General features: G+C 43.7%; 2 protein-coding genes and 2 long non-coding RNA genes across 8 annotated transcripts in view; 3 read left to right on the top strand and 1 right to left on the bottom strand.

Moving 5' to 3' along the window:
* LOC146174109 (uncharacterized) overlaps positions 1-5,468 on the bottom strand; it is a 12,311-nt gene extending 6,843 nt beyond the window's left edge. Inside the window, exon 1 of the long non-coding RNA XR_014702366.1 lies at positions 5,239-5,468. This is a non-coding gene — a long non-coding RNA (uncharacterized LOC146174109). The remainder of the gene's footprint in view (positions 1-5,238) is intronic.
* A 10,822-nt stretch (positions 5,469-16,290) lies between these two features.
* LOC146174108 (uncharacterized) lies at positions 16,291-20,084 on the top strand. The gene is made up of 4 exons (XR_014701861.1): positions 16,291-16,500; positions 17,451-17,645; positions 17,728-17,854; positions 18,899-20,084. It is a non-coding gene; the product is annotated as an uncharacterized LOC146174108 (long non-coding RNA).
* A 64,557-nt stretch (positions 20,085-84,641) lies between these two features.
* On the top strand, positions 84,642-141,382 carry LOC146174106 (uncharacterized). 5 transcript variants are annotated; one of them, XM_084583244.1, is made up of 5 exons: positions 84,642-84,796; positions 106,351-106,437; positions 117,570-117,638; positions 123,275-123,430; positions 141,193-141,382. In XM_084583244.1, the coding sequence occupies exons 1-5, from the start codon at positions 84,743-84,745 to the stop codon at positions 141,343-141,345; spliced, it is 519 nt and encodes a 172-aa protein (XP_084439370.1). In that variant the 5' UTR covers positions 84,642-84,742; the 3' UTR covers positions 141,346-141,382. The 5 variants fall into 5 exon arrangements, 3 of the variants coding, with proteins under 3 accessions (XP_084439370.1, XP_084439368.1, XP_084439369.1); XM_084583242.1 differs by lacking the exon at positions 141,193-141,382 and adding an exon at positions 128,259-129,174; XM_084583243.1 differs by lacking the exon at positions 141,193-141,382 and adding an exon at positions 127,718-128,159.
* LOC146174107 (uncharacterized) lies at positions 117,651-119,238 on the top strand. Its single transcript, XM_084584255.1, has 2 exons — positions 117,651-117,668; positions 118,355-119,238. The coding sequence occupies exons 1-2, from the start codon at positions 117,651-117,653 to the stop codon at positions 119,153-119,155; spliced, it is 819 nt and encodes a 272-aa protein (XP_084440381.1). The 3' UTR covers positions 119,156-119,238.
* Positions 141,383-144,179: the final 2,797 nt, after the last annotated feature.

The following is a 144,179-nucleotide window of genomic DNA, read 5'->3' as shown; positions in this document are numbered from 1 at the left end:
TTCACCTTCTTTTTTAAGCAGCGAGACATATTTGTCTCTGCCCCCGCTGTATAGTACAGCAGCTGCTCGCTGGTTGCCTTCTGATTACACCCAAGGCAAGAGAGCCGTGCAGACTACGTTCGTATTCTATTAAGTAAAATTAAAGGGTCTCCTAGGAGGTGAATAACGAAAGCCTACCCTTCCTCTTCTAGCTTATGCCTGTCATTATTTGCCTGTGTCGCCGTTCGTTGCAGTGCTACATATAATTATAATTGGTGTACAGGAGAGGTACAGTATCTGTCACACTTTCTCTAACAAGGGTGCGTTTGTACGGTATACCATCGCTCCAGTCGCGTGCGTTTCCTTGGCGTGCGTTCAAATGTGGGATTGCAGACGGCAGGATTGCTAGGCAAGATAAGACACCTGGTTCGCGCTTCGAATTTGGCGGCTGGTGACTGCACTTCTCTTTCGACGAATCAGGTGCGCCGCTCCAGCGGACAACTTTTGTTGACGACAGAATGAGCATTTAAAGGCTCTCGCCTTATTACATGCTATCGCGACCCCAACCTGATCTTTCCTTTCCCGGCCAATGTGTAATTCTATTTTCCTCATTTCGCAGCGCCGGCATCTGCGAAGACATTCTCGCTCGATAGGTACACCTATACAGTCTGCTGCGCCAGGCGGCGTGTATAGAATGCGTCCATACTATGAATATTTCATTTCTTCTTAGCATGGCCACGAACCACTTTCTGAAATTCTTTTAACCTATGAGGTCAAAACGTTCGCTACCGGATCACAGTGAGAGGCATTCAGCACTGCTTGCTTTTTTCAATAAGTGTGTCGCCATCTTTGCCTGGTTTGCGAAATGCTGGTATGGAAATAGCAAACCTTCTCTAGAGACAACTAAAACCGCTTACATGCGGAAAAACGGAAGTTGTATTTCATCCGTGATATATTATCTGTATTTTTTATTATCTACAAGTTGGCTGTGAGCCAGATTGCAACATAAATAAGCTATATGTTCTGTTGACCGTTGTTATAAATAGTATGGGATCACACTATGCGTCTACGAGGCGCAGTTGCCTCATAAATGGGATACGGAGGATCTGGAATGCTTGCAATTTAGTCTACCTTATCGCCTGAATAATTCTCTGGCGAGAGAGAGCATTTAACGTGATAAGGAGATGCTTGCTATATTTTCACGTGGTCATGGCAATACTGTTCGCAAAAAAAAAATGGCAAGCGTACTAACACCGAAATCAAGCGTTTATTAGGCTGCCTTGCTTCAACAAAACAACTAAGCATCTCATCGGTGGCTATACCAATACAATAAGCATTCCTACTGGTCGTCGGTTGCCGTTGCATTCAGCAGTGCTCATTTTAAGAATGCACAGTAACAATTAGATTAACAAATGACTGATATTTTTAAATTTAGGACAATACGGAAACGGTTGTGCTTCTCTGCCATCATTGGAGGCTAATCTCGATGGGGGCATATCACTCTACAGAAAAAATGATAAAGCACCGTATCGGGATATAGGGCACGAACAATCAAATAGCGTGAGATAGTTACGTGCGCAGCATTCACAATACTGGCGGCTATTCAAAACAACAAATAAATGTGAAAAGCTAGTTGAAATATCCAATCAGACATAGCAGCGCACGAACCGGGATTCTAACATTTAACGTTCATTTTAGAATAGCTCCTGCCACACGATAGTAATTCACTTATACTAGATATACTCACAATATTATGGTGAGGCTAAAAAAATATATAAAATGATATGCATCTGCTCGAGTTATACTAGAGGATCAATCAATGTGGAATTGACAAGAAAAGTTGAGAAGAGGACTTGGCCGCTGGTGGCAGAGCACGTGCTGCCCGTCATTTCACTCGCGGCATCGATGGCTAGACTACGGGCGTAGCGGCACAGTCTTTACTGTCTCCATCAAATTTTTAAAAAGAAGAAAACAGACGATTTTTGCGTATTATAGTGTGGTTATTACCAAAAAGCAATAGATGAGACAACAAAGTGCTACGTTTTTATACCAGGACACCAACAGGGCACAATTACAGATATAATGTTCGAAATATCGCAAAATGTCTAAATATATAAAGTCTTTTGTCTCCATTGCTCACTTTATACATCTTTGTAACAAGACCTCAGAACATCTGGCATATTTCACTTTTCCTATACCAATAAATATTTACGTTGATATTCAATTTCCCGCACTTTTTTGTATTTTGAAACAGAGCTGCAACATAACTATAACATTCTCTGAATCGCACTGTCCTGTATTTTTATGAATTTCTAAAATACTACAAAAATACCAGGAATATGTATTTTGCACACATTATTGTATACCATCTGCCACCAAAATTAGTCATGAGTAATAAAATTACTAAAATTTCGAACGTACACTGTCACTTTATACGTGGCGTATATTTAAGCTCTTCGTAATAAATGGAAGCCGACTAAGTATGTTTTTATATGGTAGTTGGAGCAACCCGACAAGTAATGTATATTTACTATATTTGCAAACATGGGCAGTATTTGCTCCAACTATATCTACCATGCATACATACTGAATTCAAATTAAGGACAAAATACCACAACCGCTACTTAAAAATTACACATTATGTTTCAAATATATTCTTAGCACAAAAGGGTTTGCTAAGCGTGGGCTGATTTGATATGGGTTTGGCAGGGTTGAGACAGGAACAGAACTCGGAGCCCGTATATTCTATTCCAAGCACCTCATTCCTAGCTCACCAAATGAAGTTGATACGGCTATGTTGTACCTAAGCTTGATACCTTCTTGTGGTGGTTAGTCACTTAATGGTAAGCTTAAACCTGTAAACTTTGAGAAATTTGGGCAAAATCTCAAAATATTTAATTAAAGTAGCCGCAATTTGCTCGTCCGAGATAGCAATACCGGAAAGGGAGCCGGCAATTGGCGTATAAATGTTTTGATATCACTTCCTTATACGCGTTACGTTTTACTTGCTCTCTTTTCATGGCCTTCTTTTAAAGCGTTTCTTTGCACATAGCAAAATCTCCTTGAAATAAATGTATTCGGCGGAGCGTGCGGAGAGAATAATACCATTATTCACATGTTCTGGTAACCAGCGTGAAATTACAGTAGTGGTTTACACCGTTTCTTCCTAGAAATGTGTTGGCGTCATGGCAAGACAAATGCTGGTCTTCACGCAAAAGCAATCAGAGACAAGTAGGTATAACAAACAAAGGGAATTGCATGTTTTCCCTACGTTAATGTTATAACGAACCACCTTTTAAAATAATGGGCTCTCGGTATGGCTCATGTGCTGCATGCTTCCAAATACCACATGCAGCAATATATATTGCGAATGTCTATAGGGGCCGTGTAATCGTGCTACAAGAAGATGAGAATGTGCTGAATCTCTAATGTATTATACGTATTACTTTGAAAGCAGCAAAATTCTAAATTCAAATCTAAAATTTATGCTGTGTATTTGTGAAGCTAGCGCAACACCTCGAACTATGTTTTCTTTAAATGTGCGCACCAGTTTCGTGCGCACCAGCTCTTGCCCAATACGCGAGCGCATTCCGAATAAATGGCACAACGATCTCGCTACACAATTTTGAATATTATCTGAACTTGCGGCGTTGGTAAATATACTAGCACTTTTCGACGATTGTGCCCAGAAATAAGGTACACGTTGCAGGCGCGAAATATGGGGATTTAACTTTTCATTCCAAGTTCAAATTAATGAATTCATGAGAAGAATTAGGATGGCAGTTGATAAACGTGTGGCCTGAGATAAGTGTGAGGTAAAGCATCTACAGCTCGTCAGCGGGAATAAATTGGAGAAAACGAAACCAACAAGCATAATGAATGTAAAGATAGCGCTTACTGCAAGCTGTATGTGGGTTCGCACTGCTAATAACGCGCACATATTGTTGAACTGCAGACATTTAGATCCTAACTTAATAGGAAGGACTACGGCTCGGCTTCAATACCTAGCTCGCTTATCAAATGGTTCTAAAGCACTCACAAGCCGGAACCTGCTGCTATAGTTAGCTGCGTGCAGTTTAGTAATGCAAAACTATTTTGTGAGGAATCTCTGTAATAACTATGTAGATTTTTCTCCAGTTCGCAAAGAGCTGCATCGCGATTTACGCTTAGTAAAAGTTCTCTTCGCCCAAACATTTCAGCAAAACAATTTTCGGAAATATTGTTTTTCGCTATACCATTTCAGCAGCTTTATTTTATATAAAGTACTTATCTTTTTCTCCTTCAGCTGAAAAAATGTCTTTGCGAACCTTGATTTCTTTACACTTCAAGCGGGCATATGCGTTGCTGGTGCCGACATTGCCAGGGAAAAATTGCTGGCATGCCTCTAAAAGTTGGTAGTTACAATTTGTCCCGTCCGGGTACAAATTCACAACGGGCACTGCATCATAGGATGACATATCATCCAGTTGGCTGAAACTGACTCCTTTATTAGCTTTTTTAGGTGGGAGAGGAAGATGAGGGTCCTACACTTAGATCGGGTTTCAGGCTCGCCCTCGCTAGACAAAGCATGTACGGTCTACGGCAATATTGTGCAACCCTAATTTAATGGTAAATATTATTACGGTAGCTGTCACCTTAAAGGGAAGGAAGCGTGCAGAGTGGGTCAAATAACTCGAATTAATGACATTCTAGTTGAAATCACAAAAATAAATGGGAAAAAACAGGTAAACTAATAGCAAGACATGGCAACCAGTGCCCGATAAGGGTAAAATTTGGATTTCAAGTGTTAGGTAGGCATATGAGTTTACGAAGTTTGCCGGAATCTTGTGGATGCAGATAGCACAAGACTGATTTAGTTGGATGAATATGGGAGAGGCCTTCGCCCTGTGTAGAGCATTGCCCAGCTGATGATAATGATCACTATATAATTGAAAACCGAGGCAGCGTCTGTCTACAGATTAAGCGTGTAGCAAACTAAACATTCGCTGAGAGATGGTGCGTAATAAAATCCATCAGCGGTCACCGTTAAAAATGTCTCCTCATACAACTAAAACACAAATCGTTGTGCCGCGATGAGAAGACCGATATGTCAGACCAAACCTTTTTCTTTAATTATGAATAACAACTCTTATCTATTATTATTTTTTGTATGCAAACCACTTTTTTTTAGAATGAAAAAACATGCCAATGAAACTAAACATGCGCTAGCAAATAATAGCACAATAAGCTCAACTGTTTAGAGGAATGTAATAGACTTACGTCTGCAACTCGCTGATGTTTGTAATATTGGGGATCATCTTCATAGGGAGGACCAGCTAAAACAATTTCTATAGAAGCTAATACATGCATCACGACTGTGATACACTGCATACTGATGGCTGCTACCAAAAGTGGTACGACCACCTCTATTTCTCAAACATAACGCACACCTTTTTATGCACGAAAAATGTCCTTATATCCAAACCAAAACTAGGATATACAAAGAAATATACTTTGAGTAATGTGCCACGTGTTAGAAAGGAGCTCATTTTGGTGTCAGCCTTACCATTTTACGTAAACCGGCCAGTAATTTCTCACAAATGTGGCTCATTAAATACTTGTCAATTGTGCAATATATAGAATTTCCATTTCAGCGATAATTCGCGCATTTGACTTCCTAATTTCAAGAGTAAAACTAGACGTCATGGCTCTTGTCTAACAAGAAATTATTGAAGTATTTGTAGAAGAAGTACGTCGATGGTGTCTTAATTTTTTGCCGAAACTGTTGAATATTTTAAACCTAAATTGTGCGCTATCCGCAATGTACTACTAGTACTGGCGAGGCGCTGCTTCTGCCGCAAGCTGCAAAATCGTAGAGCACAAAAAAGATTTATCTACTGTGATGGCACAAATTGCCAGCCTATGATTTTTTTTGCTATCAAGAATATAGAATGCTAGGCATAAAAGTCCGAAGTTCACATCTTCACAGAAGTAATAGTGCACTCCAATGACAAGCAAATAATAAAAATATGTCACTTCAATTATATTTTTACAGCACTTGTTTGCGATCCCATATATTTGCTTATCTATTCTGTTCTGAAATCATTGTTTTGTATCAGCTTGCAGACATTGCTCTTTTGTTACTGGTCAATTAACCGAAATTCTAGAGTGTACAAAATTAGGGCGGGCGCTTGAAGGAAGTAGAGAACACGGTATTAAGAATCTGTGCGCTTCAGATGAACAGGGATAAAAGCCGTAATAAGAATATTTCCACTATAATGACGAAGTAGCGCAACTTTCTAGCAATCCATTCCAAATCCTTTAGTCAGAAGTAAACATGAATGGCAAATGCGTTGCTTCAAGCGAGGGGATGTATTTAAAATGTAATCAAAGCCGCATAGTTTGCCGCCATCACCGCAGGCGAAGGTCGCACCTGTGTAACTTCCCCTCTCTCATGTTGTGCATCACATACAGTAGAGTCCAATAAAGCGTTCATTACAACCTACATTTACATGCGTACTTGATAGATCCAGAACGCATGCTTTTGGATAAAAGATCTGGACATTTTGTAGTGTGCTACTGCTAATGTCGAATACCTATTTTGCCAATTATGCGTTATATTTGTCCAAAAGGCCACATACTTCAAACCGGTTATACACCCTTTTTCTTCGTTTGTGCGAATATAAATAATCAATGCCCATTACTTGTTGGTGCCCGGCTGTCACATGTAAGAGGCCAACTATAGAGGCTTTTTGCGAAAGCAAAGAAGACGACGACGGCGAAAAGGATTACGTGGACTAACGAAGGATTAAGAAGATGAAGAAGGAGTAGTCGGCGACACGGCAACCCAAGCGGCAAGCCTATGGTCGGGCCGCGCTCAGCCCTTGCCAATATGGCCGACTAAAACTCATCGGGCCGATCTAGGCAACCTACCTCAGCCCGAGGTCGAGGATGTACATTGGTCTAAGAACGGCCGATCATCGGCAATAGTCCTCGGGCCGACGAGTATGGCCGACTTGGCCAGCCTACTGCCGCGCTAGGGTCATGCATGGGCCATGGCTTACCCACACATGGCCCAACCACTTCAGCGGTACACGCTGCCCCGTGGTTTATCCATGTATAATTAGTGTTTTACTCATCCACGGCCTATAGTTTACTCATTAAAACGTCTGCAGTTCGATTGTGCATGAAAGTTAGTGCTGAGGCAGTATTTTGACATGCGCATCTTCTCCTCCAAGCGGGCTCTAACTTTGTGGCATCAGCAATGGTGTTCTCCGGGCAGGTGAAAAGCAACCCATACGTATGCAGCTTACAAAAGCCTGCGCATGGACAAATGTAGGTTTAAACAGCACTTTTTATTGTTTTACTGAAATGTTCGAAACAGGCTCAAAGCCCTCCTAATAAAAAAGTGGCACTTACAACTTACTCAGTTTGTCAGGCTTCACAGCAATTTATTCTGGCTTTCAGCTTCTAGGCTTAGTTGAAGATGTCACGTTTCCCTGCTCGTTGTGTCCCCCGTCCCTTTACTTCACTGTTACGAGCCATCGCTTGATTGCTGCCGCGGTCTTCTTGGAGAGGACGTCACTAAGGTAGACGCTGCCTCTCCTCAGGCATCCTAGAAAATATACGAAAGAAAATATCAGCCTTCATTCCGTATTCATATGAATTTTCTAGCCTGTTAAAGTGATAAAAGGCTGTCGCTCAAGCAATTATAAGGACCTTCAGTGGGATGAGTGGTGATGTAGTCATCGGATGATATCTGAAGTCAATTTAAATATGAGGTGCACCATTTTTACACATATACTGCTTGTCCAAGCAAATTTGATCGAAGGGATAAAAAAGCCATTTCCGAGGCAGGCGAATGAAACCAGATATATATTGCTGGAAGCTACCTTGAGCGCCACAGAAAGGTTTTGTTTGGGATCCTTAATTGACATTATTTACCTAAATTACTAAATAATGACTAGCACAATAAATTGTGTTGCTACTTTGAAGAGTACCGGCACAAACCACGTTTCATTATTTGCAATAAAGAACCGTCACGTCTGCATTTTGTTCCCCAGATATAATAGGAAACCGCGAAAATCAAAAATAATTCCCGGACAATACAATTGCGGACGTGGCATGGCTCGACAGCGTTGTGTAGCGTTAGACCTATAAGTTCCCTATGCTTCCTTCGTCCGCACCAGCACAACCGCTCAACAAGACTGTATTTGTTATTTTACAGCTGAAAAATACTGTTCCACTCATTTATATCCTTACCGCTTTGTAGTCGTTATCCGCATTGCAAAGTTCGGCGCGCTCACTGTAACTCGCGCCTTCATGTGCGCCAAAGGGCCGACGCGAAGCAACCATCGCCAGCATATCACCCTTACTCATGCATGGGCCCAGGCATCATAGCGGCAGGTTGTTTCTACCGCTCAAAATTATGCTGAGAGCAGCACAATTGAGGTGCGCGAATGGGCTGGTAACGGTTTCGGTATCTACATAACCCGAATGTCTTTGAGATGAAAAAAAGGTACACATGAGGTTTCTAACCGCAAATATTGAACCAGAGGTTTCCGAACGTGCTCACCGACTCTGTAAGTTCTATTTATTGTCTGAAGTGAATATTTAGTACTTGGAGCGAATAATCTCACTTCCCTAGTACAAAACAAAAATTCGCTGCTAGGTCCTAAGTGGCTGGAGCAGTGCACCACCGGTTCCCATCGCCTGTTTCTAATGGTTTCTTTCTAACGCTTTCTAGCTATCGGGCACAAAAGGTGTAATGCAGCTTGAATAAAACCTCCATGAGATATATTTATGGGTAGATTTGTAAGCTTTACAGATTTCACTTACAAATACTACGAGAATCGCGTCACTGCGGCCTTTCTTTAAAATTGACACGTAACAGCGCAATATTCGTGGCTAACATAAAGTACTGAACGTATTAATTTAGCTTAGCAAGTGCAGCTGTATCAGAAAGTGAGGGCTGGCGAAACCGAAGGTGTGCATAGCTTTCAAATTTTCTTAGATGGCGCAACCGTTCGAAATCTGGAATTTTAAAAATAAACCCTTGATATTGGCTTTCTCACAGCGTATATATATGGGTGCCTTAGACAAGAAACATAATCGAGGTCCCATGAGCATATTTCGTTTCCAATGAAATATTTATATGTGGTGGGCAAATATCTGGACGGAAAGGAATTAACCTTAGTTTTGCAAGATACGGCTTAGTTTCCTCGAAAAAAAAAATGTACGGTATATCTTTAGAGGTAGAAAACGCTGTTTTTGCCATTTCAAAATGTTGCAAGTTTTGATACCATGATTTGGTCACCTTCAATTTTTTACTGACTAAATACATGCCGCTTTTACATTTACAAACATTATTAAAAACCCGTTTTGTTTTCGCAGTTGAGTTATTAAAAAATCGTAAACGTTATCGTAAGAACAAAATCGTAGGACTTAATATAGCTTTAAATAGTATTATTTCGCTATTTCTGTCAATTTCACGACAGAACGCAAGTGAAGGCTGAACTTTTTCTCTCATTTGCATTCTTTTTTATTGCTAGTTGCAGTAATATTCAGTCTAATTTATTACTATATTATTCCATTTCTCAGCTTTGATCATACTAACAATACTATATTTTTGAAGATGATTTTTCAATGTGTAATTTTTTATAATTACTATCATAAGCAAATCGCTTTCCAGAATAACAAATTTTGTGGCGTTACAGAAAACACACATAGCAGCTTAGAGCTCCAGCTTCTGCCTTAAATAACCAATATAACCTGCGTAATAAACACAGAATGTTTTCGTGCAAACAACGTAACGCATCACGCCAGTATAAGGGTACAAACGGTTACAAACGGTAAGGTTACAAATACTTTATGCAGTGCTACAAACGTATTGCTTGATATTCGGGGCCTTACTATACGTTATAACATTTTCCCTTTAACATCTCTCTAAGCAGCCTGGCAGACAGGTTACCGTTTTTTAGTAAAGCAACAGGACGTGTTTTTCCACTTTTGGGCAAACAAGAAATATGCAAAATAAATTGAAAGGCACATTGAAGCCAAAGACTTAGCCTTCGGTGTCATAGTCAACATTTGCCTTTGAACCTTTCTCTCTAAAGCACGGTTCACAATGCGGAACCACTACAGGGACATGAACAAAACACGTTAGCCCGTTTAGCCGGAAACTTGTTTCCGAACAAGTTGTCATCCTGTACACACAGCTTAGAAACAAAAGGCTGGTTACCGATGTATTACCTCGGTATGACAAACTTCGGTTACGTAATTTAAACGAAAACAGCAACTGTCCGCAGTGTTTGGCTTGCATGAAGGCCGAGCGAAAATCCCGGGTGACAACGCATTCCAGCAGCATGCACTTAACGCTGACCGATCATATTATTAAAGGTTCCCCTGCTTCCAACAACGCTTAGAAAGCTCATTTTCATTGCTTTCTTGTATGCCGGGGCTCTGCTTCTTACAAACAGACGGGTCAGATGCCGTAATTGAAATCGCGTGTGGAGAGGCTGCCGTGGTTGCTCTCCTGTTTCGTGCGCAGGAAACATTCACGGAAGAGAGCACGAGTACATGCGGGTCCATACGAACGACCACGCTAGAGGGGCAGTGGAGGAGATTTGTCCAAGATTTATTTTTCAATGTTACAAGGAGTTCGCCAAGTTTTCCCGCAGAAGTTCCCGTCCCATCAAGCCTATCGACAAAGATGTATTTCTGGAATTTTCTGTGGAAGCGGTATGACAGGGTCGCCACCACTACGCGGAAAACCTGTTGCCGCACAAAATCGGCAGTGTGAACCGAGCTTAATGAAACAGAGTATCTAGGCTGGCATCAGGAAAGGCAAAGGTAGATTTCTCAACGAAATTAAGAACAGAAAACTCTAAGTGACCTTAGAAAGAAGCCGAGAGCATAATGAAAGCTATGAAATATTCCTAGCATATGTAAAATAGTATGTAAATTAACAAGTGTGGTTAAAAAAAAGATTGTGACACAAAATTTTTCGAGCAGTAAAGAGAACAAACTACTTTTCGCAGTAATGTTTAGTTTGTAAAATAGTATATAAATTAATAAATATAGATGGAACGAATATGCTGATAAAAATTTTTGAAGCAGTAATTTGAATAACATACGTAGTGCAGGTAATATTTAGTTGGGACTTTATTACATGGCTGGATAATCAACATATTTTTGTTTTGCTTCAGCTTTAGAGAACTTATATTGGCATTAACCTATGCTCAAGCAAACATCATCCTGTAGTGGTTTCCTAGGAAGATTCAAAATGATGGAAATATAAGTGATATTGTCTAAGAGTAATTTAAGTAGATTTTCCGTAGCTAAACCTAAGCTTATCTGCTTATTTAGTTTATTGGAAATTGAAACTACAGGAATATGTAGTGAAAATTTTATACTGTCAATTTTACTACTTAATTTATATGCTTATGAGCTTTTGAATGCGTTACAACCGGGTCCTAAATCAATATATTTACGACTGCAGATCAGCAGTACAAATGAAGTTCTTTTTGTGAAGAAGCAAACAGCAGGGAATGTTCTCTACCCCGATACTCGTTGCCAACAATGCAAATGCTTCAAACAATAGAGCAAAACCAATACCAATACCACGTTACCTATTCTCTTATCCGCAGGCCTCATGAGCTGTGATACTTGTTGCCGTAGCGTTCCTATTCTAAATTTTGTAGCAATAAGACTTTCACACATATTGACTATGAAACCGATTTTTTCTCTCTAAACACGCCTGAAAACAAGGACTCCTTTCCCAACAACCCTGACAACGTCACCAGCTGCGCTCCACAGCCAGGATAATGTTTTGTCCTATCAGACTGTAAAAGGTGAGTGCGCTCCTTACAACGGTAACATCTAGTGATACTGTAAACAAGCATCTCCCAAGAGTTTAGGACATTCAATTAGCACGTGAACTCTATCATTCATTTAAATAGCAACCTTAGCGCAACAGTACATAAAGGAGTGATGCGATTCATTGTTTTTTTTAACATCTTCATTTCGCCAGAAAATTAAGTATTGTTTTCAGCTGGCTTTCTAATCTAATATTTATGGAAAGGCATGTCTACATGCTACTGTGCTAAGATGAACAAACTTTTTTTATGTTTACACCGTGCAGGCGATCCGTTCCTCCCTTTCAAAGTCATGATTGCTGATCCTCATAACGGGTGCTGCATTGTGGTTACAAAAAGGCAACATCCACAAAGAGGTGAGCAGCGAGGAAAGTGATTACAAAACACATTTTATTGTTCTTTGCTCTGATATGTGAAACAGCTGCTCTCCACGTTTTTCATAAGTTGTAAACTATACACAGCTCCCTAATATCATACCCGCTAATGATCAAAACATTCCAGAGCTATCTGCCCATACGGATGTTCGTCCATCTGCACTGAGAGCCGATGAGTGATGTACGACTGACCGACGACCGTATTGCTTTACTGCGGCGAACCGGCTCACTTTACTCGTGTTGTTCCACCGTGATGCCTTTCCAATTCGAAGGTGGTGCTGCTCCTACTCGGAGGTTTTTCCCGCCAATTGTCCTCGACGCCGCTGCGGTGAACTTCGGGCTGTAAAAGATCTACTCGACGAAAAGCGCTGGATTCCAATTTCCCTACGGCAAACTCGATTAACTTGGTAACCTCGATTATGTCGTCGCTTTCTACCGCGAGCTCCTCACGGGCAGCAATGCAAGTCAGATTGCCCTGGTCGTGGTGGTAAAAGTAACATCAGAGATCAAGAGAACAAGACTTGCTTAAGTCGCAGGTCTGGAATTTCACCATCCCCGCAGATACGGAACGCTCAAGCATCGACAGTAGAATGTCTTCGGTTACCGACCATAACGTAAACGGGAGGCCACTAAACACACCAGTAATTATGTGCTAATTACCTGTGCACCGGACTGCAGACAATGACGCAGAGGCCAAAACCACTCAGAAGCCTTTAATTCTCGATTGGCTTTCATATAATATCCCAGTAACAGTTCGCTACAGTTTCCTGGCCATTTCCTACTGCTATGACTGGCATGAAGGTTCTAGGGCAGGTGATCATTTTATTACTCATATATGCCCGTGAAAGGGTAGACTTAAAATTTAAGTGTCAACTCTACTGGTCAGCTACCTTGCTTTGAGAAACCATTAGCGGCATATTATTCAAGACGTAGATAATCTAGGCGAATACAAGGTGATTACTAAGCTGCGAAGCAGCAAGGTATGGCGTGCTTTTCTTCTGAGGGAGCGGCAGTTCTCAGGAGCACGAAGCGAAAACATCGTTTTCGCTTTCCCAGAGCCAATGTCGTCAAAGGCAGCGCGTTCAATAATGTCGTGTGGAATGCACTTGACGAGAGTAAAGCAATCGAGTAACGTGACATATCACTTCGTTACGCCTTACATAATTACTGCGCATGACCCGCACTCTCAATTACCTCGAAAGTGGCCAGTGGGATGTACGTGTTATCAATGTTTCGCACCAGTATTGCTATCGCTTCACCTGCAGTTGTGGAGCTCTTACTAAACGCATATCCGACGTTCCGAAGCGTAAGAGAAGAAGACACCAAACAGTGTCAACCGCGCAAGAGACAAGCTGCCTTGCGTATACCTACACGGTATCCTCCAACGAGGCTATACAAACTGCTGGATTGGAAGGAGCGCCCGTCGAGTGAAGCCTCCGCAACGCCATTTTGAGGGGGGAAAAAGCCAGCCAGTTGCCACAGTGTCCGCCACTGTGCTGCCGGAGAAGTGGAAGTTGTTAAAGTGGGCGGCTAATAACACAATGAGAAAAAACATTGTTAATTCATGCATAGCTAAGAGTTGTATCATCAGTGTGAAAATGACCCCAGCAGTCAAATTTCTCAAGTTGATCTCTTTAAATATCATTCCGAACTGAACGTGAACCTTATTGCGACAGGTATGTGCTGGCATGAAGCTGCTGTTTGTTTTCTACTATTTTTTGAGGAACCTTGAGGCGTGAAGACATTACGAAAGAGCTGTTCTATGCGGAGTCTGGAAAGCAAAAGATGGAGACCACCAGGAGACCACCAATTTTATTCGGCAGAATTATTGAAGAATATATGGCTTGAAACTTGTATTGGCGGTGATGGGGGCATACAAGGCTTATTTCGAGGACACAGTGCTGCAGACCGTAGCCTAATGTCGGCGAGCGAGCGCGCCAGAACGTTTTCGCACAGGCACACTTTGTCGTAGTCTCCAGGTGCCAAGCGGTACCGCAAGGGGTATAACACTTATTCTTTCTCGCCGTTTGTTTTCAACCAGTATCAAAGTCAGGTATTTTAAGCCGTCCTCTGCACAATCTGGATGGAGTCGGTATGAATGAACGATACTACTAACAGAATCGGCAGCTTCAACGCTGTCACTTCAGACAAAACCATGGAGCAGGAGTCACAGCTGTTTGTCACTTCAGATGGAGCCCTTTTCAGCGGAATTGGCGGCCAGATCTGGAAAACACAAGGACGTGTTCAGCTGAAATCTGCCTGTGTTGTTGTTGTCAGTAGTCAGATGCCTTGGCTTGTGGTACACCTATCACCTTTGAAGTCGTCCACCGTCGACCAGAGATGCCTCATAACTCCGCTTGCCAATCTGTCTGGTAAAAATGGTCGCGAGCCACTTTGCCGAACTGCAGAGATGGTGAACAGACACAGGCTGTCCTGTAATGTAGACGAGAGTGGATAGGCTGTCGCATTACTCAACCGGCGCACTTGTTTGATGAATTCTGTCCAGCGCTACCCTAAGCGGACATCCAAACATGTGCTTTGCTTTCATCCAATGAGCTGTCTCACGAAAAGTCGGGTGTTGTGTGAACAGGAACCTTGAAAATTGCCGTGCAGTACTTCAGTTTTGATATTTGCGAAGAGCTGCATTAGTTGTTGAACTATGCTCTCGTCTTGTCTGTTGGTAGCAGCGTGGAATGACGCGCTTGTGGGATATCGGATGCCGTTCCTCAGCCCAAATCGATTAGCTTCGGCACTGTATACGACGAACCCTTTGAATGACGACCGTCTATGCAATTACACAAGTGACCAAACTAATCCGCAGCTCCTGGATCACCGGAGTTGAGGTTAAATTTTTCGTGTGGCGAACTTCTAGTCACTTCGTGACAACGTCCATCACGACCAGATAACAGTTCCCATTGACTGTACCGTCAAATCCAGGTGAAGAACTGAAACGGGAGTCTCAGCTCTCGTTCATGCCAGCATAGAGGCCGCGGAAGTAGCTCTGGCATAGGACTGTGATAATGACATCCAGCCAGACTGTTCAATATTACCGTCAACCCACGGACACTACTAATGACTGCATGGAGGTTAATTCATAGCTCTCATTCCTCGACGAGCGATGTGTACAATTCAAAGACCAGAAGGAATGACCACACGAGATGCCAAGTAAACACATCCCTCCTAGTAAAGCTCCTATCCCTCCTCAAGCTCCTAGTAAAAAGCACTATCGCGGAATCATTGAAGACAGAAAAGCTCGAATTAGACGATGCAGCACCATTATTCTGAGGAACGGCTTGTAATCCGTGTAAACGACAACCTCTCGTCTAGCGCCGCACTGGTGGAAGTAGTTGTCAATGTAAACTATTCTAGCCTTCCTCATCAGGTTGTGCATAGGCCATTGGAACCTCTTTCCCGCCAGACAGTCATGGGAAAGAGGTTCACCCATACCGACTCCTTCGAGATTGTGCGGAGGACGGCTTAAAAGACCTGACTTGGATACTGGTTGAAAAAAAAACGGCGAGAAAGAAGAAGCGCTATACCCCTAGGGGTACCACTTGGCACCTGGCGACTACGATAAAGTGTGCCTGTGTGAAAACGTTCTTGCGCGCTCGCTCGCCGACATTAGGCTACGGTCTGCAGCCCAGTGTTCTCGAAATAAGCCTTGTACTGCTCCCATCACCGCCAATACAAATTTCAAGCCGTGTATTCTTCAATAATTCTGCCGAACATAATTGCGCATAATAGACTGTACGTCATAAAATTTACCGCAATTATTTAATTGTCATTACCATTGAAATGGAAGCTATACATTCAAATTATATATGATAGTGTAGCCTATATAATGGTTGTACTAACTTGACGTCATTGCACTACACAAAAGTTCAAACGTCATCATGATCAATAAGTATGATTAAAATGGAAAAATATGCTGCATCATAATGATATGTACGTTAACTGTTCTCTACTAATTGAATCCTAAATGAATGATTAACAACTCAAGAGCCATGTAAAACATATCTAATGCTCGTTTAACTTCTTTCATCAGAATTAAATAACCAATTTCTTCGCTTTTTTGCTGCACTAATATGCAGTTTACTCGAGCGAGATCGGGCTTATATCTTGACGATCAGCAGGTGAATAACTCAGCCAAGGCCTACGCAGCTGTATTTCCAAGCTTCTTATAAAGCATAAAATAAGTCTGGCCCCTGCCTAAAGTCGAAAAGTATATCACAGCAATTTATGCTTGTTCATATGTTTACGGCGTCTGTTGAGATGTTGAAACCAACTGTAATGTAAGTGGTCAAAATAGAAATAATTCAAAGGACGAGAATAATGAATGCTAAAAAACTTCGTTGCTAAATTTAGTGCTTTAACAAATCCAAGTAAAAGGAGAATCATAGCTTCCGTTGCTTGCCAAAAAAGACACATATTGCTGTAAATTATAAACCTCACCATCACACTGAAACAGGCCACTTTATTAAGGCTTGAAGCAGCAGGTCATATCAAGTTCGTTAGGGTCTGTGGGCACATAAAGAAACAAACAGCAAAAAATCAAGGAGGAACATTGATTCGTGGGTTACACAGTTGCCCAACATTGCCAGCTGCATGAATACGAAGATCATACCCTGTTTTTTCTGCAAACATAAAATTTCTGTCTTAGAGCTATGAAGATTTCACGAGCGGCAGCAGCTTTGTCTGCGAGCCCGGGTTCGCCCGGTGACGTCACGACTGCGTCACTAGTGAGCGTGCATAATTGTGCACGTACTCAGCTAAGCTTCGTTTTGGCGCGTCGAAAGTGGTTTGAATCGAAAGTTTTTTAGAGCTTAAATTAGCTACCCGTGCCGTTTAAATTCCTGTTTAGAATTCTCTCATCGGTATCTAATATCCGTCATTTTATATTATGCCCTGCATAAAATACTTGAAAACAGAGTGAAGTAATCTGATGTAATTGTTAGTTTAATTGATAGCCTTGAGAACGCATTACTTGTCTCTTCTCATAATACAAGAGCTTCGAGAAAATCGCCAGGAAATTTTACTACACCCCTTTTTTTTTAATTCTAAATTCCAAGGTGAAACACATTGAAAGCCTTAAACAGAGAAGACACTATGCTGAGCCTTTGTAACAATTACTACCCCATGTAGCCTCTCCGGGAATAAGTGTCGCCAGAGCATATGCGCAACCACGCCTTTTTCCAGACCAGTCAAAGAATTATGAAGTAAAATGAACACTTTTGCTTTCCAGACTCCGCATAGAACAGCTCGTTCGTAATGTGTTCACGCCTCAAGATTCCTCAAATAAATAGTAGAAAACAAACAGCAGCTCCATGCCCGCACATACACGTCTCAATAAGGAGCACGTCCAGTTCGGAATGATATTTAAACAGATCAACTTGAGAAATGTCACTGCTGGTGATATTTACACACTGTTGAAACAACTGTAAGTTACGCATGAATTAACAATGTTTTTTCCTCATTGTGTTACTAGCCGCCCACTTTAACAACTTCCACTTCTCCGGCAGCATAGTGGCGGACTCTGTGGCAACAGGCTGGCTTCCCCCCCCCCCTCAAAATGGCGTCGCGGAGGCTTCACTCGACGGACGCTTCTTCCATTCAAGCAGTTTTTATAGCCTCCTTGGAGGATACCGTGTAGGTATACGCAAGGCAGCTTGTCTCTTGTGCGGTTGACAGCGTTTGGTGTCTTCTCCTCTTACGCTTCGGAACGCCGGATATGCGTTTAGTAAGAGCTACACAACTGCAGGTGAAGCGATAGCATTGCTGGCGCGAAACATTGGTAACACGTACATCTCACTGGCCACTTACGAGGTGGTTGTGTGGGACATGCGCAGTAATTATGTAAGGCGTAACGAAGTGATATGTCACGTTACACGATTGCTTTACTCTCGTCAAGTGCATTCCACACGATATAATTGAACGCGCTGCCTTTGACAACATTGGCTCTGGGAAAGCGAAAACGATGTTTTCGCTTCGTGCTCCTGAGAACTGCCGCTCTATCGGAAGAAAGGCACACCATACCTTGCTGCTTCGGAGCTTAGTAATCACCTTGTAATCGCCGAGATTATCTACGTCTTGAATAATATGCCGCTAACAGCTTCTCAAAGCAAGGTAACTGAGCACTAGAGTTGATACTTAAATTTTGTCTCTACCCTTTCACGGGCATAGATAAGTAATAAAATGATCACCTGCCCTAGAACCTTCATGCCAGTCATAGCAGTAGAAAATGGCGAGGAGACTATAGCGAACTGTTACTGGGATATTATATGAAAGCCAATCGATACTTAAAGGAGTCTCAGTGGTTTTGGCCTCTGCGTCATTGTCTGCAGTCCGGTCCACAAGTGATTAATCGTCATTACTGGTGCGTTTAGTGGCCTCCCGTTTAAGTTATAGCCGGTAACCGAAGACATTCTACTGTCGATGCTTGAGCGTTCCGTATCCGCGGTGATAGTCGAATTCCAGACCTGCGACTTCAAGCAAGTCTTGTTCTCTTGAACACTGGTATCACATTTACCACCATGATCAGGGCAATCTGACTTGCATTGCTGCCCGTGAGGAGCTCGAGGTAGAAAGCGACGACTTAATCGAGGTTACCAAGTTAATCGAGTTGGCCGTAGGGAAATTGGAATCCAGCGCTTTTCGTTGAGTAGATCTTCCACACCCCGAAGTTCACCGCAGCGGCGTCGAGGACAATCGACGGGAGTACCTCCGAGTAGGAGCAGCACCACCTTCGAATTTGAAAGGCATCACGGTGGAACAGCAGGAGTAAAGTGACCCGGTTCGCCGCATTAAAGCAATACGGTCGTCGTCAGTCGTACATCCCTCATCGGCTCTCAGTGCAGATGGACGAACATCCGCATGGGCGGATAGCTCTAGAAAGCTTTGATCATTAGCGGGTACGATATTAGGAAGCTGTGTATAGTTTACAACTGATGAAAAACGTGGAGAGTAGCTGTTTCACATATTAGAGCAAAAAACAACAAAACGTGTTTTGTAATCACTTTCCTCGCTGCTCACCTCTTTGTGGATGTTGTCTTTTTGTAACCACAATGCAGCACCCGTTATGAGGATCAGCAAACATGACTTTGAAAGGGAGGAACGGGCCGCCTGCACAGTGTAAACATAAAAAGTGGTTGATCTTAGCACAGTAGCATGTAGACATGAATTTCCATAAATATTAGATTAGAAAGCCATCTTAAAACGATACTTAGTTTTCTGGCGAAATGAAGATGTTAAAACATAACAATGAATCGCATCACTCCTTTATGTACTGTTGCTCTAAAGTAGCTATGTAAATGAATGATTCAGTTCACTTGCTAATTGAATGTCCTAAACTCTTAGGAGATGCTTGTTTACAGTATCACTAGATGTTACCGTTGTAAAGAGCGCACTCACCTTTTACAGTCTGATAGGACAAAATATTAGCCTGGCGATGGAGCGCCGCTAGTGACGTTGTCAGGGTTGTTGGGAAAGAAGTGCTTGTTTACAGGCGTGTTTAGAGAGAAAAAATCGGTTTCATAGTCAATGTGTGTGAATGTGTTATTGCTACAACATTTAGAATAGGAACGCTAAGGCAACAAGCGCTCACAGCTCATAAGGTCTGGGGTAGGAGCGTAGGTAACGTGGTATTAGTATTGGTCTTGCTGTATTTTTTGAAGCATTTTCATTGCTTGGCAACGGGTGTCGGGGTATAGAACATTCCCTGCTGTTTGTCTGTTCACAAAAAGAACTTTATTTGTACCGGTGATCTGCAGTCGTGAATATATTGATTCAGGACCAAGTTTTAATGTATTGAAAAGCTGATCATTACTATAAATGATACCATGATTGTGTTGATAAAACCACGAATAAACATTTTTCGCAGAATGCCAAAGAGCAGCGTTGCTGAATATAAATTAAGTAGTAAAAAATGACAGCATAAAATTTTCAGTACAAATTCCTGTAGTCTCAATTAACAAGTAAACTAAAAACGCAGAGAAGCTTAGGTTTTAACTGCGGACCCCCCAAACCACTAAAAATACTATTAGACACTATCACTTATATTTCCATCATTTTGAATCTTCCTAGGAAACCACTACAGGAATATGATGTTTGCTTTAGCATAGGGTAACGCCAATAAGCTCTCTAAAGCTGAAGCAAAACAAGAATACGTTGATTATCCAGCCATGTATTAAAGTCCCAACTAAATATTACCTTCACTACGGCTTCAGAAATTTTTATCAGCATATTCGTTCAATGTATATTTATTAATTTATATACTATTTTACAAACTGAATATTACTGCGCAAGTTAATTTGTTCTCTGTACTGCTTCAAAAATTTTGCGTCAGCATCTTTTTTTTTAACCACACTTGTTAATTTACATACTATTTCACATATGTTAGGAATATATCATAGCTTTCATTATGATCTCGGCTTCTTCCTAAGGTCGCTTAGAGTTTTCTATTATTTTCGCTGGGAAATCTACTTTGCCTTTTTTTATGCCAGCCCTAGCTACTCTGTTTCATTAAGCTCTGTTCACACTGTGAAAGCAGTTGGTCGATTTTGTTCGGCAACAGTGTTTCTGCGTAGTGGTGGCGACCCTGTCATACCGCTTCCAAAGAAAATGTCCAGAAATACATCTTTGTCGATAGTTTACATTGGACGGAAACTTCTGCGGGAAAACTTGGCGAACTCCTTGTAACACTGAAACAATCAATCTTCGACAACTCTCCTCCACTGCCCCTCTAGCGTGGTCGTTCGTATAGCCCCACGTGCTCTCGTGCTCTCTTTCGTGAATGTTTCCTGCGCACGAAAGAGGAGAGCAACCACGGCAGCCTCACCATACGCAATTTCAATTACGGCATCTAACCCGACTGCCTGCAAGAAGCAGAGCCCCGGAATACAAGAAAGCAATGAAAAGGAGGTTTCTAAGCGTTGTTGGAAGCAGGGAAACCTTTAATAATATGATCGATCAGCGTTAAGTGCATGCTGCTGTTATGCGTTGTCACCCGGGATTTTCGCTCGGCCTTCATGTAACCCAAACACTGCGGACAGATGCTGTTTGCGTTTAATTTACGTAACCGTCGTTTGTCACACCAAGGTAACACATTGGTAACCAGCCTTGCTTCTAAGCTGTTTGTTCAGGATGACAACTTGTTCGGAAACAAATTTCTGGCTTAACGGGCGAACGTGTTTTCTTCATGTCGTTGTAGTGGTCCCGCAATGTGAACCGTGCTTCAGAGAGAAAGATTCAAAGGCAAATGTTGACTATGACACCGAAGGCTAAGTCTTGGGCTTGAATATGCCTTTCAATTTATTTTTCATATTTTTTGTTCGCCCAAAAGTGGAAAAACGCGTCCTGTCGCAATCTGTAACCTGTCAGCAAGGCTGCTGGAGAGGTGTTAAAGAGAAAATGTTATTACGCATAGTACGACCACCGAATATAAAGCAATACGTTTATAACACTGCACAAAATATTTCAGACGCCATTGGCAATACAAATATAACCCACAAAGCTAGGGTAAGATTGAGCAGCACAGAAATATTCTTCGCCATGAAATTCCTACCTATGTTTTAACAGTCAACCAAGCAGTACATGTAGCATTCCTGACGTGTTATAAATTACTTGACTTCATCTGTATTCTCTGCATAATAAACACACTCTGGTCATCTTTGTCATATATTGGAGCAAACCATTTGAAAGGTGTTTGTATGCATGCTTGTGTGTGAATTTACAAAGGACTATATATTTTCCTCGGGGCCCAAACAAAATTGCTCTTCTACGAATTTTTCTTTGCCTGAAGAGTGTGTTGTCGCTCCGGCTCATGGCTCTCTTCTGTTCTGTTACACCGACAAGCAGCGATACGAAAAAAAAAGCATTAGATGTTTCTCAGCAGCATAGAGAATATCTCAAAAGAGAAATAAGAGCCAGTAGCAGCGCTGCGCACTTTGCTCTTCTTCCTCTACTAAGACATTTTCTTCGGCTCATGACTTCCTCGTGGCTCCTGGCTCCTCACTTTCTTGCGCTCAATTACACTGATAAAAGCAGCAGTGCTAATCAGCCGTCGAACGGGAGAATAAGAGGTGCGGTCTAAATTTCCAAAAGTGTAAGTATGCGTAGCTGCATAATTCAGCCACGAAGTTTAATAATTCTCCCTGCACTGCCCTAGTCAATATTAACCTCACTCGGCTGGATGGCGTATGTGCATGTTATTATTTTTACTTCGCTAACTTGCCATAAGGCATACTATAGAAAGTCATGTAACTTGTTTTCTGCCAGAAACTGGAGAAGGCTCTTGCTTTTAGTGTTGTGTGTTTTCCACTTGAAGAAATCCTCGGTTCTCGTCACCGACAATCCCTCTTCATGGTTCAACATTTCGGGGCAGGTGGTTGGTCCTATGTATTGGGGGTCCCATCGACTCTTGAGCGACAGGGTAAGAGCAGCCCCAGCCCTTATTCTTCCAAGAGACACCTCCTCCAGTCTAGTTAAGTCATTAGGAAGGGGGAAAGTACGCGGCGGGATGAAGGCACGCGAACTTTTCCGTAAAGAGGATGCTAGGATGGGGACAACGGAGCGGGCATCAAAACGTAGCTTAGGGGAGGGTACATTAGTGTTTGGAACATGGTGTGTGAGGTTGTCAACTTTTCTCTGTTCAGCGTTCTCAGCATTATCCTTGTGTCCCGTGTATCGTGAAGTGTATCGTTTTTCCGTATTAAGTGAATGGGTCTCCTGGGTTACACGTAGTGTCTTTGTCGCTCTTCTGCGTTGTTATCACACGTCAAACCTAGACGTGATCTCAAGCTGCATCGGCTTTTGCACATTTCATGATGAAAATGGGCGGGCCGCATTTCTCCCCTGCGGAAAAGTGACCAGCGGTACTAAGGGGCTCGGGCACGTGCATGATGTGTCCGACATAGGTTACGCTATACGCACGGTAATTCCTCTGATCAAGGCGGGCGTGAAGATAGACGACGATCCTCATTACATTAATGTTACAGGAGAGCTGCCCTTCGTGTCTGTGCTGGAAGGGCACCATTCTGCATTTGATGCCCTAATAGCGGACACATTGAAAGGGATTATCGGCGTGCGAGATATGCAGTGTACCTTCTTATCGAGCATGATTAAATACAACGTGTGCATAGAACGATGACTGGTCAGAGCTGCCTATGTTTAGATCGATGCAGAGGGAGCAGCAATTCCTGACGGAAGACTTGACGGCCGTGATTCTGACGGCTGACACGAATTTCACCATTACCGTCACACGGAGTGCTGAATCCACTGTAAGAGGCGCCAAATATCGATGGTAATCATGATGAAACGGCCAAACCTTCGAGTTGGCATCATCAAAGTAGTTAACGGCGGCGCAGTGGCACAGTGACAGGTTGTGGACAACAACGAGCCGCAGCCGATGCATGTCTCTAAAGTAACCGCGGTCGCTACTTCTAAGCATTTGCGGTACGAAGACGTTGATGTTCAGACCGTTAAAGTGATGGAGAGCATCGTGTGATCGGCACTAAAAGCTGCTGCAATTCTTGACCTACTAGGAGCTCGCGGTCTACTTTGCCTCCACACCAAAATCAGGTGGCAATGCCACCGATACTTCTTCTGTAAGGCTGTATACAATAATGATCAGCAAAAACATGCCGCGAGAGGGACAAAAACCAATTTTACTGACATAGAAAGATTACCACAATCAAGCGCGAAATTTTCAATAATGTAAGAACACTGAAACAGTCCGCCTAAGCTGAGTGTGAGAACACTAGTGTATATGTGATGAACAAGTGTCCTAGCGATCTAGTAAAATAGTCTTAAACCAACCAGATTGTTTTAGAAGTAGCGAAAATCCTTCTAAATTGGAAGGCAAGAACATCTTACTAGGTTACGATTTGGTGTCGGTGAGTTATTAGTATTATATTTTTGAGATGCAGTGCCCTACGTAATGAATAAATAAAGTTATGGCATGAAAAAAAAAAACAAGGCGCTCAATAGAAACAGTAGGGGCATTGCTATATCTAGTCAACAAGGCAATCAAGAGGTAATTTGAAAACAGCTGAAATGAGGTGGGCGCGTTAACTCACGACAAAAACATTCCATTACAAGCGTAACTGTGTAAAGAGACGAGAGAGCTTACAGATGTTTTCGCGAAAATATATGTCATTGGTTGTAACAAAGCCGTTTGACTCGAACAGGGATTAACTCCCGATCATGGTGTCTAGACTATTAGCGAGAAGAGCGCCGCTTAGACTTATCATTACGATGACTGTGGCAAGTTCGGAGGCATATATGATTATGCGAGTACTAAATTTCAGGAACCACGGTGCGCAGCAGGATTTGCAAATGTACCAAACCGCTTTTGTTACGTGGCCTTAAAAAGGAGCTCATGTGCCTTGAGAATCTATCGGTAGATTTATACGAGGAAACATTTTTATTAACATTTACGATTGGGTCAATGAAAGAGCAAAAAAGGGGGGCTTATTAGGTGAACGGATGAGATAAAAAATGTTTCTGCCGTAAAGTGAAAACAGAAGGTATAGGGCCGGGTTGATTGGGGGATTATGAGAGAAGCTTACAACCGGCATTGCATATATTATGGCTGATGGTGATGTTAAGGATGTGTTCTGGTCGCATGGCTACCGGGATTGCTGGTAATATATCCATGTTTCTGGTCCAAAATTTCTCTAAAGGACATTATTTAATTTTCTGTGGAAAGTGTCACACTCTAATTGTCGAGAAAATGAATTTATTGGTGAGTGAAATAATGGTCGCATAGGATCAAAACATGTGTGTGTGTGCAAAATTTTATTAATGTTAAGTAACTCATTACTTAGAGTCAGAAAGACAATTTAAGCAATACCCAAATTATTGCGCTAGCACGTTTGGCCTAGAGGAAGATATTGGTAAACAGTGGAAACTTCCTTAGAGCCCTGTGGCCCAACTGACTGTGGGGCAGAAAGCGGATGGGGGGTCAGGTTCACGTCTAGGTTTAGGCGCGCGGTTTGAAGCTTTCTTTCAAACCATTCCTTTCCTTCTGGCTACAACTGCAGGCTGTAGGCGTGAACAAGATCTCATTCTTTTCTGCTCTGTACCCTGCCTCTCCTTTTGGCTCATTTACGGCTAAGGTCGTCCATTGATTTGCGATTTATGTTCAGCATTTGAAACTGAAAATTACGTTATCAGTACTGCTGAACAGCCAACAGCGCCGCAGCATCACTGTCTTTACCAAACAGCAGTATTCCAGAAAAGACGCCAGCAGTACTGTGAAACAATTTTTTTCAAAAAAACCACAAACCAGACAGAATGTAGTTATGATTTGCTGCACTATAAGAAAACTGCAAGAGACTGAAGAAACCTACGTATGACACCTCACACTATGTGTGTGCACAAAATGACAAAAGTTAGGAAAACGTTGGTAGAGATAAAAATTACCAGCACGTTAGATTTACTATGTCAATCCAATGATACATAAAAACACGCATTAAACATTGCGATTATAATTACACTCGTAGTTTCTTGAGGAAGAGGACAATACATTTTATTTTAAACATAAAATTTTAACAAATGAATTTCAAGTCTCCCAGGTTAATATTTCACAGAGTGCTGCAACTTGGGCTGTAAATGGAGGTGTGAATTTATGCTTTCAGCTTGAATGTACACCTCTCCCAGCACCCTCAAGCGCTTTTAGCTACGAACATGCCAGTAAACTTAGATCAAAACTTCCTGTCGTTCACTCTCAGTATTGATTTGTTCTGAAAGTTTAAAAACCTTCTTAATACAAATGTGCAGTAAGAATAAAAACTGCAAAACATCCAGATTCTTCTTCACATCTGTCTAGAATCTGTCTAGCATCTGTCTCACTACAAAAATGTAACACTAGTAAAATTATTCGTTGGAACAATGCACAAGTGTTTCGATAAAAATGCATAGCTACCTTATTGCGCGTGTCCTTAAAGCTTCGGTCGCTTTGGGACGGTGACACCAATGAACCAACCCGAATTAGTATGCTATGATCATGTCTACGTGCACTCAAAGCACTAAAATCCAAATCACATGCTGTTATGGAAATGAATCAACTATAACTGGCACCGTCTGGATTTGGCTTACGAACAGAGTGGCGTGTGGGCGTGTGGACAACAGGCAAAGTCTTGCCAGAGCCCATGTGCATAAAAGGGCCAACATTATTATTGTCACGCCTGGTTCAGGCATGGTTCGGTACGTCTGAGCAAGAGCTGAAAGGCGATGACAGCGGATGTCGGTAGCAGTCCAAAAGCGGAGCACCCACTTGCCAGAGGCTTCAGCTTTATTCAGGCGAGCCCGCATGCTAGCCACGCTGTCATGTTTCCAGAACGACTACGACGAATGGAATGTGACACATTACTCCCCGGCAAAATGGAGCATTGTTCCGATGCTGGGAGGGAATAAGTTGTCAGCAGGACGGAATAGAATTACGGAGAAATTCTACCGCTCGTGATAAGGCTTCATGCGGATCATTCGAACATTTCACAGCACGGACACAATCGGGATCGCTGAAATCCATCGGAAATAACCTCGTAGTTGAGGTCGCGCAATGACCTGATTACTCGGTATGGTCCGAAGTAGCGATGAAGGAGTTTTTCGCTTAGTCCTTGCCAAATGGCGATCAACACCCACACACGGTCGCAGGCGCATAATTGACGTCAGGATGGCGGCCATTGTACCGGTCGGCATCACGAAGTTGTTAGATCCAGAATTGATACCTTGGCCAGTTGGCGAGCCGCTTCGGCGAGTTCCAGGAATGTGTTGGTGTTACTGTGGAGGCTATAGTCGTCCAGATGCAGTAACATTACGTCCAGCATTGTGCTCGCTGCACGGCCGTAAAAGAGGTGGAACGGATACATATGCATTATTTCTTGCATGGCCGTTTTATAGATGCTAATAACATATGAGAGCACTGCCCTTCGTCCCACATTTCGTTTTCAGTATTGCCGTATGTGCATGAAGATCATGTAGGAAAGCATTCTGTTCAGTATTTCAATCAACCCGTTTGTCTTAGAGTGGTACGAAGTTGTTCGGCGGTGGTCGGTATGACGGAAACCAAGCTCTCCTGCAACAACTCAGTCATGAATGCAGGACCACTGCCAGTTATCAGCAATTCAGGTTCCCCATTTCGAAGCAAGATTTTGTGCTCCAAGACCTTTGCGACTTCTAAAGCAAAGCAGCACCGCCAGGCAGAGCTGACGTTTCCGCAAAGCGGGTCAGGTATTCCGTCGCGACAGTTATTGTTTTGTTGGCAGAGTTAGAACGCGGGAACGGACCCATCATGTCCATTCCTATTTGTTGGAAGGGCCTTTTAGATGGTTTAATGGGGATCAAGAGCGAAGCTTGTTCCCTTGAAGGCTTCTTGTAACGCTGACAGTCTCAGCACGTTCTGCCGTAGTGAGTGACATCATTACAGAGACGAGAACAATAGTAGGTTTCTTGTATTTGGGCGAGCGTGCCAGCTATACCCAAATGTTCAGAAGTGGTTTCTTCATGGGAGACCTGAAGGATTTCAATGCGCAGGCTAGCCAGTACGGCCTTTAGGTATGGCGTATTTTTCAGCTACAAGTTTCTTGACCATAAGGTCATCGCGGTTACGTAGAGACGATCGACAGCCCGCACTTCAATGCGCGTGGAGTGGTCAGATTGGTACCGTTGAGAAATTCTATTACATCGCGATGATCGGGGTCGGCGCATTGTTGGTCAGCGAGGCAGGTGGTACTGACAGCTATCAATAAGATGTCATAACTAGAGGCGTCGGTAAAAGGATCTACTGGAGCGCGGTTCAGACAGTCGGCCCAAGAGTGCTTGCGCCCGGACTTGTATACGACAGTCATGTCGTATTCCTGGAGCCGTAGACTCCGTCAGACGAGCCGGGCGGACGGGCATTTGAGGCTCGTGAGTCAGCATAAAGCATAGTGATCGATTACTACCTTAAAATGTTTAGTAAAGGTATGGTTGGAATTTCGAGTGGCCCATACAATGGCAAGACATTCTTTATCGGCGGTAGAATAGTTTCATACGCCTGGCGACAAACACCGACTTGCGTATGCGATGACCAGTTCTTGACATGCCTCTATATGAACCAGGAGAGCAACTAAGCCGATGTTGCTGGTATTAGTATGGAGCTCCTCGCCGGCGTTTGGGTACATGTTAGAAAAACGGGAGGCGCCTACAGGCTTTGAAGGTTTCGGAATGCATTTGCTTGCGGTGGCTCCCATCTGAAAGGTATATCTGTTCTGACTAGGCACGTCAACGGGCCGGCAATGCGAGCGAATTCTTTCAAAAAGCGGCAGTAATAAGCGCACATTTCAGGAAAACGGCAGGTGTGGAAAATTGGCAATAGCTCTTATTTTCTCAGGATGAGTGTAAACTCCGGCTTGATTCGCAACGGGTCCTCAGAACTTGAGGTCAGTGTATGCGAAGTGACATTTTCTATTATTGAGCGTGAGTCCAGGTCTTATGGTTTGTAGGACCGATTCTAGGCGGTGAAGACGCTCCTGGAATGTTGGGCAAATACAACATTGTCAAGACAGGCGAGACAAGTCTGAAATTTTCGGAAAGGACGGTATCCATGGGGGTTGGAAAGTTGCCGGTGCTGAACAAAGTCGAAAACGCATGGCCGCAAATTTGTAAAGCCATCCGGAGTAATAAAGGCTGTGTTTTCACGATCCTTCTCATCAACCTCAGTTTGCCAATGTCCTGACTTGAGGTTCATAAAAGAAACGTACTTCGCGCTGCAGAGGCATTCTAGAGCGTGGTCCATCAGGGAACAGGATTGATATCTTTCTCGAAGATTTTGTTTAGGCAGCAGTATTCTACACATAATCGCAATGTTCCGTCTATTTTCTTCACAAGGACGACTGGCGACGCCCAGGGGCTAAGGGAAGGACGAGTTACGTCATCGCGGAGCATTTCCTTTACCCGGAGGTCAATAGCGTCAGTTCCAGCGGAAGACACTCGGTAGGGGGACTGTCGGAGATGCTGCACGTTCTCGTCAGTAATAATGGAATGCTTCGCTAAGTGGGTTCGTCCAACACTATGATACCAAAAAGATATTTCCGTAGCGCAGAAGAAGATGGTAACTGCTGCATCGAAGATAGTGCTGGATTGACGTAGAACGTGAACCCAGTGGTGACTCCGCTCTCTAGTTCCGACAAAGACACCATGGAAAGACTGGGTGTACTGCTGACATGGGCGATGACAATAAAGTGAGCTACAGCGTTCTCATGTTCAGATGTTGGTGTGCACCCCCATAATTGTTAAGGACCACTTCTGTTGCTCCGTCAACGGGATGAACGACTTCTCTGATGACAGCAAGGCTCCTGGCAAAAAGCAAGATCTGGTTGCCTTCCGCGACGCCGATCAAAACCATTAGTCTCGAACGAGATGAAATGGCGACGTAGTCTTCCAGGATACAAAGTGCGGTCATGTAGTCTGAATCTCGGTGTATTAAATTCTTTGTGGAGAAACGCACGGCATTTGGCTGGAGGTCGGTGACCACGCCATTCTCAGTCATGAAGTCCATTCTGAGAATGACATCATGTGAACAATGTTCTAGTATGAAGAACATTGCAAGGTAGAAGGCACCTTCAACTGTTACCCTTCATGTGCAAGTCCAATTTGGAGTAACCAAGTGTTCCCGGGTGTACGAATTAATGGGCCCACAAAAGGAGTAGTCACCTTTTTCAGAGTTGTTCGAAAAATCCACTGAAGATAAAGTAATCAGCTCCTGCGTTGACGAGTGCAGTGACGTTGGTTCTGTTGAGGTAGATGTTATGTTATGTTAGGTAGATGTTAGAGGTTATGTTGAGGTAGGTTTGATCTCGTAGACGTTATGTGAGAGGTACGACACGGTGTTCGGTCACGACCGCAGTGCGGCGCGGGTTCGCTTCGATTAGTCAGGTTGCAGTGGCGGTGTCTCGGTGTATCATGGTTTTGGACGGCGGTCGGTAGTATCATCAGCTGGCCACCAAGTTGCAGCGAAGAAGGGTCTTGTACATTGCTCCGATGAGCCACCTCCGCCTCAAATGTTGCTACTTTTAGTTTTTCTGGCGTTGGCTTGGCGACCTTCCCCGGGGGAGGTCAGCGTACGACCGACGTAGAGAAGAGAAACGAAAGGGGACGGCACCCTGCGTGTCGGCCAGAAGATTCGGCCAGATAACTGTTGATTTTCCTAGGTTGCTGCCCAGGCGGCGGACGTGGTGCATCGGCAGGGAACCCCTGCAGGCCCATCTGATGATATCTGCAATTGCAGTGCAGGTGTCCCAGCCCAACGCACTTATAGCAGAGTGGTCAGTTGTTAGGAGTGCGCCAGATGTAACTCTTACGTTGGTACGCTGGAGCCAGACGCGCAGGGGGCGGCGGCCACAAAGAAACCGGGATTTCTTGAAGGCGCCTCGTGACGATCATGCGTGACGAACAAGAGCGGAGGATGTCATTAGCGTTAAGGATGCGGAGGGCTGAAGGGAACTCGGGTCGTACGTTTCTGTTGCATTCTTCCCGAATTACCGCGGATAGAGTAGTAACCATTCGCGCAGGCGGCATAGCCGGGAACAGATTCTGGAGCTCCTCGCGGGCGACAGCTCGTACGGTTTCACGAAGCACGTCAGTGGAATTGATGTCGGTGGCGTCGCCAGTCATGGCCAAAGGCGGACGCTTGTGTTGTCACAACCGCATATTCAGTGTCATTTCCATGGTGTTAGCCTCCAACACAAGCTCTGCGACCAAGTTCGATGAACTGTGAACCGGTCAGGCAAAAATGTGCTTTTTTTATACCTCTCATAAGATACCGGAGTTTCTTCTGCTCGGGAATATCCGGGTAAACATGACGAAGTAACTTCGCCATTTCTATCAAATACACCAGCCCGAATACACTTGGGAGCTGAGTTTGGGACTGAAGCAGCATATTGTCCCGTTCTCTTCGGAGCACAGTGGTGAAATCCTTCACGAGCAGATCTTTAAAAACACTCTGCGTCGTTATGGACGACTTCCGGTTCTTGGACCATGTACGATCTGCGCCCTCCAGCGAAAAGAACACGTGCTGAAGCTTGAATTCATCCGCCCGTCGGTTGTACCTTGCCACGCGTTCAATTTTTCCAGCCAGCCTTCCGGGTCTTCCTCTGAAGAACCTTGAAGGATTTGGCTCTCGCGGTTGCTGCTGCCAAATTGAAGTTGCGATAATCGTCATCTGTGCTCCTATTTCTGGTTGGACGGTCGCCAACAATGGTGCTGACGGAATGCTTGGGTCGAGCGAAACTTCAAAAGCGCGAACTCGGATTGAAGCCTTTGGAGACGGTGGCTGCCGTGGTGTTCAGGTGTCACCTCTGCCTCCTCTAAGTAGGAGAGCTGCAAGACGATGACAGCGGGGGTCGTTGCAGCTAAAAAGCGCGGCTTGTGCTTGCCAGACAATTCAGCTTTTTTCGCGCAAGCCCGGATGCATGCCGCACTCTCGTGTTTCCAGGAAAAAGACGACGACGGATGAACGGTGCAATATGCTATGTTGCTGGAATGCTAATAAATTCACAAAATATTGGCAATGTATTCACCTCTTACAACAGCACCATTTATTTAATGGCTACTAACGCAACGTTCACGTCGATTAACCGTTGCATCACCATGACATACAACACCTGTAAATTAAAGAAGGACAAATATGAAGTTGAAAGTTATTAGATGAACAAACCTACCGGCTCGGTGGATGCAGATACCATTCCGGCCCTCTTCACGATATGACGCTACTCTCGAATTGTTGCACACAGCAACAGTGTACGGTAACTGGCATACGGTAAAAAAATCACTTGACACGTACGTGTATTTCTTATTATAATTAAACCTGTGCGAACACTGTGTAAACAGTCAAAACGCTGAAAAGTGTAAAGATATGAAATTACAAAGCCAATATGCTTTCCCGAACCTCGAGTGGTGAACATTTTTGCCGCATATACAATTTACATGCCATACCGCACAGTCAAGACCATTAATAACAAATTTCAAATGTTGCTCCATACACCGAGATCATTCTTTGGATTCTAGAAGCTACATCGACCGTCGTGGATTACGCGTTTCATTCAACAAAGTATTTTACTTATTTGCGGCAACAACACATAAATGATCATGCAGACATCCATAGCATAGTTTAGGACAGTGAACAAATGCGTGGAATCAATGTACGTTCTCAGAAGCGGAGAAGATGAAATAATAGGCGCACTGCTTCTTTGTTCTCGCCCCGCCAGGGTGGCGTAGTAGTTACGGCGCTCGCAAGGATGGGGGAGCGCATCCCGGCCTCGACCGCCGCTTCTCAGTTGGAGGCGAACAGCAAAACGGCCGTGTGCTGTGCGCTGTCAGTGCAATTTAAAGAACCCCAGGGGCGGAATTACAGATCCCGCACGCCATTTTGCGAGCGCAAAATCAAAATAAAGGGCACGCGATGCAGCCTTGAGATGTCAATCGTGACAGTACGAAATCGTCCAAATTATCAGTGACTTGTACCACGGCTCCGCGCCGGTAATTCCGAATCCACGGCAGACGTTGTTGACACAACCATGGCGCACACCGACAAGAGACCGTCTCTTACCTTTTGTAACACAATGTAATGAATACGCAATAAATAAAACAAACAAGGTTTTATTTTGGCAAGGTACTATTTTTATTATTGAATAACATTAAGCGCAAGTAGAAGCGTTCTTAGTTTTCTAATTATACTTGATCTTGGTATCTTTGCTTGCTGCGAGGAGTGCGCAGGCGGCCTGCAAGCAAGCAACTGATTTCCGACAAGGTGCTGATTTTTTTTGCGTCATCTGAAATAGAGAAACTGTGCGGGTGCGGTGAGCCAGCCGAAAATGTAATAGAAAGAAGTCGAAATTCAGGGCCTGCCACGATAGACTTTCGTGAGGCGCCTGACACGGAAATGGATGAAGACAACTTGCGGAAGTGTTTTCCAAGGGGTTTTCGGTCGGCTAATACTAGTATCGATCTGAAAAATTTTCGAAGTGCATGTGCAGTCATGTGATCTGTGTTTCTATTTGTTTCTCTTGAGAAAATACAAGACGACCGTGAAGCATGTAGTGTAGGCCGAAATGAAGTTGTGGGGCAGCATGATCATCTGTTTGTATGTAGCTGGGTAGTTAGGAAAGAACATGACCATGAGAATGCTTCCACCCATGCTTCCACCCAAGCTGGGACTGAACCAGAAGCCTTCATTCACTGCAGTGCCACCATGACAGGACTGTCGATGTAGCGTCTATCGTAATGTGCGCTCTATTATTTTTTCAGCGTTCTCCACGACGGGGTTCCTTTGTTTTTGAGTGATCCCTTTTGTCCACACGCCAATTGCTTAATGCATCTGTTATGTTTCTGCACCAGGTCGTATACCTGCGAGATTTTATGCATATGTTACAATCACTATGAGCGCTAAAACTTGCAATACATATTATTCATTCAATTTGCCAGCGTTATCCTTGATATGCTACACTCTTTAGCATTAAGGAAAGGTACAATCCACGCATTCTGGGAGGCTCACTAAGGGAGACTTCCCTAAGCAAAATTGTACATAGCCCTTCTTGTAACATGTTTCTGCACTGTTAAGTGTCATACTTTCTTTCCTGCTTCGGAAATGTTCCAGACAACTGACCACTACTGTGCAAGCCTGTAATCATAAGCAACTATTCTTTTGTCTCTTTCCTCTGTGTCGCACAGTTTTATGCACAATACTTTCGTTTCTTGCTTCTGAAGTGTAGCAGACCTGCGATGCCTACTTGCAGTCTGTAAACAATTATTCATACGTGTGCCCCCTTTGTAGCACAACTGTGTAGCACGTAATAATAACTGCCAATGCTATTGCAGGCAGGTGCTTTTGTTGCTGTATATTCAAGCATGTGAAATGCTGCTGGAAAATAAAGGTACGCACTAGATACAAGTGCTTCTAAACAAACTGTTACACTTTCCCATTCCGATTCGCATCCCAATTACTGTCTTCTTGTGAAACACTTTATGCACTCAAACACATGCACATATACAAACATCAACTTCGACGTTTGCAAACAAGAGTGAAGGAGGGTTTACGAAACCACGTTACCTTGACAGATGAGGCGTTTCAATGCATGACTCGAGGAGATGCATCTTTACCCCAATGGGTTTCTTTGCACAGACATGAAACGAGAAGAAGCTGGCACTCGGCTGCAGGTGATGATTTGATCTGCTACATCTGGTATATAGCAGCCGGCTGCTGTACTTAGATTTACGCCGCAGCTGTTGCCGCACCATGTGCAGCTGTGCCAGCCTCTGATGGCAGGTTCCCTGGAACAAGCTCAGAACATGGTTCTGTATGGCGTGTCCCTAGAGAAATGCATGGCACCAGTGATCCCACTTCCAAATAGCCGGTACACAGATGTGACCCTTTCTTGTTCATGCGAGCAGCACCCTCCTTGTCTGCACGATGGGAGACATCCAAAGAAGGTATGCAGTTATGCAACACGGCACAAACTACACGCTCTGGCTGGTAGAGGGGCGTGTGGTATTTTTGCAAGCACCGGAAGCGGCTCTCCAACTCGCCGATGCAGTTATTCGCCACTAACATTCTGGAGGTGTACACCTTGTTATATAACGTTCTGGAGAGGCGAGACTGAAATTCCATGGCACTGGCAGCCACGTCTCGAACAGGTGCCCCTCTCATCAGCATAACCGAAAATTGCAAGCTTTTAAGCACATTCTTCGTCGTTGTTAACCTCAACAGCCTCAAACTTTAACAGCCTTAGAGACGCAATGGAAGAGTCACATCAAGTAGCTCATTTCCAGGTTTTGCTGACAATGACATTTGTGGGCGTACAGACAATGAATGAAATGACGTTTCAGCAACACTGCTGTAAAGACAGCCTTGTACTTTATATCGGTATAAATGATGCCCCCCACCTACTCAATACAGGCATCAACCACATGCATTCTCATCTTCGTTTTTACGTAGACATTTCCACAATGTACTACGTGTCTTGTCTTTCAGCTGTTATATAATTCTCAGAAGAACAATACACGTGAGGCATGTGGAGCCTGCTATAACTTATCTTCCAAAGAGCAGCGCGTCTGCATTGTTGCGAATTCGATCTCTTGCAGCACACCTGTCTCACCCTGTGTGCAGCCAAGAATTCTACCAGAAGAAAACACCATGCCAAGATCCCTAGCAGGGAGGTTCATGGCCGAAATCATGTAGGTATGTCATATATGGGAACAACATGCCGACAGTATAACAGAGTTCTAAAAAGCATCTGTGATCCTTCACCGATTTCGACGCTGTAAAGTTGATTACAGCCTCAATGTTCTGAGGATCCGCATGAACACCCCCATTATCAACCAGGTTAGCAAGAACACTTGTCTGGAGTTCGCCAAACTGGCGTTTCATAGAGTTGAGGACGACGCCTGCTCTTTCAGTGCAGTCACGAACGATGGCGAGGCGGCTATTGTGCTCCTAAAAGGTCTTGCCGAAGATGACAGCGTCGTCCAAATAGCAGAAACAAATTTTCCACCTCATTTTCCACAGAATGTTATCCATGAATCGTTCAAACATGGCAGGCACATTTTACTATCTAAACGACATTACGTTGAGCTCATTAAGACAGTGGGATGTATTAAATATAATCTTTGCTTTGTCGCTCGGGTTCGTCGGCGTCTGCACGTATCCCAATCTCATGTCCACATTCAAGTATGACATTGAGTGAAGACAGTTGATTGCATCGTCAATACATTGATCGGATAAACATCTTTTTATTTAAGGCATTAGGCTGGCGATAGCCCACACAGAAGCGCCATTTGTTTTCTTTCTTTTAACGAAGATAACTGGAGCCGCCCAAGCGAACTTATTCATCAATATATAAATGTTGTTCGTCAAAAAGCTGACGTTCACTCGGTGACACGCGGTAGCGTTTCTGTCTGACCGGTCGAGAGCTTCTTGTGTAGGTCGAATGTTGAATCTGAGAAGATGAAATCGGTAGCGGACGATGCTAGGCAATGTCGAAAACGAAAACTTGCTTGGAAAGCAGATCAGTCACAATTCGGCGTTCTTTGTTCATATTGATGTATCTATCATTGCCTTGATTCTAGACTCTGCAGAACGGTGCTTTCTCTCCAAGGGCACAGTCACTTAGTGCCGCCACATAATTCAACACATCTTCCTCGAAGTGAGCGAGTTTCATACCATGGGGTAAGACGGCTGGCTCGTACGAATAGTTCACTGTCCACAGCAAGGTGTGGCCTCTGGTCACTTAAACTATGCAACGAGACATAAAGACACTCTTCTTTGTACAGGTAAGTGTTGGAGGTTCCACTACGGTGTCGAAATCCTCACACAATCTTTTAGACGAAATAACCTGGATAAATTCTCCGGACATCACAGGTACAACTGTATCTTCAGACACAGAAAACGCTCCCAAACAAGGGGACGAGCCTTCTACAACGGCTGACATCAACGTAGTATTGAGTGAGATCTGTCCACTCCGGCAGTCTACTCGATGTGTGGAACGCGACGCGCAACATTGTTAATTCGATTCGAAGTGGCTGGCCGCCAATCGCAACGTTCGTGAAGCACACACCCGAGCACACACAACGAATTGTTCACCTTCAAGAGCATGAAATATCACAGCTTGATTCACGCTCAACATAACATCCCAAAGGATTCTTGAACCCTAAACTCATAACGGAGTGTCTTGCTGAACTTTAACAGGGCTCCTGGCAAGAATAGTGGAATCTATAAGTAAGCTAGAGAAGACTAAGGACCTTATATGTCATCTACGAGATTTAAGACGCTATAGATGCGCAATGAGCTAAGTTATGAGGCATCGAAGCAAACCCCTTGGGTCATATATTTTAGATAAATACTGTATGAGTGCTTGTGTGTGTGCGCTTGTTAGGGTGTGTGTCCCTGCGTACTTTTGCGTACGTGTGCGTGTATGCATGCGTGTGTGTGTCTGCAATCTTTCTCTAAAATATACGGCCCAAGGGGTGTACTTCTAAGCCCTGTAACAGGTCTCTGGCAGGAATACCGGAATATATAAGTAAACCAGAGAAGACTAAGGACTTGATATGTCAGCTAAGAGATTTTGAATGCTGGAGACGCGCATTGAGCTCAATCACGGGGCATCTAAGCACACGACTTGCGCATTATATTTTTAAACTGTGTGTGTGTGTGTGTGTGTGTGTGTGTGTGTGTGTGTGTGTGTGTGTGTGTGTGTGTGTGTGTGTGTGTGTGTGTGTGTGTGTGTGTGTGTGTGTGTGTGTGTGTGTGTGTGTGTGTGTGTGTGTGTGTGTGTGTGTGTGTGTGTGTGTGTGTGTGTGTGTGTGTGTGTGTGTGTGTGTGTGTGTGTGTGTGTGTGTGTGTGTGTGTGTGTGTGTGTGTGTGTGTGTGTGTGTGTGTGTGTGTGTGTGTGTGTGTGTGTGTGTGTGTGTGTGTGTGTGTGTGTGTGTGCGTGCGTGCGTGCGTGCGTGCGTGCGTGCGTGCGTGCGTTTGTGTCTGTGTGTGTAATTCTGTCAGTCCGTGTTGTAGCGCTGTGTCAACAATGAAGCCGCAGACTAAATGGGAGGCGATCACGTACTATTTCAACCAACTGTGAACTGCGGAACGTCGAGACGCCTAACTCCACACACTCAAAAAAGCAGGAAACTTTCTAGCGCTAGCTAATAACGGAAGAACTATGCTCTTGATGAAATCATGTTATGTACGCCGAAACCTCAAAACATGATTGATCCTCACAGTAGGCTAAAAAAGAAAGACGCGCAACACGTATATCCCAGAAGAAAGAAAGACGACAACTGCGCAGTTGTCGTCACCTCGCTTCATTTTGTGATAGAGAAAAAAAATCTGCTGCGCATCTGCTTTTTTTCAACCATCAACTAGTCCCCCCCCCCCCCCCCCCGAGTTTATTACTAAACCACCCTAGTATGTAGTCTATACTAAGCACACCCCAAGCATAGCCATAAACATTTGTTTATAGTGTGAACTGAAACTGCAAGAAAGAAATGAATCAATTCATACAGTCGCATGAGCTCTTCTTAACGGAATGTCTCACCCTGCTGATAGAAATAAATATCTCAATGCTGTATATGGACAATTGGTCATACTTCAGAGATATTAGCCAGACATACATACGAACTAGGAGCAAAACTCTAATCGCGGAAAAGGGACAGATCCTCTCAACCAACAGAAACCTTTTTTGCCGCACGATGAAAGTCGCATGAATGGTATTGGACGCTAAATTTCTGTGTGAGCCAACACAGTCAAGATGTTAACCTGCGCCCCATCATACGAGTATGCTTGCCCCTAACTTTTAACCCAATCCCAAACCCCTCCAACACCACTAAGAGGCTGTTCTTCAAATCGATGTCCTCGATTGCCATCCAGGGCAGGAAACACGATTCAACGCGGTGGCCGCGAAACAGAGAGCGGAGATTAACAGTTTCAAACAAATTAGTTCTAAATTCATCGTCAGTGATGAGTTATCAGTTAATTTTTCTAGATCAGGATAAAGTGTTCTAACACGTTCCGACAGCGCACTTCAGTACACTTTCAGAACCTCCACAATTTTGTTCATAAATATTACCTCAGGTGTTTTGGTTATTTATGAGTTTAAGAGGAAAGAATAAATATACTTTAAAAATTATTCTGCATTTAAAACTTTTAGAGCCATACCTGAACAACACAGAGCATATTTTAAATATACTCCTGGTTGTTGAAACATATTTTACGAAGACTACCAATTTTACAAATCGCCATATCGGATGAGGCGAAATGTAATGCTTGCCCAATTAGGTTGAAAAGGTAGAAAATAAATAAAAAAAACACTGCAGGCAGCATGTAAAATACACTTTATTGGCATGGGAGCAATGCATTAAACGCTGTATGTTTTTGCACTATTTCATACGGCCTGCATTCTCGATACTTTATTCTTGACTTTACGCAATCCCCATTTATGCAATACCTCTGAAAAAAGTAATAAATAAAAACCTTTCTTCACGCAATATATAGAGCCAAACAGTTATTCAACCAGAATATCTGATTAGAGTAGGTGAAAAATCCTGACTTAGCCTAGCCGACCATGCCTAGCCGCTAACCATTACTATGCTTGTTAGAGGCTCCACTGAATAGTGGTATGAAGTTAGACCTGAAAGCAACAAATCATTTTGAAGGTAGCTGATAAAGATGCAGGCACATCTGAGATTTTAAAGACCTTTCATATGCTAGATTATCTAGTTGCACAGAAATAAATATGTGAAAATGCATGAGCGTCTCTTACGTCTCCTATTGCATTTTCTTGTCTTTTACCGACATATTTAAACCAGCCATTTTCCTTCTGATGTACCAAGTTACGGAGGAACGCAAACTTTGGCTGCTCTTATGCAGTTTCTTCGTGTGGTGTTTTCTACAATTTCAGAATTATGAAAAACCAAAGAAGGTATGCAGTTATGCAACACGGCACAAACTACACGCTCTGGCTGGTAGAGGGGCGTGTGGTATTTTTGCAAGCACCGGAAGCGGCTCTCCAACTCGCCGATGCAGTCATTCGCCACTAACATTCTGGAGGTGTACACCTTGCTATATAACGTTCTGGAGAGGCGAGACTGAAATTCCATGGCACTGGCAGCCACGTCTCGAACAGGTGCCCCTCTCATCAGCATAACCGAAAATGACAAGCTGTTAAGCACATTCTTCGTCGTTGTTAACCTCAACAGCCTCAAACTTTAACAGCCTTAGAGACGCAATGGAAGAGTCACATCAAGTAGCTCATTTCCAGGTTTTGCTGACAATGACATTTGTGGGCGTACAGACAATGAATGAAATGACGTTTCATCAACACTGCTGTAAAGACAGCCTTGTACTTTATATCGGTATAAATGATGCCCCCCACCTACTCAATACAGGCATCAACCACATACATTCTCATCTTCGTTTTTACGTAGACATTTCCACAATGTACTACGTGTCTTGTCTTTCAGCTGTTATATAATTCTCAGAAGAACAATACACGTGAGGCATGTGGAGCCTGCTATAACTTATCTTCCAAAGAGCAGCGCGTCTGCATTGTTGCGAATTCGATCTCTTGCAGCACACCTGTCTCACCCTGTGTGCAGCCAAGAATTCTACCAGAAGAAAACACCATGCCAAGATCCCTAGCCGGGAGGTTCATGGCCGAAATCATGTAGATATGTCATATATGGGAACAACATGCCGACAGTATAACAGAGTTCTAAAAAGCATCTGTGATCCTTCACCGATTTCGACGCTGTAAAGTTGATTACAGCCTCAATGTTCTGAGGATCCGCATGAACACCCCCATTATCAACCAGGTTAGCAAGAACACTTGTCTGGAGTTCGCCAAACTGGCATTTCATAGAGTTGAGGACGAGGCCTGCTCTTGCAGTGCAGTCACGAACGATGGCGAGGCGGCTATTGTGCTCCTAAAAGGTCTTGCCGAAGATGACAGCGTCGTCCAAATAGCACAAACAAATTTTCCACCTCATTTTCCACAGAATGTTATCCATGAATCGTTCAAACATGGCAGGCGCATTTTGCTATCTAAAGGACATTCCGTTGAGCTCATTAAGACAGTGGGATGTATTAAATATAATCTTTGCTTTGTCGCTCGGGTTCGTCGGCGTCTGCACGTATCCCAATCTCATGTCCACATTCAAGTATGACATTGAGTGAAGACAGTTGATTGCATCGTCAATACATTGACCGGATAAACATCTTTTTAGTTAAGGCATTAGGCTGGCGATAGCCCACACAGAAGCGCCATGTGTTCTCTTTCTTTTAACGAGGATAACTGGAGCCGCCCAAGCGAACTTATTCATCAATATATAAATGTTGTTCGTCAACAAGCTGACGTTCGCTCGGTGACACGCGGTAGCGTTTCTGTCTGACCGGTCGAGAGCTTCTTGTGTAGGTCGAATGTTGAATCTGAGAAGATGAAATCGGGAGCGGACGATGCTAGGCAATGTCGAAAACGAAAACATGCTTGGAAAGCAGATCAGTCACAATTCGGCGTTCTTTGTTCATATTGATGTATCTATCATTGCCTTGATTCTAGACTCTGCAGAACGGTGCTTTCTCTCCAAGGGCACAGTCACTTAGTGCCGCCACATAATTCAACACATCTTCCTCGAAGTGAGCGAGTTTCATACCACGGGGTAAGACGGCTGGCTCGTACGAATAGTTCACTGTCCACAGCAAGGTGTGGCCTCTGGTCCCTTAAACTATGCAACGAGACATAAAGACACTCTTCTTTGTACAGGTAAGTGTTGTAGGTTCCACTACGGTGTCGAAATCCTCACACAATTTTGTAGACGAAATAACCTGGATAAATTCTCCGGACATCACAGGTACAACTGTATCTTCAGACACAGAAAACGCTCCCAAACAAGGGGACGAGCCTTCTACAACGGCTGACATCAACGTAGTATTCAGTGAGATCTGTCCACTCCGGCAGTCTACTCGATGTGTGGAACGCGCAACATTGTTAATTCGGTTCGAAGTGGCTGGCCGCCAATCGCAACGTTCGTGAAGCACACACCCGAGCACACACAACGAATGGTTCACCTTCAAGAGCATGAAATATCACAGCTTGATTCACGCTCAACATAACATCCCAAAGGATTCTTGAACCCTAAACTCATAACGGAGTGTCTTGCTGAACTTTAACAGGGCTCCTGGCAAGAATAGTGGAATCTATAAGTAAGCTAGAGAAGACTAAGGACCTTATATGTCATCTACGAGATTTAAGACGCTATAGATGCGCAATGAGCTAAGTTATGAGGCATCGAAGCAAACCCCTTGGGTCATATATTTTAGATAAATACTGTATGAGTGCTTGTGCGTGTGCGCTTGTTAGGGTGTGTGTCCTTGCGTTCTTTTGCGTACGTGTGCGTGTATGCATGCGTGTGTGTGTCTGCAATCTTTCTCTAAAATATACGGCCCAAGGGGTGTACTTCTAAGGCCTGTAACAGGTCTCTGGCAGGAATACCGGAATATATAAGTAAGCCAGAGAATACTAAGGACTTGATATGTCAGCTAAGAGATTTTGAATGCTGGAGACGCGCATTGAGCTCAATCACGGGGCATCTAAGCACACGACTTGCGCATTATATTTTTAAACTGTGTGTGTGTGTGTGTGCGCGTGTGTGTGTGTGTGTGTGTGTGTGTGTGTGTGTGTGTGTGTGTGTGTGTGTGTGTGTGTGTGTGTGTGTGTGTGTGTGTGTGTGTGTGTGTGTGTGTGTGTGTGTGTGTGTGTGTGTGTGTGTGTGTGTGTGTGTGTGTGTGTGTGTGTGTGTGTGTGTGTGTGTGTGTGTGTGTGTGTGTGTGTGTGTGTGTGTGTGTGTGTGTGTGTGTGTGTGCGTACGTGCGTGCGTGCGTGCGTGCGTGCGTGCGTGCGTTTGTGTCTGTGTGTGTAATTCTGTCAGTCCGTGTTGTAGCGCTGTGTCAACAATGAAGCCGCAGACTAAATGGGAGGCGATCACATACTATTTCAACCAACTGATGAACTGCGGAACGTCGAGACGCCTAACTCCACACACTCGAAAAAGCAGGAATCTTTCTAGCGCTAGCTAATAACGGAAGAACTATGCTCTTGACGAAATCATGTTATGTACGCCGAAACCTCAAAACATGATTGATCCTCACAGTAGACTAAAAAAAAAAAAGACGCGCAACACGTATATCCCAGAAGAAAGAAAGACGACAACTGCGCAGTTGTCATCTCGCTTCATTTTGTGATATCAGAGAAAAAAAATCTGCTGCGCATCTGCTTTTTTTCAACCATCAACTAGTCCCCCCCCCCCCCCCCGAGTTTATTACTAAACCACCCTAGTATGTAGTCTATACTAAGCACACCCCAAGCATAGCCATAAACATTTGTTTATAGTGTGAACTGAAACTGCAAGAAAGAAATGAATCAATTCATACAGTCGCGTGAGCTCTTCTTAACGGAATGTCTCACCCTGCTGATAGAAATAAATATCTCAATGCTGTATATGGACAATTGGTCATACTTCAGAGATATTAGCCAGACATACATACGAACTAGGAGCAAAACTCTAATCGCGGAAAAGGGACAGATCCTCTCAAGCCAACAGAAACCTTTTTTGCCGCACGATGAAAGTCGCATGAATGGTATTGGACGCTAAATTTCTGTGTGAGCCAACACAGTCAAGATGTTAACCTGCGCCCCATTATACGAGTATGCTTGCCCCTAACTTTTATCCCAATCCCAAACCCCTCCAACACCACTAAGAGGCTGTTCTTCAAATCGATGTCCTCGATTGCCATCCAGGGCAGGAAACAAGATTCAACGCGGCGGCCGCCAAACAGAGAGCGGAGATTAACAGTTTCAAACAAATTAGTTCTAAATTCATCGTCAGTGATGAGTTATCAGTTAATTTTTGTAGATCAGGATAGAGTGTTCTAACACGTTCCGACAGCGCACTTCAGTACACTTTCAGAACCTCCACAATTTTGTTCATAAATATTACCTCAGGTGTTTTGGTTGTTTATGAGTTTAAGAGGAACGAATAAATATACTTTAAAAATTATTCTGCATTTAAAACTTTTAGAGCCATACCTGAACAACACAGAGCATATTTTAAATATACTTCAGGTTGTTGAAACATATTTTACGAAGACTACCAATTTTACAAATCGCCATATCGGATGAGGCGAAATGTAATGCTTGCCCAATCAGGTTGAAAAGGTAGAAAATAAATAAAAAAACATTGCAGGCAGCATGTAAAATACACTTTATTGGCATGGGAGCAATGCATTAAACGCTGTATGTTTTTGCACTCATTCATACGGCCTGTATTCTCGATACTTTATTCTTGACTTTACGCAATCCCCATTTATGCAATACCTCTGAAAAAAAGTAATAAATAAAAACCTTTCTTCACGCAATATATAGAGCCAAACAGTTATTCAACGAGAATATCTGATTAGAGTAGGTGAAAAATCCTGACTTAGCCTAGCCGACCATGCCTAGCCGCTAACCATTACTATGCTTGTTAGAGGCTCCACTGAATAGTGGTATGAAGCTAGACCTGAAAGCAACAAATCATTTTGAAGGTAGCTTATAAAGATGCAGGCACATCTGAGAGTTTACAGCCTTTCATATGCTAGATTATCTAGTAGCACAGAAATAGATATGTGAAAATGCATGAGCGTCTCTTACGTCTCCTATTGCATTTTCTTGTCTTTTACCAACATATTTAAGCCAGCCATTTTCCTTCTTATGTACCAAGTTAAGGAGGAACGCAAACTTTGGCGGCTCTTATGCAGTTTCTTCGTGTGGTGTTTTCTACAATTTCAGAATTATGAAAACGCATATATACTTTTTTCATGCTTAAAGCGCTTTCTTAATCGCTAAAATTTTAAGATGGAGAAAAATAAAAAATACCCATCTGATCAGGTAAACAAAAAGCCGACCACTTGATATTTTGATTACAAGAAAATGGTAGGTTTGAGGATTACAGCTATATTATGTTTCCGCTTTTGCCTCATTTACTCCGGTTTGGTCTCCCTTCATTATTATATGCGCGTTGTATTCGAATTATTTCTTATTACCAGTCAGGTTTTCCTTTGTGAAGGTGTTTTTTTCTTTGAATATTCATCGTTCAATATTCATTCTTTGAGTATTTGTGTGTATTTTTTGCATCATTTTGTTTTATTTTTCGTTGTTGCTATACTATGCATAAAGGCCGGTTAGCTACGTCAGTCGCATTATTTGTTGTACAAGGCCGGACTCCAGCAATCATGCGGTTGTTCAAAGCTTAGCTACAAACTACCTACTGAGACGCAGCACACGCCTGGACTGCAGAGGGCAGTGAGATCGACCACCGCTGCCACCTGGTCGCCTGCCGTTTTTATGAAATGGGTACAAGCCGGTGGCCGGCTCTTTGCTGGACTATCTTGGGTTCGGGGCTTTAGAGAAGTGCTAACAGCGAAAATGGCGATATTGTGGGCTTTATTGTAATAACATATTCCCAACTTGTCAGACCGAAATGCCTATCTGGATTTTAGTGTCTTCGTCTAGAGTGGAGTGAGATGTTTAATAGTCCATCGGGTCACCCCAGACAAGCCAAGCATGAGAAAGCTAATAATATTTAAAACACCGCCGCGTCGAACCTGCAGTTGTCTACAGGATTGTTCATTTAGAAATAGAGGTAATCGACGCATCGACAATTATGGCAGAAGGTAACCACGTTAGTCAAGTACGAAGTACTGAACTTGCCCTTCCTTCGGCTTAGGTTCATCAATATTGTGGCCCCGGCAACTCAAAAAGATTGGCTAGCGATTAAACACTGATCAGTATAACCTGCAAAGAACCCCTGCCAGAACCAAATTTGGCTCTGCACGACACGAAAACGTCTCAAAATTTCCGCTCTTTGCACTGTCCTAATAGTCAGGCACGTTTTCTTCCGTTCAGCGCTAACTTTCCTTTGTTAAATTAGGGTATTATGGGACCAACGCTTTGCAGACGCTATAACATGTCCTCTACAACTCTTATCATCACATTCTAATATCTTTTCTCTGGCTTATTTCTCTTTTCTGTGTTTTGTTCGTTCGCTGTAGAAGTTTAGGTTCGAAGCCTTTCAATTAACATTCATGGTGCTGTAACAAAACACAAATATTGCAAGAAACAAAAATTACGCTGCACCATTAAGCGTATTTTGAGCTGCTGAATACGACCTGGAAACATTTTCTAAACTCACCTTTTTGATTAAAGTTTCTAAATGCAGTTATGCTGGTAGAATGTTTAATGACAATTTCCTATCCAGCCTGCCGTTCTTCTACTCTCTCTCTTATGACGTCGTGGCTTATATGCTCAAACCTGTGTGCTGTGTGGATTAAAGAGCGCAAACGACGCGCCGGAACTAGAGGCCGCACATTATTTTATGTTTAACTTTTATCCGCTCTGACCTTGCAACGCGCGTAGTTGTTTAACTCTTTGCCCGGCATTTAAAAGCGCACTGTCGAAGCAGGCAACCTTCAAGCGGGCCTTTGTCACCCTTTATTAGAGCTCCGGGACCCCTCATTCACTGACATTAGTTATTTGCTGAAGAACAGACACACTGGAGGCACCTATTTTTAGCGCCAGCATACAGTAATTTTATAGAACACTTCGAGGCTGTCAGTAGTCAGAACGTCCAACAAGATATTTTTCCACACACCCTCACTGCCTATACTGCGTGCAAATTCTTAATTAATCCTAGCTTTGCTACAAGAAAGCAGACATTAGTACACATGAACATACCCCGTTCCCTTCATTGCATCGGGTGTTGTCTGGCAAAATAATTTTCAATGGTGTACTGCCCATGTTATAACAATGGCCTTGACATCTGGCTACGCCACTTGAATCCTTAAAAAGAAAACCGTACGGCAAATCAGCCATCAATTCATGGTAATGTGTTACCGGAAACCTTTATTTAATTTTGGCAGTGTTTATTTAATCCATTACTTATATAAACTGTTTATTCTTTCACACCCCGTTATGCCCGCGAAAATTTTATTCCTAGTGTAACATATGTTTCAGAGGTGTATCGCTCTGTTTTTGAAGAATTGGTTGGGTTGAAAACCTTTTAACTGCGCCAGGCCTACCTGTACTAGCATTTTCTAGCAGTGTATGTATTGTTTGCGTTGTTGTTTGAGAACGCAATATAGAAAAAAGCGCAGAGCAAACAAAAAAAAAGAAACAACAGAGCTTGCCGCTATTTTTTAATATGAAACCACAGGATTTAAGAAGCTTCCTTATTTGGCAACATTTTACATTTCCGTAGGCCATAAATGATTACGAAAAGAGTACAATCTATAGGTATTGAATCTATAACTGTGTATTATAATAGCAGCTGTTACCTCAACTGCAAATAGAACATGCCGTTATGGGCAAAATATTTGCTTGGTATTTCAGTACATATGTGCAGCACATTTTTTATACCGTAATTTACTCGAATATAACATAAGTGGTGGGGTGTATACTTTGACTAATGCGGAATAGAAATTCATTGCCTTCCTCCTTATTTAGTGATAGCTAATATTTTTAAAGTTACTCGTGTATCGCTCCCAACGCTATGACGTGTGTACTTTGAGTAAGAGATTTCTTTGGTGGAGCTGAAGAATAAGCTTCTTATTACACTCACATTATAAAAAGCATAGTAAATATTTCCTTATCGAATTTACTTTGCAGCGCAGTGTGAATAGCAGTTTCGCTGATTTCTACAGAAACATTTCGATACCCAATTGTTCAAATTATTGTTACATATTGACATGGTCCCAGTAGCATGTAATTCTAATATATTATTGTTTAGACGCTGGCGTAGGCTAGGAAGGAGTGACCGAGTGCCGTGAATTCCAAACCAAGACTGATCTAAATTTTTCCTATTGGCCACTAGACGCGTACGTGTTGTGGCCCTCTGTTTTCTAGCAGTCCCTCTCTCTCACTGAGGAAGGCAAATTATCGGATTTCACCGCCTTTTCAGCTGTGGTCAGGAGGGGCGCGACGTGCGCGCATGTAGTTCGCTACAATATCATGTATTTTGGTCGCACAATTTGCTTTTTTTCCTAAACATCATCGTTCTCCTCTATCGTGCCGTTCAAGCTACTTGATGCTGCCATTATTAAAGCTAGGGGGACATAGACCGATGCACGGCTGTCCCTTCAAAATCGAAGAGAGCACACTTTACTCAATCGGAACTTTGAAAATGTTATGTCAAGAGAAACGCACTCACACGTAAAAAGTGCGTGTTAGAGACGTTTGGAAAAGCGAGTCGGCATACTATGTTCCTCTTGTAGATGTCTCCAGGCAGTTCTTTTGTAAAGTACTGCTTTAAAATTTGTCTTCTTGCGTTTCTCTGCCGTAGGCAAGCGCCACTTGGTGATCTGCAGAAAGTGCTGATTACTATACAAAATGCATTACGTGAAACATCTGAAACGCTTACCAAATACCAGGACAAGTGATACCGGTGCTAGCTATATCCTACAGTGATCAATACAATAATGAATTCATTAGTGCTAGTAACACGAATGTGCTTGGGGTACAATCCTGGTTCAGTGACTGATTTCCGGGAACCGACATGGGCGCAAGTAAAAGAGGCTATTGCAGCAGTTCATGTTTGATACCAGCATTCTCAAGTCGTTCGTCTTCTTTGCGAGGTATTTACAGTCGTAACCTTCCATGTTTAAGCCATTAAAGCTTTCTGCTGCAGTTAGCCGAGTATGTTAGTTCTCTGTAATATTTTGGTGACCTTTCGGCAGCCGTTCAGGCTGAATGTGTCTCAAATGTAAAGAATGAGTTCTTTGTTGCTTGAAAAACAAAAATGCCTGAAGTGTTCTAGAAATGCTGCACTGCACAGCTGAGGAAATCAATTTCATATATACATACAACGAAACTAATACAGAACCTACATACAGAAGCGCCCCTATAAAACAATTAGAAGGGGTCAACGCTGCTGAACCGAATATGGAGCAAAAGCATTGACTGCGGATGACAGAGCGTTCTGTTTTCTCTTCTCCTTCCTCGTCGTCTTCTTCATATTCTTCTGCTTCCTCTTCTTCTTCTGCTCCTTCTCCTGCTGCTTCTGTTTGTTTGTTTTTCTTATTCTGTTAAGGGAGCGCCAGCTCGGGGATGACTGACACGGACACTGCACACAGCGACGAGTGGTTAGACCTGGTGTAGTATTGCTTTCGCAGGAAAACCTCCATCAAAACATTAATTTTCCTTGCCGTTGCAGAGCAATGCAGTATCTCAAGACAGATGTTTGAGTCTGGCATCGACCAAAGTACTGAGTTTGAAGATCAGTCTTAACAGCATCGCTGCCCTTCCCGAAACCAGACCAGTGTGTTACGACAGAGGGCTTACTCTGCCGCCACCTTGACTAGTTACCTTTGCAAGTGGGTGAGCCCAGCTTCTAATCGCAAAGGACGAACTAAATGTCAGATTAGTATTCTGTAAGGTGGCTATAGGTGACACCTCTGTGTTTACTTTACCGGCTGTTACCGGCTGTTACCGGCTGTTACCGGCTTGGCCTATTTACATGAAGTATTCCCTCGTGCTTGTCCTTATAACGTTCTCCTGATACTTTATTTACTACTATGTACCTTCCATATAGCTTCCCTAGCACAAAAAATGAAGGTGACAGGACATGACGAGCTCAAGAATATAAATAAGCGTGATAGTGCTTATTATTCGGGAACGAGGAGTAACTTAAATTGCCGCGAATTAGCTAAAGAGGGCAGGAAATGCACTTTCAATCCTTGAGGAATAGTTTAACATATCAACGCAAAAACTCGCTTGCAAATGAAACAAAAAGAGACGATTGATTTGGAAGACCTATTCGCGTCTACTTAGTTTGCGCGGTTTCTTTGCAAGTGAAGTTTTATAAATAATTGGCTGTGGATTACCTCAGCAAAGCCAAAATACGAAGTCAAAGCAGTAGTAGTCTTGCGTGAGATCGAATCGTTTCTTCTTCTTCATCTGCTTCTGTGCCGCCTTTGTGGCCTCGCTTGGCATGTCTATCTTCTCGCTTTTTTGGAGTTTACATTGGTCGTTTAGCTCTGTGTTTCACGTTTTCTCCGTGCCGCTTCATGGCTACCGCTATAAGCAGGTTGAGTAGATTCGGCTTGGAGGCGAACGTACCGAGTGCTCGCTGTAAGCGTTGTTGCCTCATCCATGGAATAGCACTACTGACTCGCTTCATTTCTCGACGTATATAATGTCACCGCCAAACTGCCAGATCAGCATACTGGGTTTTCCCGGAAGGTAGGTTTATTCAGCAAACCGGAACGCGGGCAAGGCAGCCGGGAACTCGAGAGAGGAAGACGAAGAACCCCCGGGGTCACTAGCATAGCTGACGCCAGCTAAATAATCCGGTAATGCAGTTCGGTCACATGGCGGCGCCACGAGATTGATTAGAAATGCGGCATTGCTCCCCCTCTATCAATAGCCGGCCTCGACGCTAACCGTTGGGGAATTGAGCAACAAGGAAAATGTTAGCGTCAGATATTTGGGGTAAGAGATACGAACTAGCGGCTAACGGGCATGACAAGACTTCTTTCGTGCGACATGTACCATTTCGGATGTCGTCCGTGGAGAGGAACGAACAGTCCCCTGAGAAGGAACTGCAGTTCACTTCGCTGATTTGGCGGACCACCTTATACGCGCCAAAGTATCGACGAAGCAGCTTTTCAGAACCGCCTCTCGTGCAGATTGGGTTCAAACAGAAGCTTGGGCACGTTGGTAATTGTGTTTTTTTTTTTTGTACTGTTCTACACAATGGATTGCCAACGTGCCTAAGCTTCTGTTTTAACGTCGTTCATGTCTTGTTGTCTTCCTTCGTCCCTGTCATTTTTTCGTGCTCTTCTGCACAACAGATTGGGTTCCACGCCCAATCTCGTTCTCCGGGCTCATAACTCTCATTTCTGTGGCATAGATTATACCAGTCGCTCATCATAATGCGGTTGAGGTGAGTCGGGAGAAAAAAAAACCCTGAGACCCATTGGCGGTAGGGGCAGTTGTGCATTGGTAGCATAATGACCTGTTATGCGCATGCGTTCCAGAAGACGCACTGGAAACTAATTACCGAACCTGTAGATATCAATGTCGGCGAGACAACATCCTTTCCTCTTACGCAATAAGCGGGCCCTCTGAAAGATACCCTCGGCATGCTCATCAGTGATGCGGAGGTTAGGGCAGAAATCCTGAGCATAAAGACGCGATCAGTCTCAGGACCCAGTTGGAAAACAAAGATAATGGTAAGAAACCTAGACCACGCCTCCATAACGGCATTCACCAAACAGATGCTGCAAGTAAGAAATAGCGGTCGTCTCCCTCAGTAGTGCAAAACGGCAAGCGTCGTGCTAACACCAAAACCTGGCAAACCGCCGTAATTAAAAACCTAACACCCGCTTTCCTAACCTCTTGCATTGCAAAGCTCATGGAAAGTTGGAAAGTGTGATCCAAACAAGGCTATCGAGCGTCTAGGGCAGTACGACCTGTGGCCGCACGAGATGGACCGGATGAACTCAAAACCTAGAGGCACAAAGGTGATTGTAGCACTAGACCTAACTAAAGCATTTCCCAATATAAAGCACAAGACAATTCTCGCGGGACGACAGGAAATAGGAGTCGACGAGGGGACATAATTACACCGAGGATTTCCAAACAAACAGGATATTGAAAGAAATATTTCAGGACCTAGAATCCCCCATTGTCCATCTAGGAACTGACAGTGCGACGCAAGGCTCGGCGCTCTCCCCCTTCTTCATTAATGTAGCGATGAGAGGCCTTTCCGCAGCTCTAAGGGTGATAAGAGATCTAAAATTCAGCATGTACGCAGATAACGTTAATCGCTGGATGAACAATGGCAGCGACGGCAGCATAGATGAACGCCTATATGCGGCAGCAGACACAGTATTGTCCTGCGCGGCCGAAAGAGTGCCGAGGGCTAACCACAAAAATCTGAACTTTTCATCTATAACCCAAAAAATATATCTGGCGCAACGGTGACTTTAACTTCAAAATTAGGGTTGACTGAAAAACGGTACTAATAGTCCAGCAAATTAGAATCCACGGACGTTTTAAGCTACAGCACGGATATAACAAGGTAACTATCAAAAGTGACAAAATACGCCGCTCATTTAACTGGGACATCCAGGAGGATTGCACTCAAAGGGAGAAACCTCAAAAAGAATCCTTTTGATAATCATGCAGGCATACATAATAAACTGAATATGCTACGCCACAATTTACTAAACATCACGGCTAAGAAAAAAGGTAAGTGACGCGCTCATCAAGCGATGTGTCAAGAGGGCGCTGGGGCTGCCCATTTCCTACAGGAATAGATGGAATTCCGATCAAGCTAATTAATGAACTTGGTCCAAGAAGTAAGGAAAACTTGTTAACAGCTTTGGAAGCAGTCATACCAAATAAAAAAATTCCGGACAGCTGGCGGCAAAGTAAAATGAACTTGATTTATAAAGTGAAAGGAGAAAGGATGCACATGAAATCCTACACGCCGATTACCATAACATCTGTTATATACAGGTTGCCCATGCAGGTGGTAAAATTAAAGATGCAAGCATGGGTTGAAAGTAACCAGATACTCGGAGAACTTTAGAACGGCTTTAGAAATCGTAGACGCTTAGATTATAGCCTGTTCGGGCTTACCCAATGCACCAAAACATCTCGAGTAGAAAATAGACCTTTTTGTCTTCCTGGACATAAACGGGGCGTACGACAACGTAAACAGAGACCTCCTGTGGAACATAATAAAAGAAGAAGGTATCGGTCATGAGATAATAGAGTTCTTGCAAGAAATATACCGGGATAACAAAGTATAAATTACATGAGAAGGGATAAAAAGTTGGGAAGCTGTAAAGGTATGCAAAGAATTAGGACAAGGTGGTCCTCTATTACCGCTGCTGTTCATGCTTTATATGATGAATATGAAACGGAGGATACAAGAAAGTAACCTAGGTTTTAACCTGTCAAATAGATTAGGTGGAAAGGCGGTAGAGCAGCGCCTTTCCACCTACGATATTGTGCTGCTAGCTGAGAGTCTGGAAGAATTGCAAACTCTAGTTAAGTATTGCGGAGACGAAGGGGACACTCTAGGCTTCAGTTTTAACACAGTTAAGTCGGGTCTGATGATTTGCAACGGCTCAACTGATCAGGGTCTTAAAATACAAGGCCATGAAATACCAAGAGTAGCAGAATACAAATATCTGGGGGTATGGGTAAACGGAGGATTGGCATACATTGGAAAGCATGAGCAATCACTTAAGGCCAAAGGGCGAAGGACTGCCGGGATAATGAAGCATAGGGCATTGTGGGGATACAACAGGAATAAGGTTTTGAGGGGTTTTTGGAAAGGAATTATGGTGCCCGGACTTACTTTCGGAAATGCGGTTTTGTGCCTACAATCAGAGTTACAGTTGACATTATAAATAAAACAGAGAGCCGTCGGACGATTAGCACTAGGTGCCCACGGCAAAACCGCAAATGAGGCGGTACAGGGAGATATGGGCTGGGCATCTTTCGAAGCACAGGCGAAAGCCTGAGGAAATTGGTCAGTAACAGATGGGCAGGTAAAGTATTTAAATACCTATAACTAAAAAGCTTTGACCCACAATGGAGGAAAAGAACTAGGAAACTAACCAGTAAGTATGCTGGTCACAAGGTCGAAGAAATAAAGATCGTTAAGCAACAGGCGAAAAGCACAGAAAATAAAAATTGGATAAATTCGAAGCAAAAGAAAGAGTGTGCAACTATACCGAAAGTGGAAAAGGCAGATCAGGAAGGAAGCTTGATTTGATAACTCAAGAGGCAGTGCCCTAATTTTTGAAGCTAGATCAGGGTGCCTTAGAACGCGCAGCTACAAAAAATATTTAACAATGAAGATGACGCATGTGCTGTATGTGGTAAATCCACCGAAAAATTAACCATACTATACTCGAATGTAGTGGTATCCATCCGGAAGTCGATGCAGGCGCAGTCACTCTTCCTGAAGCTCTGCGGTTTAGAGATACCAGTGACCAGGTGAATGAGCCTGCGGTGGAAGCTAGCAATAAACGATTGGAAGATTGCTGGCTTAAAAGCAGAAAAGTGATATAGTTTAGTAATGTAAGAAGAAAACTCAATAAATAGAATGATTGTATAGGCAACCATTTTAAAATAATAATTACGATATAGATGCAAAAATGAGCAAATGCCCCCTATGAGCATATGCTCATAGGGGGACACTCCTATATTCCATCCATCTCTCCATCCTTCTCTACGGCTCGATTGCAAGAAAGGGGGGTGCATAACAGCAGGGTGGAACTTGTTGTCGCGATGAAATTCGCCCAGTACTAAATACTAGGACTAACCCAGGACGAACCATCTTAGAATTTGTGGGCATAAAAACTGCTAAGAGCACAGGCGACAAGTTCGCCCTACTACTCCAATATTGCTAGAATACCTTAGCCCGTCCCCTCGCACGCAACATGTATCCCGAATGCCACAAATAGAGAAAAAAAAAAACAAAGCAGAAGCGCTGTTTTAAACAGCAAAATATTTCAGAGAGCGCAAGCTGCATACTTAGGTGCTACAAGAGGCCGATCGGGGGCAGCAGTCTTCGTGGCAGTCGATGGTCGCGGTGCACCAGTTGACGTTGCTACCATCCGGAGCGGAAACGTAGATGCAGCTCAAGAGGTCGCAGTAGCGCTCGGTTGCGTCGGAATCAAGATAGCTTGATTTTTAGCGATACTAAAACTGCTATCTGAGATGTTGGAAAGTCACGGTCTCGCAACAAGCCACCAGCACTCTATAAACTGCTAAAACCGACATCAAGTTCGTCTTAATTTCGCTCCTAGCACGCATATCCGTCCCCAGAAACGCCGCAGCCCACGTTGTATTCCGTGATCTCAACTGCGGTGCTTATGCGGAGCAGCCCGACTTCCTGGAGATGCATGAACGTTTGCGACCTTATAAAGAAATCGCCCGAAATTATTGATTATGGAGACGTCTGATGCTGCCACCGGATCATAGTTTATAGAATAAAGAGTCCCCAGCATGGCACGGTTACAAAAGGGAAAATTCTGAAATCCTGCCTAGTTGTTGCACATTCAGTTAGATGAGAGAAAAGATGATAAAGATGATAAACTTGCGAAGTGAGGGGCACCCTCGAACACATAATTTTGGAATACCCTAGATCCTCAGCTACTAGGGAGAACATTAGAAGAAAGAAGCCTGGGTACCCTGCTGCGAGGTCCCCGCTGACAAGTAACAAGCCGTCCGCCTGGCGGCAGAGGAAGCGAAGAACCAAGGTATATTTGCCAATCCTTCGTCACTTAAGTTCTGACTCCCGTTCCTTTACATTGCGTACTAGAAGCAGGAGCAGGTTGCCTCCTAAATGAGCAAAAAATGAAGCTTTATACAATCAATCGATTCGCAGAGGTCAGGAATACGTGCCGGTAAGAACGATGTTTTTGCCAGATCTGCCAGCTCCGTGTACCACACATGCGAAGTAGTGGGCGGCGAGCATAGCGTGGACCTCTAGGCACTGGCTGAAGGTCGGCTGAAAATCAAACTACACCGCAGCTAGCCCAGTGATGCTTTCCCTACAATACATACTTTAGCAAAAGTGACCGATGTTGATGTAACTGGTTGTTATAACAGTATTTAAGGCAGTATGCAACATAAAGATTGCCTCGTGCTTTCATTCGCTCGCTGACACGTGCTACATATCCAACAAGCTCCGCACTACTTTTTATATTATGCGAGGTGAAATTATGTCTGCAAATCTTTTGAAGTACAAAAGAAAATGCCAACCTAACCAGCCGGGTGATCATTTCGTTGCAGCAGTTCGAGAATTTCATGCTTCTGCTGTCCGCATTTAGATACGTCATGATGAAACTGTCGTTCCATGGGCACTTTCTCGAGTCGAAGTACGTGCTTCTGTAACCGTCGTGCGGGCATCCAAGGCTGTGCCGGATGAAGAAAATATAGCCAGTTGTAAATACACAAAGCCCAACTGGCTGAAGGTCGGCTGAAAATCAAACTACACCGCAGCTAGCCCAGTGATGCTTTCCCTACAATACATACTTTAGCAAAAGTGACCGATGTTGATGTAACTGGTTGTTATAACAGTATTTAAGGCAGTATGCAACATAAAGATTGCCTCGTGCTTTCATTCGCTCGCTGACACGTGCTACATATCCAACAAGCTCCGCACTACTTTTTATATTATGCGAGGTGAAATTATGTCTGCAAATCTTTTGAAGTACAAAAGAAAATGCCAACCTAACCAGCCGGGTGATCATTTCGTTGCAGCAGTTCGAGAATTTCATGCTTCTGCTGTCCGCATTTAGATACGTCATGATGAAACTGTCGTTCCATGGGCACTTTCTCGAGTCGAAGTACGTGCTTCTGTAACCGTCGTGCGGGCATCCAAGGCTGTGCCGGATGAAGAAAATATAGCCAGTTGTAAATACACAAAGCCCAACATTAGCCCTAGCACACACATTTACACAATAACACAAAGGAAGATACAACGCATGCATTGTCATTGCCATTCCTTCTCCTACATCTGCTGGACCTCTCTGGCCGGTTGAGCTGGGCTGAGGTTGTGCGAAGTGTTTACTAGAAGAAAATAGTTTTCCTAGTAGCTGCCCTACATTTTTAGGGGCGTTAGCATTGCTCTTTAGGAACGAAGATATGTTCTATATTATTGCGTTATAGTGTCCCTCTTATTTTGGCTACGTAGGGCACTTTTAATATGACCAGCAAGTGATGGCAAGCAGCTTTTTCCTCGAATCTTTCTATTTTCGTAATGCGCTGCACATGAAAAGAACATGAAACATTTACCCAGACAGTTTTGGAGGTTTTGGGAACTGAGGTGTGTACTTTCTTAGATATCTACAGCCCAAGTGCAAAAGAAAGAAATGTAGAGGCAATTACGCCAATAAACATGTTTTTTTTTGCTTTGTCCTAACTAGACATCATGCAGTATCTCGAAATTGTACACTCTTTCGACACAGTCGGCTCTATAGTTATGGGAACTGAGTGCGAGACGGCACACACCTTTATCCCCTCCATAGAAGGTTCTCTGCTCTTCCTAATGATCGTTTCCTACACACAACACTATTGTACTTTTTAGAAATTAAGTTTTATTCGGTTCCTCAAAATCTTTGAGAGGATTAGTCCGGCCAATGTCGTCCTCAATTTCTCGAGGCCTTACAGAAACAATGTTTTAGGCCCCTGCTAATCCTACATTGCCTGGTAAATTGGAGAGCTCCAAATAGATTTTACAGAGTCCGCTGAGGGAGCCGTGGGCGCCTGTATGTAAATCTATTAGCGGATGACTGTCATATTTAGGGAAATAATTTCCGAAACGATCATGAATGTTTGCAACATCATTTACTGCTTTCACCACTGGCGGGAACATTGGGTCATGAAAATTAATATACTGAAAACAGATTTGTTGAGTCAAACGGAAAACGAACCTAGCGTATTTTCATATGTACTTAATGACACTGCAATTTCTGGTGTTGGAAAATAAAGGTATTTGGTTCTCACATTCAATAGCAAAATGATACTGCAAAACCATGTTTCCATTACAAGTTCAGCAGCACTGCTCAAGTTGTGGTTGCTGAAGAAAAACTTTAAAGCGCACCTGTAAAAACCAAAGATTTAGCAGATAATGCATTTATCTCATCGAAATTGTATTACGAAGCAATTGTATGGGATCCTCATACTAAAAATGATATAATTAAGTTAGAGCATGTGCAAACTGAGGCCATCACAACTATCTTTGTAAAATATGAAAGGGAAGATTTCTTGTCTTTACCAATGCTTTGGAAATAAATCGGTCCAATAATACGGAGCTGTAAGTTATTCATCTTCAGTTTCTACATAGCATTACAATGGAAACGTGGTACTTCACTCACCATGGTACGCAAAGCCCCTAAGTGCGAACAAGACCCGACCAAGATAGAACCTATCCTTCCGCCAATGTTTTGTAAAATAATATTCCCCATGAACTCTTCTTTTTTAGGGGGGTACTATAAATAAATGGAATTCCATCTTTATAGAGATATCAATGTCAGACAACTGCGCAGAAGACTTGGACACATTTTTCTCGGATAAACCATCCCAAATATAGCAGAAAGCAGTGCTTCTAATCCTCTTTATTTTACGTATTATTATTAATTTATACTCGGAAGTTTTTTTCACTTCGTTTGTTGGCAATGTAATTTTTCGACGTGTTTGTGGATGCTATATGCACTTCTTCCTATTTTGTTTTATTAGTCATTGTGCTAGTTCGAGAAATCATGGTTTAAGTAACATTGGCACATCCTCCTTCCTTTTTGAGGACATTGTAACTGATTCTGCGTTTTACGATCTGTATTGTATTCGGCCTTTAGAAACAATGTCATTATATGAAATCTGTATATACTTATCGTTTGCGGAAAGGAAGTCTCGGAATACTCTGAAAAAAATTAAACAGCTGGCCGGACGGATATATTCCCATTTAATATCAATTTCACTTACAGGAGGAAGTAAAAGGATTATATTAAGGATAAATATCAGTCTACATCAAGCCATGAAATGAAAAGGCATGCTTCATTTTTTTTATTTCAAGAAATCTTTAATAGTGTCACGCTGTAGATGAGCAATAATGGTATCTGAGATTAAAAACATAAGTATTACGTCACATGTTCAATACCAAACTACCTATAAGTGCCTATTATCTGCCGTCTTGTGGAAAAACTCCTTGCCCTTTTTCTTGACTACGTACCAAATGTTTTTGTCAGTGCTGAAAATACGCAGCTTCATTTTTTCACCTCAAAGGTACACGCATTTCTTAAAGTGTAAAGGGGTTATAAAAACACCCGATCTGGGTACTTACAAAAGTGTGTTTTTTGCATTGTCTTCTCTTCAGCTTCCAGCAAAATCCCAAACAAAAAGCCACTGATTTACATGGTTAAGCGAGATGCGAAAGTGCTGCGCGAGCACAGTCGCTTTGCTTACCTATGTGCAGCTTTGCTAATATCGGTGACTACGCTGCCGGTGTTAAATGGGGGATTAGATTTTGGGAGGTTAATTACACTGACATTTGTACTAGGTGCGTACTAATGTTTAGTCCCAATTAACGATAATATTAGCAGAGATTTCGTCTGCTATGCTCATAAAGGTCACAATGCACACACCGATTTCTATTTTAGAACGAGGTTTGCAGCATCACAATAGGTTAGGATGATACCACGTATTGTTACGCGGTACACGCTTTGCACTACATCTCCATTTCACTGAATTCATAATTTGAAAATATTTTTCTTAGGTTCTTGTTAAAGTTAGGCGGTTGCCTGAAGTTATTCCTGAAGTTATGAAGTTATTGCCTGATGTTGCCTGCGTCGCAGACTTCAGGCGGTTGCCTGAAGTCTGCGACTCATTATAGTGTTTTTGTTTATTCCAAGAAACCAAAAAGAAAACATAAACAAACTATCTTACATATGTCCAAGTTTGTGCGCCATGACTCTCACACCATCGAATGTCCAGGCCGAGTCTTCTCCTATGCCAACTTTTTCGTCCTGACAGGCTCCACCAATAAATGCAATACCTAAAGAAACGCAAAATGCAGAAGCGAATCCTTCTAAATACATTTCGCTGCAATAACTATGACTCACTGCCGATTATTGTGCCTATATAATAAATTAGGTGCATAAAAGTATTCTTTATATTGTACTGTCTGAATCTCCCCCAGAATATCCCATGAAAACGTTTAGCAGTGTTATTTGTGTTCATCAATTTCTGGTTAAAGAAACATCCGATACATTAACGTGCGTGCCATGCCGTGCAAGAGGAATGTCTCCATATGGCGTTCCCACGGTAACATTGCGGCCATGGAGCTAGGTCAGCTCAGCGTCCTTCAGCACCTGCCGTTAGAGCCAATGTCATAACACTGCCTGCCAAGGTAACCGCCGAGTGTGCTTGGTGCAAAATGGGCTGATCGATCAGTCACTGGAAGGAGCAAAGTACGCATTCATGTCCCTTTAACTAATCACCTGCGCTGTTTCAGGTATAATGCAGCATTTTGGTGATTCCAACAATAGGTTTATTGAATAAATATATTATACACAGCTGTAATTCATCGCGAAATGAAGGCCATGCTGCGAATTAGGGGTGGGATGTGAACTAATCTAAGGAAGATACGTGGCATCAAAGGCCGTTTTCTCCTCAATGAAAGCGTTATTGTTGCATTCACATGCTATTATCAATGCTTTGTTATGAAAATATATGTAATTTTCGTGCCATCAGCTATACTGAACATGCCATAATTCTGTAGGCGGAGAGCTATCTGAATATATTTGAGCTGCGTGATACAGGTGCCGGGTAGGAAGCAATTTCAGATAGCGTTCTCGGAGAGTCGTTGAAAAGTAAAACTTTGCCAGCGCTTCTGGTGGCCATTTTCTCATGACAGTGTCATGTACAATGTGGGTCTGTAAAAACTTTGTGTTGAAAAATACAGAAATTTTCTGGTACTTCCACAGCTCCAAACAACGCAATGGCTTTTTGTCTGCCCACACTCCCGGCTGTCAGTAGAACCTCGCTGCACCCCATCGAAGCGTAGTACCAGGGGCTATACCTACCCTCCAAGGTCACCTCATCCCCTCATAGTCTTCGGCGGCCTCCGACTCACTCCCGCAAGACCAAGTAGTGTTCAACCGGCATTCTGTACTTTAGCGCCCTCCCGGATTATGCAAAGGTCAGCACAAGCAATACATTTTCCTCTCATAGCCGTCTCTCATTTTCGCGCTGTTTTCTTGGTATCGGTATGGCTTGCGCCCTATGGCCTCGAGAAGTGTCGCACTTTTTCGCGATATTCCAAGGAATACCACGAGGTTCTGAATTCCTCGGCAATGACCGGACAAGATGTCATGATGGCGACACCTCCAGTGTCGACGTCATTTGATATTACAAGGCGATTGACACATGCGAAGCTGATCCCGCCAGGCCTCCAATCTAGGCGTCCGTGCTGCGCCTTTTATTTGACGCTTCCATGAACCCCGCACTGCTCAGCATACACTAGCAGACGCAGTAAAGCAAGAGTCAGCAGCGTTTTAAACAAAGCCTTCGCCTCACCGCACTTTAGTGAACCGAAATGTCCTTAGAATTTTTCCAACTTCGTCTTCTCCATCCCCTTCCAACCCACCTCTTTTCCTTTTCACTGGACACAAAGTAATGCGCTTCGCTAGGCTATAACCTTCACTCTTGTATCCCCTCCACCGTCAAATATCCCCAAACTATCACAACAAAATCAAGGTTAAACAACTGCTCTGCTTTGACCTTGCTAACATCACACGAAGCACAAACTTCAAAAGGCTTGGTAAAGCTTCTTGTTACTCATTATCATCAACACTATCGCTACTATCAAAATTATCCACTCAATGCTCCATAATTATCATTCTTATTACCATCCTTATCCCTAACTGAATCGTCATTTTCTAAGGTACTGACATCTACAGGCTAGACAGGGTAATTTACTATCGTCTTTCACGATCCTGCGTGCGCTCGGCTGGGAATCGGGGGTATAGTTTCAATTCACAGTAAATACTGATTTTTTAAGGTAAAATATCGTCTTTGGCGAACTGATGTGGTCGGCGGCGGTGCGCAATCATTTATACGAGCCGTACATTATATTATGCATCACACCACCAAAAAGAGTGCAACGCCATATGTGTTGGTGTGAAGGCAGCCGCTGTCATTTGACGCACTGAGAGCCAGACGTGAGAGACCGCTCACCTTGGTCTGATATGGTGTAGTGGAGCTTTCGCTTCAATTGTATTAGAGGGCTAACTATCCAAAGCGCATAAGGCAACCGCCGTGGTGGTGGGCACTTCATACACAGAAGTCTCCAGCATGTCTATCCAGCACTCTACTATCACAGAAGCGGAAGTGGCGGCGATCGTACTGGTCATTACCTACGGAGACGCGACCAATCGAGAGCTGCACGTAATCACCGACTCACAAGCGGCGTGTCGGCTCCTCCTTGCAGGCAGAATACCTAAAAAATTATCTCGCTTCACAACTAACCCATTGGCTACAACCTCACATCAGATCACTTGGGTTCCGGGGCACTCTGGATTGGAAGGTAATGAGGTCGCGGATAGGCTAGCTCGAGGTCGCACAAACCGAGCGGCCACTAATCCCGATCTCACAACCAGCATTCCTGTCCCAGCGACTTACGGCGCGCGACTTAAGTACTTACGGGAACAACGTAGGATTTATCCCCCTCCACACAAGGGTCTAAATGCACAAGAAATGCGGGAATGGAGACAGCTTCAAACCAACACTTACCCCAACCTACATCAATACAACATAATGTTCCCAGAGCACTACACAGACATATGCCCTTGGTGCAATGACCAGCCCACCGCCTATCATGTCACATGGGGGTGCACAGGCCCCAAACCTCCACACATAAACATGCACCATTCGGAGGCGCAGTGGGAGGCCACTCTGCAATGCTCTGATCTAGAGACCCAGCGTAGGCTGGTAACTCAGGCAAGAGCGGCAGCCCAGGCCACTGGGGTCTTGAAATGAAGACTCCACTCACTGCCCCCCCCCCCCCTTTTTTTTCTTTTTGAAATAAAGTTTTCTCTCTCTCTCTCTGGACTGCTAAGAAATAATTTGCATTGTTTTAGTATTTTTACATGCACTAACATGCACCTTTCTGCATTCGCCTACCTTAGAAACGCGGCTCAGTTTAGGCATTGATATTCCAGCTCGAGCGCTGAGGTGGTTCAGCCAAGGAACACACAAATCTTTGTCTGAAAAAGCACTCATACGCTCACCACCAACGACCAATAATTTTTCCGATCATTGCTGTTTCCTTGTGGTCTCACTCCGATTGACTAAGTTGTATAGTATGCTACAGCTACATGTTAATGTTTTGGCAATTTCATCTAATTACGGTTTAGAGGCTCGCAATCACAAATCTCCAAGAATGGCCTTCCCGACTCGCTGATCATCAGGCTGATAGAGCTTAAGATTGACCAATACTCCTGGACTGCCTGGACTTGTATTGTGAGAGCAAATCCTATTGGAGTGTTTTCAATCTTATCAGATTCGAACCCGGATATTTGGGTTCAGTTCCAAGCGTTTCAACCACAGCGCCACCGCTACTGGTGCTTTCACTCGTTATGATCGTTAGATTTGAATAAGGTTGAATACCTGTAATTTCACGTGGAGGCTTCCAGATGGCGCCAAAAAACTGGAACACCCAGAGGGTACTACCCTCCAACAAGCAATGGAGTTCGCTACCCAATACAGCGCCGCGCCGGCCAAAGCAATGACAACATCCAGAGCGCAGACGTCAGTTGCGGACGATGACCCTGTAACACAGCTCAAGAGATGCTGGAGATGACAATTCAGGCCACAGGGACGCTGTCGTATAGAGCACTCAATGACCTATGCGGACAGTGTTACCTTTATCCGCCTTCCCCAGAATTTGTTCCTCTTAGTTCTTCCCTCGATGCCTCTCATTTATTCTACCTCCAGATCCTTTCTTCCGAATAACGGCTAGAGTACATATTAGCGCCCACACGATGCAAAGGGGAACGCCACAGCGTCATCATCATCGTCGTCATCTGCGATCAAGCACGCCGTTTCACCTGAGCTGATCGCGAAAACCACGGTTAACGAAGCTCTCAGGCACAGCGGCTCAAGGATGATCCACATGAGCAGCTAAACAGCAGCTCCCTTTGCATTGACAGTATAATCGGTTCAGCAGAGATATCCATTGCCAATTACTTTCTGCTGACATACACAGAATAACATTGGTTCCTTTCTCATTACTGCGGTAGAAAACTGCACGACAACTAAGGCAAGGAGATGTAAGATTTCACTGTGGATTACCTGAAATATGGTGAACACGATGGCCCTTTTAAGCGAAACCTGCATTAGGCTATGTAAGGCCTGTTCGCGTGAGGAGCCGGAGACGCCACTGGGCATGCTCAATAACCATGACAACAAACAGCGCCGTTGGCAGCAGCAGCGGCATCCCAGCAGCGGAGGGCAGCGGCATCTTAGGAGATGCGCGCGCCTGCGCCAGAGAAGGGTAGTTTAAGCACTGCGCATGAGCGCCTCGGTGGAGAGACCTGACCGAGCTCAGCAGAAAAACGTCTTCCGGCAGCGCATTCGTAGGGCATAAAATTTTATTCTGCCTAGAACGCCGGTGAACCACCGTGCCTTCAGCGGAATGCTGGTCGTGTTCTATGCAACGCTCGGTAACACCACCCAAAGCGTTCGCTTAGTATTCGGTTCAGAAGCGCTGAAAACCTATAATATTTTCGTTTCTATATCATATGTTTTGTGCGAAAGCAATTAAACAGACATTCAGGGCGCCTAATCGTCTTGCATTTCTATATTCGCTTTGTATAGGTGTCCACCGAGTGGCAGATACTACGCGTATCCAGGGACCAGCGCTAACACTAAGACCTTAGCCGAGGGTAATCGGAAATTCCTTATACCTGAGCTTCTATAATTTAAAGCACAGTCGTAGCAATGAGCGTCTGTACCCTCCATGAGAATGTGCAAAGATACAGTCTTGCACAGTCTTGATACAGTCTGATACATGCAGTCTTGAAGGCATATACAGAGCGAACAGGCACGACGGACGAAGAAGTACACAACTCAAACTGTCAGCTCTGTTCGTGCTGTATATTTTCTCAAAATGAACATAGAAATACTGGCCTAATTTGCCATCCTACTGCTACCGATATCTAGCTTAGCTGCTTCGTTGTCATCCATTAATAATTACAATATAATTAACGATGCGCCACTAATGGTGTGCACACTCCCAGACACCCTTATGGCGCATTAGGATGAGGGGACGAGAGCAGAGGCGCAGAACAGTACAGAACGATACAGGAGCACGCCGAGCGAGGGTGTAAGTGCCCTCCCACGGGAACGCTATCTGCGTGTAAAGAGTAGCTCGACACGACCATGTCACCGCACTTCTCTCCCCAGCATTCTCCGCCTGCCCGCAGTGGCGGCAGCTGCAACCCGAGGAGGGACCAACGCTCCGTGTAGAACCGCTTGTTTTGTATGCCTTTGTTCTCACAGCATGGCGATCTGCCTCCTTTGGCCCTTTCAACACCAGCAGCGACTCTCAAACATGCATACAGCATCTGAGCAATGTTTTGCGCTCGCCGAGAACCGACGCTTTGCAGCCGCCATTTTGAACGTCATCGACTCAAGAGAAAACAAAAAGATGGCTAGGATATGACGCTCTATGCCGTGTGACTTCTTTTACTTCGCATTAGACAAGGGAGCAGCCGGGAGTGCACTCGGGTGCTCTCAGCAGAAGAAAAGCCCTCCTCCTCTACCGTTCGAAACTAGTGATTCTACTCCTGCTCTCACACTGGAGGGCGCCCGCTTGTCTGAGAGTCATTCCGAAGTGCACTCGAATGCGCCTGCTCTCCCTCTCGAATTCGCTATTAGAGTGAGGTGGAGTAGGTGTCCTGGTCACAAAAATGCCTTCGACTTGCGCGGCAAGCGCTGCCGGAAGTCAACTAACTTGTACTGACAGAAGGGGGTGGCCGTTTGGTGCCAAGTTTTCGCCGGTTTAAGCCAGAGTGAGGGTCAGAGTGAGAAGTAACCAAAAAAACAAACTTTATACACAAGAGACGATAAAAGGAAATTCACACTAAAACTTAAAATACACGGTGACAGGCTCACAGAAAGACAATGCTAAGCATGCAACTAAAGAGTCATTCAGTAACACAGAGGCTGTACAACACTCAACAATGCACGAGAGAGTCAAACAAATAAACAAACACCAAATTTTTCACCGGGCACTGTCGCAAACCCACGTCTGGAGAGTCACGATGGTGCCGCCATGTAAGTCGAGCGCCGCTCCCTCGCAGATTGTGGGGCAGATTGCCGACCCCCGGGAGCCGAGCAGTAGTGCTTGAGAACACACAGCAAGACTAGCTCAAATACTGCCTGACTGGCAAAGCAACGCGACCTCTATAAATAGTGCGAGTCGCGTCTGTCTGTTACAACGCGCCAAGGCCGACGCGCAGGTACACGTAACTTTGCTCTTTTGAGCGTTCTCTTTTCCTCCCGTCGACCCAAGAGTCGTCATTGGTTAGGCACTACCGAAACTTCTTGAGAAGACCCGCATTTTCCGGCCGGTTTTGTCACCATCGCCGTTGAGTGAGGAGGAGGCGGCGATCCCAGCGATGAGTCCAAGGCTACGGGCTCTCCTCGCGCGGAGAAGACGTTTCTCAAGTGTTGGTTGTACAACTTTTAATTTCATCGGAAATGGGCGTCCTCTTCCCCGCACCCGGCACGCGTGCCGGGGAAGACGGGGAGTCGTGCGTTCGCGGATTAGAGGCTGGCAGGTATCCCTTGGCTTGTTGCGGTCTCTTCCGCCAGATGGACGGTGCGGTGCTGGATCGCAGGGTCCGCGCCTCGCAGCAGGGTATCCCAGGCTACTCTACATGTAATATTTTGTCCTATCCCTGGAGATTGCGGGCACTCCCAAATTATGTGGTCGAGGGTCCCTCTCGCCCCACAGTGTTGGCCCAGATCGTTGTCCCTAAGGTCTGGTAGCGCGTGAAACGCACAGACTGGGTTCGTGAATGTATTAGTTTGTAGCCGCCTCCACGCGACAGCTTCTCTATTATTTAGTCTGGTGGAATGCTCGACGCAGACGCAGCGCGGGCTTCCTTCAATGTGCGCGATTTCATGACAAGCGTATGCGCTCGCAAACAAAAGCTGCTTAGCTCACCACTGCGAACAGCTTCACCATGCCCTGTGAAGACACGTCCACTATGCATACGGGTGGTAAAATATTACGAACTTGGGGCGCTAAAACGGGGCGGGTGCTGGCATCATCAGCGCTTGGCTTTTGGAGGGCGGCTATATGACGTCACGGGGTCTTCTGACTTTTCTCACATACATGTGGTACACGAGCGGCCATTTTTGGACCATGTCGTCATTGTCTGCTACGTTATGTGGCGAGGCTTGCACGATTCACAGTGGGAAAATAGGTTCTATGCAAATTTAAGGCGTACTTTCAGGCAGGAGATATCTTGTGCTATTAAGTTATCACCATCTTTGGTGAAAACAGGCGCGAAATCATTGACAGCATCTCAATATATTGTTTGTGAATGTTCAACGTTGATTAGTCACTTCTTTACAGAACCCGCTAACAAATAAGCCTTGCCCAACGTACAAATTTCTCTTATCCTCGAGCATCAGGAGGGTATGCCATTGCTTATGAACTGAAGCATTTGTAGAAAATACCCAAAATTTCTTTTTACCTTTATTTCAGACTATTTCTCTGCAAAGCATTATACTTGACCATGGATTTAGCACTTTTTTGGTGTGTTTTTGCCGAGATGCTCAAAGAAGCTTACCACGTTGTTGGCTGTCCCATCCATTATACATTTGTGACACCATATCCCAGCTGCAAAACGATTTGAAACATTTGTCAGCACAAAAAAGGTTAGATAAAAACAGCCATTCATACGCACCCCGTAGCCAAATATATTAAATCATATCCCTTGTATTTTGCAAAGTTGGATCTAACGTAATTTCGTAGCCTGAGGAGTGTGTTATATCCATCAATTGCATCGTCTTTTACATGCTCAAAAATTTTCTCCTCTTCAGTGGACTGAAAAAAGAATTAAGCAATGATTGTACAAACCGAAAAACATGATACACGAGTATTTCCCAATAAATCAACAATATTCTTACCACTGGAACTTCCACGGCGCGCAGCACAATTCTTACACGCGGCTGTGACACAGTCATATACTTTAGGTTTACCTGGCATAAAAATAAAGATATTTAAGCAGACAGCATTTTGAGCATCTAAGCAGCAGCTCATGCCAGTTATTGAGTAAGCATGTCAGTTCTGTTTTATTTGCCAGAACGTTTGCGTTCACTGCACGTTCTCCTAAACAACCGCAATTTTTTATACTCTTCGTGCTTTGACCTCACACGTGACAAGCCTAAAATTGCCTCGCAGCCCTACATAGAACATGGGCACAGAATGGAGACTGAAAGACTGCCTGAATACCATAGAACATAATATAGATGAAGAAATTCGAAATTACATGAAAATAATAGACAAGCATCAAACATTAAGCCAGTAACGTCTCAAGCACCGCCGACGTTTACGGCGGTAACCTATTTAGTAATGCGTTTGATAGCGGGCGTTCGTTTTATGCATTTCGTGGAGCCTGTCACGCTTTTTCCTGCATCGTCGATAAAAGCAAAATCGTCGATAAAAATGCCTAACTGAAACACATTGTGCATTAAACAGTCAAGGCAATTTTATGTGGTTTACTAACTTTGCTGCTGAAGATGCCCGTCGACATGATTCTTGCCGATGCGTCAAGAATCATGGCGACACGGCGCGATGCGTGTCATGTCATTATTCAAGAAAATCCCAAGAGAATTGCATGCAGCAACCAGATTTGCGGCATTACTTTATATATGTAATCTTGTGGCTTTATTATATGTATATAATTTATCTTCTCTACTGGGCCACACTGTGCAAATTACATATTAGATTTGGTATTTCGTTTATATATAGCGGCTGAAGCAGCACGAGACAAGGGGAGCACCGAACCCCAAAAAATACTGCACAAGTTTGTGGCCTTGCCTTGTAGCGAAAAAGAAGCCCTACGCCAAATAAAACATGCAGATATGTAAAAAGACGTCCATATAGAAGGAAAATGAATACAAATACAATAGAAATAAAAACATTATACAATATACAAAACCGGAAACATGTGCATGCCAGGAATCCAACCACTCTCTTTCGGCACCTCAGCCATACATGCTAACCACTATTACAGGCGGCCTTTTTAACTACCTGTTCGCAATGTATAATACGGGGGGGGGGGGGGGGGGGGGCTACCGGTTGGGTTGTTGCGAATAATCACGGAGCACCCCCCCCCCCCCCCTCCTCGTGCGCTTCCACTGTGCTCAGACGACTTGGCTCCTTTCCAGATGTTAAACAGGGCATCAGCAGTGCGCCAAGGTAATATCACATTCCACCAAATTCAGGAGGCGACTCCAGAGGCTTCTATTTCCAGTACATTGAATTGGAAGGCTGTTACGACATGAAAAATTCAAGAGAATAGTACGCAGACGTGAATGGATGAGGTTAGTGTAGTCGGCCTCGTCGACGGAGACTCTTTCCTTTGATATTAAAAAAATCTCGAGAGGCTTAAGTAGCAAGAGCACCTGATGTGAATCTTGCGTTTACAACAGCCCACATCCGAAACCCACCTTGACATAGCGCCTCATACGAGGTCTACAGCTCTGATCGAATCATACGACACAACACTTTCATGCACAGTTTGCTGCCGTGTGAAACTTCAAAGTCGTTATTGGCACCGCCCCTTTTGCACAAATTGAGGAAGGAAAACACAGGAGTGGGCCTGTTCTCCAAAAGCCATTATAAAAAATGTTCCCTAAAGTGACGCGAGTTTTACTACCGCGTCATGGCATTTCGTGGCAAAACAAATTGTCTTCATAACACTTCGGCCACATGAGCCTTATTGAATCATTAGTCGACCGACCGCAGTTGAAAAATTGCTGTTATGAGCAACCGTTATTATTTTCAAGGGCCTTCAAAGAAACGGGGGCTACCGTGATGGTTTGTATTGAATGTAGCGCGTTTAGTTCTGTTAGCATGTATTGTTTATTCTGGGAGCCAGTCAATGCTTCCGCCCATAGATTAGGCTTAGCGCAGGACGTCACAATCATATTCAGAAATGTTGCAGGCGTTCAGTTGTTTATATCAGCGATACAAGCCATGTGTGACTCATCTACTCCTTGCCCAAGGGACGGCACCTTGCATACTGCTCAGGCATGACCTCAGCTTACATACATAAGACTCGCGATGTGCGTAAACATATTTGCGCCGACATATGACAGGTCTGTACCAAGCTTACGTGACTTGCACCCACACAAAGAGAATAGCAACTCAATATTCCTGATCCAAGTAAGGCCTTCGCGCCTCACAGCTTGAAGCCGCTGGGTGGCAAGAAAATTCGTCTGCACGTTACCAGGGCTTCGCGACGCACATGCCCTGCGCCGATATCACCAAGCAAAATCATCCGCTCTCTCTTGGCTCTCAAGGCGCATGCTCAAACGCGCTTGTACGTCGCCGATGTGACGAATTTCAATATGGTGGAGGCTTCACCTTCCACTTCAAAATTATGATATCACTTCATACATCGTGTTTTCCTTCCTCTTGTCCGTACTCTTCAGCCCCTCAGCTTGCTTCGCAGCCATCAGCATCACCTTTGCGACTTTTGCGGACCTCCCCTGGGCGGTTGCAGTGCATGCTCCCTTACCCCAATACACCATTCCATGTCACCTCTGTTGCTTGTGAGCCAGTTATGCCGCTCTATGATATGGACACTGCCAATGATCATGTGAGTTAGATGACTGCTCAGTGTAGACACCAATACTTTCAGGCTTCCTCATTATGAGCCAGCGCTCATCTCGAAGAACCCGTGAAAGCACTCACATGATGGTTAAAACTCGCTGTTACGTTCGAAAAGCCAGTGGTTATTTAAGTGGTCGATGATGTCGGCAATATATGTTACAACTCGCAGGCCGTAGTCGGCAGATGTACTTATTGGCATACCTTGAAGAACGAACGGCCAAATCGGGTAACTACATTAACAGCGAATGTCACGAAGGCAGATAATGAGGGATTGCTGAATCCCAACTGATGATCGCTAGCATAGGCTGCGCAATCACCAATATGCTGCTTGTATAAGCTGTGCTTATTTTTGTGATTTATCACAAACGCTCTGGTAGAATAAGAAAGCACTATAATCGAGAGGAATTCAAGCGATTATTTGATAGGCGAGCGACGAATTTCCTGCACAGAAACGAGGGTGGACACCAGCAGACTCAGGTGGGTGTCATTATCGCTCTAGTATCACACGTTTAAAAATAGGGCTTATGTGATTCTAATGTTCTATTATTTCTTCTCCGTGGAAATTCGAAACTGTTTTCAAAATGTCCCTTCCTGGAGTGCAAAAAGAAATACGTACCTTCACATCTTCATTAAGCGCGAACTAAATTCCCGTCATGAAATTCACGACGAGGGGTCTGCTGGTCATCTTCCTTGAGACGTTTGTAGATTTTAACCTAGTAAGGCAACTGCTCTTTATTTGTAGAATAGACCGTAAGGCGAAGAAAACAGAACCACTACGCAAATCAAGATGACAAAAACTGTACTCAGTCACTTACCGCATTAATGGTGATGATGAAGTAATCCAGCAGATTTTGAACCCCAGGAAATTTACTTGCTAAATAAGTGTCGACGAGTAATAATAATTCCACATATACAATATCTGGCAATGTTACATCTTCAAGCAGGAAAAAAGAGAAAGACTATCAGTGATCTGTAATGGTCCATCTGGTACAACGTGACTTACTTCCAGGGTTGTTCTGCCTCTCCGAAAGGGGTGGTCTCGCCTTTATTATATTCACACCTGAAACCATTATGATAGGCGATTTAAATATTCGTTCGTTAATATTATGTATACTGAACTTTTAGTTAACTTCTGATGCAAAGGCGAGAGGGGTGGCTGAAACTGGGGCTCTCCATTGCGAAGGGCGCGGACTAAGGCAGGTAGGGTTTCCTGTGCGCACAAGGCCACGCATCTAATTGCAATATCCTATTCTTGATTTGCAATTTTCTTCGAAGTTGCCTATTTTGCTCCCCCTTCAGTGCTTTATTTTATTCGAATAAGTTGCAGATGCAAAAACAAGAACTGCAAGGCCCTACATTTCGCCTGTGTACTTTAGATAAAAGGAGAATAATCTTAACCAGAATAGAATATTTTTGTACAGATGGTTAACATGCTTTGTATTTATGGATGTTCAGCTGCGGATCTAATATAATGTATGTTTTCTAGAAAGTTTCGTTTTTCAGATCTCTGACAGAGTTAATTATTCTTTCGCCACTTACAACCGTGCTGATTATTTAGAGTAATCTTTCAACTTCACGGTTTATGGAGCGACGAGTGGTTTGGCCTGGCGTAGTATTGTTTTCGCAATAACAGCGGGGCGCAACGCCGCCTAACAGCGTCGCCCGTAGAGATTCACCTATCTTTGTAGAAAGTAAATTTCAAAAGCGGTAGCCACCAGCCGCGGACCCAGTCGCGCTGCTGCCGCTTGAATCTTTGATTGCTTCCATGTTGGCAACGATTATCGGCAATGGTCCGGTCTGGTCTGGTATAGTTTCAGCAGCCTGCCTGGCCCGGCTGCAGCCTCTGTCTAGCGAGATGGCGTATTTGTATGGTGTATCTACATAGGTTAAATAAAATAGCGACGCAGATGGAACGTAATGGACTGCCAAGATGTTCACTGTGCATTGCGATAATGCCTTGCAGCTGGAACTTGACGAAGACAACAGTATTTGCTGCAAAGAATGAAACTGCTTTGCAGTTTTAAACGAGGCGTGATCAGCTGTGGCGATGATACTATAGTGATCTCGTGCCTGGGCACGACGATGACGACTAGGATGTGTGGGGAACAGCGCGAGATGAAACACCATGGTGCGCACGAGTACGTGGGACCAACCGTGGCACACATGAGGTACAGCCTTTGTCAAAAGTTTGAAGCTCAGAGTGTATCTTTTAAGCCGTATATTATGACGTCTTTAACAATCGTGGAAGTCCTAGTCATTAGAGAGGGCAGGACGAAAACTCTTGCCTTCAGCAAGTTCGAAAACCTGGGAATGCATTACGAGCCACATCATAGGGCTCAGAACTAGACTCCCCTGGGCTCTAAACTTTTGACAAAGGGTCTACTAAGTACGGGAATCACGCGGATTAATGCGGAACTCGCAAACGAACCCAGTATAGCTAACGCTTTATAAGACCTATTGATGTCATTTGGCAATGAGCGGCTACAAAAGCTTCGTCATGTAGCACTAATCAGTAGCAGCGGTCTTGAACAGCAGTGTTTAAACTTATTTGAGAAACATAGGGTCGACGCAGAGGTTTTAAATTTGTCTGCAATGTTCCCAAGGACAACGGCTAAAGCATGGGTGAAAGAATAATGCCATATATGTTATCTCAAGGTCCCTTTAGCAGAATAGGCTTAAGCACCGCTTTTATTAGAGTTGTCACTTGTTAGACAACTTTGTTTACTTTAGCTTAGATATCGCGAACAGAGTACGGTAAAGACGGCTGTAGAGAAAGAGGGGAAGTGCTGATATCCAACTGTTGTGGTGAAATAACATTGAGTAGTACAAAACGGGGCGCTTCAGTGACAAGGGGGAAGAAATTGGTGAGGCAAAGAGATTAGCGCAAATGGATCACGGAGTAAGAGAGCAACAAGGGCTCTCCTAATCAGTTATCTAAGAGCTACAGCCCTTCCTTGGCAATGTAGGCGCCCTTTTCCTGGCCATACTATCTGCCTAACAGTCATATTTGTGACGAGACGCAGTTACGCTATTACTTTCACAGGCATGCATTATTTGGTACGGTGATGCGGACACTCTCCTCGGCAGGTATTGGAGTGCAAGCTATTCTGGGACTGCTTACCGCCTACATTCTTGTTGTGTGTTTTAAATGTAGCTGTTATGCTTCTGCCGCTATACGCAATGTTAACGCGTTCACAATAAGCGGTATGTGATATACCACACTCTCATCTTAAATGACAAAATTTGTAAGGATGGCTTGAACCTACAGGTAGCCCACGAAAAGCACACGCACGAAGGTACACGAGACAACACGAACGTCCTTGTGCTTTTCTTGCGCTGGAACAATGTCTCACAATTGTACTAGAAACCAGCTATCCCAGCTTTCTACGCATAGTATCGCTATCATATAAATTACGAATACGGGTGTCCTATTCATGATTATTGTTTTTTAATTTGTCTCTCTTCTGCTTCAAGCATGTGGTGTTTATTTGTGTTTGGTCACTTTTTAGCCTCGTTTGGTCACTTTCCACCGAAATTGAGATGTGTGCAGTACTATTGGGCACGTTTCGCAGCCAACAACAGCAGCAGAGAACCCATCTGCGAAACTAGATATGAATTTCACCGCTCGATTGGGGTGGATCGGTTAACCATATTGCAAAGTAGTTGCAACCAAAGATATGTAGCAATCTGACAGGTCTGCAAATGAAGGTTGATTTTTGAATAATGATGATGGTACACCACGATCTGGTTTTGGTGTATATTAATAAAGAAAACGTCACAAACCACCACTGGATTTGAAGCACAGTCTCGTCTGGCTGTGCCACAACAGGCAGTTTTCAACGACATAGATTTAAAGTTAGCGATGAATGATCACTCTAAAAAACAGGCCGTGCAAACACTGTACTCCGCATGCCAGACCAGATGTATCATCTCTAATGAATAGCATTTCAACTGCCTTCTGCTCCAGATACAGTCTAGCAGGTTATCAATACTACAGGAGCTGCCTTTTAGTGGAAGTCTTGTCTTATTTATATAGTTATGTTGTCGCCTCATTCACTAGTTTCTATATCACATCCGCAAAATCTATGACATCGAGCTGAGCCGCTTGTCTTTTGGTTATGAAATTAGGTTCCGAAGTAAAGGATTTCCTAGTGCAGTTGGGGCATTTAGAACCTTTTGCTAACAAAGAAGGAACGGCCCTTGAAAGCCTAAGTCATGTGCACTCTTGCTGTATTTTTGCCATTAATACGTCGCCCTTTTTTAGGGCACGTCATTTCATGAAAGCTTGGTGATTAGAATGCTTAAACGTTACAGATACTCCTTAACATGTTCCTGAATGTATACTGCGGATACATTCTGCTCAGTTCTTTTTGTTATTGTTTACACTTCCCTGTATCGAAATTGGCATGCTCCTGCAAAAAAGCCCTTTTGGTAGCACAGTGTGAGAGAAAATATGTGCTGAAGCAATGTGTCAAGTAAAGCTGGCATACCTTTGAATCCATGAAGTGCAGTGTCTTCATTGATTTCATAAAGCATGTGTGGTACATCGCCCCCTTTTGTCCTTTCCTGCCTATCCAAAGACTTTATCCTCAGCTTTGAGCTCAAAAAGCCCTCCTGTTTAAAACAAGTGAACAAATTGTTCTTGTTCAGAGCTCTTTGGGCCCACAAAAGACTTGTATGCATGAGTAAGCCTCTCAAAAATATTAAATTTTAAGCGCTCCTAACTGGACTATGCCATTTTGTACCCAGTATGTCATTCCGTCTTCAAACCATGAACGTCGTACACATTAAGTTAGAAGTCAATACTTATTTCGAACATAAATCTGGGATCTAGGAACTATAAACTTAAACAAGGCTTCAAAGCAAAAGTGAAGGTTCATACTATGCCAAGAAACATTGAACGGCTACGTCAACAAAGAGCAAAACGTCATTTTGCAACAAAAATGATTGCATAGGCAGGTAATTGGATTAAAGCAAGGACCCGTGCGATCAACCATGGCGGATCCAAAAAGCTGCCATAAATTGCGTACTTATGGCATTTCCGCAGGAACGCTCTTTCGCGGCCTGTGTGTTGTGCTAATGTAGCCATGCGAGAAAAGCAGCGTGGTAAGCGTAACAAAGAATGGGAGCCTTGTAGTTACAGTGCGGCGAATGTGATAGCGCAGTTAGAACGAGCTGACGGTAGCGCAGTGCCTAACTGCGCTACCTTTCTTCGTCCTTTTATTGCTCCTTCACAGAAACGCGCGCTTCCGTGCAAAACACCTCGTTTTGTGCTTGCGCAGTAGGTCATCTTTGATGGCTAGGATGACGCTCCCTGCGAGTGGGAAAGTGCAGGTAGCGGACACTCGCTGCTGCTACTAAAAAGCCCCTCCGTTGCAGTTGCATGTTTCCAGTCCAACGACGTTTCTCTGTCGTGCCAAGTACAGCTTTTAAACAAAACGTGTTAGATAAACAATAATATCCCATAGGAGCGCACCTCGAACACAACGTGTTTTTTTTTTTACCATTTTAACCATTGTATACCTCAAACATAACGCGCATATTCTAACACCAAACAGATACAAGCGGCTTCTCTAAACGCCTCCTTTGCCAAGGAGCTGCTGAGAACGGTTCGAAACCTAGAGGCCTTCTTTAAACGCCTCATTGAATTTAGGAATCTTTGATTGTTCTTCGTGGGGGCAATCAAAGAGCCTCCCCTAAGGAACTTTCCGAAATTTGGGCCCGTAGTTAAGGTGTAGGTCACCTCATGACAGTGATTCAAAGGGACGCTATACATATCTTCATATGTATGCAATCCCTACTCTCAACAGGATGCTACAAAATGATGTATACTGACGACACATGGTCTATAGGTGCGTCTATGTACATTATTCTATAGGCAGTTAAAACAGTTTATATGGCTCCCAGTCTGTAGCTGCAAAGCCGTTTCGTCTCTATGAGCAGCTAATGGTAACTGTATGACGATTATTTTATAGCTTCAGGAACAGACAGTTTTCGCTAGGTAGCTAGAGATTTTCTTTCGTTCAGCTAATATAGCCAAAGCAGGATGAAATTTCGTATAGCTTCTTGTAGATAATCCAATGGCACTTTGTAGCTGACTATAAAACATAATATATGTATTTCAAAAAAAGTGTATGGTCAGCTGATCATAAATTTTCTGTTTAAGCACACAGATGATATTTGTATAGTTGGCCTTAAACATAATATGATAGCCGTCAGTCGTATCCTGATAAGCATCTATTCGATAAATGAGGCAGAATTATTTCAATTAGGGATTATGCGACCAGCAATGTATGTGATTGCGAACAAGGGTACAAAGCGGGGAACAATGAATGCTGTCGCATCGTATCCAAAGGTAGAGCTGAACTGATCCCAATGTTTTTCGCATTTAATGCTGCGATTTACTCCCACCCTCGCTTTCAACGCACCCCGCCAACGGGTTGAAATTTTCTACTTCATGGAAAGTGACACCTTCCCATTGCACGGCCTGCGTGGGTATTGGGCAGAGGCTAAAGAGCATAGTCAAAACTCCGACCAGTTGCCATAAAGCATCACAAACATACCATGACCAGGGTCTCGCACACACCAGCTAATCCTTCATGGCGATGGCACAAGTCCAAACACGCCGTTGATCACTAGTGCCGAATCTATGAGCGGCTGCACCAGGTCTCTTCCTGCTTGCAAACCACAAGAAGCATCTGACCGATTTCTAAAGGGGCACCTGTCATCCTTCACTTTTGGTTTGAACAACCGCATGGTAATCAGCAAGAGATTGTGCTCATTGATCAGCAATGCACGACAATTTTGTTTTACTCTGATGTTATGTCAAACATAGTAAGGTGGTCATGGTGAAATTGCGCAACAAACACGACACAAAAGTAAGAGGGACACGTAGCACGGGACGAGCGCAATTGCTACGTGTCCCTCTTACTTTTGTGTCGTGTTTGTTGCGCAATTTCACCATGACTACAGTAGACATTCACCAACTAGCCCGCCAACAGCTCCTGTTAAAGCATAGTAAGGTGACTGCGAATGCTGCTCCCTGGCGCTTGAAGATGGCTTAAAATTTCTAAGAACTTTTGTGATGGCACGAAAAGCAGTGAAGACCCTTTGCTCAGGTGTTGTCTGGAGTGAATACGGGGGTAAGCGTGAAAATAGCTTTGTTCTGCAGTATCCGGCAATAACGATTACGATTTCTAAGGTACGTGTACGTTGAAACCAGAAGTGGCCTTGCACGATTCCGCAGAGAGCGTCAGGTTTTCAGTGCGAGGTTGGGCCGAGAAGCTGTAAAAACTTGAGGGCTACTCTACTGAGTTTCGGTTTTGTGTTTCTGGCCACTGTTACGTTCTCGAAAAATGTAGCCTGTGATATCTCTTAGAGCTTCGTTGCAAATACGTTAAAGAAATTATGTAATTCAGCCCATTTTATGCAGGACGCTTGGTAGTGTAGGGCATCAGGACGTTATTTTCCTCTTTTTAGGCGCTCCAGCAACCTCCGCTGCTGATCAGCCTGTTCGCCGTGGGGAACTGTCTCGATCTTCCCCGCTCGCAACTGGGGTCTGGTGTGTCCTCAGCCATAGTGATTGTGGAATAACGCTCTGAGCCGGCGCTGGGACGTATACAATGCCAATGAGCGCGCGGTGCAGTCCAACCGCACTCATTCGCATTGTATACGTCCCCGCGTTGGCCCAGAGGCTTATTCCACATATTGGACTGCACAGCCTGTGGAAAACACGGATGTCGGACGATAGCGCCTGAGCCTCTCAGTTTCCCTAAGACTCATTTCAGCCAGATGGTGCACCAGCTGAGTGACACGTATTAAGATAGGGACTATCAATTTGACTGGCTCCTATTATTAATGTGTTGTTTTTCTTTGCCACTGTTTTAGTGCAGTTGAGTTAAGACGTGTTTAGTTATGTGGTGTTGTATATTGATGTTGGTGTTTTGTTTAATGCTTTTTCCTTAGCGACTGTTTTGGTGTTGTGCTAACACATGTTTTAAATATGTGGTGTGGAATATTCTAATTGCAATTGTTCGGCTACAGGCTGATTACTTCGTAAATAAGGTATATAACTCTCTTCTGTAATTAAACGCGTGTAATAACTACAATGCTGAAAAAAAATTGTGAATGAGCTCGCTGTTAGCGTGTTGCCGCCGTTAGCATGTCCCTGCAGGGTTGACACACTTGTGCGCCATCACTAACATCTTTAAGGTGAAAGGCTTTAATGCCTCATCGTTGTAGACAGATGGGTATCAGCAGATCTTCACACTTTTGAGAGCGAGAGTTAAAAATAAATTAATAAACCTTGTCTCCACCGGGAATCCCCAGCCCAGCGCTTTACCAACTGCGCCACGCACCGGATTTTGTTTGTCAGACATGGTATTTATTACATGCGGTTATGTGCAGAAAGATCTTTGTACACAGGCCATTTACAAAGCATTCAGCCGTTGCCACGCCACGGATGATGAAACGCTCTTCATATTACCCTTGGCTACAGTGAGGATGATAGCGGGATTCCGCGAGTGACAGATACTGCACCTTTGCTTTCCTGTAAACGAATTACAGAAGGCCGGTGAACTTTGATGCGTTCAATGAAATGCTGGTTGTGCTCGACAAGGGGCGCCGATGTACCGTCACGACAGGTCACGATGTCGTCAGACGATTCAGTGGAAAAATAAAGGTCTTAACAACAAGATGCATATACGAAGCTGACCCCGTTGTTGTTGTTGCGACTGTAGCAAGAAGGAAACGAAAATGCACGGGCCTGCTACTGGCTCTGTAGCTGAGCCACCTCCGCTGCCTCGTGCAGACAGAAGAGAAAATAAAGAAAAAAGAAAAAGAAGAGGGAAAGAAAGACGCGCGCCGCAAAAACAGCCGTCATCCACCACCTAAGCGGGGGCGGGTCCAATGACGGCCTACAACATATAAAAATTCGGTGGCTGGCTAGCCCCCGCCGCAAGCAGCGTTGGCCTACCGTCCCAGCCCCGTAGGGCCTGGATCAGCCACCCTCCTCACAATTCTCCGCGGACACACGTACCGCGCAGTAAAGGAAGTGAGAAAGGTGGGAGTGAAATAAGGGTGTAGATAGAGGTGCCTTAGTGGAGGGCTACTCCTTTAAAAGCCCTCCACTACGGCACCTCTATCTACCCCCTTATTGATGTGGGTTATCTGTCACCGTCGTTTAGCAACGCGCATACGGTCGTGGTTCCCAAGACTGATGAGCCAGCCATGCTTCTAAAAGTTACAACCTATAGACCGATCACGTTAACAAATGTTGATTATAAAATTCTGATGAAGGTTTTAGCTAAGAGATTGCAATACATTATAAAAGATATTGTTGGACCTCATCAAACATGTGGAATAAAGACCAGAAGCATATTTAATAATATTCATGTAGCGCGTAGTGTGTTCGAACGCTGCGATGCTGTAAACAGGAGAGTGGCCATGGTTCAAGTTGATTTTGAAAAAGCATTTGATCGTGTGTCTCATGAAATATTGTACTGCTTGTAATATATTGGTGTTGGTGCCGTTGTATTGAAAGGAGTTAAAATGGCTTATGCATGTTGTTTTACACGCCTTATGATTAACAAAGTGTTGTCTGAAAGAATTGATGTAAGAGCATCTGCGCGGCAGGGATGTCCACTGTCTCCTCTCCTCTTTGTTATATATTTGGAACCATTGTGTAGAATGGTAACTGCTAACGAAGACATTCGTGGTTTTAAGCTGGGAGTATGTGAAGTGATAATATTGGCATACGCTGATGATGTGTCGCTTTTTTGTGAAGACCGCGAAAGCGTTTCGGAAGCTTTGAAAGTAACACAAAGGTATTGCAGGCAGAATGGTAGTGCTGTTAATTTTTTTAAAAAAAGCCTGGGAGTCTGGAACGGGGAATGGGAAGAGGAACCGGAAATTTTCGGTGGAGTACGATGGGCTACAAAGCCTGGAGTTTATTTGGGAGTCCCATTGGACAAATACGGGGAAAATACGAATTACTGGAGTGAAAAAGCGGAAGAAATACGGGAAAGGACGAAAGGATGGATGGGACGTAACCTCTCTATTTTGCCCGTGCGACTGTATGCAATACCTTTTTGGTGGCAAGAATAATGTATTTACTTCAAGTATTGTATTGTGCTCGAATCAATATACAAAGATTCCATCGTGTATTTGCGGTCTTCATTTGGTCGTCCAACTGGGAACGAATTAGCAGAGATAATCTCTTTCGGAGAGTTAAAGACGGAGGGTTGTCTCTAATGCATCTATATGTTCGGCAGATGTTTTAAAGGTTTTCTTTTCTACGTGACCAAAAAGATGCATTCCTGAGAACCTTTATGCAAATCATGCTATCCAGTGCACTTCCAGAGTTTATAGTCTCTTCATGTTCTGCTCGGGGATACACTGTGTCACGCTTCCTGCGAGAAGTGGTGCGGTCGTTCAGATTTTTGCGCGTGCGGTACTCTGTAGAGTATTTAGCGACGGTACCACCTAAGCGGCTGTACAAGGATCTTATTTCAAAATTGTTCCCAGCTCCATTGTGCAGAACCTTATACTGTGAAGGCCCAGGGAAAGACGTGCTCAAGCGAGTTAAAAACATGACTGCTGCACCGGGCGTAAAAACATTCTTTTTTAAATTGCATACAGGAACTCTCCCAGTCAAAACATGGATGGAAGAAAAGGGCCTTTTTGTACCATGGGGCTCAAACTGTCTACTATGTAGGAAACCTGAAACAGTTGAGCACGTGTTCCTGGATTGTTGGGATGCGGTGTTTTACTGGGATGTGTTACAAAGGACACTTAAAAAAGACCTGCCATTGACGCCACGTGGAATTCGGTACTTGACAACAGTTAATGATGATTTTCAGTATGACCTCATCATGCTATTGGGCCTTCACAGTATTTGGAGGAGTAGGATGTCTTATAGACACTGTAATGTCGATGCACGATCTGTATGTGATTATTTTGTTTAACAAGTGTATAAACTAAAAGAAATTTTAAAGCAGCAAGACGCTGCGGAGGAGGTCTTGAGTCTGATGGGTGAACTTGTGGTAATGAAAGTCCATTAGACACGGTTGAAAGCCAAGGGGCATGGCAACCACGATCGTTTACTGATGTAGTTGTACCAATTCATGCAATAAAGAAAGAAAAAAAGCCGTAGTGGAGGGCCACAATTCACTGCCCTATGTTGGCTTTCGCCTCATGGCATTTTACTGGTCCAAAGTGCCCTCTAGAATTTTTTTCTCCTTCTCCTCGGAGCCGCCATTTCTATTTCTGTCAATGCCTGCCGGCGTCCTTACGCAACTCAAGGTTAATCGAGTTCCTAGTATGGCGCTGTAGAGTAGTAGTTAGAAAGCTCAACTGGGGCATGGAAAGATGGTGGTTCGACTACTGGCGTGAACAAGGTTTGCCTTTTTATTCACTTTATCATGTTACGGGGACACTTTTTGTGGAAACATTTTGTGGCCAACCTCCTATATCACATTTCGCGTCATGTGACCCATGCAAGGTTTTTGTCTTCAGATTACTTACAAGTATTCTATACAAACTGATAAAAGACCGAAACAAGTTTCGACATAAGTGTTAACTATGTATATGAAGTGAAGACTGAATTGATATTGTACATGTAAGAGTCTTAGTTGCGCACTAATATCATACCACTCTGAGTCCGTTGTCTTGATACACCATGACTGAAGATAAAGCCTGGAAGTCTTGATAGAGGTTTTCTTCAAGCACTTGGGCGTCTAGCTGTAAAAGAAAATAAATCTGCCTTGTCTATTATGCAGACTTTGTTTACATCCTCGATATGATTTGAAAGACATTTCTATTTGAAGCTGCGGTAATTCTTTCTTATTCGAGATGCCTGCTACATTAGGGGTCGTCCGAACTGAACAATTTTGTTTGTCCCAGGTCTTGTTATAAAATGAAGCATCATACATGGGCGCAAAGAACGAATAGCTCCATGCATATTTATCCCAGTCTCGCTGCCTACCGTTGATGGGTTCTATGTCTTGTGTAGTACATACTTTTTTTTTAGATTATTGTATTCTTTAGTAAGTGGGCTTCGACTGCATAATTTTCTCGGGTGTTACCTTTTGAGACGAATAGTATTATTCGACGATCATTTGGAGCACGTCAGCTTTGATTACATAGCCCTGTCAGAAAAGCAGGCGCCTGCGGCATCTGCGCAGCCCTTCACAACCAACGAGGCCTTGTTCAGTGGGATATTTTCTTTCATCGCTGTTTGTAGTTCAGCTATTAACTATTGGTACTTTATTCGACATTTCAATAAAATAACTCGGTGTGCACGTGTATATAATTTTGCCGTTCCAACATCGCCAATACCGCAAAATTTCACGTCATTCTTGATTTCAGTAATGCACTGCGGCAGTCAAACACAACATTATATCCGTATTGCATATAGTTTGCGACTGATATCCTACGCAATTTACGAATATTCATTCTTGAATACCCTAACCCCGCTGCTATAATCACCCACTGAGATCTGACAAATCGCTATGACAACCTGTCATGCGAAAGATAGGATGCCTTAGTGTCCCATCATAACCACTTCCTCCCGACATAAATAGAAGAACTGAGGAGCCGCGATAAATGCTGAGTTCCCCTCTCGTATGAAGAACTGCTGCTTATGTGTAGCGTTATCCAATTTACACCAATGCCACACATCGCAAATTATCAAGAGCGGCTACAGTTCTTGTGCACTGTGGAGTTTAGATAACCCCTCGGGAAGCACAAGATGAGATCCTAAATAATAATATGCATGATCACCATTCACCAAATGTGGAGTTGTTAATTTAACAAAAGTGTAAAAAAAAGCAGGAGCAATAAGCATGTAGCTGTAAATTGGATGCTCCATCAAATGATCGTAGCTTACCTAACGCTAGCGTTACACGGCTTTAATTTTAAATTCATTGCGTCGCCCAGAATTCGATTTTATTTATCTACACATGGCCTTCGTCCTTTTATTAAATTACATATATTTTTGGGAAATGAAAACCAGCATCCTTGACCGAAGTGCGTTAGATGAATTATTTATGTAAAGCAGATCCCGAATAAAAAATACAGGATTCTGCGCATTAGGACAGGAGTTATTAGGCAACGAATTTTCAAAATAAAAGCTAACTAAGAACTGCCCTACACTCAATTTCGCCAGCCTTTCGCTTTCCCATTTAACTAGCGCAATGTCGACATGCGGCGGGACCAATTGAAACAGCCTACACTGCCACCTCACTAAACATTTGCTGAAGATGGCTTGTCATAGTTTTCCGGTTTCTGTGAGATGTTTTTGCTAAATTCGACGACCTTTTTTCGATATTCAAGACCGCGTTGGCGCCCCGTAGAAACAGTATGAAGAAAAAAGACACCCGGAGCAGGCAGATGGAGGAGACATTCCTTTTCTCGCGAACCCGCTTCTTGGCCGCCTCTTTTCCTCCGTCGGCAGGCACCCTGCAATATCTGGGAGCTAGCTGCGAGGTCTTTCGGTTCCTTTTTTGTCTAGCTTTGGCAGCATGACCAGAGGCAGGTCCACGTCGTATAGGTCGTAAATGTCTGATGCAAAGTAGTGACCAGAGCCTGCCCAGTCGAAAAAAACTACAGAACTGTGTAAAAAAATACGGCAAGATATCCTGTAGTTCTGTCGTAACCATCAAATTTTTCTGTAGTTCTGTAGTACTTTTCTGTAGTTGAGTAGTTTTGTGTAGTATATTTCTGTTGTCTGTCCTTCTGTAGCACTTTTCTGTCGTAACTACAGAAATTGCTGATGTTACTTTAGAATGTACTGTTGTCACAACAGGTTTCCCGTCAAAAACCGCACTGAAATTCTGTCGTAACATCAGAAAATGTTCTGTAGATTTTTCCGACTGGATGTGGTAGTTCTTTTTTGCAGTGCCGTTGTATAAAGCAAACATGTTGTATTCATTGACTTAATAAAAACTGCAACAATGCTATATAACAGATTTTATATAGTAGACAGAAATTGCAGTGGGTTTGTTATTTATGCAATCGCCAAACACTCGCCAGTTGAAAACATATACACTGCAAAGCATGACCGGTGTGTGGTGGCCCCTTCAGTAGCGTGTTTTGGTTTCCCAAAAAAATAACAATATTAGATGCCGAAATACACATCTCACGACCGATGGTAACAGAATCGCCATAACAATTATGAGCAAAACAATATATTCAAATTATTTTGCAGAAACGCTTTCAGCAGACAGATGGTATTTCATGATAACCTACATTAATAACGTGCAGTGCCAACAAAAAACAGATAATTAGCAGGTGGTGAGATAAGCAAAGCTTTTCATTTCCCAATTATTGGCTCGGTAAACTGTACATGGACGTCATCTTTGTCCTTAAACTGAGCGAAGCCGTCAGGCAATAAATTAGCTGCTTGCTCCTAATGCTGCCTTATGGAAATTATTCAAAGCTCTGCAAGCCAGTTCATTTCAAGGCGCCAAAGGTGTTCTCTGAAATTCCACGCACAAATCATAAAACACGAACGTATTGTGTTGGTGAAGTGGGAGAGAAATAATGCTGTTAAAATGTGTTCTCCCTTACGTAAGTGTGCTGCATGACATCTCCTTGGTAAGTGCGAAGCAAAAGCTGTTTGTCTAAAACGGAACTTTTTTCCAACTTCAGCGTAAGATTCCTGCTTATTTTGATAATAGTCTCTCCGTTATCGTTGCGACTTTGAAGTATCTTTGGAAAAACAACTGTTCCACTGCCGGGCACTGAAAAATATTCTTTGATTAGATTGTGGTATCCAAGGACATCAGATAACACATATGTGGGGTAATAGATTTCAACTCGTTTCACTTATTCAACCTTAATAGCGCGAAAACAATATGTAAGGCGGGGGCAAGACCATTGTAGAACAGCATACCAATACCTGTTCAGGAAAAAAAATATGTATACGAACGAAAAGAAAAGCAGGGACAACATATATAGGAGCTGACTAGCAGATGTATGGTTTATAAAGCTGCCATGTAAACAGATAGAATTAAATTTTATATTTAAAGCGCCCAGTGTTAACATGGGACGCAAAATACAGTTATAGATCTTTGCACTTGAAAAAAATGAAATACCGAGAAGGTTGGCTCAGACAGGATTTGGAATTAAAATTATTTAGGAGACACAGTAAATAAATTATGCAATGCTCCTAAAATAGAGTACGGAAGGAAGAAAAACATATATACTCGTCGCTTTTCTAAGCAGGTTCGACTAACCCGAAACAAATATTTAGGAGATTATCAATAGGCCGGTGCGATTAAATTTCAATTGAATCGAAAATCACCAGTAGCCAGCCCAATTACGCAAAATTAGTACATGAAGGTGACAGTGCTTTTTTTATAAAAAAGAAGCCTTGTATGGAATGTCATGCTTACGTTTGGCGCTAGAAGGTCCACACAAAACCAGTGCGAAGAAAACTTGAAACAAAAGCCACTTCCAAATCGAGATCAACATTCGCAGTCCTGGCATGTTGTCTGGATTTTGTTCTAAGTGCAGAAATGCTGAAAGCCACTTTTATGTTTAACAGTGACCTTATTGCATTCAGTTTCGTTGAGTACCGTAGTCTGAATGTGTGTAATGTTGTGGAATGTTCTTGTGAATGGAATCCACGCAATTTCTTTTTCTGGCTGCCAACGGGTCATTACCCAAAATTTTACATTTGGCTCAGCTTCTTGGGATGCGATAGAAGTGAAGTTCCATAAAAACATTGTGTGACGCACAGTCAAGGCATTTAATGTAGCATTTGAAACTTTCATATAAAAACATTCTATATATACCTGCGGCACACAAAAAAGCCTGCACGCAGGGTGTAAATATAAGAGCATACGAATATTCTCTCAAACAAACCAGAAACACTCTATGTCACTAAAGTTCGGTCAAAGACCAACGTTCGAAGAAGTATGCATTTTTATTCCTTATCTTGTTGGCCGTAGTGGATTTAAAAGTTTCTTTTTATTCGAGCTGCCACCTAGTAAGGTCTCTTTTTGAATGGCTGTGCTGGTTTCATTTGCAAACACATTTTACATTTATCAACCGTTGTATTATTTAGGGAAGCGAAGCTGCAAACTCTTGAAAGGTTATTCTTTGTAACGAACATGTTCCCAGTGGTCATTCTTTTATGTTTTATGCAAACTTGCTAAAACCTTTAAAAAACGGCTGTGCCTTAGCTACGCTAGGCCAGTATATACGTATTGAGAGCTACACTTTGGCGACATTGTTGAGCACTGGTAACCGGGTGGCATCGGCTGGTGCCGGTAGCCGTAGCTAACGCTTTAAATAGGAATCTGATGTTCCCCAAGAGAACCCTTACACGTAGCTCGAAGACTAGCTTCTTGGAGTGATTCGGCAAACCATTCAAGGAAAGTTAGCTCATAATTTGATTAAATGGATGTGCTCACTACTGTCAACTACCGCTGATGGAACGCACAGAGTCAACTCATTATTTACAAAGTCAGATTTGACGTTCTCGTTGCCGGTGTGCTGGCCGCCAGCCATTGGTGCGCTCGGTTATCCCGCGTGTTTTCGGGCTGGATGACCGGACACACTATTACCATCTATACGTCGGATCGCTCTGGATCATTAGTGACGCGTCTTGATATTCTTCCAGACTCTCTTCTCATTCCCGTAGGGGTTCGGTATAGGGACGATGTATCTCGTTTCGCGTCTTGACATCGCCACTTGGCGAGACATTCTGCCTGCTTCTCAGGTGTCTCCGACGCGCGCTCAGCCCTTCAAGCTTCATGCTTACGCTGACAGGCCTTTTTACGCCAACCAACGATTTCGGGTCGTCCGAAGCAGCATCTTGCAGACGGCGAACATGCCACGGGCAGTACAGCCGCTCACCGTCAACACCTTCACTCATGGAGAACCATCGCTGCAGCGCAGCTGATGATTATGGTAACAAAACATGCGCAGTTTTGCTCCAGCTGGCCGCAAAACACTGCTCTCACGAGCGTAGTGCAGCTCTTGTTACAAAACTCTTGATGGTTGCCAGTTTGGAAACAGCGCTTAAGAGAAACCACTCGATCCATTTATAGTTCCCAACGTAACGAGGCACTGAAATTACCAGCGACAACATACCTGTATAATTACAGAGGCGGCTTTTCACTTTTGCACATCAACTGTTCTAGGGCCTACACCCCTCTCCGTACCGCAGAAGAGAACAACCCACCTTAGTAGACAGCTTAATCAGGTGGCCTGTTTTTCTCCAGCTTTTTTAACACCTTCCGATAACCTCTTTATAAAGGTTGCATGCATCGGAAGTATCGTGCTTGAAAATGTTTTATTAGACATTACGCGCTGACATCAGCGGTTACAAATGGCCAAAACTGAAAGCGCACACAGTTAAGAACAGGGGACAATGCACATCCACAACTCATGACGAGGAAAGATAGCACAAATCAATATTTACGTTACGGAAATATTGGCTGCTCGTCATGATGATATATACAAAATTGAATGTGGAAAAGTACATGCATGAAGGTTAAACTGTGTAGAATAAGTTGACAAATAAAAAGGACAAATATATAGAGCTATTGCGTCCACAGTCTGTATCGTACATGTGTGTTGCGATGTATACAGCTGTAAATTGACAGATATTTGCAATATGTTACAGGAATAAGCAGGAAAATATAAATATAAGGGCCATCGGAAGAAAAAGTTTTCTTATAGAAATTAATAAATAACGACGATAATGCACATAGTGACCCACAGCAAGTAGAGCGGGCCCGTGGAGACTCCCGTAATATCCCTCTGCGAAGCAGTCGAATGGAATGGGATAAATTAAAAATAGATAGGGTTGAAGGGAACAGGTTATGGGGATGAGGTGGGGCTAGGGGATAGCATAGGATGTGACAAATGGTCCTTCCAATTGAGTTGAGCTCCCTTTAAGGCCTCCTTAGAGGGCGAGCCCTCGCTTTTGGCGAATATGTAGCCTTTAGCCTCCAAGCTCATTCCACTACCGTAAGGCGCTTGCCGGGCCTCCTACGTCAGAGACAGGTCCCTTAATGTGAGGCCAATTTAGGGTCTCCGTCCCCCCAAGCCATGTGCCCCCTCCCAGGCCCTATTCAAGATACTATAGCGGCGAATTTTGCAGTCGTGAGGAGTTCTCTTTCCTACTCCAAGGTACTAAGCAGGAGGACATATTTTAGATACTCTGTGGATACTTTTCCCCGGTTTCGCCCCACATAGTATACGGGATGGTACATCGTGCAGGGTGAACAATCCTAAGTCCCACTCTTGCTACGAAGTTATGTCCGCTCTTAGTGCCATACAGGCTTCCTACAGAGAATGCTACAGTTGGTGCTTGTGCTGGTCGCATTGGGAGCAGTACTAGGTGCGTAGACACTCTTACTCTATCGTGCTACAACCCGGCGCCGTTTCGGAGTGGTACTCAGTCTTTAGACCTTCCCGCCCTAGATGGTTCCACACCTGGTTTCCATCAGCCTGTTCCCAAGTTTCGGGTCTAGTAACTTCTCACTTGGCTACTTTTCATCAACCTTTCTTGCATTTTCAGCCTAAAAGTGAATTCCCCAGAGCCAACGCTAGGTTAGCCCCAGCCACCAGGCCTACGCGAGGAGGCGTTCACCTCAGCAACGGAAACCAACGTATTTGCTGCTTGCCAATGACTATTTAGTATGAGGGAAAATTTAGGTCCAGCATACAGAGCCAATAAGCTGTGTTTTATTTAGTGCATCGCAGCTATGCTACTGTTTCTTAGGTGGCGGGCAGGGCGTTCCCTTGGCCTGCACAACCGACTTGAATACTGGTTCCTCCACGTTACCGGATTCCACGTGCCCCATTCAGACCCTCTCTGGGCTTGTCCGCGCAGCCGGCAACGGGGTTAACAAGGGCATGGCACGCTCACTGTGCCAAGGCAGCACGCTAACAACTCGCGGATGATTTGCAACCAATCAAATGGTTGGTTGCAAATCGACTGTTGGTTGCAAATCGATGGTTGGTTGCAAATCGACCGAGAGCTTGTTGTTGCCATTGAGCAAAGACTGGCAGCCACAACCACCTTGGCACAGACTGGCAGCCATAACCACCTTGGCACACTCAACCGGCAGGGGGGACTACAAGCTTGTCGCCAGATCGGATTTACCCTCTATTCAGGCTACATGGTGCGTTAAAAACCACCTAGACACGTTCATCAGATACAGAAACAAAAGGGCATGACCACTGGCTAAGGAACTCTCACTTTCTAAGGTAGAAAAGTTCATCAGCCAGAAAGCCTACCATCTCCTTTAGTAGACGCGTCAGGACAGGACAGGCAAAAGCGCACATCGGTGCCGGCTCGAGGCCACAGCCTCACAACCATCACGCCGTAACGCGAAAGCGCCAGGTACAATTAGCAATCTTTAAAAGCGGCCGCGAGCGCATCTACCACTCATCTGAAATCGGTTGATCCGAGAGTTCTGAAACCGGCATAGACTACCCTCCAAACCACACGAGCAACGACGCATTGCTGAACCATGTTTCGGTTAGACTGCTTAGGTGGGCAGTTAGAGCACTGCGCAGCTCAAACAACACCCCATCGTTGTAGCTGGACTCGTGTAGTTGAAACTCCTCAAACGAGTATCACATAAACTCACGTAAATTCCCTGGTAGAAACGACGGTGTGAGTGGCAAACAAGAAGAGGAATCCGCCCTTCACCTTCGTTTTGCAGGCACTAGCGCTGAGGTGTTTATGTCCAAGCTGACATTGCGGGCGTGGCGACGAATGCCACTATGGACGAATAAAAAACCGACGTGCAACTCTGTGGACTCCTGTTAAATGGTATATCAGGGACAAACTCCCTCACACGTGTGCCTAAAAAATGGAAAGGCAAAGAAAGGAAGACGAACCCATTCTTCGAACGCGGCTGGTCAAGTACCGCGAGGCTTACCAGTTCCTTGCGCCTTGTCCAAAAAATGAACTCACAAGTGACTGAAGGGAACCATGTTCAGCCGCCGAAAACAATAAAGAGAGGGTAGGGTCTCTCCGGCATGGGTATTTCAAAAATGGTATTTCAACTAGCAAAAGGGTATTTCAACTAGCTGTGCGCCTTGTTTAGGATGGCAATCCACACCAAAAATGGTATCTCACGTGCATCATAATCGATGCCAAAGATGCAAATGATGTCGTTGTGCGTAATTTGTAAGGCATTTACTTTGTCAAAACTGCCACCATGCGGACACCTTGCCGTAACTGTTAAAAACTTAAGGCAGCTTTGCAGCTTCGCTTCGTCACACAGATATAACGTAATGTGCACCGCGCAAACAGTCACTTGCAGCGTCTGACACCCTGGAAAACGGAGGCCACGCATAACGTGGTCTGTAATGACAGCCCTCAAATAAGGCTCTTAGCTGAGAGCAAACAAAAAGGGGCTGGAGGGGACAACCTTATCGAACACCACGGGCAACTGGGAACTTTCGCACCCTCCATCTCCAGTGTGCTTTCAGTGCCATCATACATGCTTTTAATTAAACATGAAATTTGGCGGAAACTGAAAAGTATTCAGAGCACGCAATACGTAGCCATCTTCTGCCGATCAAAAGCTTTTTCTTGACATAAAGAAACAGGGATTCCACTAGCTAAGCGTCTCTGTGTGTATTCAATTATGTCACGAGTGGTATACGGCAGCCTGTGCATTTCCATGCCAAGAACAGAGCACCTCTGACGGTAACAAAGGCCGAATGCAATCACAACCCTCAAGTGTCGAACCACGATGACTGTGAGACCGCTTTGAGTACACCTAGAACCGCGATTGGCCTCCTATCTTCTGGACGAGATGACCCAACAACAAGTTTTGGGTACAAAATTATTCGCCCTTTATAAAAACAGGCCGGAATAACTCATTTTACACTCACTATCCACAGATTTGTTAACCTATAACCGTTCTTACGATGCTGTTACTGCTACGTTCGCTGAACAGACCAAACGAAAACGACAGGACGCAACAACCACGAAGAGGCGACTTCTTAGGCCAAAACTTGAACTCATATCAAGAGCCATAAGTGGCAAACTGAAACCAATATTTAAAATGTCATTGCATTACAGAGGTTGCATGGAGTCGGTGTGCTATAAGATTTTCCCTACGTGAAATATCTCTACTTTGTTTACACGTGGCAGCGGAAGCGTCCCGCGTCACTGAAAAATTCGCGTTGCTGTAGTTATCATCGCACTGCAGATCCTAATTGATCAAAAGTCATATAACATCAAAGTGGCATGATGTGCCGGAGTTTCCAGCACTCTAGTTATCAACGCACCATCATGCGCATAACGTTGAGCTGACGATTTATATTTTCTAATATTTAAAACAACTTTCGCGATACAATAAATATTCCTGGGGCTTTTCAAGATTAAACGACCGTCACCTTTCATTCGCAAGATACACACGCTCCGACTGAGGTACGCAAGGCAAACTAGTATGGCTAAGTGACAGACATGGAACTAAACATCTTGTGTAGTCTTTGACTTACAGATACCTATCGGCTGCATTTTAATGTGTATGCCAATTATTACAAAGGAGTGGGCAAAGCTGGCCTACTGCTGTAGAAGAGAAGCGAAAGGGAGAGGCAAAAGTCGGGTATTGAACAGGAGAACGGAAAAGAAATAGGGCGCCAGTCGGGACAAAGAATGTTAGACGGCGCTTGTGTGCCTACCTTCTTCGACAAGGCCAATAGGCCAACAAACTGCTATCACCCCTAGATAGTTAGCGGACATTGCCTGTTTCCGACCGACGAGATCAAATGTGCATATTAACCTCACCCGACCTCATCATATGCGCTTTTCTTAGTCCCACTTTTTCAATAGATTTGTTTGTATTTGCAAAAGGCGATATGTTTGTTGGGTGTCCAAAATATAGCTTTTCGTTCTGAATGCTGTAGCGGAAGACGACGTTTTTAGGTGACATTCGTACAGCCTCCGCTGATAAAGGCCTGTCTGTATGTTTCATATTGGATCGTGAAGCTCATGATAAATATAAGACCAATTTCGAAAGTGAGTCTTGCTTGATTTAAGTGGATAAGGGTAGTATATTTCCTCCGGCTACTTTTGTTTCTAACACTCCCTGTTTTTTCCTAAGATAGGGAGGAAAAATGCTGGCCGAGACCGAAAGGTTGGGTCACAAAACGCGTCATGTATAGCGTCATGCATCTTCCAACAGCATTCTTTGTCTTTCAGTGTAATGGCAGACATTACTTATTCTACAAAATAATGAACTTTTCTGTTTGGAAAATGTTTATTCGTCGCAGCGCAGCGTTTTGGGATTACCAAGTTCCCCGAGCTTTTAATGCAAAAAAACTTATTGTTTCATCACTGCTGAGGACAGGAATTATGGACACATAATGTCCGCACACTCTTCTAATAAAGAAATGCATTGCCGCGACTAGGTTTCAAATCCACGCCAAAACGAACAGATCAGCTTCAGGAGAGCACTTTATTATCTCCGCAGACGATGACGCTTAGTTTAAAACCAAATTATATTCTCATACTGCGCAGGAAACGGCATCTTCATCCAGTCCGAAACATAGCACACTTTCGCATTGTTCACTGAGCATCGTCACACTTACGAAATTCTATCTGCACTATTCTATCATTTAACCTAAGTAAATCCGCCATGCCCCTACGCCATCTGGCTAAGTGCCGTCAAACTGCGATTACGCAGTGCAGGGCAAGTCAGGCAGGCAGAGTGTCAGAACTCTCGATAATTTCCCATTACTGCCAAGAGGTATACTAATGTGCACCCGTAAACGTTATTTCTTCTGAACTGCGCGAAGTATGATTGCTTCTATCTAGAGAAGCCTCTAGGCACTACATCGTGGAAAACTATCAGGAAAGCAGACTTTCAACAATTCCAATTACAATTTTGTGTAATTTACTGCCTTTCTTCTAGAAAAAACATTCCAAACAATGTGGCTGAATATTTATATTTTCTGTAGCCAAATTTTTGAATTAGATTACATTTTTAATAGCATTAACATGAGCTCGAATTATATGCAAGTATTGAACAAATCAGGCGCCTTAATAAATGTTTATTTCAATTGAAGAAAACGCCACAATACATTTCGCTACTTACACGAAATGAGACAATGTTTATTTCAGAAAAAGGAAGTAGATTCGTATTCGCGTATGTCTAGCGGGATTTCTCTCCATCTCTAGTCCTGTTTTTGCCCTAACTTTTCGCGTCATAGTTCGCTACACCCGTATATCTCCTGCTACAATTACGGCGTTTAGAGAACATCTTTATGGTAATCTATCCGTAAGCTACGTCTACTCATAATTGTGTTAAACTCGCAGCGTGCCTCACCTGTGCCATCAGCCATAGCCTAAAAAACAATAATAATAATTGGTTCGCAGGAAACGGCGCAGAATCTGTCACACTTGTTCTTTGGACACCTGACCCGCGCCGTAAAGGAAGAGAGTTGCTGCGACTGGTAGAAAGAAGGAAAAGAAAGCACACGGGCTTGCTACTTGCCCGGTAGTTGAGCCACCTCCGCTCATGCGGACAGAAGAGAAAACAGACAAGAAAGAAAAAAAGAAGGCGAGAAAGACGCGCGTCGCAACAGCCGTCGTCCACCCCCGAAGTGGAGGTGGGAGCAATGACGGCCTACAAGAGATAAAAATTCGGTGGCAGGATTCGATTTAAGGCTACCTAGAGTGAGCTCTGCTTTCCGCTCGAATTGGAATGATCGGACATAATTAAATATCCGTTCACCAGGGTCCAATTTACAGAGATTCGCAAGGATTGCCTCATGCGAGACGTTGTCGAAGGCATTGCTCAGGTCAAGCCCAAGTACCGCCTTCATCCCAGTTTCACATGGAGGGTCCAGCACGTCCTTCTTAAGCTGCAGCATCACGTCCTGCCTGGACAAGTTTGCCTCAAAGCCAATCATTGTTGGAGGAAGTAAGTCGCGGTCTTCCGCGTAATTGTGCAGTCGGTTAAGGACGACATGTTTTATTAGCCTTCCGATACAAGACTTAAGGGAGATGGGCCGCAGATTCTCGATCGAAAATTTCTTGCCCGGTTTTGGAGGTGGCCCTGTTCAGCTCCTACCTTGAGGCACAAAGAAACATGATCACCAGAGCTCGGGCAGCGGCGTCAACCTATTAAGTCCCGAGCGGACTATATACCCAACCACCCACGTAATTGGCTCATAAGCAATTATGCCAAATGCTAAACTCTAAATATTCCGCGTTTTGATTGCTTCAAACATAAAGCCAAGCCATTGGCCCAATACACTCATGATTTAAAAATTCGTAGGTAATGAGGCCCTTGCCCTTTCGATATCTACAAAATATCGCAGTTTTCTTCTTTACGAGTCGTTACATGACGACGAACACTTCTTTAAAACCCACAAGTAAAGAAGAATAGAATGTTTGGATTTACCACAAAACAACTCGTTAGGCGAAAGTTACTATAATGTCAGAAATTGATTATTTTACATATTGTGCAATGGTATATATATTTATATTGTTTAATACATTAGATAACTTCCGCTTGCAATATCTGATAGATATTTAATCATCTAAATAAGTGTACCTTATTCGATTATTATTGTTTTTCTCAGGGTTATACTGGTTGGCCTGCTTTCGATTGGTGTTGGTTTGGCTTGGTTTTTTTTGTGGGGTTTAACGTCCCAAAGCAACACAGGCTATGAGAGACGCCGTAGTGGAGTACTCCGGAAATTTCGTGCACCTGGGGTTCTTTAACGTGCACTGACATCGCACAGCACACTGGCACCTTGCTTTTCGCCTCCATCGAAAAGCGGCTGCCGAGGCCAGGATTCGATCCCGTGTCGTTGGGAACAGTCGTCGAGCACCGTAACCACTTGTCAAATATATTGCAAATTTAAAACTTTTATGCCCAAGCCTTTCTTGCATTAAGCATGGCGAGAGCAGACATAGCAGATATTGACCAGAAAACGTTCTCCGCAGCACAAACAAAAAGAGTTTAAGTGTTCAAGCATGGCTTTAACCTAGTCACTGAGAGAAAGCTGTGCATTGTAGCGATTCCCCGCAACACCGCCTTTTATTCTTTGGCGTTTTCATTTCAACTTTTTTAAATTGGTTGACAGGAGCGAAAAGGCGTCGTATCTGCGCTTTATCTGTGGACACCTGAACCGCGCCGTAAGGGGAGGGAGGAAAGTGGGAGTGAAAGTGGAAAGAGGAGCCGTATTGGAGGGCGTCAAAGTAATTTCGACCACCTGAGCATCTTTAACGTGTTCTGACATCGCACAGCACATGGGTGCCTCTTTGTTTCGCCGGCATCGAAACGAAATGCTGGTGGTCCAGTTTGAACCCGATACTGCGGAATAGTAATCGATCATCTTAACTGCTGTGCCTCCGCGGAGGAGCGAGTTCGAACCCTTGTACTAAGGTTACAGGAAGATGATGGTGCATTTTACTTTTCAATGGACCTCACAAATTCGCCGACACCTATACGTAATCAATATCCGGTTAACAGGAAAGGGAAGGCGCAGTACCTGTCGGATATTTTCTGTGGACACCTGACCGTACCATGGGGGAGGTGGAAGCACCCTTTTGCCACAAAAGCAAGCAATTAATTATATGGGGCTGGGGAGAGTCCAGTGGGCCTCCAGTTGGGGGCGACATCTTGAGCTCGAGTGATGAGCGCCAGTTGCATTTTTTCTTAAACTGGCCAACAGCTTGTCGCATTCCTCCGCCGAGGCAGCTGGCAAGACTGGTTGGAGGGGATAGCTGGCGCATTCCAATAGGTCTTAGGTGGCGTGCGTCCCGTCACCGCAGTTCTGGCAATCAAGGCCTTTTTAATGAAATACAATCTCTAGGGGCTGAGAATAGCGTTTGTAAGCGTCCTAATGTCGTAGCTTGAAGCCGGTCCAAGTCGGGATGAGGAGCGGGGTACGTGCGTGTTAGCTCGCGACAAAGGTTTTAATCTCCGCCTGTGAGCCCGGCACATCGGCAGGCGCATCCATTCCTGATACATCTTCCGTCCCCCGGTCGGTTAAACCTCGGCTAGGCGATAGAAACCTTTTCTGGAGATATCATGCGTGAGCCGGATCTCATACGAGATTGATGTAATCGAGAATTAGGTTGTGCAGAAATCGCTTTGCGAATGTGCTTATGTGTTTTTGGCGACATTTTGAATGCCGCATCTCGAGTCGCTTAGAATAGTTTTGGCGCGGGGATCCACGATGGCCAATACGATAGCTACTTCCTATGCCTCGCGTATAGAGCGAGCATGAAGGGTTATGACAATAATGAAGGCTGATTTTGGAGAAGCCATACATGCAATGTAGGTTCGTTCTTTTTTGTGCTTATCTGCATTGACGTGCGCTGCTTGTGGTTTTTTCTCGTACTGTTTCTCAAGGGTCAACGCCATTGTCTTCTTGCTGGTGTTGTGCCTGTGTGGTAGCATTTTCTTAGCTGTTGGCTTAGCAACTAGTCGACAGGAAAAAGAATCTGGGAGTGAAAAGGAGAGGCCGGAAAGGGGTGACCTAGTGAAGATGTGCGGAGTAATTTCGACCACGCCCGGACATTTGAAATGCTCGCTAAAGACTTCCGAAAAAGGAAACGACGTGCAACAAGGGTGCCACGTTAACGTGCGCTGACGTCGCACAGCACACGGACAACTCTTCATTCAGCCTTCATCGAAAGGCAACCAACGGCAGTCGGGTTCTAACCAGGGTGCATATTTGGGTTTGATAGGAACGGTGGCTCCACAAGAAAGAAAACGATAGAAGAGGCGATAAAAGAGACACACCCGGCGGGTTGTTCCCATAAGCATCTATTACCCCCAGTGCGGCGAGAGCATCAAAGAGCCGAGCGGTTCAGCGATTCAAGGCGAATTGTGTTTCAATGGGCGTCATGTCACCCGCGGTAGCGTGCCGCTCCATCTAGCTGAATTGTCCAGCGATTTACGTGTTTTCACCTGTAGTGTGCGTTGTTTCGCGTGGCTGTGTGCATATAACTAAGGCTTTTTTTGCCGGAAAGCTTTTCTAATCGAATCTTTGCTTGTTGCCATCGAAGGATGAGTGTTGAGCTAGCTGACTTGTCCAGCGATGTACCGTCTTTGCCAAAAATAACCAGGCTGCATGTTTTGCTTCTCACTTGAATTTTAAAGCCAACATGGCTTCCCAGAGGATCACAACTTGTTAATAAATGAGGGCAGGATCTCGTCTTTACTTTGCACATATTTACAGCTTCAGAAGTGGTACGAATTCTCTGCTACCCGACCTAGAAGCGAAACTCGCAGCCTGGTTACTTTTGGCAAAGACGGTGCGTGTGTTTAACCTGGGGGTTGTGTTTCGAGCGCTTCTGCGCAACTAATTAAGCGCTTTTTACGCCGAAAAGCTTTTACAAGCGTACTTGTGCTTGTTACCGCCGACGGAGGAATGTACCCCCTGAAGCGTCCCGAGCTTGAGAGAGCCGAGCGGTCCAGCAAACTAAGGCGTGTGTTTTTTCAATGCGCGTCATGTCGGCCGCGGTAGCGCGTCACTCCAGGTAGCTACTTGTCTAGCGATTTACGCGTTTTTAACGTGTGGTGTTGGTCGTTTCGTGCACTTCAGCGCACCTAATCAAACGACATTAGCGGACGACAAAGTTCAGTGTGTCCAGAAGCACGCGCGCGCTAGGTCACCCGGCGAAAAGTGCGCACGCACATCGTTACCCAACAGAGAAGGAGGAGTGCTGGGTGTGATAACTGCTGGTCGGAACAGCCCGCTTTCTTCGTCTCTTCGGCCGTTTACTCTCTTGCGGGGCCACCGTTTCTAGCAAAACCAAAAACTATTCCGCAGGCCAATGGCCGGAAGCCCGAGGGAAACCGGTAGTGCAAAACAGATATCTTTAAAAAACCAATGTCATGAGCTACGTACACGTAACTTTCGTCTGTATGAATTAAATGGTAATATTACAAATTTTGATTACCTACTACTTATGATAAAGCATGACGTCTGCAGGAAGCGGACCATTATATATTTATTAAAATTAATACGCAGTAGCAATGCACATAAGAGAACGAGCGAGAGCATAATTCGAAGGAGAGATCTCGTCAAATTTTGAATGTGATTGCGGGCTCCCTGATGCGTCTAGAGGTCTATTATTTTGCTTCAATGTTCACTGCAGCACGACCTAGCAAGTCACCTATATTGCAAGCCAAGCATGCGAGTTGCTTTGTAGTGCCTTTAATACTCATATAGAGGGCACTGCGTGTAAAAACTCTGCTGTAAAAGCGGTGTAGAAGGCTTGTCGAGACACCTAGATCTATCGTTACAATTTCTAGCAATTTTTTTCAGTCATAGCGTAATATTTGCTGTGGTTTCGAAGGCGCTAACACTTACCCTACCTCATACCCTATGCTTCACCTAATATAATTCATACGCGAGGTTTCCGCCTAATAATGGTAGCGGTTTAGAAGTGTGAGTAGGTTTCGAGAGATAAAACGTCTCCGCATACAGGAGACAGCTATGACCAGACTACGAATATGGAAGGCGTTTAATTTACAGCGAAAAAGCATGCGGAATTGTGAAGGTATAGCAGGAATTAGGTCACTCGGCGAGTTTGTGTGCACCAGCGCTATTATGTTTCTCGAGTTACAATATTGAATATACCATTTTCCCATGTTTCCTAAAAAAAACTAATCTGAGAGCAAATGTGCATTAGTATTTCTTACACTTTTCATGCTGACACAATTGTATGCACGGATATGCTCTCAGCTTCTAACTACCACGACGTCACTAGTAAAAGGTAACGCATATGTTCTAAGGAGGAATGCCTAATATGACAATTCTTCTGACTGATGGATATTGCACCTTCCCTTTCCTGAGAAACAATTAATTATTATATTGTCCATTTGTTCATAACGAAGTGCGCTTAAAAGATGACTACGAATATCAGCTCTGTTACAGAGCACACACATTTCACAACATCGAGAGGAATTCAGAGACGTAATGGGCCTGACATATTTACAAGCTTGTTTTACACTAAGGAATTGAAGAAGGTCATATTTTAAATCAAAGTTATTTTATATTTATCAATTTTATGAATATCAAGTAGTGTAATTGCGATGCGATATTTCCAGCTTTAATTATTCGCCCAACCTTCTACAACAGCATATTAAGCCTTGCAACAGGCTAAACCATTTTGCTGTTTTTATTTTTATTTCTCACTCATCCTTCTGCTCTACTGGATAAATGCAGTCCAGTACCGAATTAAACACTTCGGGGCTGCAGCTCTTAATTAGGGTTTACGCAACGCAGCTGTCCTAACATTTCTTCCAGCTAAGAATTTGTGTTGTGTAAAACGATTCCTATTGCGAGCAAATAGTCACACTGCCAGTATTGAATAACACTTTTTGTCTTCCGTTTTAATGTAGAGCGAATAATTAATATTTATGTAGACCGGCTTCAAGAGCACAGCCAAGAAAATAAAGATCGCGCTTCATTGAGTGGGCGGCGACCGCAGTTTCAGAGCGCTACTTCAAGCAGATGCACTCTATATTCGTATCGATTTTCCGCAATTTATTCTGGTCGGTTGTTGGTGTTGCTAAAGGTGCATACCGAATTTGTGGGTTGTGGTGGCTGTCTCGATGTGAGCGCTTTTCAGACGCTGAAGGTTGAAACTTAGCGGGCATCCCAGCGTGTTTCACGCCAGGGGCGTTCCTTTATTTCGTTAATATTGCGTCATCAATGCCGTGGAGTGCTTCGAAGACTCTGTTCTTTGACATAGTCGCCACTGTGGGGACCAGTCCCGAGACCGTCGCCGACGCGGCGGCCTCAGTTGTGGGTTTACTCGAAGCATACTGCGTCCATCATATAGGCGCCCAGACTTTTCAATGGACAGTGAAGAGCATGTCCTCCATGTCTCTGTCCTTGACGCTGGCTGCCTCGTCATCGGCAGCGGACGTATAGACCCTATTCACTATCAGGTTTAGCAAGCGGCAGTTGTGGCAACCCAGTATTGTGGAGACGCCATAACGTTGGGCGGTTCGAAACTAAAGCACACAAAAAATGTTTCCGACGCGGCGGCACCGGTCTATCGGCGTCCCCCCTGCCGCGCGCCATTCATTTGTCGGATACTTTAGACGCCGCTTGCAACGCCGTCCAACCAAACCTTGCATTTCACCGACGCCGTGTCATGATTCGTCGTAAGCCCTCTCTCTCTATTTCCCCCTCTCCGACGTTGCGTTGTCCGTGTCATGGTTGCCAGTGCAGTGGTGGTGCAGTGGTAAGACGCCCGACTACTGTGCCGGAGTACCCGGGTTCGAGCACGACCTCGGCGGCTGCGTTTCGATGGAGGCGAAACTAAGAGGTGTCCGTGTGCTGTGCGAGGTCAGGTTAAAGATCCCCAGGTGGTCGAAATTACTCCGCTGCCCTCCACTACGGCTCCCCTTTCTCTCTTTCCACTTTCACTCCCACCTTCCTCCCTTCCCTTACGGCGCGCTTACAGTGTCCACAGAAAACAAGTGAGGCAGTTACCCTGCCTTTCCTTCCCTATAAATAAATAAATCAGTGAAGCTACAATCAGTCACGTTAATAGGGCCTGAAGGGACTACCGTGGCCTCCCTTTTCATGCTGTCTTACATTACCAACGAAATGCTCGTCCGGGTCCTCAGCCATCATGGCAAAGTTCTGTCCGTCACTGCGGGCCAGATGCGCTCCCGTAAAGAAGGTGTTCTGATTGGGACGCGGTATGTGCGGATGGAGATGTCTGCTACGTCACCAGTCCCGAACTACCTACGCGTCTCTGGTCTTCGCGCAACCTTCGACAACAGAGGAATGCTGCGTGTTTACTTGCGATGTGGCTCCTAGGACCGATTTCGGTGCAGTGCACTGCGAAATTTGTGGACGCTGTCGTGTCCACTATCACCAAGGTGACGGTTGTGCCCTGCCCTGCCGATGCTGTAGTGAGGGCCACCCGAGAGTGATATGCTCGGTGCGCATTCCTACTCGAATACACCGGCAAGTGCGTTTCCTCCGCTTACACCTAAGAAGCCTAGAGTGCCGACCCCATCTGCCAAAAAAAAACTGATTTATTTATAGGAAGGGAAAGGCACGGAACTGTCTCACTTGATTTCTGTGGACACCGCAACCGCGCTTTAAGGGAAGGGAGGCAGATCAGAGTGAAAGTGGAAAGAGAGAAAGAGGAGCCGTAGTGGAGGGCTACGGTGTAATTTAGACCACCTGGGGATCTTTAACGTGCGCTGACATCGCACAGCACACGACGCCTCTTCGTTTCGCTATAGTCTAGGCACTATAGTTTCGCCTCCACCGAAACGCAGCCGCCGAGGTCGGGTTCCCAGCCAGCTGATTCGGCTAAAGGAAAGGAGAATAGACTCTGTGGAAGGCACTGTATCAGAAACGTTGCCGAGTTCGACTCCTGGTACACTGCCAGACAGAACGGCCAGCAGTGGTGACGTTGCGTTTGACAAGCTGGTCCACCCAAACCTGAGATTGCTTGCACGACCAAAGCTAACGCCGCGTAGGCCCCCGGATCCTCGGGTGAGCCTTTCGAATTCCTTCGCAAATGGTCTTGCCCTTTTGTTCCCGTGTCGGTTGGACGTGGCGGGGTTTTTAACCCACCTTGGTGCCTTAATATAATGCAATACCTCCATGTACATACATTGCCATTCAAAATTGTGTATATTTTTAGCGCGAACAGCGAAAGTTTTTTCTCTGTGTTAATACTGATTTGCGATGTATTTATTCTCTAGGATATATGTCATATATATTTTCTTTTGTTCTTACCGATGTACACTTTCTGTTTTGGTCATTTTCTGAATCGAATGTTATCGAAACGAGGTTATTCAGAACATATAGTGCCAACAAATTAACAGGGGTTAGCATGAACGTGGTTTTCAGGGAAAGCTTCCCAGCATGCTAGTGCTTTGTCGAACTCTTTCGTAGCCCGATTTAAATTGCATCGACAGGATGCTGAAGCGCAACCTCATCGGCACTAGCGTCCATGGCTGGCTACGGAAATAGCCTGGCTGCCCATTGATTTTAAGCTCATTGATTGACGTCATGGCTGTCCTATAGCGGGATGGCGCGATGGGACGTCAAAAATGTGATCATTCACGTGCTTCCTCCCCTCCCCTACAAAAGTCCCCCAATGGCCAAAGGGTGAAGGTCATACCTTTGTTGGTTTGGTTTGGTTTGTGGGGTTTAACGTCCGAAAGCGACTCAGGCTATGAGAGACGCCGTAGTGGAGGACTCCGGAAATTTAGACCACCTGGGGTTTTTTAACGCGCCCTGACATCGCACAGCACACGAACGCCTTGCTTTCCACCTCCATGGAAAAGCGGCCGCCGACGCCGGAATTCGATCCCGCATCCTTGGGAACAGTAGTCGAGCGCCGTAACCACTGCGCCACCCCGGTGGGGTGGTCACATCTTTGTGCTGCAATACCAAGGTGGTCGACAAGGTTATATGCCAAGGAATTGCATATTTTGGGGAAGGAAGGTACAATTTAAATATAGCCATACTTTTTCCTCTGGCTCCTTGTAGGCCAATGGTAGTCGTGAAAAAACGCATTAAATCTCTCGAGTTGATCGAGCGTATGAAGGTATTATTGGACCAGCCACACTGAAATTCAGTGTAGGTTTATAAGAAAGGCAAAGTATCTGTCACAACATTTGTGGACACTTGAACAGTGTACAACAATTTGTCCTCCTGCTTTCTGAGGTTCCAAGGAATCAGATTGCAGCCCACACCAACATCGACCCCAGCTAGCGTAGTGCAATTCCGAATTGAGCTTCACAGGCACACCAAATATGATCAACTTTGGCTTTCATTAAGCTGTGCTTCTAAAGCTACGTGCTGGAAGCTTCTATTGTGCCTCACCGCATCTCCAGTGCATCTTCAGTTGAGGCGGCAGCAGCAACCGCTGTGCAACTGATCTCTAGTCTCCTCCTAAAACGGGTGCTGTAATCCGAGAAGGCATTTGCGACCCAGAGCACGCAGACTTGAATTAAGGAAAGCACGCATCCGCGCGGATGAGTACGGCACTGCATTAGAACACATCTATGAAAAGCAATTAGCTGATATAGCGTAAGCTGTAAAGATTTTCAATCCATGATAACATTGAATTGTTAATGAGCAAAATCATAGAAACGAATTCTGCTCGTTGAAATATGTAACTCTTCTGTCACAAAGTGAGATACGTTCTGCCTGGGCTGCATATGCCTCGAATAGATTTTCAGTCCGTTAATTATTGGTATTATTTGTTCAGTACCACATTGAAACGAAATAAATATCATAAAGGATATTTTCAACGTTCGATAAAGTCCTGCAATCGGAAGGTATTAGCGAGTTGGAAACTTAACTAAAATAAAAAATGTGAATAAAAATTCGAAGCGATATTTCTTGGTCGAAGAACACCGCGTTCAAAATTGTTTCCAGCGCCTTATAGCTCGACTGGAATGAAAATTTACCTAAAGTTTTCGCATTACACGCCCTAACGCATCAATAGCGATTTTCAAATGTTAGAATACTGAGCTAGGACGGTCTTTAACGGTCTTTCTTTGCATACATCTTAACACAGTGGTGCCGACTGTCTAGTGGTCAAGTGCGCTGTAAAGGTGAATTTGTTCTTTTCAAAGGTACAACGCGCTTTGCGCAAAATGGCCAGCGTATTTTGTATTAAAAAGGAATTGGTGGGCTGTAGGATTTTTGCTTTTGCCAGCCGAATGAAGCGAACAAATTTGCAGTTCTGCTTTGTTTATATGCACTGAATAAGCTTAATCTCTATGGGCTACCAACGGAGCGCCAAGTACAGGTCACATTTGTTCCAGCGAGCAACGGCCGCATTTGTTCATTACCAAGGGCATGAACTCTCGTCTTGTCAAGTCTCTGTCGTAATTTCTAAAGAGCCAAGGAAGACTGCTATCATTAAAGGTTGTATATTAATGATTCCGGATTAGGAACAAAAAAACGAGGTTATGTTTACAAACTAAAGCGAATAATGATACTGATTAGCACAAAAATCTATATAAGAATTTGGTAACACAGCATCCTATAATGCTATCCTCAAAACACGCAAAAGGAAAAGTTCACCAGTTACCGACTAACCGTTGTCGAATCTTAAGCAGTTAGGGCGTTCCATGTGCAGGCCTTGCTACAAACCTCAAAGCCAGCTCACTCTCAATTGCTTCGTCCACCATAATCCGCACATGCGCCGGCGCTGTTAGGCTGATGCCCGCCGCGCTTGTGTCAGACTTACCTATCTTTCCACCTTTTGTGAATGCGCACCTCACTGTCTCACTTTTCTCTATGGAATTCACATCTCCCGACGCCATGACACGGGAAACAACTCCGGAAATAAATTTCAGAAGCCAGCACTGCTCGTGTTTTCTTCGAATAATAAGCAACGCGGGTGCCCTTCTCTAAATCTCGACTCATTTTACGCTTTTCATTGCCAAATCAGACCCCTCCATCAATGGTCTGCGCCAAAGATCGCACACTATACCTCCCAGGTGTAGCATACTATATACCCACCGTCAAAGAAACGCACCTGCAGTCCCAATGGCATTTAACAGAAAACCTAGGGTGCCTCGTTGTCACCGCCGCTGTTCAGGGTGGTGGCATCCTTTGACCGGCCCCATGCCGCCTCTTTCGCGCTTCGGCGCCATGTTGAATCACGGCGGGTGCTCGAAGCGGTCGCAGTTGTGCGGTGGAAGCAGCTGAGCTTGCCTTGCGTTGTTCGAGGCGGCAGATGACTCGCTGGCGGTTGTACAGGGTCTTGAATATTTGGGAGCTGGGATTTAAAAAATTCCTATGCAAAATCTACTACCTCATTCGAGCTGAAATAACGTTCCCAAAGTAGCAAAATATCGTCTACGTTATCTGATAAGTGATTCAACATCGATACTTGCCTATATTTTCCGAAATCGAGAAAAAACTGCTCTCGGAAGCGTGCACAATTTTCGCTGAAGAGAGTCGAAAAGCTATTTTGACATGGTGCGTCATCTGTCGGGCAGCAAGGCAAGCGCGCCAACGGCCGGGATGGAGCTTGTCTCACTGCTCGACAGATGCCGCATCATGTCAAAATATCTTTTCGACTCGCTTCTGCGAAAATTGTGCGCTCCACCGAGAGCAGTTTTTTCTCGATTTCGGAAAATTAAGGCAAGTGCCGATGTTGAATCACTTATCAGATAACGTATACTATATTTTGCGACTTTGTGAACGTTATTTCAGCTCGAATGGGGTAGTAGATTTTGCAAAAGAATTTTTTAAATCCAGCCCCCAAATATTCAAGACCCTGTACTTGTTTGAATGTTAGACCACGTGACTTACGAGCTCGTCAGATTCGCTGAGCGAGCATTACGAGCGTTTGTGCGTGGTTATATGCGCTGGGTGAACCCGTAGTCTAGGTTGTTTTAATTTCTCCTGGGGCTCAAAGGGAAGATAGAAGGGGAATCGATGGAAAGGATCTGTAAATTTATATACCGGGGCAGTAAGTTCCAAGACAGTTTTCACCTACATTTCGTTTTGAACATTGTTTTTCTACGCGCGTAGTGTCTTGGCTGATGCAGAGTCGAGCGAAGATGCTTTTTTGCAGCGATGTCTCGCGGATCTCAATCAAGGCTCCTAGCTTATTTCCTTGGTATATATTGCAGCATTGTAATCGCATGCGATGTAGCCAATGTTATGTTTGCGGCAAAATCTTTGCAAATAATAAATGCGCTCTTCATTCCCGACCATGCTTCCTAATATATTGCGGAGTTAAATACCCAAGCATGATGTGCCACATATAAACACGCTGTCAACACGCACTATGTTACTCAAACGTTTCCTGAATTTTCTGAATCGCTATCTGTCGTAGTCTGCGAATATGTTTATTAACATGCGAGGCTCGCTAATCTGCAGCATCCTTTTTATGAAAACGTTCTTTTCAGCACTTTGGATAACTTTCTTTAAAGTATTTCCTCGTATCACTCTAAATTATCTTCTGTATTTACTTTTGGCATTTTATATTTCCTTAGCACCACTTTGATGAGGACGAGTTCGAGAGAAATTGACAGGATGGACGCCGCCAGTTAAAGTTGTAAGCTTTGACCGTGCTCGTTTACTTTATATGTAATACTTCTACTGAAGAGCATTATTTCTTCAATTTCCAGTGATTCGAAACAATAACATTTTTTTTTATTACTTATTCATCTCAACAAAAGGCGACTGAATTCCCTGCGAGACGGCCTGCCAAGTGTACACCTGCTGGAGAGGAAGACAGCAACCCCGCCATAGCTGTTGCTGCAGAGGTTAGCTGAGCGAGCCTGATCTTTCTGACGACCATTATGGCAGCTAGACTGTGGCGAATGCTACTTCACACTGCGAATATCAGAATTTTTGCTTTACGTTTTTCCCACAATTCGGGGTTTATATTTCTTTCTGGCTCGGTAATTTATATTACAGTTTGCATTTTTTTTCTTGTTTGACTGCACTCAGCTTGGTGTAGAATGCTTGGTTTTAATCGTTATACCACACTCTATACATCATCTTTACCAGTCTTTCTTGCTCGCTATTTCGTGAATTGACATGATTTTTTTTTCATTTTTTGTGGCGAATGCTACTTCACACTGCGAATATCAGAATTTTTGCTTTACGTTTTTCCCACAATTCGGGGTTTATATTTCTTTCTGGCTCGGTAATTTATATTACAGTTTGCATTTTTTTTTTCTTGTTTGACTGCACTCAACATTAGAAAAATTGTTTTCAGTGTACGAGAAAAACCATCCAGCGGAAACGACGCGTTCATAAGCGAAGTACAGAGGCGGCGCTGGAAACACAAAATAAAATTTCGAGACAAAGACAGTTTCAGTGGTGTTTACAGCGGCGTCCGGTGTGCTTCTTTTCGTTGTGAACGCGTCGTTTCAGCTGTTTTGTTTTTTCAATTACTATGCATCACCTGGATGAATAAGCTGCGCTTTTTCAAATTCGCATCGTCTTCAGTTTTGTTCTCTTTACTGCCTGCTATATATAAGGTTGATAGGCTTCGTTACATACTTGTCTGCAGCAGCAATAAAGTTCAACCTTTAAGTGTCTAGCGTTTTTATTTTTTTTTACAACAGCCTCACTGTTCAACATCCAATCCACTCGGCTAAAAATGTAATTCAAGCATAGTAAAAATAATTAGGCTTTTTCAACTAAACCTTTTCTGATTGCTTTTCTTTACAATGAGTGTTTTTTAAAGTCGATTTCGGATTCAGAATTTTCAGAAAATATATTTTTTTTTATGATGACCTGAAATTCACCTTTAGTGTAGGTTCACAAGCATAGTTTAATAAACAGTAGAGATCGCCTTAAATACAATATAACAGAGGAATCACAGTCGAGCAACCGGTGCGCATATCCAGGGTGCAAGCGAACTCTGCATGCGAGCGAATTCACGGACTCCCGTCGAATGGGTACCTATAAGAAAAACGAGACCAGTGAAACATTTGCGTAATCATTTATTCTATCAACAACTAAATAGGTCGGTTTTCGCTTGCACTGAGAAAACAAAAGGCGCTATGGCAACGCAAGTATGAACGTTCGCATACTGAAATTCATGAATCATTAGTATATACCATCGTCTGACTGTGTAAGCAGATGTAATTGCTCCTTCTACGCAATATACGGCAGACCAACTCAGAGTTTCGCTTCGAAAGATTAGAAAGCAGACCGGTATCAGTTTCTAAGAGCGCAACAAAGAGAAACAGCCCGCGCGACGAAAGCGAATCCAACAGCAAAACGACGGATACAAAAAAAAAGACCATGCGAAAAACAATAAGATTTTTTCTACCCGCACAGGACAGCAGAACATGCCGGCGAAAGGATCGTAAATATTAACAGGTATTCCAATCCCACAGCCGCGCAAGTTCGGCCGCTTGAGGCCGTAAAATTAAGTCGCACAATTACGTATTTGACAATTGGGTGTTAAAATTGCTATTAAGAGTGAAATTACTCGCAATGGGATATTGATGAAAAAGTCAATTCAACTCAAGTACTCTGAAGAGCCGAAATCAAGAACGACGCCGTTACGTAAGCTAGCGCGATGGATCCCTTGTGCCTCAATATGGCGACGTCGGCGAGGTTGCCTCCACCCTGAACGCAAAGCCTGGGATGTGGCGTCCTCCATGTTGACTTGTCGGAACACAGTTCTATATTGTTCCACTTCTCAACGCTGGGAGGAGACACTAGCATAAAGCTGTGCGCTCTCAAAAGGCGGATAGATTCAAAACAGGTTTGTTTTGAGCGAAGCCGGTCTCGAGGGGATGCTATGGCGGCTAGACCATAGGGATGCGTGCTCCTTCACCGCTGATGTCGAGGGTATGGGCATTTCTTAACGACTGGCGTCGAGGGGAAGCGCGCTCCCCTCGAGACTAGCCTTGATTTCGAAGCAGAAAGACATTATTATATCATGCCGCGGACTTTTGAACTTCGCTATGTTCACACATTTCTATCCGCAGAACGTTTCCGGAAAATCGTGTCAGCAGCTAAAAGTTGTAATTGAGAAGTGGTAGAGGTTAATGAGTGATATCAATCTATAGATTGTGACGTAATGTGGTGCGCGAAAGAATAATGGGGCCAATAGGTTAATTAAGTAGTTAATTACAATACTTTGTTCACAGGAGAAGAAAGGTGCAGTATCTGTTACATTTCTTTTGTGGACACTTGAACCGCGGCCTAAGGAAAGGGAGGAAGGTGTGAGGGAAATCGGAGAGAAGAAGGTGCCATAGTAGGTGTGACGTCACGCAACCGGAAGTAGAGCCAAAAAAGGTCATAGGAATAGATTGACGAGCAATTTGAAAATACCAAAGACTAAAATCGGTGAACAAGTAGTGAATTAAGCAACTAGAAGCAACCAGAAGCAGCCAACAGCAGCACCCGTGCGTTCACATTACTCCAATGCAGATTATGCAGTGCTCCATCTTCTGAATTATTTTCAGTTTCAATGAGGTGCCTACAAAAAGGTGTAGGTAAGGCGCAATTGACTTAATTTAGACTGGAGGTGGAAATCATTCTGATAACGAAGATGACAAGATCACAAGGCAAAGCGGCAAGGCGAGCGCATTGCTAAGGCCTTAGACAAGCACAAGTTCGAAGTGATGAAAACTAAAAGACGCGTTTTACACGAACTGTAAATTTCAGTGCTTTTTTGCGACTGAAATCAAACGTTAATAGCTCTCGTTTACTTGAAGACAGTGTTGACTGGTTTTAACTGGAGGAATTTAGGGTTATTCAAATCCCAGTATAGTTCCTGTAGTTCGATATTCCTTGCTTGAGAGCCCATTAAGATTGATAGTCTGGTAATATTTTTTTAATACCAGATTCTCCGAAGGCCCTCTATATATGTGGGGGTGTATTTTTGTTTCACCATCCCTATTTTTCACAACCATTTCTTAATATACTGGCCTCATACAGGATCACGATCGATTCTATCGTGGAACATCTGGCTCTTCTCTATACAATGGTTCAGTAATTGTGCATAGGCCAACCGCGGAAACTGCGCAAACTCCACCGGATATAATATGCCACGTACGCAGCGCGCCTATGCTTTTCGGGCATTGAAAAGAATCTTCATAGAAGCCGCTCGCCTTCCTGAAAGCAGGTCAGTTTAGCATTGCTCAGTGCATGGCCACTGAACAGTTTTCTGCCAACATGTTTGTTTTGTAAGCACTGCAGCCACTGTAATGAAGCCGATGGTGACTAAGAATGGCGCGTTTTCAGGCTACATAGGATTCGTTTCAAACAGGTGTAAATGCAAGTCTTTACCCTTTTATTCTATTCCCCTCGGTTCAGGTGTCCCACCATCTGTATTTTCTGTATTCGTTGTTACCACAATCAACACTCCGCTAAGTGCACCAAAGTACGTATGGTGCTCTACTGGAAAATTAAAAAAGGAGTGCACATCTCTTACCTCTTTGCTATAACAAAACGTGCACGAGAAATAGGTTTAAAAGCTTGGCTTTTAAAGAACATCCTAGGGCACGTTTCTACAGTAAACGTGGTCTCTGAAGCATTATGCGCCAAGAACACCTTTATTGCGAAATGAATATTGCTCGCACTTTCAAGCCTTCGCATGACCGGGCCGCAGTTACGTCTTACCCACGTGACGATGTGACGCCACACCCCACGTGGCATACGGGCTTGCAGCCAACTTGGGTCTCTCGTTTCACATGGGACTGTTATGTCAGAATCAGCCTGCTAGCACCCTGGCATTCACGTTACCTCTATAGGCCACTAAGGTACGTTCATATGGGTTGGTTAAAGCTGGGCTTTATATGTGGGCTGAGGAAGAAGGAAAAGAGAAGAAGAAGAATGGTCACCTGCAGCTAGTGCTTTCGCTCAATATTTGGTTCAGCAGCGTGGAGCCCTTGTAATTGCTGTCTTTTTGTCTTTCTTCGTCGACATAGTCAAAAGAAAACATTCCCTATATAGATGTATCTGAAATAGTGAATAATTTAAACAAAATCAAATAGAAAAAATGCAGCAAGCAAACGCGTTTCTTTGATTTATTTGCTATCGATGTCTTTCTAAGCGTCGCACTCAAATTGTCGCAACATTATGAATAATAAATATAAAGTAGGGCCGAATATGAAATTTTTGTGCTACAGCTCTCGCTCCACTACAATCTAAATAGGAAACCAGCCACCAGTGTGAATGCATTGACACCCAACAGTCATCTAGCAAATAATATGTGGCGCACCATAAAAGAGCATTCTTTTTTTATCGATGATATTGTTCGTATTGACACTTCAGTTCAATTTATGAACTATTCGGTTGATATTGTATTGCCTATTTCTGAGAATATTAGCAGCCAACCAGAGTTACGGTGCAGTAACATTGTTAGTACGCAGCCCTCATTGACCATAGCGCATGAAACAAGCTAATAAGCTAAACACAAATATAGTGACAACTTCTGTATTATTTTAGAGAAATTAGGCAGCTCTTTCGTCGTATCCGCTCATATTTAAGACCCTCACATGAATAAATAACGCAATCAAAGCCCTCGATGCATAATGTTCTAATAAACCTAGATGAGGTGCTCATACAGCCCGTTTTAATGAAAAACTTTTGGACATTAGTGGCATATTCTGATGCTTTCGCAAGTGCTAAGCTGCTAATTTACTACGCATGTTTGTACACGTACAAATTTACTCAGCAGAGATTGAGACGTTCTCTATTATTGACAGTTGACAACATTTCAATAAGCAAAGCGTTTTATACGACGGAAACCGAATAATTCCCCAGATGCTTCTTCAGTTATATTCTCTGCGCTAAGACCATTTTCTCAATTAGCCTCAAAACTTTCATGATGGTCACCTGTTACCAAATTCGGAGCCCGCCGGGTAATTCTGAGGCACCTAGTGTGTATCAAAAACATTCTATTTTTCGCATACCTGTATAAAGCACGGCATTGGCCCTGCCCGCATTGGCGGGTACGACGTACATAAATTCAGTGCTAGCTGGATTAGCTTCCACAGGTGCTTTTATTTTGGCTTCGGAACTTTTGGCAAGAATCAGTAGCTCATCTGGCATATCTACACGGCACTCCACGCTCTGCCGAAACGACGTCATGCTCCGCACGAGTCAGTTTGGCGAAAACGAAACGAAAATATCAGTTCAGTTAAGTTTAGCCACAGTTCAAATATCTCGGGATCGAGTATGCCGAGCTCTAACGTGAAACCCGGCAGTGACTATTTTATTAGATTGCGCCTTGCGTCATGAATGGGAAAACCATGTCAAGAAAAAAATACAGTAAAACGGCGCCTCAGTCGGGGTATCAGCAATAAAATTTACCAACGTTTCCTCGCGACGGCCTGTCTCAGCTTCGCTCTTCGGTTAACCGACACAAACAGGCGCAAAAAAAGTATTAATGGTAAAGAAAGTTAGCTGCAACTGCGAAATAGCGGCTTCGACAAAAATGCTTCTTTACTCATCAAATCTGATGTTTAGGACTGCCTAAAATGGCCTAGCATATTTGAAGCATAAGTACTACAACAGCTAATAGTTTCCAGAACTAGCGGCAGGGCATTTTTGGCATGCATGTACCATGTTCTTTGGGGATCAGAAGATTCCTTTATAGTTCACATCACAGCCCAAGTGCGCGGCTGGCTTTTACAGGGCTGATCTCTAGATGCGGCTGAAGATAAAAATATGTGCTCAAGTAAAGGTACCAGGATAGTACTTTGACTTTTAGAGTCCACGCCTCCAGTAGCCAGCTCCAGTAACTCATATTTCTGATTTTAATCAGAAATATGAGCTTAGAATAAGGATGATGCGTCTTGACGCGCTTCACCCTGGTGGTACCACCATGGTTGGAGCGAGTTATTTCCCCGACTAAGGTTTTTCTGGGGACCAGTGGCTGTTCTCACTCTCACTTCAAGTGCAAGAGGAGTGCAGGTGGCGTGCACCCTATGCACTGCTAGTATTTTGTGTGTCATTTATATTACAAACAAATAATACTATTTTTATCACCGACATGCTAGCCTAAGCCATCAGAAACGCTGCGTTTTAGTTTCTAAGTTCCTGGACTCCCTGCACGCCATGACGCGCTTTCGGGCAATGAATCATGCGGCGAAGTTTCTGCCTAGTTGCGGCATCTGCTTTCTCGATACCTTCATTCGATATTCGACGTTTTGTTCAATTAGGCGATTTAGAGATTTCAATAACAACGATGTTTGTGTTTAAAGCTTCTCAGGTTCATTTATCCTGCATACGCATGGGCCGTAAGATTGAGGTAGTTAACGCTCACTTATTTTAGGAGCTGTACTGCACTTTCTCGTGCGTTATTGTCCACATCTCTTTATTGCCCGCTGTTAGACACCGCTACGATGTATTCTACTTGAAATTAAAAATTAAACTTACCCTTCAAGAAACAATTCACCCTCAGTAGTACTTGCTCTTCGTTTTGTAGTGATTGCTACTACTTCCCTCAAAGTTACCTTCCCCCAATGTTACGAATAAACAGTTTTTCAAGGATAAAAGCGCGAAGGTTCTGAACTTTTAAAAGCGAAAGAAATGCGAGAGGGGGGGGGGGCGCAAGCGGACATTTCACGTGATAGATGGTGAGAGAGAGAGCACCTACGGCATTTCTTGATGCTAGCATTGGTTCAACTCCGGCTGCACAGCAGGACGGGGCTGCGTTATAAAAAAATATTGGTTGTCGAATGAGCGAGCGGCGCAGTTTTGAAAAGGATTCGAATTCCTCCTCGTGCATGGAGACCGGCGCTGACGTATCGCCTCTTCCCCACGTCCTCAGCAGGCCGCGGCGCTCTCCCTCTTACAAAAACCATCGTCCTGAAGCGTCTTCCAGTGCGACACCAGTATGTTCTTCTCACTTGGTTTTATTGGCGACGCTGGCATTCTACGAGATTAAATGGAGTTTTGACAGAAAGACACGGGCAGCACTAATACGATGGGCGAAAACACTGCAATTCAATTTCAGACGCTGCATGTGTTGCTGGTGTTTTCCATGGCATTCGGAGAAGCGCTCTCTGCGCACTGGAGCAGCACTGATCCCGTTTTGTAAATAGTCGGGATTCCTAAACCTGTTAGCCGAGAAAAAAAGCGCAAACGAAAAATGTAGTGTCTGTATGTGCTTTGTGCTTGAAATTTGATGCACACCTGCACACCTATTTTCTCTTAAGAAAAGGAAGGCGGTTTGTTCTTTTTCGCCATTTGTGGATGCGAGAATTTTTTTAAGCGACCGTTATCGGCGGAGCTCTGATTCTCGCAACACCCACTGATCATTAAAATATAGCTGAAACATAAAATGAATTATCTAGCTACCATGCATGTATTAAAATCTTCAAAGTTGTTTTTCAAGGCACTGTCACATTTTGATTATTGCCAAATGTTCAGTGCAATTAATCAATCACAGACTCCAAACAAAGCCTGCGAAATACTGAGCATAGCCCGCACTGCGCCGAAGCATAAGCAGTACAAAAAAGAAGTAGAACGTGAACAAGAGCACCCTATCGAGCGATGGGCCCTTGTTAGCAAATATAGAACGTAAAGTGCTTTGTGGTACATATTACATTACGTGTGCAACCGCGTTTATGTTCCTCGTTGATCTTGGTAAGAACCAGCCGAGCCCTCGGTATTAGCAAAGCTTTCGGAAATGTTAACCTATAACCAGTGTTTAGTTTCCAGTAAAATAACATTCTTACTGGTGCCTTTGCATGTTTTCAAGCTCCGTCGCTCTGCATTCCTTGAAGCTTTACGCTCCTTCGTGTTATGCGAAAATTACGTCAGGGATAGCAGAGCATGAACAAACAAATAGCCGACGCTGCCAGCGTTGTGAAACATCGCGTGATACAATGTTTTCAATGCACAAGGTAGTGCGCATAGGTATCCAGTGCATTCATGCAAAGTCTTGAGAGTGAGCAGCAAGCTCCAGTGGTCAAGAAGAGGTAATTGTTAAAGCGGTATCCTTTGTCTCTACACAGAAACTTGAAGTCCCAACACCAGAAATGTCTAGGCGGACATAACATGCAAAAGTAGTCATGTATTTTTCAGCGTGGCACTGAACCCACAGTCAAGTATGGCACTGGGACGCTGCGACCCAGCGGCGCTAGTTTTCGCAATAGGATTCGCTTAACAACTGCGCGTTTTAGAGGACAGTTTAGCCTTATCTCAATCTCATTGTGGCGAGCTACTGCCGAAGGCAGTCCGCACACGTTCCCCCCTCTCCATGGGTTCACAGAGGATGCACGACACAAACATTGCAGAGAACTACTGCTCTATACAATTGGCGCCAATTTGTAAGACTGTTATAAACAGCACAGCCATGAATGGATTTCATTTTGTGGGCAACAAAGTGAAAGTGCTAGGTTATACAGATAGTCTCTCATTTTTCGTGGGACGACAAATCAAGCATCAATGAGATTATTCGATTAACAGATGACTTTCGTTTAGTTTTGGCGGCTGGAATAATTACGTCCTCCAGGCTATTCATTGAAAAGGTTATATACTCAGCGCATTCATAGAGCGCTCTCCGCTTTTGTTTGGAATTCGTTTTTAAAACGTATGAGGCGTGATAATCTTATATGGCCTGTAAGCGCAGGGAGCCTTGATTTAGTTCCCACTTATCTCCAGCACAAATTTGGACGGTTCATGTTTTTCTGTACGCATTCACGTTCGCTAAATCCCAAAAGTCATTTTCGTGATTGCTTTGTGACCCTGAATGTGCCTTCTCGTGTTTTGTATCGTCCATTCTTGTGGGTTGTAACTCATGGGGTGTATTTGGTCGCTAGTTCTCACTTGTTGGTTTATCCACTGTGTTGCTTTTACACATCCGTGGAAACCATTGCGGAATGATTTAATTTCTATACGTTTCCTCCGGAAAACGCATTGCGCTGAGAGTGTGTAAAGCGTATCTCCTTTCATGCCCATACATGACTTTCTGTAACCTGCTTACTGCGACTGCGCACATTGAAGAATGGTTAGGCACAAAGCGCATTTTGTGTGTATGGGAGATTCCAACCTCTGTGATATTCCAGAAACAGTAGAGTGTTGCTTCAATAATGAAACAGATGTACTGTGAAACAGAGGTAACATTATGGGATATTTTGCAAGGAACATGTTCAAAACATAGGCTTTATGTTAGGTCTCATGATTTAGGATACCTCACTGACCTTTAAGCCTGTTCTAATTAGAATTTAAAGCCTTTGGAAAACTTGCACGATTAACTGAAATGTTGAGTCGATTACAACCGCAAGGTATCACTTCAGTGGGGTGATTATTCGATTAATTAAACTGTATGTCCGGACGGACTTAGAACAGGAATGATTATCTTTATTAGTGCTGCGCTTTGCAAGAGCTAGTCTCTAGTGCATGTCTTCGTATTTATGTAGTGGTGTGCGCTGTCTTTATGTGATATTGTTACCCTTGTAGTTCGTACAACGTTAATGTTATAGAACATTGCCTCATTGTAACAAATACCATAATGAAGAAATATACTCTCAGAAAACGGCAAGGTACTTTCCGTCAGTGAGCCGGTATTCAGGGGGACGAGTTCTGCCAAGAACAGCATTTAGGTCATGAAATTACAGATGCGACATGGGCCCTCAGACTTTGTCATTGTCGCGGGCACCATGCCCTGCTCGAATACGTTCATAATAAGCAGGTTTTCGGGCCCTGTGTCGAAGACGAACACGTCGAAGTAGCATGCATTGCAGTACGGAGCACTTGTTCCCCTTCATTCCATCACAACGCCGAAGCGCGCAAACAACATGCAAGCGCTAATAAAGGCAGCAACTAACGCTAAACAGCGTCCTGGCCCGGACCCACGCTGCTGCTGGGAAGTTGGCTACTGTGCACAAACCAGGGTTTACTGTCAAATCATTTACGGTTCTGGCGCCAAGTTCGAGAGCCGCCCTGACCGTTTCATAGTGTACATGATGGAGAGGGCAATTTCACTTCCGCCTTTACAGTTACTTTGGCAATACCCGCTAACGTCAAGCCTAAACGGGAGAAGGCTTCAACTTCTTCACCTTCACTGAGTCGGACAGAATCCCCTAGGACCATTTGCGCTCGATCATTAACATCTGACCGGTAAGAAATAGACGCCCCATTCTACCGATGCGTGTTTCTACGGACCAGAGTCACGCAGGGTGAGCGTTGGTGGGCCCACGTCTAACCAATATATCGTTTACGAGGCGCCGAACATGAGGCCGGAAGTTGCCCACAAAATGCGATCACCGAAAGTGAGCCGTGCCACGTGATCACAATAGCTGAGAGATAGCGGTGAGTGGCGGGGCACAGCGTTTTGATGACGACAAAAAAAAAAAGGCGGCCACTTCAGACCCGTGCATCTAGTTTTGTAAGCCTTCCAAACACGTTCTTCGTGGTCATTGCTCTCCAGATGATGTGAAGAGGAAAGAGGAGCGGAACCTTACGAGATCAATGAAAACTCCAAAGAAGCATACGTACAAGGATAGAACTACAAACATCGGGTACAAACAGAGCGTTGCTCCGCCGTGACGCATCGGCGGTTAAGACGCTCACTACTGAACTCTTTTAATGAACTGCTTAGGCTCAGTTGATGAACCAATACAAAAGACTGTCTACAACGCTGTCGGGTCGCTATCTCCTTGCCCGAATGCACATCCACCACTCAATACATTCGTGAATGTGCGTACTCATCTCAACAGATTGGAGATGGGATGGAATATAGGAGCGTCCCCTTTGAAACGGGATGGTAGCAGTTGCTATCATGCTCGTTTTTTCCTTATATCGTAAAATTGTTTTAGATCGGTTAACTATACCATCATTGTATTTATTGAATTTTAGTTTTGACATTACTAACATTATGGAACTTTTCTGCTTACCAGCCTTCCAATCTATTTTTGCTAGCTTCCACCACAGGTTCATTCACCCGACCACTGCTATCTTTAAACCCTAGGGCCTGAAGAAGAGTGACTGCGCCAGCATCGACTTCCGGATAGATACCATCACATCTGACTATAAGAGGGTAAATGTTTGTATGAATTCACCAAATACTGTACATGTGTCATCTTCATGGTTAAATTTTTTTTTGTAGCTGTGTGTTCTAAGGCACCATGACCCAGCTTTAAAAAGTAGTGCACTGCCTCTTGAGTTAGGTATCAAAGAAAGCTTCCTTCCTGAACTGCCTCTTTCACTTTCGTTATAGTTCCACATTCTGTTTTTTTTTTTTTTCATAGAATTTATCCTATATTTACATTCTGTGTTTTTCACCTGTTGCATAACGTTCTTTGTTCCTTCGTCCTTATGACCATTATACTTTCTGGCTAGTTTCCTAGTTCTTTTCCTCCATTGTGAGTGAATGCGTTTTAGGTATAGGTATTTAGATACTTTAACTGCCCACCTGTTACTGTCCAATTTTCTCAGGCGTACCTTATATAATATTTTATCCTGAGCTTCCGTACATCGAAAAATCCCCAGCCCATATCTACCTGTACCGCCTCATTTGCAGTTTTGCCGTGAGTGCCCAGTGCTATTCATGCGACGGCTCTCTTATTTATTTCTTATGTTGACTATACCTCTGCTTTTAGGCACAAAACTTCATTTCCGAAAGTAAGCCGAGGCACCTTAATTGCTTTCCAAATACACCTCAACACCTGATAACTACAGTTTCTTCGCCCTTTTGCGCCAAGTGATTGCTCATGCTTTTCAAAGTATTCCAATCATTCGTTTACCCATACCAAGAGATATTTATATTGCCCATCTCTTTTGTTAGAGGTTGTTGATGTCGCCCTGGCCTTGAAAAAATTGTTGCTGCTGAGTGGAGATGTTGAAACTAACCCTGGCCCCGACCTAAACCAAATTGCTAAACAACTGAAGGACATTGCAGCTGACATAAAAGATATAAAAGAGAAACGTTTGACCGACATAGAAACCAAACTAGACAAAATTGCGGCCCTTGAAAGTAAAGTTGAGGCTTGCCAGCAACAAATGACTGACATGAATCAAGTCATAGAAGTACTTGAAAAGAAAATTGACGATTTAGAAAATCGCAGTAGGCGGTCTAACTTAATCATTTATGGTCTTCCAGAAAATGACGAAGAAACAAGCGAGTCGCTCGAAGAAACTGTTAATAATGATATTATTGTTGACACATTAGACCTCGAAAAAGTGGCAATAGAAAGAATACATAGGCTAGGGAAGCCCGCGACAGGTAAGGTTAGGCCAGTAATAATGAAATTATTGGACTACAGACAAAAAGTAGCAATATTAGGAAGAGGATACAAACTTAAGGAAACCGACTACTCAGTTGGGGAAGATTTCTCCAAAAGAGTGCGAGATATACGGAAGAAACTTTGGGACAGTGCGAAACCAAACCGCGACAGAAAAGAAAAGGTATCACTTTCCTACGACAAATTATACATTAACAAACGCGCATATATTTGGGACGAAGAGAAGAACGACAAAGTGCCGATGCAAAAAAACGACGCAGAAAGCACAACAATCCGTCGAACAACCCGCCGAGCAGCACAATCAAAAGACTAACCTTGATGAACATAAACGCCCGCAGTGTTCTAAATAAAACCGAGGAATTGGAAAACCTACTAGTTGACTATAACCCAGATATAGTGGCCATCACGGAAACATGGTTATCACCTGTTGTATTCGATCACGAAATTGCCCCACCAAACTACGTAATCATTCGGAAAGACCGGCCTTCACGGGGTGGTGGAGTAGCGTTACTGATAAAAAAATGCCTTCCCTTTGTCCTTCTTCCCGATGTGGCTAACGTTGAAGCCGTATTCTGTAAAATATTATGCGACGGGATGACCATTGTTACCGGTTGCGTTTATCGCAGTCCATCTTCTGACAGCACATGCCTTTCAGCCATTCAAGAGTACATGCAGCGTCATGTTCATCAATCCAGGGTTATTCTTGCGGGCGATTTTAACCTTGCCGACATTGACTGGGACACAATGCATCACGCATCAGAAGCTTCAGATGCGCTAATAGACTTGATGCTAAATTTTAACCTACATCAAGTGGTTTCTCATCCAACTCGCACTCAAGGTACAACGAAAAACATCCTCGACCTCATACTTCTCAGCAACCATTTTCAAATCAACCAAATAGAATTGGACATTCTCGAAGGTATATCTGACCACAGTATACCTATGTGCACATTCCCACTCAGTGACTCCATTACTAGCCCTCCTACAGTTCAAAGTTTCATTAATTTTAATAAAGCAGATGACGTAAGCATACTAAACTATCTAGCTCATGAATTTCCATCCTTCCAAGAAAAAGCCACTCATGTATACAGTGATGTGAATTCATTGTGGCTTCATTTTAAGAAAGTTGTGCTAAACTGTGTAAATAATTACATTCCAATGAAACAGAATAAACAACACCTGAAAAATCCCTGGATCACGCGCGAAGTTATCCATGCTAAGCGACGTGTAAAACGGCTTCGCAAGGCCAACAAAAACAACCCGACACCCTCTACGACTTCCAAGTTGAAATCTGCACAACAAGAATTCAAGGAAAAACTAAAACACTCAAAACAACATTACTACAGTGTAAAATTTCCCAACTTCCTTAAAAATAGCCCACAAAGATTCTGGAAACATCTACGCAATACCCAGCCTACAACAAACTTAACAAAAGAAGAGAGAGCTACAATGGCTAATAGCTACAATACATTTTTTCAGTCAGTCTTTACGAAAGACAACGGTACACTTCCTCCTCTCCCACTACCTCATACCTCGGTACTTGATCCATTAATAATAACAGATGTCGGAATCCTCAATCTTCTTCTCAACATTAACCCCAAAAAATCCAACGGCCCTGATGGAATTTCGAACGAATTCCTTAAAAGATATGCTGAATGGTGTAGCAAATATCTGGGACAGATCTTTCGTAAGTCGCTGTCAACTGGTAACGCACCGCATGACTGGAAAATGGCTAAAATAATACCGCGTCACAAGACAGGAGACAAAATGAATGTTGCTAACTTCAGACCAATATCATTGACAAGCACTTCATGTAAAATACTAGAGCATCCCTAGTGAAAAAATCGTATGAGTCACAATAACCTCATACAGATTTCTCATACTAAACTCATACAAATCTCATACAATCTCATATATTTCTCATTCACTGAATGATTTGTATGAGATGGTATGAGATTTGTACGAGTTTATTATGAGTTTAGTATGAGATGGTATGAGATTTGTACGAGTTTAGTATGAGAATTTGTATGAGGTTATTGTGACCCGTAGGGTTTTTTCACTAGGGATATCATTTTCAAACATATAACCACATTTCTAGAACGTGAAAACATACTATCTCCTCACCAACATGTTTTTCGGGCTGGGTTATCAACCATCACACAACTAACAGAAGTAGTTCATGACCTTACCCTTTGCATTAACAACCGTTCACAAGTTGACATGATTCTACTTGATTTATCTAAAGCTTTTGACTGCGTGAGTCATAACAAGTTAACTGCAAAATTAGAGAACATTATTGGAAAGGGAGAAGTTTCTGCTTGGATAACAAATTTTTTAACAAATCGTTCACAGTTCGTTATAGTCGATCATACGCCATCTGATACCGTCTCTGTCACATCTGGGGTTCCACAAGGCTCAGTTCTCGGCCCACTTCTATTTTTGATCTATATCAATGACATAACGAATAATATAGGGTGCAAAATTAAACTCTTCGCGGATGATTGCGTTATATACAAAGAAATTAAAAGCCACAATGACCATCTCATCCTTTCCGAATCCCTCAGCAGGGTATCCGAGTGGTGCTCCCTCTGGCAAATGTCTATTAATGTAAAAAAATCAGTAGCCATGACAATTACAAGAAAAAAGCAATCCTCTCTCTTCACCTACAGCGTTAATGGTACACCACTTTTAAAGGTTGATGAATATAAATACTTGGGAATGACACTGACATCAAATATTAATTGGGAGGCACACATAAATAATATTACGACTACAGCACTACAAAAATTATTTTATTTAATAAGACGCCTAAAGACCACACCAATGAATATTAAGCTTCTGGCCTATAAAACATTTGTCAGACCAATTTTAGAATACGCTAACACAATTTGGTTTCCTTATATAGCTAAACTCGAACGCGTGCAAAGAAAAGCAGCAAGGTTTATTCACAGCAAATACAGGCGTACAGACTCACCCTCCCTTCTCTTAGCTCGTTCAGATTTAAACACATTATCGACTAGAGCAAAACAAGCCCGACTAAAATTTCTTTATCAACTACTACACGGCCAGTACAAAATTGATACAACTACGTACATATCGCATCCACTGTCTAGAATAACACGGCACCACCACGAGCATGCGCTAACGGAATACTCTTTTTCTAACGACGCATTCAGGTACTCTTTCTTTCCTCGCGCGATAAGAGAATGGAATCAGCTAAGCTCATCTCTACAAAACACAAATTCATTGTCGCAGTTCGTAACCCAACTAGAGTTAATCACTAGAGACCATTAATGCTTCTTACTTTTATTCCCGGTTGCCTTTACAAGTTACTAACAATTCGTAGGATTAATATGGGGTATACCGACTATTGTTATCTTTTTATTTTGTTAGTTTGTTTGTTTTTTATGAAATGCTGCCATACTGTTGCGAGTATTGTTCGGTTGTTTTTCCCAAAAATTGTATACTTTGTTGTCCGCATTTATTGGAACTGTTTAGAATTCTTTCATTTCTTTTATATTTTATGCTTGTAACATAACATGTGTTTTGCCCGTCTGCTAGGCTCTCGATTGAGAGCGGCAGTATTGTTAAATAAAATAAAATAAATATTATGCCACTCTGGGATGATTTGGATGGGATAATTATGGGAAATATCAAAAGAAGTCAACATTACTCATTGACAGTTCCGTTTTCACTCATGTCTCGAGAACGAATATACCGGGCGAAAAACGATTTAAAATTTTTAAAAAATTCTACACAGCCTCGTGCGTGCAGCGAGTTCAGAAAAGAGCGTATGAAAACATAATTGTGATCTTGTCCAGTTCCATGGCAAGTGATGTCCTGTTGCATTGGTCACTGTTCAATTGAATGAATAACCGTGCATGAAAACAGAGCGATTAAATAAGATTCAGCAGGGGCTCTGGGGGTGACGGAGCAAACTAGGTAAACACATTGTCAGCAATACAGAACGCAACTTAGAACTGAGGCAGGTAAAACGAAGTTATGGGCGGAGTGGTAAGCGAAGATGAGTCTCCAGTGTGCACAGATGCGACCGAAAAGCCAGTAACGTGTCGACACTTCGGCCGTATTGCACTCAACATCCGTGAACACAGTAATATTGGTATTTTAACCACGAGAGATGGGTACTTCAAGTAAAAAGATATCGGAAAAGATTTAAGAGACAGACTCAGTCTGCTAGCCGGCATTCGATAAGTAGTCTTCTTAGGGTTATAAAACAGTCTAGGAAATGTGAAACTCGGAAAAAAGAGCTAAATAGCAAGTAATTACGGCCAGCATAGCCCGCAAAAACCGGACGGGGACTTCATATCCGCATTGGAGCTTCGTTCACCACGTGGAGGCACTGAATTGAGGAGCATGCTAGAAAAATGGGGACAACACACTTCAATTTACTTCTTTTTCATTTCACTTCTAGCGGATTAGGTCGAAGTGGAGCCAACCCTATACAGTGCTTTGCAGATTCCTTACCATAAGTAATCTCGGCGAGACGTTCCTCAAGGTTCCGACATTTGGCCAGTCGTCCGCACGATTGAATCTCAGCAGCAAAATGGCACGTGTAGGAACGAATAATGTAAGCAAAACCAACTTTTGATACTTTTTTTTCTTCATTCTTTTCGGCCATTCTAATCTCGCGTCTTTGGTCTTCACTGCTAGAGAACTATTTCAAAATTGGTCCGAAATCCTGCACCGGAAAGTGTTTTCTTCTTTTTCGTGCATCACTTTCGGCATTTTTCTAGTTCAGAATGCTTACTGCAGTTCTTCAGCTTTGATCAGCGTGACTAATTTGAACATATTTACGGGCGACGCCGAGAATATGGCTTCAAAAAGCCTTTACCGGCCTTCTTCATAACATAAATATGCGGAATTGTTTATCTGTGGAATAGCCACACTGCCGGTGGCGTTTACCCGCAATGAATGTGTTCACTGATTTCAAAGAGCAGAATAAAATCCTATGTAGCAATCCCCATGAAGAAAAAATAGTACATTCATAATGAGAATAAATGTACCCGACACGGTTGTGTAGTGGAATACATAGGTGCGCCTTTATGGGTCACATGTGGTACATAACACTATTATTTACTAAAACACAGGCTCTTCACTAGGCACCCGTCAGCAGCTAATAGCAGTGAAAAGGACATTTATGCACAAAAAAAAAAGTAAATCTTTCGACTAGTTACTGTGACCGTAGAGTACGCTTGTCTATTACGTGTTCCGATAGCATGTTGTATTAGTGAAAAGGTGCACTCAAGGATACAATATATTATACCGGCTTCAACGTGAGAATCACGAAAGCGATGCAAACACGTACTTTATAAATTATTTATTTATTGTTTTATTTATTATCTACACTTGCTTTTACGGCAAATTTATAAGGGTGTATAAATACAGGTAGCCGCATCGAAAAATAAATCAGGAATAGCACGCAAGCAAAAACAAACACAGCAAGGAAGGAAAAACAAATTGACAGAGCGTACAGTGAATGTTTGAAAAAACATTACAGAGCAACTTTTTACAATACCAGAACAAAAAAGGACATGCACCAGCATAAATTCAGAAATTAAGTAAAATAACATTCAAGGAATAAAACAAATATTTAAAATGCTAAACACAGCCATCACATCACTAGAGAGCTCGTTCCGTAAGCCAGGTGCCTGACCTTAAACCAGGGTCCCGAAAGCAATCCCTACATGATAAATTACAAATCTGTTCTGCGTATTCTTCCCACCTGCATAAGGCGCAAACAAGACGTTCTGTCAGAATGCTGTATTGACCATGCCACTACACCACCATTCATTCGCCCTAGCAATGATAAAAACAAATTATGAACCTCGGGAATTTTGTAAGGTACACAACAGTACTTTCGACGACTTCGTCCTCAATTGAAATGTTCTCAATGCATTTTAATTTCCAACAGCTATATCGTTCCGCCAACCAAGCATTTATGCTAGGTGCCAGAATTATACTGTTACGGTACTGCGATGCCGAACAAAACTGAACATTACTTCCAAAAAGAGCTCAGTACGCGGAGCTCCTTTAGAATGTTTTCAGGGTTCCTCACCACTGGTCAGCATTAAACACTGGCTCGCGAAACGACCCCAATGTAATGTACTTCACTCAAGTCACAAGACGCGAGACTAAGCCGAACGAAAGAACGTGTTCTCCACATTCGGATTCTGGCAACAGTGAATGGGGCTATTTCACAGCTGATTAAATTGTAAACATCGCGAGGTACACAGTTGTCCCTAATTCGGGATGGGTAACGGTTGTTGGAAGAAGGGAACCAAAGTGAGAGCAATATATAGAAAGAACATGCGCGCGAACGGCAATCACAGCTCCTAACTGGCGGTCTACGTGCATGCCTGAACTCAAATGCTCTTTACTAATTAGCACTAAAGCCAACCGGTTAAGCGGCGCCGGGTTCCCGCCGGGCCAAAGCGAACAGCGATAACACCCGCGTGCACACATCTGCAGTGTTGTATGGGAAGGATGAGCCAGATGATGACGCCATTTATCCTCAAAATATTCTCGCAACGTGTACTTCTTGATCACATCATTAGCGGTTCCATATGCGCATTGTTTCTCAGTCGCGGTCAGTAAAAACTACACAATGCCAGAATATTTACATCAGCCAAAAACGCTGGTCACAAAGCAAACGCGTCGAGTGTTCTGCGCATAGATCGTTAAGTTCACAACTTGTAAAAGTCTTTTCTCCTCCTCTTAGACCTAGTCGCCGTGGCCCAGACTGAACACTCAAAAAGGGTACTATGTTTTTGAAAGTTAATGCAGGCTGGGTAATGTCATTGACTATTACTACAATGTCCTCTAATTTTATTGTCCCGCTAAATGTTACACTGAACGCCGTGAAACCCGACATAATGATTTCGCTGTCGCTTCGACTTCTGGTCAAAGAAAAATATCCTACCCAGAAAACGTGTCTTTCGAATAATAATCGGTTCGAGTTCGAGAACTGACATCGTAGCCTAGGCTCATTGAAAAGGATATTCGGTGTTTCAATACCATACCACATAAACTCTAGAAACTTCTGAAGGACTCACTGAGATAGACCAGTATTTCTCTGGCACTAACAATTGATGGACACAAACACTATGCCTTTTAGGATGCGACGCGGCAGAGCTAATTGATCCCGTTTTTCGAATTCACTTACTGATCTTCGCTTGCGTACGTACACTTACCTACAAGCTTAATCACTGGTCTCTTAGTAACTTCGCAGCGCCCTGTGGCCAGAGTAATAAACGCGTATTCAGCTGAAATGCTGATTATGAAAGGCGGTCTAAAAAAAAATTTTGAGAGGGTTTTGAACTCCTGAAGCGTGCATTGAAATCGAGCACAACGCGTGTGGAATTTTCATTTCGCCTTCTGAGAACCATGCCATCTGTAGTGCGGATTCAAAGGTTGTACTTTCTCTGGAGCTGCCGATTGCTAAAATCGCTAAAACTATGTTGAGGGTAAAACCTGAAAAATCAAATATTGTGGTGGTCTTACTATTTCTGAGCACATTAATACGGTGTGAAATGCATATCAACGATCACTGAGGCAGCATTAAACAATATGGGCAGAAAACCGCCCCTGACATCGCCTATTATTATCATCGATCATTGAAATGTTCCTGAATATGCTAGTTCGTCAATAGCACGACTGTTCCCTTTGAAACGCAGTACTACAAGCAGAAGTTTAAGAACAGGCTAAGATGCAACGCAGGTGAGAATTGTTATTACTTCTTTCCATCATTATGTTGAAATTGTCTGCAGTCACGTTCGCATTTTCTTTCTAGCGAAATAAAATTAAAAAATTTCATTTATAATACTTCAGAAAAAGAGCCCTCATTTGGCTAGAGCTTCGCCAAGTCCACAGGTTTATTAATCGGACTTACCTAGGCGTCATAGCGTCACCCAGGAAGCCGTCGGAGAGGGTGATAGATCAGCAGAAAAAATAATAGAAAAGCCGCGTTAGGCGTCCATCGCTGCATGCTACGAAGCCAATCCATATGAGTCGTATAGGCCCCTATACCTTCGTTCTCCAGCCGCCTGCCCAATAACGTCATGCTGACAAGGCAAGCCTTATTTAGTAAGCGCACCCCTAATCTCCGACATCGAGGAGGTCTCGGTGCACAACTCGTCCTCCATCCGCTCCTTGTTATCGCGCTTCCTCATCATCAGACAGGTTGCCCGTGCACTCGTTGTAACATGCCTAGGCACAGATGTTGCCATCGTGTCGCAATTACTTTCGGCGCGAAAGATATCCGCGACGCGTCGATGGTTTCAATCCGACAGCACCGAGCGCGCGCCGGCGGACACGGCGGCAGCAGTGAATGGCTGTGGCATCCCACGTCATGGAGCGGCTTTGCACCAATTTCAGATGCTGCTTGTCGGCATCGCTTCAACTCGTTCGGTCACCTGTCGGCAAGCCTAGAACAAAGACATGAAAGTAATCACCTTCATATCAGCATTCGCGTCTTCTCATCACGCATGCGTAATCAAGATCCAGTAATACATGCAATGGCTGACACATTTTTTTTAGCGATATGTGTAGCCGTATGAATACGCATGCCTTCCATGTCAGTTCAAAAGAGGGTGCGCAGATGCGTTCAGATTCAAGCAGAAGTAAACTCAAGTGTGGCATCCTAGTCGAAAAAAACTACAGAACTGTGTCAAAAATACGACAAAATGTTCTGTAGTTTTGTCGTAAACGTCGTATTTGTTTGTAGTTCTGTAGTACTTTTCTGTGATTCTGTAGTTTTTCTGCAGCATATTTCTGCTGTCTGTAGTTCTGTAGCACTTTTCTGTTGTAACTACAGAAATTCCTGATGTTACTACAGAACGCTTTGTTGTCACAACAGGTTTTCAGTCCAAAACCACACAGGAAATGTGTCGTGACAACAGAACATTTTATGTACTTTTTTTCTGACTGGGATTCCGTTCTAAATGCGATCAAACTTTGCTTATCGGAGAAAAGAAAAGATATATACTCGTTAGAAATCGCACTAATAACCACTTCACGCAGACACGTATCTTGGGAAAGTGTCAATTTGGAAAAGCTTGGGAAACGTTAGCAGGCGTCAAAGTTGTCAGCCTGATATGGGAGTCAGCGATTGGATGTGTGTCAATGCCAGACGTGGGGAGTGAGATAAGTGAACACTTTTAGTATGTTGGTTCTTGATTTACATTAACGCGGATTTAGAGCAATAAAGCATTTCCTTTCTCCCTTCTCTAATAAAACACCACTCATAAAATGTTACATTACATTCTAATATAGATTTCTGTAGACGTACACCATTAAAAAAAAAAAACGAAATATACACTTGCAAGCAAAATTTGGCGGCCATGGAGTCTAAAACAAAAGTATCCTCTTTCCTTTGGTTCTTTTCTCTTTATGTCGAGGTTTATTGGATGACAGCGCCGACGGAGCAGCGGTTCAAGTACTGCCACTCCCTAACGTGTTCGGGCTGGTGCGCAACTCTCTCCAGGAGGTCAGAAGGCGATTGCACCTCATGTATGACCACGCACACGATGGAGAAACTCGCGCTTTCACTATACCGACGTCGGCAGCGAATTATTCTCGAGTGGATGAGCACGCGAATGGAACAACTTGCGCTCATGGTCAGAATGCCCTCGGTACGTAATCACGACCAAGGCAAACTTATTCTGACGAGAGGCATGTGTACACAGAACGGGAAACAATGCCTCCTCTGTAGTGCACAGAAACTCCTCTTAGGAATGGAACAGCGGCGTTCCGGTGGCGCCTAAAAAGAAATGCCTTCGTTTTTCTGGGACATTAGTGCGCGGAACGGCCACAGGATGCACAGATTAATTATCAGTGATTCAGCTACACTAGTTTTATTTTCCTCTAACTTGTTCCCTCACCGGGTCGCTCGGGTCTTGGTTAGGAGACCAAGTTATGTAGCAAATTTGGTGAAACGCTTTTTAATTATTCAAATCTTACGGCTGTAGACCAAACTGTTATTCTAGGGAATAGCGACAGTAAGGATTATTCCAGGGAATAGCGACGGTAATGATTAAAAATACTCTTGTTGAGATCAGTTCAGTTCAGTTTAATTCCTCAATTAACCATATTTATGTGGCACAGTTATGCCACAGAAGTGTGGAGTCCTTTTTCCACCCGCCGACTTGCCGAGATCAGTTGTTGGATTCGGTGCGAGTGATTCAAACCATTGAAAAACATTCGAGCATATATCTTTTTTTTCCGAGCGCCACAGAATGCCCGGGAATTAGAAAAACAATCACGTGACTAGCGCATTTGAGCATCACGATTGCCCTGCTCTCAACGCTGGCTTAAGAGAACAAAATAAGTGGCGTTCGTGGCTTTCCACAGGCAGGTCTATAAGTCTGCGGTGGTTTCTTCGACCGCGCGGCGGGCTGGCTGAGCGGGCTTTAGCCATCGCCAACTTATCAGTTTAGCGCAGTAACTGGGCCGCCAAGACACGGCTGCAGGTAATTTTGGTTCACTTAATCCACGCTTGAGAGCAGCACAATCGTGGCATGAGAACCCGCTTGTCACGGGATGGTTTTTGGATTTCGCGGGCTTTCTTTGTAGCACGAAAATAAAGAAATACGTGCAACTTTAATGTCGCAAAAAATGCAATCGGGGTTTCTAAAGCTACGCTCCAACTTTTTAAGTCACATTTATTGTCTCAAGTAAATTAGGAAAATTATAAACGTACCCTAATTACCTATTGAATATTTCTTAAAAACAATATTGCCTGCAGTGCGCAAGACTGCGGGAAATTGTTAGCCACTATTATCACTCACCTATCCTAAATATTTATTTTTTTAATCATTGATCCAAGTTAATTTGAACACCTTGTATATAGGCAGTTCAATGTATATAGCAAAACGCGTGTGCTTTGAAGAAGTACTGAGGAGAACACAGTTGGCTTATAAAGATAGATTACCACCTGCTCCTAATCATAAAACGCCAACATTAAGGGAGCAAATCCTATAAGAAGGTAGAAAAAGCTGAAACCCAAAAATACTGGTACGGCTGCTACAGCCTATTGTCGCAAGTACAACTACCGCGATGAGTGAGGGATTCTGGAGGCTGTCTAATATATGCACTGCGGTCACGTGTCTGAATCGTTGAGTATGCTTACATCATAGATGGGGGTAGGTCAGTGTAAAATCAGCATGAATGCTTAATTGTATGGCACTGACCATGTTATGACCCCTACCAACTGAAATGTCGAACACTGATGCTACAGTAACAGTCACAACCCCAAAAAAGTAGTATGGAACCGTGCGAACACGAACGTATCCCACAAGTGTGCTCAAGAAAGCTACCATGAACATATTTCAATGTATAGCACAGCGTCTCGTAAGCTTTAAGACTTCGAATGCCTCGTCAATTCTCTCAGAGTTCTCAAATACGGTGTTAGCATGTGGGCTTTTTAAGGAAATGTGCTGCGAAGGCAGAAATACTATACTATTGCACGACTAATAAAACACAAAATAAACTAGAAAAATGCGTAGGACAAAGGGACGATGAGAACACCTAAGGAAAAAGAACTAAAACATGTGAGGGGTCATAAAATCGAAAGATCTGAGTAGCCAGAGACAAATTGACGTTCAGAAGGAGGGGAGCATAAAGTAGATAAAAAGAAGACAAACGTAAGAACCTTCAAAGTGAGAGGAGGTGTCATATATTGCTAAATACTTAGAGGAAAATTCATAAAGGGGAGACGTGCAAAAAGAATATCAAAAGACGGGTATATGGGCCCATGTTAGCGAACGGTGCAGGAAAAGCCGGCACACGGCTGATAGGCCACCCTTCCTTGAGGGAAACGAGCGCTGGGCGATAGGTCTAATGAATCCCGCAGCTGTTGCGTTTCTTAGAGACGGTAGCTCAGTCACTGGGGGAAGCGAAAGGAAGCACGTCGGGGCCCATACCAAACACAGCCATGCTTGCTCGAGCCCAGAGCACTTCCGCCGCAGCATTTTATACATCATAAGAAAAATATTTGCTCTCGTCAAAGAACAAAAGGGAAAAATGGGAGCAGCCGCGGGAATGAATTTTTTTAAGAGCATGCATTTATCTGACAAGGCCACTCCACACTAGATTCTCGATAAAAATTTCAGAGTGGGATGAATGTCGCGCTCTCTCTCGCGTGCATGCCAGAATTTTTATGCAGTCAGTGCTTTTTAATACTAGATATAATTATTCCAAAGACAGCTTTTCGTTTACCTAGTGGTTGGAACATCCAACCGGTGGTAGGAACATCCAGTGCATGTCACCTTACCTATGTGGCACCATGTTTGTTTGCCCCGGAATTCATTACCAAAAACAGAAAAGAACCCAGCGGTGTAGAAATAAAAATACAAAATAATGGTGATAGAGTAAATGAACTGCGAATAGCATCATTTATTTTTCATCGACCAGTGCAGCTAGGAGTAAGACATACAGACTGCGAGAACCGTATGGAAGAATGCAGTATGAGAACAAAGATGAATACGAGAGAAGGTCGAAGGAAACCCGCGTCCAGAGGACACCAACCACAACAACAACATCATTTGCACAATCTTCCAGCGCGAGATAGTCAGAAAAAGCGAAGAGGATGACATTAATGCGCGATCGCAATATATACTGCGACATAACGGCAGCCAAACTATCCCTAAAGACGGACAAATTGCCGTATCATTAAAGGCTTTCTCAAACAGCAGATGCGACCAAAAGGCAGGCAGAAGTCGAAAACTACATAAAAACGAGAAACTCTTCTACCGAGTATAAACAGACCAAGATAAGAAATACATTAAACTGCAATTTTGAAGAAAAACGAAAGAGTTAAACCGCAGTCGAAACAGCCCAGCGAATACGAGAACACGATATAAGAATTGGATTACTCGATCAAGCCTATAAATAGTGTGAATAAATCACAGGACAACAAACGTTTGGTCCGACAAGCCATGCCAGACAGAAATGCATATAAAATAAATAAATAAATATATGCATATATATATTGTGTATATATATATATATATATATATATAAGCAGATCAATCAAGGGGAAATGAGGGTGCTCGTTATAATTAGACACTTTGTGTCTAATTATCTTTCCCCTAAACAGATTACATTACTAATTTCTGTGATTATCCAAGTAAACATTAAAAAAAAAGACATAAAGTACCATCCCCAACGCTTTCCATGGCCTCGCCGACTGTTGGCTTCTTTCCTTCATGTATTATAACGAGCACCCTCATTTGCCCTTGATTGATCTGCTTGTAGCTTACGGGGGTCTCGGTTCTGGCAGCCTTGAAGCCATAGGTAGCGTAAGAGGGTTCTAGCACAGCTTTCGCCCTCGCTCTTGATCACGTTCTACGTGACGCTGGCGGTAACAAAGGACGTCCCACGTCCGCCGCTATGGCTGAGGGTGGCGCTGGTGAACACTCTCAAGGTTCGTATACAGACAACATAAATACCCAAGAAAGTAGCAGGGGGGACAGCGGCCGATGTAGCTCAGTTGGAAGAGCACCGGACGCGTTATTCGGAGGTCGTGGGTTCGGATCCCACCATCGGCACGTTGTTTTTTCTTCTACTTTGTGTCTAATTATCTTTCCCCTAAACAGATTACATTACTAATTTCTGTAATTATCCAAGTAAACATTAAAAAAAAAGACATAAAGTACCATCCCCAACGCTTTCCATGGCCTCGCCGACTGTTGGCTTCTTTCCTTCATGTATTATAACGAGCACCCTCATTTCCCCTTGATTGATCTGCTTGTAGCTTACGGGGGTCTCGGTTCTGGTAGTCTTGAAGCCATAGGTAGCGTAAGAGGGTTCTAGCACAGCTTTCGCCCTCGCTCTTGATCACGTTCTACGTGACGCTGGCGGTAACAAAGGACGTCCCACGTCCGCCGCTATGGCTGAGGGTGGCGCTGGTGAACACTCTCAAGGTTCGTATACAGACAACATAAATACCCAAGAAAGTAGCAGGGGGGACAGCGGCCGATGTAGCTCAGTTGGAAGAGCACCGGACGCGTTATTCGGAGGTCGTGGGTTCGGATCCCACCATCGGCACGTTTTTTTCTTCTACTTTGTGTCTAATTATCTTTCCCCTAAACAGATTACATTACTAATTTCTGTGATTATCCAAGTAAACATTAAAAAAAAGACATAAAGTACCATCCCTAACGCTTTCCATGGCCTCGCCGACTGTTGGCTTCTTTCCTTCACATATATATATATATAGAGAGAGAGAGAGAGAGAGAGAAAGAGAGAGAGAGATAGAGAGAGAGAGAGAGATACGACATGACACTTCCAGCCAACAAAACTTATGAGCATGAGAAAATAATAAACGGCAGATATATACAGAGACAAACGAGTTCACAACGAGTAAAAGGGAGACCCCCAGCTTGTAGGTTTCTCTCCTTGCATACTGTAAAGTTCATGTAACCGTCAAAGCTACAGTTAAAGAGCACACAAGCTAGAAAAACAGAGATAACAAATATGGTAGCATACGTCTTCCTAGAATAAGTCATGGGGAAAATAACATTTTTCTGAGCAAGTTCAAACGTTAACAGCTCCTCAGGATGTGCGCAGAAGATAGAGTAACAGTAATAGTAGCGGCGAAAAAAAACCACTACACAAGCAAGGACGCAAAGGGAGTTTGATGCGCATAACTAATTACGTGCGCCTTCAGGGCCCATCCGCTTCACTAGACCTCGCCAACGCTGCAATCATCGTCCTCGCTGAGAAAGGAAATGCAAAGAGGAGAGAAGCAGTACGTGGGGGACAACAAACAAATGCATGCAAAAAAATTTCTCCGCAGCCTGAGGCGAAATGAAAACCAAACACCGGACACATGGCGGTCGGTGGACATTCCTTGTGGCAAAGAGCATATGTGGAATGCTGTGCGCTGGATACTGCTAATCTTGCTGACGACAGCGACACACACCGACCACGCCATTCGATTATCGATCTGTTTGTGCCATTCACGTGCCGATAAAGAGAAGGTTCTCAAATTAGTACCTTCTTCCCTTTTTGAAAAAAAAAAAAAAAAAGTAGAAGGGTGCAACGCCGCTGAACCGAATATGTTGCGAAAACATCAGCTGCGGTTGACCGAGCGTTTTTCGTCTTCTGCTTCTTCTTCTTCTGCTGCTTCTTTTCGTTCTTTTCCTTGTACTTCTTCTCCTTCTTCCTAGTCTCCTTCTCCTCCTCCTTCTTCTCCTTCTACTTCTTTTTCTTCTTCTCCCTCTTCTCCGTTTTCTTCTTCTTTTTTTCCTTCTCTTTCTTCTTCGTCACCTTCGCAATTAGACGCGGTTCTTGCGCATGCGCATAACGGGCGAAGCATACTCGCATGAAATTGGGCTCTGACCCGCGTAGTGTAACTTTACGCTACAAAACAAGGCACTGCGCTCGAGACACCAGAACGCGATAAGGGATGGAAGGTATCTAGTCTAGCCTTACTTTGCAAAGAAAGATATATTACTGCGCACTCGAGCCTGCTGTTATGTCGCGCGCTAAATTTTTCACTACCGTGTATACTCCTGATGCCTAACCAGAAGAGCAGACCTGCAGGAGGGAAGCAAGCAATCATATGAAATGCTTGACTATGTCTTCGGATAATTGAAGACATTTTTCAGTCAAAACTGCAAGTTTAATGATACATGACACCCTGGGAAATTAGTCTCACACTGATCTAACGAGGTACTGAAAACATCCATCATCTTCCAGTTGTGACGTTGCGCAGATGGCACGCTCAAATAATGAATCACACTGTAACTGAAATATTTTTTGTGTCCGCGATCGGTGATTTAAAACCGTGGCGAAATTTACAGACCTCTTCAGTGAGCGCTGCTTTCGGTCACTATGTAATTGCAGCAACCCAAAATCATTTGTCAAAACCTCCCAATAAACAGATCGCTTGAGATACACAAAGCCGGTGTGGTTTCGTTCATGAAGTTTAATGACCCGAGCGACTGAGGCTATGAGAGACGCCGTAGTATAGGGCTCCTGAAATGCTGACCCCCTAGGGTTCGCTAACATGTAATCCTTGCCACAGCACACGATAATGCTATAAACAATATCTTGGATGCACTCAGAATATCTTGTTCGATGCGCTATTTTGCATCTCGATCTATTGCCATTCCCATTTACACACGCACACATACTTCTAGCTTTGCTGGGAATCGTATGAATTGTATGAACACCGTACTTCTTCCCAATGTTCATCATGTTGTTGGTGAAGCCATGGATATAGGACATCAAAAGCTTTTCTTTTCCAGCAGCAGATGTCCATTCTTTATCGTGTGTCTCTTATTCTGTGTCAACAAGCTTTCAGCTATTTGGCATATGAATTCATCAGGAAGTCCTGCGTCTATAAGCCCCTCATACTGGTTTAAGAAACTTTGCCTACTCCTGTGATGGCATGATTTCTTAAGAGCTGAAAGCAAAGCAGCCTTCGCTGTGCCTCTCTTCACTGTCCTCCAATGGATTGGACGTATATGGCAGGAATCGCTTCTTCGCTCGGGGCTGATAACTCCAACAAAGATGTCCAGCCAAGAAGTGAAGGCGCAAATCCAGGAACCTTAGAACACCTTCTTCTGGGAGTTCCCAAGTGAATCGAAGTTCAGGACAACATCTTTGAAAAGTTCCCTACGCTATATCTCAGAAGTATTCTGTATCACGTCCCTCACACAGCAAGGATTAGAGAACATACCTCTACGATTTTGGATAAGTCCTGGACTAACCTTGCGTTACATTGCAAAGACTGCACTTTATGCGATAAAGGAATGTCTCCAGCAGAACGTAATAAAGTAGCAGTTTTGAGGGAGAATAAGGACAGATTACCTAGAGAGATATTGGAAGCTTGGGAGATATTTTTAGTTGGTGAAGACTGCGTTAGCATGCCTTCTGTTCTCCTGCCAAAGAAGAAGAAAGACGTTTTAGATCATTGGGAGGACCGTCAAAGAAGAAGTGGTGTGTGCGCTTAGAAGTAGAGAATGAAAAGGATGTTGGTGTTAAATTATTCAGTTGTAAGTGCAGCATTATCCTTGTTTATGTCTGTGTGTATTGTGTGCCTCTCCTGTGTGTCGTCGCCTACTCTGCTGCGTGGTGCATTATGCATATATTTTTTTAGTGGAGGCGACCGATACCTATTGTACCGAGAAGCACCGTCACAGCCTACGACTTGCATTTTGGGTGGAGAAACATTTCGCAGGTTATGGGGAGCCGAACGTTCAGCAATGCGCTTTTCTTCTTCTTCTTCTTCTTCTTCTTCTTCTTCTTCTTCTTCTTCTTCTTCTTCTTCTTCTTCTTCTTCTTCTTCTTCTTCTTCTTCTTCTTCTTCTTCTTCTTCTTCTTCTTCTTCTTCTTCTTCTTCTTCTTCTTCTTCTCCTTCTTCTTCTTCTTCTTCTTCTTCTTCTTCTTCTTCTTCTTCTTCTTCTTCTTCTTCTTCTTCTTCTTCATCTTCTTCTTCATCATCATCATCATCATTTATTTTCCCTTAAGGACCCCTAGACGGGCCATTAGATAAGAGGGGAGACAAAAATAAACGAAATCACAAACAAAAGGAACATTTGGAATATAGCAATGAAGAAGGCAAACATAATTGTCAAAAGCGCATTATAAAACGAAGGAGTGAACAATCATAGATGCATTGTGGCCATCGCGTTATATAAAGAAGAGGAAAATGGGAACACTGTTTTACATACAAAGGTTCAACAATATGAGAACAAAATGCAACACGTGCAGAGGCAATACTCAAAAGTGCGACTAAGGAAGAAGATAAGATAGAAGCATGGTTTTGAATTTATTTGGATCCCGCTCATTTACAGTAGCCTCAGGTAGTCATTTCTACTCTTCAATGGCGGATGGCAAGATGGATTTATGAAGGTATTGGTGGAACCACGTAGACGCTGTAGGCTCAGACCTAAAAATTCGACACAATGTTCTATTGGGAAGGAAAGGGAGTGTGCAGCGCAAGTGAGAAAAACAGTAATATAACCTATGCACAAGACAGAGTTTGGCAATTGTACAACACCAAAACAGTGGCGGTATGTCAAGCGATGATTTTATGCCAGAAGCACTGGTGCTACAGTCATAACATTAAGTAATAAATCGGGCAGCGCGGGACTCTGTACTGATTCTGATGCGCCAATTAGGCATGACTGGTGTGGATTCCAAATGGGTGAGGCGTATTCAAGTTTAGTGCAAATTAAAGTAGCGTAAACAAGTTCGCGGTTAAAAGGAGGAGACACGGTTAACAACCTTCTCAGTCGATTGAGCGATATCAACCTCTCAGTTACTATGTTTAAGATGTGCTCGGACCATGAAAGTTTGATAGTGATTGTTACTCCTAAGTATCAGTAGGACTCGACTTGTGTTAGGGGCATTGACTTTAAAAAATACTGAAAAAAATTAAGCTATTGCGTTTACGTGATACTGTAAATTATGGTACACATTAACATCAGTGTCTGAGGTCTTAAACAATAAAAGCGAGTTATTTCCGATCTACCTTTACTTGCGGGCTATGAAAGAACAACCACACTACCGAACGTTGCTGGAAGTGTCTTATTTGTGGCTCCTGTCACGCAAGGAGTGGCTATCCCGCAGAACTTGACACATAATGGCGGACATTCGAGCGACTTTGCTCCCTTCGGGTGCTTCTACAGGGATGGTATTCAAATATGCAGACACCCAATTTTGTGGATGTTCCGGTCAGCATTACGCGCTCCACCAATCTTCGTCCGGAAAGTTCCGAGTCAAAACAACGTTTTCTCCCTCTCCCTTTTTGAAAACAAAAAAAAAACGAATGGAGAGATTGCTGTATGATCCAGGTTGTAAGCTTGTGCTTTGATTGCCCTCAAGGCAAAATCAACTCCTGTCGTTAACGTCACAACAAAAATATGCATGTTATGCACATTACAGTCCACCATTTGTTCGCCGCCTGTATCTCACGTTATCAGACGAATAATGAATAAACGTCATATTAATTTGAGAGATGTCTATCCGTCCATAAATCTCGTACCTAGAAACTCGTGGCGTATACGAAAGTGTATTAGAGAACGTTATTTCAGGTTTGTTGCGCAGCACTCGCCTGTGTCTTCACCAGCTGCTGATAATATTCCGTTCAATAACAGGAAGAATATTTATGGCAGTCCTAGACGAGCTAAAAAGCGAAAGCTCCGCCATATCGAAGTCTCCTGTGCAAAATTAGTTAACTGCCAATGTGATTGGAATTGAGATTTTAATATAATTTTAGAACATTTGAGAACGGTGCGGCTTTTGTATCGCTTCCACTGAAACTATACCGTTTCCGTCAATAGCCTTACGTCAGGAAAGGCTCCCTGTGTTAGAAGCGAGGCTCACGCCCCAAGCCAGCAAAGAGGAGGAATACATGAAGAATATCTACACTTTCCCTCAGTATTTTCTACGGGGTGTACGTTTTCTCAACCCTCTGAGTTCCACTTTACCCAACATAATCATAGTTAATCAGGTCACATAACTCTCGAGGCTGTCTAAACAGCACATTTGATGGCGAGCGTGTTAATGCGGTATCAGAACATTTCCTCGCAGAAAACAGGGGAAACAGGCACGGAAATGAAAGAGCTATTCGCTCATGTGACCGAGCAAGGTGCCTGACGAGCGGCCTAATTAAACACCTAAACACGCGACCACCTCGCTAATGAGCACCGCTGCAAGACTGGTCCGGGCGAGTGCGCTTTCGACTATGCCTGCCAAAGACAGCTGGGACCACGCACGCGTAGATCATCTATACACGTAAAAAAGAGACCTGCTGACGGTGCTCTCGTTCTATAATTTTCTCGTCCATAAGACGCCTCCGACGACTTCGGGCGCTGCATGATTACACACAAACACAACACACGCACAAGATAATTAGACCAAGACGTTCACACAGATGATGCGCTCGCTACCAACTGCCTGTTTTTCTGGTACGAACAAGAAAGCATCACAAAAAACGCAGGGTTACAATCCCAAGAAGACGTAAAAAAATCCAGAAAAAATGAGAAGAAATTCAGAAGGAACACATTAAGTGAAAATAAATCGAAAATAATGACAACTTGCGTTTACCTTCTTGTAGCGAGCGCATCATCTGTGTGAATATCTTGGTTTAATTATCTTGTGTATGTGTTGTGTTTGTGTATAACCATGCAGGCGCCCGGTGGTCGTCGGAGTCGTATAGCCAACTAGCCCACTCGCAAGTACTACATAAGGCGCCTTTGACCACAACATTTTGAGACCATTTTCAGCACTTTGAGTTTGCTTTAATAGACATAGGCAAGCCGCTGGGGAATAAGAAATGTTAAATAAGACAGGATGTTTAGAGAGTTTGTGCTTATTCATCGTGGTTGACAGCGCTTATATACACGGACAAAGACAGAAGCAGAGAAGCCCCTGTATTGTCGCACGTGTCGTCGCCTTTTCTGTTTCAGTGCCTGGTTCCTTTCCTTTTCCTCTCTCTTGTTGGCATGCCTAAGCACTGTCAACCACACAGAAAGATTGAGTCCTCAAGGCGGAGTCAGTTGCTTAAAAGTTTAGCGCGAAAACTCTTAATGGTGTAGCAACTGTGTTCGCATAAACCAGCAGTAGTGAAAGGGGTGCCTGCACAGCCTTTTTTAAGCGGCGAAGTAAGGCACACATGTGATAGGAAATGGAACCAGCACAAGAAACGTCCCGTCGACGGTCGGCAGATTCCCTGGCTTCCGGCAGGCCATCATTCCGCCAGCTAGAGTGAATGGTGCAGTATGAATACTATAAACCGTTTCAAAGCTGCATTTTTGCTAAGGAGACTTCAATCGCCAAAATAGACGGCACTGATAAAAATTGCATCCTCAGAGGGTACTTTAACTTAGCCTAGCATGTAAGGTTGTGTGAATTTCGCTTGAGGCGAGATACAAACACGTCCAAAGCGACGCGCTACGTTTCAGTGCCCGTGGTGGAAACGATACGCCTCGAACGGCGTTTATTCAGGCTGCACCGTGCCACTTGACAAAATTTAAGTTTCTAAACAAAAATTACAACCGCTGCACCTTTGCAAGTGCATTTCGCCTATAACGAAGTGCTGCCTCGAAGCTAAGGCTTCAATGCCCAAATTTTGTGCTCGTAGAATGAAGGATGTGCATGACAGCACTGCTCTAATGAAATCTCTACAAACCCGGGCACTAACATCAGGATCCTTTTGCCGCCAAACAGAGCAGATCTTAGGGAAGCAGGGTCATCCATGGGGCTGGAAGAAGACCGACCACTTAATGTATGCTGGTTTTCGGTCACATATTTCATGCGATCGCATACACTGACTGATTTAGCATCGAAATCGACCGATAGGCACAGCAAGGTGTGTCATTTCTTTCTTTCGAACTAGAAAAAATAAGGTTTAAAGAATAACAAAATTTGATTTTCGCAACACACAAATAAGTCTAAATAAAAAGACACTTTCTGCCTGTGTCTTAACATCCGCAGAGAGTGACTTGCGAATGGGTAAGGCTCGCAGGGATAGCTTTAACGAAAGCTGATTTGAAGTAAACGCGGCAATTTCTAGTTGCGCAGTACCGGTAACAAAATTGAACTGTTTTCTTTTAATGAGAGTAAGTGTTGAGAATGCGTATAAAATTTCAGTTTTAGCTTGCGTTGTTCATACCTCAGTGACGACTGGCCTCGACTTCTGTCAACTCTTGCACACCCCTGAACCTAATAATCGTTACGAGGATAATAATATTCAGGTAAAATATCCAGAGGGGACACATTATCGTTGTTAGGTGGAGATCTCGGAATGGTTATACACAGGGTCTGAGCACAAACCGCACTGACGACACTTTCGACCATCTGAACCTCGATGCGTAACAAATAGAGAGCGCTCAACGGCCAGAATTTGCCATTTTCACTCCTGCCTTCAAAACGATGATGTGTTATAGGTAGTAGCAACGACACGTGGAAGCCCTGTACCATTCCATTAGATAATGACCATTTTCATTCATAGCCGCACTCTCCTTTAATGATAACCTTGGACTGATTACCATGAAGAAGCAATACCGAACAAGCGGAACTTTTAATCAATCTGCTGCAGTCTCTTAGGGCTTGTATTTCATGTAACTACACAACTACAGAGCCAATAAAAAGGAATGCATGCTTCGCAATATGTCTGCGCTCTGCTGTTCACATTTGCTGTCGTCGTACTTTCACCTCTGTAGTTAAAAGAACGCGCTCGAGTCATTCGTTATGAAAAAGTTGTCGACTCGAGCACATGTTTTCTACCACCCAAGTGCAAGCACGAGAAAAAAATTCAACAATTGTGTGGCTTAGGCGCGCGCTACCGCATTACTTTTATTTCTCTTTTTTTTTCAGCATAAAACAATAAAAAAAGTGGCTATAATGATACCGGCTGCTGTCATAATGCCAACCCAACCAAGTGTAAATTTTGATGCATACCGGCAAAGCCTCTTTCGAGTAATTACGATAAAAAATACTAACTATCAGCACCAAATCCATACTGAATAGGTTAAAAATGTAGGCGTAATACATATTCTTGCAGGTTGGCCATAAGTGAAGTTTATTTTCTATTCCACCCTTGCACCTTCGAACGTGCTCGTGTCACACTCGTATGTCTAAGGCAATCATGCCTATTTTTAGAGCTTTCGAATGCAAGGGCCTCTGGATAAGACGTTCAAAACACGGTTAGTTATTTCCACATGCTTATTTTCCGAAACAAAGCACTGTCTAGAATGGTTGGTGTAACCTGCAACTTCTAGACGCTGCTAAATATTGTCTGAGACGTAATGCGAAAATTTTCTGTCCGCTATAACCGAAACCGCAGCCTTCCTTTTGACACGGCGTTGTACATGAAACCAACCGAAAAAGTTTCGGCTATGTTTTGTTAGTATTCCAAAAACTAAAAAGTACAAGACTAGGGATATATATGTAGCCTGTTTTAAGTTATTTTGGAACGCAGTCCCCAAGAACAACTCTCATGAGCCTCTCCTGCTCGCTCATGTGAAAGGTCGCACTGCATTATTGAAAGCGAGACACGATGCACAATGTCCGCAATACAGCATCGGAGAGAGCAATATGGAGTAATATATACGTTAGGTAGTAAAGACTTCGGCGTTTTAGAAATACCACAGCGTTGAATAAATGAATATTGAGGTTTTCTATCATTACCCGAAAGTAACAAAATGTCCTTTGCTAGCATTATTTTAAGGTACCCGTTAGGTTGGCCTGCTTGAATTTATGCTTACCGCACATGCACGTCATACGACGAAAAAAGGAAACAAACACATTGTACAATGCTTAATTTTCGCAAATCCTACAAAAGGCACTAGTTTAGCCGAAAGGATGCATTACACTCTTAAACGCGTTACTCAGCAGAGGACAAAGAATGTGCTATCCTGACTTTTCTTTGCCCCGTATTTGGATAACGTTACGCAGAAGTGCAGACAACAGTGGCTTAAATTTCGAAAGCAGGGAACGGCATCTTTCGCCGGTCTATCTATCTACCTGACGGAAATGTCAGCCGTCTTACATTCAGTACTGTAAATCATTACAATTTTTTCGAAATAAACGCCTCGCTGCAACGGCACCAAGAACTATAGGCTGAGAAGAACGTGGGCTCTATCCGGCCGGCTCTGTCAGCAATATACGTCTTGATATAGGTGAGGTGGAAGACGCATGAGACGAAGTGTTACCAGGCAATCCAGTAGTCATTGCGAAAACGCACGCTTTCGGCCATATTTTCTTTTATGTAGCTTTCAGAGAGAATGCCTCTCGTGAGCGTTCCTACCTCGGTAATAGGGCCGGTGATAGGGGAGAGAGTGCTTACTTCAAGACGGGCAGTTTAGACAAAGAAATCGCGCAACTGTTCGTTTGCTCGTTTCCTTCTTTGATTGCGTTTTTCGTTGAATAGGGACGTTGCTGTTAAAATTCACTTATAGACGTTTTCCCCTATATTCGATTACAACCAATATCCACGACATCCATACCATACTTTGGAAGCACTGCAATCCTTTCGACATACAACACGCTAGGCAGATTCTTCCTGGATTCTATGCGGACAGCAGCTTTGGATGTCGTCCCAGAGCGTTGTGGCAAAAGAAAGCCTCAGCAGCAGTAGTGCGTATTAATCTATATGTCAGCGAGATGTAAAAACCGGTGTATAACATTCCATTACTTTCCCACTGCCAGCAGTCCGAAGGAAAGGAATCTTTCGGTGGAGATACTGCGTATTTCTAAGCAAATCATAGCAAGGTGGACACGTGTCTCCGAGGAAATATTATTGAATAGGCCTATTTTTTTTTTAACATGAGACTCTCTGCTTCTATAGCTTTCTGATAACCTAATTTAACAGTGGTAATCGCGGCTAATCGTGGTAGTTCTGCATGGACGCGATGCAATCATAACGCCGCGCTGAATTGTTTTTCTCCATAACACAAGCTACACTGAGCACCGGCATTTTATTTTTTTCTTCTCACAATTGTATACGCTCCTCACAGGACCTGTTTATTCTAAACATTTGTGTTGGACTGAACACTGGCAATGGGCAAACAACTGAGCTCCGCCTCCGTGCCGCCGCCTTAAGTTTTATGAGTCTTGTCTACCAGCTTTCCTTGCCCGCATGTGCGCATTTTTCGATGGCTTAATTGTGAATTTTTATATTTACTTGTATTATTGAATTTGCACAGTTGTAATTTGTACAGTAACAAACCCAGTACAGGTTTGCATTTTTTTCGCGTCTCACATTGTGCAGGAACGCTCAACGCTGCAATCCTCGTAGCTATATGAGAACGCTATGGCGGTAGATAAAGATAGTGTGCGGTACCGCTCGCAGACGAAGGTCTCCATTTTGACACAGGTTCTTTGGTAACACTAAAAAAACTGAAGAAAAAGATTAAAGCAAATAGTAAAAGCCCATCCCTATACAGCTCGAATGAATCGGGCAATGAAGGAAACGATGTAACACCCAAGCTTGTGTATAGAGCTTTGTAGAAAGGTTGGAAAACAAATGTCATTTTTAATAATATGTCATTGATATCAGAGCGAATCTCGGATATCGTACCTTCGTGAAGAAAAATAGATTGCACGAAGTATGGTTTCAAAGACGGTGCATTTTTTAAACACCGCGAGACCTTCGTGGGTAATGCGGCAGCGGTGGGCTAAACCCTTGGGGCGTGATCCAATGAAAGACAAGAAAATGTTTCAGATATTTTTTATTCCTTCACGTTACATTCAGAATAGCGGATTTTCGTTAACAGATAACGAGCGCTTTTGATAAGACTGGCAGAGTGTGCAGAATTCCTGGTTTGCGTTTTAAACTGTCATCGCAAATGAGGAAGCGGTAC

Source organism: Amblyomma maculatum, chromosome 11, assembly GCF_055883805.1.
Source record: "Amblyomma maculatum isolate TAMU_Amacu chromosome 11, ASM5588380v1, whole genome shotgun sequence".
In the NCBI taxonomy this organism is placed as follows: Eukaryota; Metazoa; Arthropoda; class Arachnida; order Ixodida; family Ixodidae; genus Amblyomma; species Amblyomma maculatum.
The sequence above is the reverse complement of the archived record's forward strand: the minus strand, read 5'-3'. Positions and strand labels throughout refer to the sequence as shown.

Excerpts from the sequence above, each read along its gene's own strand:
- LOC146174106 (XM_084583242.1), top strand. The coding sequence starts at position 84,743 with ATGCTGTTAAAATGTGTTCTCCCTTACGTAAGTGTGCTGCATGACATC. Across the intron at positions 84,797-106,350 it reads TGCTGCATGACATCTCCTTG|GCGACTGAATTCCCTGCGAG; the intron begins GTAAGTGCGAAG and ends TCTCAACAAAAG. Across the intron at positions 117,639-123,274 it reads TCACATCTGACTATAAGAGG|CGGATTAGGTCGAAGTGGAG; the intron begins GTAAATGTTTGT and ends TTTCACTTCTAG.